The sequence below is a fragment of the Marmota monax genome, unplaced genomic scaffold (assembly GCF_021218885.2).
Source record: "Marmota monax isolate L192 unplaced genomic scaffold, Marmota_monax_Labrador192_F-V1.1 WCK01_AAM20220418_F8-fsc00044, whole genome shotgun sequence".
NCBI classification, from domain to species: domain Eukaryota; kingdom Metazoa; phylum Chordata; class Mammalia; order Rodentia; family Sciuridae; genus Marmota; species Marmota monax.
The window spans coordinates 771,240-915,418 of NW_026695198.1; positions in this window are offsets into that span (position 1 = coordinate 771,240).

Below are 144,179 nucleotides of genomic sequence, written 5' to 3' on the forward strand. Positions count from 1 at the left end.
AGTCCTGGCCTGCACCCCAAAAACCTCCTTCTTCCAGCACTTCATGCTGTGCCCTCCTTTGGCCCTCCTGTTGTCCTTGTCCCTGCTGGGCTTCTTTTCCAGTACCCTTCTCCAAGATGCTGACCTGAGCCAGGGGATGGAACTGGGATGGTTAGCCCTGCAGTCTTCCTTTGGGAAAAGTTAGCATTGCCTCTTTCCTGGGGCCTTTGGCCTAAGGTGGTATGCAATCCCCCCCCCTCAGGTGAGAGGGGTCTCCCACTGGAGTTGCGAGTCCCCTCTACCCTGGATAGTGCTGTATAAGAGCTCCAGGAACACCCAGGTTGGAGGGGTCTCCCACCTAAATAGCTGAACCCCTGCACCCTGGCTGTGGTAGTATATGAGCTCCCCCCATCACCCAGGTGGTAGGGGTCGCTTGCTTGGAGGGTCCATTCCCCTCTACCCTGGCTGCAACAATATATGAGCTCCCCTGTACACCCAGGTGAGTGGTGCCCCTCCTGGAATAGTGAGTTCCATCTACCCTGCCTGAGGTGGCATATGAGCTTCCCTGACAACCAGGTGTGAGGGGTCTCCTGCCTAGTGGGGCAAGTTCCCGCTATCCTGGCTGCAGTGGTATACGAGTTACCCCTTCAATACCCAGATGGGAGGGTCTCATGCCTGGAGGGGCGAGTCATCTCCATCCTGGTGGTATACAAGCTCCTCCAACACATAGGTTGGAGGGGTCTCCCAACTGGAAGTGCAAGTCCACTCTACCCTGGCTTCAGAGAAATACAAGCTCCCCTGACACCAAGATGGGATGGGTCTCCCACTTGAAGGGGTGAGTCCCCTCTACTTTTGCTGGTGCCTTATAAGAGTTCCCAGGACAACCAGGTGGGAGGGGTCTAACTCGTGCAGGGGCGAATCCCTTCTATCCTGGCTGTGGCGGGATACTATCTCCCCCTGACACCCAAGTGAAAGTGTTCTCCTGCCTGGAGGAGCCAGTCCTTGCTACCCAGCTGCAGTTGTATAGGAGCCCCACCACAAACATACCCAGGTGGGAGGGGTCTCCCGCCTGGAGAGGTGAGTCCCCTATACTCTGGCTAAGGCGGAATACAAGCTCGCCCTGACACCAATGTGTGAGGGATCTCTCGGCTGGAAGAGCAAGTCCCCTCTACCATGGCTGCAGAGGTATAAGAACTTCCCCCTGACACCCTGGTGGGAGTGGTCTCCCGACTGGAGGGGCGAGTCTCCTCTACCATGGCTGCAGTAGTAATCTAGCTCCCCCGACACCCAGGTGAAAGGGGTCTTTCACCTGGTGCAGGGAGTCCGCTCTACCCTGGCTGTAGCGGTATAGGAGCTCCCCTGAAACCCAGGTGGAAGGGGTCTCCCACCTGGAGTGGTTAGTCTCCTATACTTGGCTGCAGGGGTAATTGAGCTCCCCCAACACCCAGGTCAGAGGGATCTCACACCTGGAGGGGTGAGTCCCCGCTATCCTTGCTGCCAGCCTAAATAAATGGTCTCTCAGACACCAATATGTGAGAGGTCCCCAGCCTTGAGGGGTGAGTCCCTTCTAATCTGGCTAAGGTGGTATACATGTTCCCCTCGACACCCAGGTGGGAAGGGTCTCCCAACTGGAGGGGTGAGTCCCCTTTACCCTCACTGTGGAAGTATAGGAGCTCCCCCAATACCCAGGTGGGAGGAATATCTCCCCTATAGGGGAGAGTCCCTGCTACCCTGGCTGCTGAGGTATATGAGCTTCCCCCGCTGACACCCAGATAAGAGGGGATCCCGCCTAGAGTGGTGAGTCCATTCTACCCTGGATATTGCTGTATAGGAACTCCCTTTACACCCAGGTTAGAGTGGTCTGTTGACTGGAGGGGCAAGTCCCTTCCACACTGGCTGCAATGGTAAAGGAGCTGCCCCTGAACACCCAGGCGGAGGGGTTTCCTGCCTGGAGGGTGATTCCTCTAAACCCTAGCTGTAGTGGTATAGGAGCTCACACACACACACACACACACACACACACACAGGTGGGAAGGTCACCCCCCTGGAGCAGCGAGACCCCTGTACCATGGGTGTACTATGCTGCTCGAATATATCGTGGGATCCCAATCCCTCCACACACTTCCATTCACCAGGTATCCCTTCACAGTACACTCTATGGCCCCTCATTGGTACAGGTCTCCCTCTGAGGATCTACTCACCTGGGGCAGTGGAGTGGATTTGGCTGGTCTCTGCACCCTGAATGTTCCCTATGGGAACCACAGCTCTGCCAGTCACCTGAGTCCCCTTCACCACCTGTTGCTTGAGGCCTGGCAGTTAACATGAGAGTTGCTCCAACCCATCCATGAGCGATCTTCTCCCTTCCTTCCCTGCCCTCTGGCATTGCATGCTGCCCCTACCCCACCCCTGCCCACCCTAATCCTGACCATTTGTGCTCCAGTGTCCAGACCTGGGTGTTCGCCTAGGCCCCTTACCATGTTCCTCATGTCTCTTGACATAGCATTGAGTCTCCTCCTGTTGGGTCTGACCTGGAGGCACCTTACTTAGGCCCCCCAGCAGGATCACCTAGGTGCCCTTTGTGCTCCCATCTGTCTCCTGGTCCTCATGCAGAGAGTAACTCCCTTCCCATTATGCCTTTTCCTGGTGCTTGCAGTTACTCATCACAATAGGTTGGGTTGGTCCCTTGCCATGGGCCGGTCTTGAGTCATGGCTAGCACCCTATAGTGCACCCACCATGACCTCCTGCTGTGCCCTTTAATCCCCCTCCTCCCTTGCCAGATCCCTGCCCCTGGATTCAAATATGAGCCAGAGCACCTTATGTGAAACAGACTCTGTTCCTCACCTCGGGCCCTTGCTCTCCCTGAGTGCTTGATCCTCCACAAGGAACTCTGACACCTGGAGGTGGCCCTGGGCCTGGAGCCTGACTATCCACTGCTGGATCTCCTTCCTTACCTCCCAAATCTTTTCCACTGTCCTGAGCCCCTGCCCAAGCCTGGTCCTTGGCAATCTGTTTCCAGGCCTGGCTCCTTGCTTGAGCCTCCTGGTGGCCATCTTGCTCACTGCTTTGCTGAGAATTGTCTGAGGGCCCCTCACTGGGGCCACTTCCCAGCTACCCTTGGCTATCCTGTACCTCAGTACGCTAGCACAGCCCTGTCTTACTGGCCTGGCATTGCCTGCTCTCCCCTGGCTTGGGCCATCCTCTGGGTCCCTTCCTGGGCTCTTTGCGGTGGTCCTGACGCCCAGTCCACCCACACCCATCCTGAGGTCCTTCAGGCTGTGCCCTCCTTCTGCCCTCCAGTCCTTTCTGTCTCTGCCACTCCCACATTCCTGATCCTCTTTCCAGGATGCTCACCTTCGCCAGGAGAATTGGCCAGGCCTCTTGACCCTGGGGGCTCCCTTTGAGAAAATTTAGCCCTGCCCCTTGCCTGGGCCCTTTGGCCTCCCACAGCCTGGGCCCTGCTTTGGACACCTGACAGCCAGGAGTGGACCCAGTCCTTGAGCCCTTCTCCCCTATGCCAGCCACTCCCTTTTCTCCCCTCCCATCCCTCCCTATAAATGTTTCTTTTCACTCACCAAGGCCCAGGTGCTAGCATATGGCTCTCCATTACTGGACCCGGCTCCTTGCTTGAGCCTCTGGCAGACCTTCTCAAGGACCCTGTCCCTGTCCTTTGGTTTCAGGCCCCTTTTGCAGCCCCCTCCTGTGCCTCCCCTCTGTTGCCCTCAGGCTGTGGTATAATGGCACTGTCTAGAGCCTCGGCTACCCCTGATTCACTCTAGCTTAGGCTCCTCAAATGGGTCCTGCAGCCCACCGATCCCGCAACCTGCACATGCAAGATATCGCCTGAAAGTACCCTCTTTTGCCCCTCATTGATCCAGGTCCCTCTCTGAGGATCTACTCAGCTGGGGCAGAAGAGCGGATTTAGCTGGTATCTGCACCCTGAATGCTCTCTAAGGGAAACAGAGCCATGCCAGTCACCTGAGTCCCCTTCACCGCCTGTACCTTGAGGTCTGGCAGTTAACATGGGACTTACTCCAACCCAGCCCTGAGTGCTCTCCCCACTTCTTTCTGCTGCCCTCTGGCCTGCATGCTGGCACTACCCCAAACCAGCCCTTCCTAACCCTGACCCTTTTTGCTCCAGTCTCCAGGCCTAGGCCCTTGCCTAGGCCCCTGTGTTCCTCATGTTGCTTGACATAACATGGAGTCTCCTCCTATTGGGTCTTCCCTGGCGACCTCTTACTTGGGACCCTCAGCGGGCTCACCTAGATGCCTCTTGCGCTTCCCTCTGTCTCCTAGTCCTCACACAGCCTCTACCTACATTCCCATTGCACTTTTTCCAGGCACTTGCAGGTCTCCTGGTCATTGGGTCAACTCATCACAATCAGTTGGGTGGGTCCCTTGCCTGGGGGCATGTCTTGGGTCATACACCTACCAGGACCCCTCACCAAGCCCTTTCATCCCCTTCCTCCTGGCCCCATTCCCTTGTCTGGCCTCCCTTCCCAGGTCTCTGGCCCTGGATTAAAATATGAGCCAGGGCACCTTATGGAAAACAGATCTCTGCCCCTCACCTGGGTCGCTTGCTCTCCCTGGGTGCTTGGTTCTTTACCAGGAACCCTGACACCTAGAGGTGGCCCTGGGCTTGGAGCCTGACTGCCCCCTGCTGGATCCCCTGCCTTCCCTTCCAAATTTTTTCCAGTGTCCTGAGCCCTTGCCCAAGCCCGGTTCTTGGTTTTCTATTCCCAGGCCTCACTTGATTCTCTGGTTGCCCTTCTTGTTCACTGCTTACCTGGGCATTTTCTGAGTGCCCCTTGCTGGAGCCGCTTCCCAGCTCCCCTTGGCTATCCTGTACCTCAGTACCCTAGCTCAGCCCTGCCCTTCCGGCCCGGTGTTCCCTGCTCCCCCTGGCCTGGGCCCTCCTCTATGTCCCTTGCCTGGGCTCCTTGCTTGGGTCCTGGCCCCAACCCCACCCACACCCTTCCTGAGATCATTCAGGCTGTGCCCTTATCAGCCCTCCCATCCTTTCTGCTGCACTATGCCTACTTTCCTGATCCCCTTCCCAGGATTCTCATCTGGGCCTAGTGACTTGACTTGGCCTCTTGGCCCTAGGGATTTCCTTTGGGAAAATGTAGCCCTGCTGCTTGTCTGCACCATTTGCTCTCCCTCAGTATGGGCCCAACTCCCAACCCCTGTCACCCTGCAATGGAACTGGGCATTGAGCCATTATCCCATCCACTCTCCCCCTCCATGTTTCTTTTCATTCATCCAGGCCAAGGTGATAGCACTTGGCTCTCCATTACTGGGCTCGGTTCCTTGCTTTAGACCCTGGCTACGCTTCTTGAGGACCCTTTCCCTTTCCCTTGATTTCAGGCCCCTTTTGCTGGCCCCCTCCTGTGCCTCCCCTCTGATCCCCTCATGCTGTGGTATCCTGGCACTGCCTGGACACTCTGTCCCCCTGCTTCTCCCTAGCCTCTCCTGCTCAAATGGGTCCTGGCAGCCAGACCCCTCATCTACTTCCGCACACGACGTATTCCCTCACAGTACCCTATTTGTCCCCTCCTTTGGTCCAGGTGCCTCTCTGAGGATCTACTCAACTGGGACAGATGAGCAGATTTGGCTTAACCCTGCACCCTGAATCCTCCTTATGGGAAACACAGCCCTGCCACTTGCCTGAGTCCCCTTCACTGCCTGAACCAAGAGGCCTGGCACTTAACATGGACTTGCTCTATTCCAGCCCTGAGCAATTTCCTCCCTTCCCTCCCCTGGCCTCTGGCCTTGCATGCTGCCACTACCACAACCCAGCCCTCCCTAACCCTGACTCTTTGCACACCAGTCCCTGGGCCTGGGCATTCACCTGAGCCCCTGACTGAATTCTTCATGTCCCTTGGCATAGCATGGAGTCTCTTCTTGTTGCGGCTGACCTGGGGTCCCCTTGCGTAGGCCTGCCAGCCAGCTACCCTAGGTGTCACTTGGCTTTTCCTGGTCCTCACACAGCCCCTTTATCCCCTTCCCCTGGAGCTTTTTTCTGCCTTCATATTTCTCCTGCTCCTTGTGTTCCCCATCACCATTGATTGGGTGGGTCCCTTGCCTGGGTGCCTGGCTTAGGTCCTGGGTCTCACACCTATGCACACCCACCCTGACCCCCTTGCGTTCCTTCTGTCATCCTCCTTCTGGCCCCCTTCCTCTTCCTGGCATCCTTTGCCAGGACCCTGGCCATAGATTCTCATCTCATCCAAGGCGCCTTATGGAAAATAATGCCCTGACCTTTGCTTGGTGCCTTGCTCTCCCTGGGTACTTGGTCCTGCACCTGGAACCCTGAAACCTGGAGGTAGCCATGGGCCTGGAGCCTGACTGCTCCCTGCTGGATGCCCTGCCATCCCTCACACATCTTCTCCAGTGTCCTGAGCCCCTGCCCAAGCTGTGGCCCTTGGCTATCAGTGCCCTGACCTGGCTCCTTGCTTGCGCCTCTGGTGGACCATCTTGCTCACTGCATTTCTGGGCATTGTCTGAAGACCCCTTGCTTGGGCCGCTTTGCTGCTCTCCCCTGGCCTCCGCTCCCCTCTAGGTACATTGCCTGGGCTTCTTGCTGGGATCCTGGCTCCCACCCCACCCACACCCATCCTGCAGTTCTTTGGTTCTTCAGGCTGTGCCTTCCTTTGGCCCTCCTGTCCTTTTTTCTTCTGATATGCCCTCTTTCCTGATTTCCTTCCCAGGATGCTCACCTGGGCTACAGGATATGACCTTTGGGAAAATAAAGCCCTGCACCTTACCATTTTCCTGGGCACTTCTGCCTCCCTCTGCTGAGCCCTGCTCCTGAACACTGACACCCTGCAGTGGAACTGGGCCTTGAGGCCTCCACCCCCTGTGCCATCTGCTCTCATTTCTCCCCTCCCTATCCATGTTTCTTTTCATTCACCTAGGCCCAGGTGCTAGCACTTTGCTCTCCATTACTGGGCCCGGCTCCTTGCTTGAGCCTCTGGCCACCCTCCTCAAGGACCCAGTTCCAGTCCCTTGGTTTCATGCCCCTTTGGCCAGCCCCCTCCTGTGCCTCCACTCTGTTCCCCTCATGCTGTAGTATCCTGGTACTGACTGGACCCTCCGCTATCCCTGCTTTGCTCTAGCATAGGCTCCTCAAATGGGTCTGGAAGCCCACTGACCCTCCTCAAACTTCTCACACCAGGTATCCCCTTACAGTATCTTCTTTTGCCCCTCATTGGTCCAGGTTCCTCTCTGAGGATCTACTCACCTGGGACAAAGGAGTGGAATTGGCTTGTCTCTGCAACCTGAATGCTGATAAGGGAAACACACCCCTGCCAGTCACCTGAGTCTCCTTCACCGCTGGTATCTTGAGGCCTAGCAGTTAACATGGGACTTGCTCCAACCCAGCCCTGAAGAATCTCCTGCCTTTCCTTCCCTGCTCTCTGGCCTTGCATGCTGTCCTTAGCACAACTCAGCCCTCCCTAACCCTGACCCTTTGCACACCATTCCCTGTGCCTGGGCATTCGCCTGAACCCAACCCATCCCTGGCTGTTTGTGCTCTAGTCTCTGGAGCTGGGTACTTGCCTGAGCCCCTGACCACCTTCCTCATGACTCTTGGCATAGCATGGGGTCTCTTTGTGTTGGGTCTGACCTTACTTGGGCCCTCCAGCAGGCTCCCCTAGATGCCCAATATGCTTCCCTCTGTCTCCCGGTCCTCATGCAGCACCTACCTCCCTTCCTCTCGCGCATTTTTCTGGCACTTGCAGGTCTCCTGCTCCTTGGGTCCCTCATCACAATTGGTTTTGTGGGTTCCTTGCCTGGGGTACTCTCTTGGGTCATGTATCTCGCCCTAGAATACACCCACCAGGACCCCCACCATGCCCTTTCATCCACCTCCTCCTGGCCCCCTTCCCTTGTCTGGCCTCCTTTACCTAGTCCCTGGCCCTGGTTTCAAATATGAGCCAGAGAACCTTATGAAAAACAGAGCTCTACCCCTCACCTGGGCCCCTTGCTCTCCTTGGGTGCTTGGTCCTGCACAAGGAACCCTGACAACTGGATGTGGCCCTGGACGTAGAGCCTCACTGCCACCTACTGGATCCCCTGCCTTCCCTCCCAAATCGTGTCCAGTGTCCTGAGTCCCCTGCCAAATTCCTGGCCCTTGGCTCTTTTATCCCTGGCCTGGCTCCTCGCTTGATCATCTGTCAGCCACTCTCATTTCTGCCCTCCCTCTCCTCCCCTCCCTCCCTCTCCTCCCCTCCCTCCCCTCCATATCAATGTTTCTTTTCATTCACCCAGACCCAGGTGCTAGCACTTGGCTCTCCATTACTGGAGCAGGCTCCTTGCTTGAGCCCCCTGGCCGCCCTCCTTGAGGACCCTCTCCCAGTCCCACTACCACCCACTACCCTTGCTTCCCATTCTCCCCTCCCCAACCCTGTTTGTTTTCATAGGAACCAGGACCGGGTCCTGGCACTTGGCTCCCTTTCATGGGATTGGCTCCTTGATGGAGCACCTGATTGCCCTTCTTGAGGACCCTGTCCCTGTTCCTTGATTTCAGGCCCCTTTTGCTGGCCTCCTCCTATGCCTCCCCTCTGATCCCCTCATGCTGTGGTATCCTGGCACTCCCCGGACCCTCTGCTCCCCTTTCTTCTCCCTAGCCTAAAATGCTCAAATGGGTCCTGGCAGCCCAACCTGTTTTCCCATTTCTGCACACTATGTATCCCTTCACAGTACTCTCCTTGCCCCCTCCTTTGGTCCAGGTCCCTCTCTGAGTATCTACTCATCTGGGGCAGAGGTTCGAAATTGGCTCGCATCTGTGCCCTGAATAATCCAGAATTCTCATCCGGGCCTAGTGACTTGACTTGACTTGGCCTCCGGCCTTCCGTGCTGCCCCTACTGCAACCCAGCACTCCCTAACACTGACCTGTTGTGCTCCAGTCCCTGGACCTAGGAGTTTGCATGAGACCCTGACTGCATTTCCCATGGCTCTTGGCATAGCAAGGGTCTGACCTGGGGGCCCCTTGCTTTGTCATGCCACTGGGCTCCCCTAGGTGCTCCTTGGCTTCTTCTGTTCCTCACGCAGCCACTTCCTCCCCTCCCCTGGCAATTTTTTTCTGGCACTCACAGGTCTCCTGCTCCTTGGGTCCCCCATCACCATCGATAGGTTGGGACCCTTGACTGGGTGCCTGGCTTGGGTCCTGGGTCTTGCCCCTATGCACACCCCCTGACCCCCTGCAGTACCCTCCCATCACCCTACTTCTGCCCCCATTCCTATCTTGGCCTCATTTGCCAGGACCCTGGCCACAGATTCTGATCTGATCCAGGGTGCTTTATGGGACACAATTCCCTTCCCCTTGCCTGAGCTCCTTGCTCTCTCTGGGTGCTTGGTCCTGCACCAGGAACCCTGAAACCTGGAAGTGGCCATGGGCCAGGAGCCAGACTGCCCTCTGCTGGATCCCCTGCTTTCCTTCCCAAATATTGTGCACTGTTCTGAACCTCCTGCCCAATCCCTGGCCCTTGGCTCTCACTTGAGCCTCTGGTGGTCCTTCTTGATCACTTCTTTTCTGGACACTGTCTGAGGGCCCCTCGTTGGGTCCACTTCCCTGCTACCCTTGGCTTTCCTGTACTGTAGTATCTTAGTGAAGCCCTGCCTTCCTAGAGTCATAGTTAAAGCTTTATCCTGGGGTTTCATAAACTGACTTCCAGAAAACTCACATATAATCAAATCAAGCCTTTATTGAAACACATTAGTGGTGACTGACCAGAACACAAAGCTGTTCTCCTGATCAGCCCTAAACAATTGTAAGGGTGCTTCTTATAAGCCTGAAAATCGCAAAAGGGATGTTCGGGGGTCTAGCCAATGCAAGCAAGCCAGGTTAAAAAGCGGGAGAGTGCAGTCAAGAGGAGGGAAGCCTAACCAATCACAGTTAGCCCAATCACCCCAGTTACAGAAACAGAGCCCCTTTACTCTACTTACTGAAACAATGCCCCATTAGTTAGTTCCATGTTCTTAAAGGTTTCTATAGCAAAAGGAAAAGAACATCTTGCCCCAGTCATGACCCTTCTACTTGGCATGGTTGTTTTACAGAATGGAGTCACAAAACAAAATGGAGTCACCTTTGCTTTTACTATCACATTCATCACTGATGTTAGTAGGTTTGATGTCAATCTTGCACATCATTAGGCCTCAGTTTCTTTTTCATCCTTCTGTGTCTAAGGGACCACACTGGGCTCACAAGACCATAAGACAGACCACACCTACATTTTTGTGTATACGGTTTAGGAGGGGTTTTAAGAGGCAGGGTCCTACAGTAATCTCAATCTGGGAAAGTACTAGGGGCCCAACTATGAAGGAAATGATGGTAGTCAACCAAAGGGACCATGAGAATAGGTTTTGGAACCAATTGCCTGAAGTTCAAATTTATACCTGTTTGATGGCTGAGGGATTTAAAATTTTTAGAGCCTGTGATAAGAGTTGTTTTTCCCAAAGCAGTAGATCCAGCTATTCCCATACCAGGCAGGAGGGGAACTAAATGGGGGCAGCCAGCCTACATTGATAAATCAGTGGGCCCTGGCCTTTTAATAAGTCCAGGTATTCTTTTCCTTTTATTCCATCAAAATAGTAAGTTACATAGTTCAGAGTTATTGACAGTTTTGAGATTTAGGCAAGGAGTTGGAAATGGGACCCAGGAAGCACAATTTTTGGCAAATGGGAAATTGTTCCACTTATAAGTTGGGCTGTGGAAGCAAGTGCCTCTTTCAGGGAGATCACTCAGGGTGATCTTGGGAGTAGTTTTCCAGGTACATCTTCCTGAGCTGGACATATTGGCGAACATCTATATTGACCATAATTATTTCTCTAATGTTAGGGATCTCCTACTGATGTAAGGGAAAAGGGTGATGACCATTCTTGATACTTTGAGCTGAGAGGAGGTGATGTGCAGTGGGCAATCAGTTTGGAGTCCCTTTTTAGAAGTTCAGAGGGTCAAGGAGTCCATGGTAAAAATCTGGTTCAGAAAGAACAGGTTGTAAATTTACTTGTGGGTGGGCACTTTTATGAGAGAAACAAATAAAAAATAAACATGAGTATTGAAACAAGATTAATACAAAACAGCAGTTGTAGTATCTGAAAACCTGTGCATGAATATCATGAAAATGACAGAAATTAATAATTGTTTACCAGGAGGTGCAATACCTGAAAAATTGTCCCCATAAAAAGGCCTAACAAAGCCTAATAAGGCACTTTGTATGGAACATAAATCTTTAACATTGTCAGAATTATCAGGAATATAGACACAACATTTAGTTAAGTTAGTTAATGTCATCTGATTTTTGTAAAGTATTTTATTGGCATGACCTCATTCTTTAGTACAGATCCCTTTATCTTTGTTATTTAGGGATAAGTAATTATACTAGCAAACATTGATTAATTCTACCTGTGTAGGTAGTTAGGAAGATCTGTAGGCCTTAAACTGACTAAAATCTTTGGCAATATTTATTGGTAGTTATCAGGTATTTTTATCTAAGAATGTCTCTTCTGTTGTCTCCAGTCTTACTTATTCTGAGGGGTGTTGACACAAGTATACATTTTAAGATATATTAAAATAACTGTTGTTTCTTTTGAAATGCCCAGGAATGGCTGTTCTTTGGTTTTTAACTGTTTTTGCTAGATGTTTAAGACCAAGCGGGTCAAACTGATATTGTTCCTGTCTATTGGTGAGTCAGCTGAGTCTCCTTGGAGGACATTCTTGAGGAACTTGTGGGCAGCATTTTAGCTCTGTTAGTGTCATCTGCATTAGGATAGGTCAAGGTCTTGCTGATCATATGGCTTTACTTGGAAGCATCAGGCATGTCTCCCTTTTTTCAATGACCCTCCTCTTTTGCAGAATGTACACTCATTGGCTTCCTGTTCTCCAGGGGGATCATTAATCTCTCTAATCAGGAGGTTATGTGGCCTGGAGTTGCAAAGTTTTTCCCTCTGTCCTGTGTTCAGGCTGACTCAAAGGGCAAGAGCTAAATATTGGTTTTATTTGGCCCCTTAATTTAAGCTTAATTTTTAATTTTGGCCTTAAACATCCAGCATGTTAGTTTTATTAGTCTTAAACTAAAAATACTATGTTTTAATTTTAATGTTTATAACTTTACAGTTTTTTTTACATAACACTATATTTTTATTTTACTTATTAATTTATATAATGCTCAGTATTGAACCTAGCGTCTCACACATGCAAGGCAAGCACTCTACTTCTGAGCCATAACTTTAGCCTCTTTACAGTTAATTTAATTTCTTTTAATTATTATCTGCCTACAGATGATGGATTAATATCTCAAATTAATTTAGGTTTTGTGTTTATGAAGTATTACCTCTATATAACATTAACAGTCATCAGTTATTGTTAGTTGAGGAGCAGGCTGAACAAATATTAGCTTCCCTTATTTGCCTGACGTCTGAACATTCAACCACACTTAAAGTTGAACACTTGACTTTTACCTGTCTGGTATCATATAAACCCACATCTGACCCCTTCCCAAACTGCCTGAAGCAGAAGATGACACCCTTAGTAACTACTGTATGATCCAATCACTGCACGCCAACAAGGCAGCTTGCAAACCCAGAGAGCCCATTAGACTTTGGCTCTAAAAACTCTCTTTTTCCAGGTCCTCCTGTCTTGTTCTCCCTTAATCTGACACTGCCACAATAAAGGTCTCTTGGTTGCTCTGATTGTCGTGGTCACTTTTCTTTTAGTTATAATGAAAATACAAAGTGAAATTAACAACAGTAAAAACATATTTAGCTTGTATATTTTTTTAGGTATTTATTTCAGTTATACATGGGCAAAATATCTTTATTTTGTTCATTTATTTTTATGTGGTGCTGACGATCAAACCCAGGGTCTCACACATGAGAGGTGAGCACTCTACTGCTGAGCCAAAACCCCAGCCCTGCTTGTATATAATTTTGAAACTTGGCTGAGTTATACATTATATTTCCTATTTGAGATAAGAGTAATCTTTCAAATAAAATTAATATTTGAATATAACTTTAAGTCATCTGAAATCTGGCACACTTTGAAGTTATTCTGACATGCTGTAAGGTGGGAGGCAGAGCCTTATCTCAAGTAAGGCAAGGCTCTTTTCAAATCTTAGGTACAGTGTTTTAGTTTTAAAGCTGATCTTTGTCTCTCTTTTTAGATATCATTTTATAAAGTTTACATATATTGTTTCATGACTCTGTATGAATGATAGTAGTACAATATGACATACATCTGAAACATTAATTAAGGAAAGGCTGAGAGCTCTTAACATTTTTTTTCCAATGTGGATAAGTGGCAAAATATTTTATAATATTAATCTTTAAATAGATTAGTCTCTCATTACTTTTTAAGATATCTTTAAATTTTTATATTTTAGTGTATAAAGTAACATAAGATTTGGTTACCAAACATCAAATAATATAAATAAATCCCCAATAAAATCTATTATTTTTGTAAGTTTAAATTACTATTACAGACAATTTTAGTTTGGAGAATACCAGCTTGATAAAATGTTCCTTTAAACCTTTTACCTTAAAGACTTGTATACCTGAAAGATATGAACATATTTAATCTGTAAAGAAGAGTAATGTACCATACTTTTATTGATGTCTTTATATTAACCAAGGTTAGCTTTTAAAGGAAAATCTAGACTCTGTAATGTAGAAAAATACTTTAAAATAACAGTTGCTGTTTAGCCACAGATGTACAAACCTTAATTTCTCCAAGATTACTTGTTCTAGGGGATAGAACTTAATAGACACAATGTAATTGATATTTTAGAAGTTTTTGTCATCTTAACATATAAATATATCAGTACACTATTATTTGATCTTAGGGAAAAACCATGAATAGTTTTAACTATTTCTGTTACATATATAACCAATTTAGTCACATATAAACCTTTTAATATTTGTCTTTTATTAATATATCTTTATATTACTTAATTAGACCCTTTTGTTGTTTACTTAGATGTATTATAATTATACTTTATCACATAAAGCCTTTTTACCTGGAAATCATTTTCATTAAATATATTTTTATATTTAGAACTTTTAAATAATTTTAATCCATTGATCCTTTTTTGTTTGAACCTTGAAATAACCCTTATAAATTTCTGAATTTAGATAAACTAATCCATTTTAATAAGATGGAATATTTGTTATTTACAGTAATTTAATTGAAATACAATTGAAACCTCTTGACTCCTTGTAAATAGAATTATACCTGTCGGGACTTTGTAATTTATAGTAACCTTGTTTTTATAATAACACAAAATAATTTCAAATTTCTTTTTTAGTTTACCAACTTATGAAAACACCAACATTGTTTAAGTATTTTACCTTATAAAATTTAAGGAGTTAAGAGTATTTAATATTATATTTAACATTTAGCACTTTAACTTTGTACAAATTAGATGTCTCTAACAAACACATCCATGAATAATTTTATATACATTTAGAATTAAATTATGTATCTTTTTAAAAATACAAGGTATCAGACAAGTGTATTGAATAGTATTATTAATCTGTTTTTCCTGTTGAAGAAAAATCCTAGAGGCAATGGATGTCAGACACTTTACAGACATTAACATTTTAACAGCTGTTTAACCATCTAGAAACAAAACTGGACATTAGTAACTTTAAAGACATTCGTACTTTTATCTATTTTCCCAATTTGAATTGAAACTTTTAAATCATATTAACCAAAAGTATTTGGATCCATTTTTAATTATAATTTATGAGCTTATATGTCATTTTTTTACCAAATCTATATAGACATAGCAATTTATGTAGACAAACAGTACACCTCTGCACCCACACAAAGCAAAGAGACAAACAAAAGCCTTGTAGCTTATTATTTTTAAAAACCTATTAGATTGAGAATTAGCCTTTGTATATTGGCCTTAGAATAAAGCAGAGTATAATCAGAAAAACATATTAACCTAAGCATATTGGATCAAAATTTTGAATTTAACAAATATAGAATTTTAAAAGTTTTCTAACCTTTTTCTGAGGTGGTCTTGTTCATCAAAGCTGAAAATAGTTAAGGGAACATACACAAACAAAGTGGGCTAATTTCTCACTGGAGGAACTTCCCAAATGTGTAGCTTTATTGCTCTCCTTGGGAGAGTCCCCCAGGTTGCAGTCCCATTTTAAACTGTTTTTTCTGGTTTTTTGGATAGCTGACACCATCTTCTAGCCTCACATTGAAAAATCTTTAGACCAGTTTTTTATAGTTGGGAGTTATTTATGCTTGAAAATACTAAGAGACAAAAGCCAATTTTCTAGACAAATTTATTCTTTTTGTTATAAAATTTAGGAATAATAATTTTATAAAACACTTGAGTTTTAATCTGTCCTCTATAGGAACTGACATGATTTACCCAGTTGGCCATCTGGCCCAGTTCCTAAATGAAGGCAATCTTTATAATGCCTTTTTCTTTTTAAATTTAGCTTTTACTTTTGACAATTCTTCTAGTCCTGTGGGCAGCACTTTACATTTTAATGCAAGCAGTAGTGAGCACAGTTAAAACCGTTTTAACCATTTTTTTTTCCATTAGAAACAAACTGAGGTAGAAATTAACACAGAGCACAAAGGGAACAAACAAAAACAAACCAACATACAAAGTCCTGAAAATTGTTAAGAAAACAAGTTAAAGGGGTACAGATAGAGATCTCTGTAGCGCTTCCTTGTCTTATGATGTTGGTGGAGTGAAGGCGTCCTGATGAAAGAGTGGTTATGAGAACAAGAAAAGGGCCCATGCACAACACATGGACAGATAAACAAAAGACAAATTGTTGGCGAACCGACACTGGACAAATGACAAACAGCAATGCAGACACTGAAACTATGCACGAATAGATAAACAGGACAAACGGCCAGTGAACAGACACTGGAAAAATGACAAATAGCAATAAGATGCTGGAGAAATGAGAAACAGCAGAACAGACACAGGATAAGCAACAATTGCTGAGGTCACACAGGGAGACCTCTAATGGGGCAGAGACCATGTCTAGTCCTGCTCCCAGACAGCTGAGGCCCTGCAGGAAGGCCTCCAGTGGGACAAAGAAGATGTCTCATCCTGCCTCCAGACAGATGAGGCCTCGCAGGGAGGCCTCCAATGGGCCTCACATACAGACAGATGAGGTCACACAGGAGACCTCCAGGGAGACAGTGACAATGTCTCCTCCTGTCCCAGGAAAGGTGTAAGTGACTGCGTCCAATCTGACATTTTCTCCAGAAGAGTCAACTCACCAGAACTGACAGGCTGACAAGAGGCTTTTCAAAGCATCCTAGGATAGATTGGAGCCGTCCTTGGAGTGAGGCTGAGGAACATCTCTCAGAGCTCCCCTCTATTCCAGGGCTGAAATCCAAAGGTCCCTCATTGGAGGCAAATCAGTAGGGAAGAAATGGGTACTGGGTGAGCCCCCAGATGTTATAGTTAAAGCTTCATCCTGGGGTTTCATAAACTGACTTTCAGACCACTCACGTATAATTGAATCAAGCCTTTATTGAAGCACACTGGTGGTAGTTGACCTGATCTGCCCCAAACAATTGCAAAGACGCTCCTTATAATCCTCAAAACCACAAAAGGGATGTTCGGGGGTCTAGCCAATGCAAGCAACCAGGTTACAGAAGCAGGAGAGTGCAGTCAAGCAGTGGGAAGCCTAACCAATCACAGTTACCTCTGTCACCCCAGTTACAGAAACAGAGCCTCCTTACCCTAGTTACATAAACAATGTCCCATTAGGTAGTTCCATGTTCTTAAAAATTTCTATAGCAAAAAGTAAAGAATATCTTTCCCAGTCATGACCCTTCTACTTGGCATGGTTGTTTTACAGTATGAAGTCATAAAACAAAATGGAGTCACATTTGTTTCTACTATCACACTACCCTGGTTGCAAGGGTATAGGAACAACCCCTGACACCAAGGTGGGAGGGGTCTCCCGCCTAGAGGTGAGAGTTCCTACAACCCTGGCTTCAGCGGTATTGGAGCTCCCCAGGACACCCAGGTGAAAGGGGTCTCCCTCCTAGAGAAGAGAGACCACTCTGCCTGGGCTGCAGTGGTATGCAAGCTCCCCCAGACACCCAGGTGGGAGAGGTTGCCTAGAGGGGCAAGTACACATTACCCTGGCTGCAGCTCTATAAGAGCTCCACCCCCATACCTAGGTGGGAGGGCCTCCAGCCTGAAGGGGTGAGTCCCTTCAACCCTGGCTGTAGGGGTATAAGAGCCCCCTCCTATGCCAGGTAGGAGGGGTCTTCTGCCTGGAGGGGTGAGTTCCCTCTACACTGACTAAGGTGGTATATAGGAGTTACTCCCATTCCCAAGTGGGAGATGTTTCTCACCTGGAGCTGAGTTCAGATTCCCCCCCTCACCAGACACCCATATGGGAGTTGTCTTCCCCCTGGAGGGGCGCTACCCATCTACCCTGGCTAAGGCAGTATAAGAGTTACCCCCATTCCCAGGTGGGAGTTTTCTCTCGCCTGGAGGTGCCAGTTGCCTCTACCCTGGCTGCTGGGGTATGTGAGCTCCACCTGACACCCAGGTAGGAGGGGTCTTCTGGCTGGAAGGGTGAGTCTCCTGTACCCTGGATAAGGTGGTATAGGAGTTACTCCCATTCACAGGTGGGAGATGTTTCTCACCTGGAGGTGTGAGTTGCCTCTAACCAGGCTGCTGGGCTATATGAACTACACCTGACATCCAGGTGAGAGGGGTCTTCACCTGGAGGGGTGAGTCACCTCTATCCTGGCTGCTGGGGTATATGAGCTCCACCTGACACCCAGGTGTGAGGGGTCTTCTGCCTGGAGGGGTGAGTCCCCTCTACCCTGTACCCTGGATAAGGTGGTATAGGAGTTATTCCCATTCATAGGAGGGAGATGTTTCTCACCTGGAGGTGAGAGTTGCCTCTAACCTAACTGCTAAGCTATTATGAGCTCCACCTGACATCCAGGTGAGAGGGTCCTTACCTAAAGGGGCGAGTCCTTTCTACACTGGCTGCAGAGATTAAGGAACTTCCCCTGACACCCAGGTGGGAGGGGTCTTCCACCTGGAAGGGTGACTTCTGTCTACCCTGTCTGAGGGGGTGTACCAGCTCTCCAAGACACCCAGGTGGGAGGGGTCTCTACTTTGAGGGGCAAGTCTCCTCTATTCTGGCTGCTGTGGTATAGGAGCTCCCCTTGCATACCAAGATGGGAAGTGTCTCCCGCCTGAAGGGGTGAGTCCCCACTACCGTAGCTACAATGGTATAATAGCTTTCCCTGACACCCATTTTGGATGGGTCTCTTCCCTGGAGAGAAGAGTTCCTTGTACTATGGCTGCTGTGGTAAAGGATCTCCCCTTGACACCCAGGTGGGAGGGAATTCCTGCCTGGAGTAATGAGTCCCCTCTACCCTGGCTGTGGCGGTATACAATGTCTCCCAGATACCCAGGTGGGAGGGGTCTCTCAATGGGAGTGACGAGTTTTCTCTACCCTTGCTAAGGTGGTATACAAGTGCTGCACTACACATAGGTGGGAGTGGTCTTCTGCATGGACTGGGAAATCCATTCTACCATGGCTTTGGCGGTATACAAGCTATCCCGACACCCATTTGGGAGGAATATCCCACCTTGAAGGGCAAGTCCCCTCTACTTTAGCTCTTGCTATATCAGAGCTCTCAGTACACCCAGTATGGAGGGATCTTCTGCCTCAGGGGTGTGTTCCCTCTACCATGGCTGTGCCAGTATAGAAGCTCCCCTTGACACCCAGGTGAAAGTTGTCTCCCGCCTGTAGGGGCGAGTCCCCTCTACCCTGGCTGCTGCGTAAATCAAGCTCATCCAGACATAGGTGGGAGGGGTCCCACAATTGGAGGGGCGAGTCCCCTCTTCCCTGGCTACGAAGGGATAGGAGCTCAACCAGACACCCAGGTGGAAGGAGTCTCCTGACAGGAAGAGCAAGTCTCCTCTACCCTGGATGTAGTGTAGGAACTGCCCCTGACACTCAGGTGGGAGGGTTCTCCCGCCTAGAGGAGTGAGTCCCCTCTTCCCTGGCTTCAGCAGTATAGGAGTTCCCTGGACATCCAGGTGCCAGGGGTCTCTTACCTAAAGAGGCGAGTCCCTTCTATCCTGGCTTCAGTGGCATAGGAGCTCTCCCAGACAACAGGTGGGAGAGTTCTCTGGCAAGAAGGGGAGAATCCCCTCTATCCTGCATATGGCCATGAACGAGCACCCCCCACCATACCCACGTGGGAGGGGTAGCCAATATAGAAAGGCAAGTCCCCTCTACCCTGGTTACTGCAGTATATGAGCTGTGCCTGATACCCTGGTGGGAGGGGACTCCCACTTGGAAAAACAAAAAGCCTCTACACTGGCTGCTGTAGTATATGAGCTTCCCTGACACCCAGGTTGCAGGAGTCTCCCCCCTGGAAGCGCAAGTCCCCTGTGCCCTGGATAAGGTGTTATAGAAGTTCCCAGGTATACCAAGGTGGAAGGGGTCTCCTCCCTGGAGAAGCAAGTCACCACTACCCTGGCTACAGTTCTATATGAGCTCCTCCACCCACACCTGGCTGGGCGTGTCCCCTCTACCCTGGCTGGTTCAGTATACTAGTGGTACAGGAACTCCCCCTGGAGTGGCAAGTTTTCCCTACCATTTCTGTTGCGGTACAGGAGCTCCCTTGGACACCCAGGTAGAAGGTGTCTCCCGCCTGGAGGGGGCATCCCCTCCACTCTGGATGTGGCGGTATAATAGCTCCCCTTGACAAAAAGGTGTGAAGGGTATCCTGCCTGGAAGGGCGAATCCCCTATACTCGGCTGTGGCAGGATAATTGTTCCCCCTGAAAGCTTGGTAGAAAGTGTCTCCCGCCTAGAGCAGGGAATACCCTCTACCCTAGCTGTGCAGGTATACAAGCTTCCTCAGAAACCCAGTTGGGCGGGGTCTCCTGCTTGAGGGTCCAGTCCTCTCTACCCTAGCTTTGTTAATATATAAGCTACACAAGACCCCAGCACCAGGTGGGAGGGGTCTTCCACCTGGAGAGACGAGTCCCCTCTACTTTGGCTGGTGCCATATAAGAACTCCCAGGACAGCCACATGGGAGGCGTCTCCCAACTGGAGGAGCAAGTCCCCTCTACCCTGGCTGGGAAGTATAGGAGCTCCCCCAGTCACCCTGGTTGGAAGGTTTCCTGACTGGAGGTTTGAGTTCCCTCTAACCTGGTTATAGTGATATAGGAGCTCCCCTGACACCCAGGTGGGAGGAGTCTCTCACCTGGAGGGGTGAGTCCCTGCTACCCTGACTCAGCAGTATAAGAGCCCCCCAGATACCGTGGTGGGTGGGGTCTCCAGCCTGGCAGGGTGAGTGCCCTCTACCCAGGCTGTGTTGGTATAGGAACTCCCCTCAACACCCATGTTGGAGGAGTCTTTTTCTGGAGAGGTGAGTCCTTCTAACCTGGCTGCAGCAGTATACAAGATCCACGCAACACTTAGGTGGGAGGGGTCTCCCACCTGGAGGCATGGATCCTCTCTACCCTGTTTGGGGCAGCGTAATAGATCCCTGGACACCCAGTTGGGAGGAGTCTCCTGCCTGGAGGGGCGAGTCCCCTCTACCAGGCCTGTGAAGGTATAGGGGTCTCCCTCCTGGAAAGTGGAGGGGCAAGTCCCTTTTACCCTAGCTGCAGCTCTATAGGAGACCCCCCTACAAACCCCGGTGTAAGGGGTCTCTGTAGGGGCGAGTTCCTGCTACTCTGGTTGTGCCTAGATAGGAGCTCTGCCTGACACTTAGGTGAATGGGGTATTACACCTGGAGGAGCAAGTCCCTGCTACCCTGGCTGCAGCTGTACAGGAGCCCCCACCCCCTCCCCCCGCCAGTGGGCACCCAGGTGGAAGGGATCTCATGAATGTAGGGATCTCAGTCCCTTCTACATGGGCTGAGGCAGAACTCAAGGTAGCCTGGACACCAAGGTGGGAGGGGTGTCTCACCTGGATGAGCCAGTCTGCTCTACCCAGGCTGCAGAGGTATAAGAGCTTCCCCAGACAACCATGTCCTTTTTCATTCACCTAGGTCCAGGTGCTAGTATTTGCCTCTCCATTACTAGGCCTGGCTCCTTTTTTTAGCCCCTGGCTGCGTTTCTTAAGGACCCAGTCCCTGTCCCTAACTTTCAGGCCTCTTTACTGGCCCCCTCCTGGGCCTCCCCTCTGATTCTCTCATGCTGTGGTATCCTGGCATTGCCTGAACCCTCTATTCCCCCTGCTTTTCCTTAGCCTATGCTGCTTGAATGTGTCCTTGCAGCCCAAATCCCACACTACCGCACATCAGGTATCCCCTCACACTCCCCTCTTTGGCCCCTTCTTTGATCAAGGGCCCTCTCTCAGGATCAATTTACCTGCAGCAGAGGAGTGGAATTGGCTCACTTCTGCATCCTAAATGGTCCCTATAGGAAACAGGTCTGAAACTCGCCTGAGTCCCCTTCACTGCCTGAATCTTGAGGGCTGGCAGTTAACATGGACTGGCTACAACCCAGCCCTGAGCAATCCCTTCTTTTCCCTCCCCTGGCATCTGACCTTGCATGCTGCCCCTACCCCAACCCAGCTCTCCCTAACCCTGCACATTTGCACTCCAGTCCCTGGGCCTGGGCATTCGACTGAGCCCCTGACTGCATTCCTCATGGCCCTTGGCATAGCAAGGAGTCCCTTCAACTTGGGTCTGACCTGGAAGCCCCTTGTTTGGGCCTGCCAATGGGCTCCTCTAGGTGCCCCTGGGCTTCTCCTGGTCCTCACTCAGCCGCTTCATCCCCTTCCCCTGGCACTTTTTTCTGATGCTTGCAGGTCTCCTGCTCCTTGGGTCCCCCATCACCATGGATCAGATGGATCACTTGCCTGGGTGCCTGGCTTAGGTCCTGGGTCTCGCCCCTATGGGCACCCACCCTGACCCCCTGCCATGCCCTCCTGTCTCCCTCCTTCTGGCCCCCTTCCTTTTCCTGGCCACCTTTTCAAGGCCGTGGCCCTAGATTCACATCAGATCAAGGTAATGTTATGGGAAAAAAAGCCCTGCCCTTTGCCTGGGCCCCTTACTCTCTCTGAGTGCTTGGTCTGGCATCAGGAACCCTGAAACCTGAAAGTGGCCCTAAGCCTGGAGCCCGACTGCACCCTGCTGGATCCCCTGACTTCCCTCCCACATCTTGTCCACTGTCCTAAGCCCTTGGCCCAAGCCCTGGCCCTTGGCTCTCAGTTCCCTGGCCTGTATCCTCGCTTGAGCCTCTGATGGCCCTTCTTGCTCACTGCTTTACTGGGCATTGCTTGAGGGACCCTCTCTGTGGCTGCTTCCCTGATCCCCCTGGCTTTCCTGTACTTCAGTATCCTAGTTCAGGCCTGCCTCCCCGGCCCAGCATTCCCTGTTCTACTCTGGCCTGAGCCCTCCTCTAGGACCCTTGCCTGGGTTCCTTGATGGGGTCCTGGCTCCAACCCCACCCACACCTTTTCTGCGGCCCTAAGGCTATGCCCACCTTCCACCCTCCTGTCCTTTCTGTCTCTGCCACACTCGCTTTCCTAATTGTCTTCCCAGGATGCTCACCAAGACCAGGCAACTTGACCTGGCCTCTTGGCTCTGGGGGCTCCCTTTAGGAAAACATAGCCCTGCCCCTTGCCTGGGTGCTTTGGCTTTCCTCAGTCTGGGCCCTGTTTCTGACTCCTGACACCCTGCAGTGTACTTGGGCCTTGAGCCCTTCTCCCCCTGTGCCACCCAATCTACTTTCTCCCCTTCCGTTGCTCCTGTTCTATGTTCCTTTTCATTCACCCAGGCCCAGGTGCTAGCACTAGGCTCTCCATTACTGGGCCCAGCTCCTTGCTTGAACCCCTGGCCGCCAGAGGATTTGACCTTTGGGAAAACATTGCCCTGCCCCTTGGCTGAGCACTTTCGCCTCCCTCAGCCCGGCCCCTATTCCTGAACATCGACACCCTGCAATGGACCTGGACCTTGAGCCCTTTTCCACCTGTACCAGCAGCTCCCCTTTCTCCCCTTTTGCCCCTCCCTATCCATGTTTCTTTTCATTTACCCAGGCCCAGGTGCTAGCATTTGTCTCTCCATTACTGGGCTCAGCTTCTTGTTTGAGCCCCTGGCTGCACTTCTCGAGGACCCTGTCCCTGTCCCTTGATTTTAGGCACCTTTTGCCAGCCCCCTCCTGTGCCTTCCCTCTTGTCCCCCCATGCTGTAGTATCTTGTCACTGTCCGGACCCTCAGCTACCCCTGTTTCACACTAGCCTGTGCTGCTCAAATGGGTCCTGCAGCCCACTGACACCCCCCAACCTCTGCACAACAGGTACCCTTCCCAGTACCCTCTTTTGCCCTTCATTTGTCCCTCTCTGAGGGTCTACTCACCTGGGACAGAGGAGCGGATTTGGCTGATCTCTGCACCCTGAATGCTCCCTATGGGAAATAGAGCCCTGCCAGTCACCTGAGTCCCTTTACTCCCTGTAACTTGAGGCCTGGCAGTTCACATGAGACTTGCTCCAACCCAGACCTCAGCAGTCTCCTCCCTTCCCTACCCTGCTTTCTGACCTTGCATGATGTCCCTACCACAAACCAACCCTCTGTAACCCTAACCCTTTTTACTCCAGTCTCTAGGCCTGGGAGCTCACCTGAGCCCCTGACTACGATCCTCATGTCCCTTGGCATAGCATGAAGTCTCTTCATGTTGGATCTGACCCGAGTGCCCCTTCGTGGGGACCCCCAGTGGGCCTATCTAGGTGCCCCTTGCGCTTACCTCCTCTATTGGTCCTCACGCAGCCCCTACCTCCCTTCCCATTATGCTTTTTCCTGTTGCTTGCAGATCTCCTGCTCCTTGGGTCCCTCATCACAATCATTTGGGTGGGTCCCTTGCCTGAGGGCCTGTCTTGGGTCATGGCTCTCACCCTACCATGCACCCACAACAAACCCCCACCCTTCCCTCCTGTTGCCCTTCTCCTGGCACCCTTTCCTTGTCTGGCCTCCTTTGCCTGGTCCCTGGCCCTGGATTCAAAAGTGAGCCATGGCACCTTATGGGAAACAGAACTCTGCCCCCCACCTGGGCCTCTTGCTCTCCCTGGGTGCTTTGTCCTCCAGCAGGAACCCTGACACCTAAAGATGGCCCTGGGCCTAGAGCCAGACTACACCCTGCTGGATCCCCTGATTTCAATCCCAAATCTTTTCCTGTGTCCTATGCCCATGCCCAAGCCCTGGCCCTTGGCTTTGTTCCCTGGCCTGGCTCCTCGCTTGAGACTATGAGGCCCTTCTTTCTCACTGCTTTTCTGGGCATTGTCTGAGGGCCCTTCACTGGCACCGCTTCCCTGCTCCCCTTGGCTTCCTTATACTGCAGTACTCTAGTGCAGCCAGATCTACCTGGCCCCAGACTTCCCTGCTGTCCCCTGGCCTGGTCCATCCTCTAGGTCCCTTGCCTGGGTTCCTTGCTGGGGTCCTGAACCCCAACCCACTAACACCGTTCCTTTGGCTCTTCAGGCTGTGCCCTCCTTCTGTCCTCCAGTCCTTTCTGTCTCTGCCACACCTGCTTTCCTGATCTCCTTTTCAGGATGCTCACCCAGGCCAGGCGAATTGACCTGGCCTCTTGGCTCTGGTGGCTCACTTTTGGGAAAACATATCCCTGCCCCTTGCCTGGGCCCTTTGGCCTGCTTCAGCCTGGGCCCTGCTCCCAACTCCTGATACCCTGCAGTGGACCTGGGCCTTGAGCCCTTCTCCCCCTGTGCCACCCCCTTCACTTTCTCCCCTCCTGCTTCTCCCCCTCCATGTTCCTTTTCATTCACCTATGCCCAGGTGCTAGCACTTAGCTCTCCATTACTGAGCCTGGCTCATTACTTGAGACCCTGGCTACACTTCCAGAGGACCCTTTCCCTGTGCCTTGGTTTCAGGCCTCTTTTGCCTTCCCCTCCTGTGCATCCCCTCTGATCCCCTCATGCTGTGTTATACTGGCACTGCCCAGGACCTCCACTCCCTTTGCTTCTCCCTAGCCTGTGCTGTTTGAATGAATCCTGGCAGCCTGACACTGCCCCACACTTCCATACACCAGGTATCCCCTCACAGTACCCTCTTTGTCCCCTCCTTTGATCCATTTCCCTCTCTGATGATCTACTCACCCAGGGCAGAGGAGTGGAATTGGCTCACCTCTGCATCCTGAATGCTCCCTATGGGAAACACAGTCCTGCCACTCACCTGAGTCCCCTTCAGTGCGTGAAACATGAGGCCTGGCAGTTAACATGGTACTTGCTCCAACACAGCCCTGAGCAATCCCCTCTCTTCTCTCCCATGCCGTCTGGCCTTGCATGCCCTCTGGCCTTGCATGCTGCCCATACCTCAACCCAGAACTCCTTATCCCTAAACCTTTGTGCTATATTCTTCAGGCCTGGGTGTTCACCAGAGCCCCTGACCACATTCCATGTCCCTTGGCATAGCATGGAGTCTCTTCGCATTGGGCCCCCTTGCTTGGGCCCTCCAGTGGGCTCCCCTAGGTGCCCATCTGTGTCCTGGTCCTCCCAGAGACCCTACTTCCCTTCCCTCACACTTTTTCCTGGCTATTGCGGGTTTCCTGCTACTTGGGTCCCTCATCAACATAGGTAGGGTGGGTCCCTTGCCTGGGAGCCTGGCTTGGATCTTGGCTCTGGACTCATTGCACCCACCTCGACACCCTAACCCTGTGCTCCCATCACCCTCCTCCTGGCCCCTTTCCCTTCTGGCCTCCTTTGCCAGGTCCCTGGCCCTGTATTGAAATCTGAGCTGGGTCGCCTTATGGGAAACAGAGCCCTGCCCCTCATCTGTTCCCCTTGCTCTACCTGGGTGCTTGGTCGTGCAACATGAACTTTGAAACCTGGAGGTAGGCCCTGGCATGGAGCCTGACTTCCCCCTGCTTGAGCCTGTGCCTTCCCTCCGAAATCTTCTCCACAGTCCTGAGACCCCTGCCCTAGGCCTCACTTTTGGCTCTCCCTTCCCTTGCTGGCTCCTCACTTGAGCCTCTGGTGGCTGTTCTTCCTCTGTGGTTTTCTGGGCTTTGTCTGAGGTCCCCTCACTGGTGCTGCTTCCCTGCTCCCCTTGGCTTCCCTGTACTGCAGTACCCTAGTGCAGCCCTGCCTTCCTGGACCTGCTTTCCCTGTTCTTCCCTTGCCTGGACCCTCCTCTAGGTCCCTTGCCTGGGCTCCGTGCTGGGTTGCTGGTCCCCAACACATTCACCCCAATCCTGCGAACCTTCAGGTTGTGCCCTCCTTTGGCCCTCCTTTCCATTCTGTCTCTGCTATGCCCACATTTCTTATCCCCTTCCCAGGATGCTCATCCAGGCCAGGCAACCTGACGTGGCCTCTTGGCCCTGTGGGCCCCCTTTGGGTAAACATAGCCCTGACCCTTGCCTGGGCCATTTGGCCTCCCTTGGCCTGGGCCCTGCTCCTGACCCTGACACTCTGCAGTGGACCTGAGCCTTTGGCCCTCCTCCACCTGTGCCACCCACTCAACTTTCTCCCCTCCTGCTGCTCCCCATCCATGTTTCTTTTTATTAACCAATGCCTTTTTTGCTCTCCATTACTGTGCCCAGATCCTTGCTTGAACCCCTGCCCACCCTTCTTGAGGACCCTGACCCTGTCCCTTGGTTTCAGGCCCTTTTTGCAAGCCCCTCCTGTACCTCCCTTCTGATCCCCTCATGTTGTGGTTCCTGGCCCTGCCTGAACCCTCCACTACCCCTTCTTCTTTCTAGCCTGGGCTCCTCAAATGGGTCCTGGATGCCCACTGACCACAACTCCATCCTCCACATGCAAGGTATCCCCTCATAGTGCCCTCATTTGCCCCTCATTTTCTCCAGGTTCATCTCTGAGGATCTACTCACCTGGGGTAGAGGAGTGGAATTGGCTGGCCTCTACTCCCTGAATGTTCCCTATGGGAAACACTGCCCTTACCTCAGCTGCATCCCTTCACTGCCTGAAACTTGTGGCCTGACAGTTAATATGTGACTTCCTCCAACTCAGCCCTGAGAGATGCCCTCCCTTCCCTCCCTTGCTCTGTGGCCTTGCATGCTGCCCCTATCCCAACCCAGCCTTCCCTAACCCAGACCCTTGTCACTCATATCCCCAGGCTTATGTGCTCCCTTGAATCTCTGACCATTTTCCTCATGTCCCTTCGCATTGTGTGGAGTTTCTTCCTGTAGGATCTGAACTGGGGGCCCCTTAGTTGGGCCCACCAGAGGGCTCCCCTACTTGCCCCTTGAGCTTCCCTCTTTTTCATGGTCCTCGTGCAGCTCTTCCTCCACATTCTCTTGTGAATTCCCCTGGTGATTGTGAGTATCCTGCTCCTTGGGTCCCTTGTCCTAGGTTGGTTACGTGGGTCCTTTGCCTGGGTACCTGGTATGGGTCCTGGACCTTGCCCCCCATCCTCCCACCGAGACCCCCTGCAGTGCCTCCCATTTCCCTCCTCCTGCCTGCCTTCACTTGCCAGGCCTCATTTGCCAGGTCCCTGTCCCTGGATTCTCATCTAAGCCAGAGTGCCCTATGAATAACTGAGTCATGCTCCTTGCCTTGGCCCCTTTCTCTGGGTATTTGGTCCTACACCAGGAACCCTGACACCTGGCAGTCGCCCTCGGCCAGGAGCATGCCTGCCCCCTGCAGGAACCTCTGCCTTCCCTCGAAAGTCTTGTCCACTCTCCTGAGCCCCCTGCCCAAGCCCTGGCCCTTGGATCTCCATTCCATGGCCTGCCTCCTCCCTTGAGCCTCTTGGGGCCTTCTTGCTCCGTGCTTCCCTGGAATTGGAATGCAGGCCTCGCTGGGGCCAGTACCTTACTCACCTGGCTTCCCTGAACCTCAGAACCCTACTGTCACCCTCCAGCCCAGGCTCGTCCTTCACTGCCCTTTCCTGGACTGGGCCGTCCTGTTGGTCCCTAGCCTGGGCTCCTTTCTGGAGTCCTGGCCTGTACCCAATCAACATCCTTGCTCTGGCCTTTCACACTGTACACTCATTCATCCTTCCTGTTGTCCCTGTCCCTACTAGAACCCTTTTAAATATGCCTTTCCCAGGATACTCATCATGTCCAGGGGACTAGAACTGGGTGTTTGGGCTTGTGGGCTCCTTTTGAGAAAATATAGCTATGTCCCTTGCCTGGACTTTGGACTCTCTCTGCCCAGGCCCTGCTCCTCAATCCTGACACGAAGCAGTGAACCCAGGCCTTGATCCCTCCTCTCACTGTGCCATTCACTATCCTTGCTCTCCTTTCTCCCCTCCCCAGTCCTGTCTGTTTTCATAGAACCCAGGACCGGGTCCTGGCACTTGGATCCCAATTCGTGGGCCTGGTAACTTGCTGGAGCCCCCGGTCACCCTTCTTGAGGACCCTGTCCCTGTTCCATGATTTCAGGCCCCTTGCTTGGCCCCCGTCCTGTGCCTCTCCTCTGTTCCCCTTGTATTGTGGTATTTTCTCATTGCTAGGACTCTGCCTTTGTCCCTAGCCTGATCTCCAATGGTTGCTGGCTCCCCACCAACACTCCCCCAATCCCAAACCAAAGGTTTCCCTCACATTGCTCCCCTCCTTGGTCCTGGTCTCTCTGTGAGAATCTACTCACCTGGGGCAGAGAAGTGAAATTGGCTGGCCTCTGGGCCCTGAAGGATTTCTATGGGCAACAGAGCCTGGTCCCTTATCTGGGCCCCCATTGCTATCCAAACTTAACAACTGGCAGTGGACTTGGGCCTAGTGATGACCTTGCCCTAGGCAATCCCCTCCATTCCCTTTCCTGGCTTCTAGCCTTGCAAGATGCCCCTAAGCGAACCCAGCCCTACCTCACCCTGACTCTTCGCCCTACAGTCTCCTGGCCTGGCTGTCAGCCTGAGCTCCTTAAACCATTACTTGGGTTGCATTCCTTCCTGTGGTGTGTCTTCCTATCATCTCTGACCTGGGCACCCCTTGATTTGACCCCCAAGCTCACTCCCCTGTGTGCCCTTTGCACAGCCCTCTATCTCCTCATCCTAGCACAGATCCTACCTGTCCTTCCCCTACCATTTTTTCCTGGAGCAGGGGCCTCCTGCTAATTGGGTCCCTAGTACATTGTGTTGGGGTCAGTCCATTACCTGGGCTCCTAAATTGGGTCCTGGCTCTTGCACTTCTCTGCACCCACTGCAACCCCCCACTGTGCCATCACATCGCACTCCTCCTGGTCCCTGTCCCTTTCCAGGCTCTTTGGCCTGGTCCCTGACCATTGATCCTCATCTTATCCAGGGTGCCTTATGAGAAACAGAACCCTGACCCTCGACTGGGCTACTTGCTCTCCCTAAGCCCTTGGGGCAGCACCAAGAACCCTAACACCTGGCAATGGCAGTGGGGCTCCATCCTGCCTCCACCTGATGGATCCCCTGCCTTCCCTCCCAAGCCCTGTTCATTGTCCTGAGCCCTCTGCTCCAGTTCTGGCCCTTGGCTCTCCATTCCTGGACTGGATCCTCTCCTGAGCCTCTGGATGTCCTTTTGGCTCCATGCTTCCCTGGGCTTGAACTGTGGGCTTCACTGGGGCCTCTTACCCGCTTCCTTTGTCTTCCCTGCATCTCAGAACCCAAGTGCAGTCCCTGCCTGCCCGGCCCCATCCTTCTCTGCTCTCCCCTAGCCTGGGACTTCCTCTAGGTCCCTAGCCTGGGCTCCTTTCTGTCGTCCTGACCCACACCCCATGAACCCCCTTCTTCCAGGACTTCATGCTGTGCCCTCCTTTGGCTCTCCTGTTGTCCTTGTCCCTGGTGGAATCCTTTTCCAGATCCCTACCCAGGATGCTCACCAGAGCAAGGGGATGGAACTGGGATGTTTGGCACTGTGGTCTTCCTTTGGAAAATGTTAGCATTGCCCCTTTCCTGGGGGCTTTGGCCTCCTTCAGCCTGGGCCCTGCTCCTCAATCCTAACATCCTGCAGTGAATCTGGGCCATGAGCCGTGCTCTCTCTGCACCACCCATTCCCCTTATTCCCCTTTCTCCACATATGAGGTGACAGCCAGGGTAGATGTGACTTGCCCCTTCAGGTGGGAGACTTTACCCACCTGGGTTTCGGGGGGAGCTCATATACCACCACAGCAAGGGGAGTAGGGATTTGCTCCTCCAGTCCCCTCTACCCTGGCTAATGTGATATACAAACTCCCTGCAACACCCAGGTTGGAGGGGTCTCCTTCCAGGAGGGGCTAGTCCCCTCTACCGTGGCTAGGGCTATATAGGAGCCCCCCACTGGACACCTAGGTGGGAGGGCTCTTCTGCTTGGAGGGTCTGTTCTCTTCTACCCTGGGTACTTTGGTATAAGAGCTCTGCCTGACACCCTGGAGGGAAGAGTCTCCTGTCTGGAGGGGTGAGTCTTCTCTACCCTGGCTAAGGTGGTATACAAGCTACCCATGACACCCAGGTGGGAGGGGTTTCCTGTCTGGAGGGGCGAGTACCCCACTACCTTGGCTGTAGTGGTATAAGAACAACCCCACACTGACACCCTGGTGGGAAGGGTCTCCAGCCTGTAGGGGCAAGTTCTCTCTTCCCTGGCTGCAGGGGTATACTAGCACCTTTCATCACCCAGGTGGAAAGTGTCACCAGCTTGGAGGGTGAATCCCGGTACCCTGGCTGCAGCTGTATAAGAGATCCCATTAACAACCAGGTGGGATGGATCTCCCCCTGGAGTGGCATATACCTTATACCCTGATTTTGACAGTATAGGAGCTCCGACTGACACCTTGGTGGGAGGGGTTTTCTGCCTGGATTGGTGAGTCCTCTGGACCCTGGCTAAGGTAGTATAAGGTAGTATACAAGCTCCCCACAACACCCAGGTGGAGCAGTTTCCTTTCTGGAGGCCGAGTCCCCACTACCCTGGCTATAGTTGTATAAGAGCTCCTCCTCGAACTAGGAAAGATGGCGGCGAGGGGAGTGCATTACCCCCGTGTGCTGCTTCACTGTGTGGGAGTATGACAAGTCAGGACGGCTAAAGGATATCTTGTTAGGAATTTCCAGCAATAGTGGGGTGCGCCGGAACCTGGAGGAAGGATTTCCATCGCATGAGGATCGGCTACGGGGACTCAAACGCGAGAGGTTTGTCGCACGGAGGGTAATACTGCTTATTCAGCAAATCGCCCCGCGGCTAGAGTCTGCAAGGCGCGCTGGGATAGAGACGCAGGGTTACAGCGCTGCAGTTTCTGCCAGACGCGCAAGCACCGCACTCAGGGCTGAATTCTGGGTTCGAGACGGGGAAGGAAGCGGTCCATCTCGCTTCTCCACACCGGTCAGACCACAGAGGAGGCCAGCAGCCACCATGTTGGTAAACTGACGTCACCACACCTGTTTTTGACTGACCGCAGCTCATTCAGCCATAGAACAGGTAATTTCAGGCTGCAATTCGCCTGCGGCTTGCAGACAGATTGCTAGGGTTCAGCGCCTGGGGGCTTCTTAAAATCTGATCTTATCGGAGTGAACACGGAGCGCGGGGCGGCCAAGTCCCGGCTCCCGGAACCGTCCCGGAACCGCCCTGGCTCCGGGCTGCGGAGCCTGCGGAGGCTGCTTCTTGGACCCTGCTAATATCAGAGCAAACACGAAACACCAAGAAGCCGAATTCCAGCTCCCGGAACTGAGCCCGTGGGGACTGCTTCTTGGAGCTTACACTTATAGGAGCTTACACCGAGCACAGAGAGGCCGAGTTCCGGCTCCCGGAACCGTCCCGGAACCGCCCTGGCTCAGGGCTGCGGAGCCCGCGGAGGCTGCTTCTTGGACCCTGCTACTATCAGAGCATACACCAAACACTAAGCGGCCGAATTCCGGCTCCCGGAACTGAGCCCGTGGGGGCTGCTTCTTGGAGCCTACACTTATAGGAGCTTACACCGAGCACGGAGCGGCCGAGTTCCGGCTCCCGGAACTTCCCTGGACCGGGGCTAGGAGCCCGCGGAAACTGTGTCTCGGTCCGGGTCCTGCTGAGGGCAGGTCAGGACTCACCCATTGCTTGGGTTGCCTGGCAAGGGGAACGAAATGCTGCCATTCGCATAGGATACCAACATGGCAGAGATCTGATGTCAGCAGAAAGCGGTGGAGGAGAGATCTTCATCAATACCAGCGGTGACATAAGCAGTTGGTCTTCTGGTAAGGGGGGTGAGGCTCAGTCACCCGAGTCTCCTCAATTTGTCCTCGAGCTGGAGGGAAGGAGCCGGGCCGCCGCCAGCCCCCAGAGCAGGCCCAGCGGCTCGCCAGCGTGGTGACCGCGTGACCCCAATTGGAGAGGGGGCGGAGCGGAGCCGCCACCCACACCCGCCAGGTGGGCAGACCCACGACCCAGTAGTACATGGGCGTGGTAGGAGGGGCAGGGCAGAGCCGCCCTTCGCGCTTGCAAGGTAAACAGACCTGTGACAGCCTGGCGGGTCAGGCCCAGTGGCCTGCCAGTGTGGTACACACGTCACCCCAACTCGAGTAGGGGCAGAGCAGATCCTTATCCCACGCCCGGATCAGGCCCTGCCGGTGTGGTGGTCACGTGACCCCAATTGGAGTGGGGGTGGAGCGGAACCGCCACCCGTGCCCGCAGGGTGAGCAGACCAGTGATCAACCTGCAGATCAGGCCCAGGGGTCCGCAGGCGTGGTAGGAGGGGCAGGGCAGATCCGCCGCCCGCGCCTTCAAGGTAGGCAGACCTACAACAGACCGGCGGATCAGGCCCAGGAGCCTGCCGGCGGGGTACAAACACCACCCTAATTGGAGTAGTGACAGAGCAGAGTCGCCTCCCTTGCCAGGAACAGACCCAGCATCCTGCAGGCGGGGTAGTCACGACACCCCAATTGGAGTAGGGGCAAAGCAGAGCCTCCACTCGTGCCCGAAAGGTGGGCAGATCTGCGACCGACCAGCAGGACAGGCCCAGTGGCCTGCTGGTACGACAGACACGTCACCCCAATTGGAGTAGGGGCAGAACAGAGCCGCCACCAGCTCCCAGAACAGGCCCAGTGACCTGCCGGCGTGGTAGCCACGACACCCCAATTGGAATAAGGAGAGAGCAGAGCCGCCGCCCGCACCTGCAGGAAAGATACGCAAGCAGTATGAAAAGACAAGGAAAGAAAGGACCACAAGCAATGCAGGTCAACGCAACTTTAGAAGAGGTAACAGCTGCAGCAGATGGAATGTCAGATAAAGAATTCAGGATATACATGCTTCAGATGATCTGGAGTATCAAGGAAGACATTAAACAGCAAAATCAGACAATGAAAGATCACTTCGACAACGAATTACGCAAACAAATCCAGGAAGCAAAGGATCAACTATACAGGGAGATAGAGGTTATAAAAAACAAGCAATCAGAAATCCTAGAAATGCAGGAAGCAATAAACCAACTTAAAAACTCAATGGAGCATACTACCAACAGAGTAGAACACTTAGAAGATAGAACATCAGACAATGAAGACAAAGTATTTCAACTGGAAAAGAACATAGACAGCTCAGCAAGACTGTTAAGAAACCATGAGCAGAACATCCAAGAAATATGGGATAACATTAAGAGACCAAACTTAAGAGTCATTGGGATCCAGGAAGGTACAGAGCTCCAAACCAAAGGAATGAGCAGTCTATTCCATGAAATAATACAAGAAAACTTCCCAGACTTGAAGAATGAGACAGAATCCCAAATCCTAGAAGCCTACAGGACGCCGAATGTGCAAAATCATAAGAGATCCACACCTAGACACATTATAATGAAGATGCCCAACATACAGAATAAGGAGAGAATTTTAAAAGCTACAAGAGAAAGGAAGCAGATTACATTTAGGGGCAAGCCAATCAGGATAACAGCTGATCTTTCAACACAGACTCTGAAAGCTAGAAGATCCTGGAATAACATATTTCAAACACTGAAAGATAATGGGTTCCAACCAAGAATTGTGTATCCAGTGAAATTAAGCTTCAGGATGGAGAATGAAATTAAAACCTTCCACGATAAACAAAAGTTTAAAGAATTCGCAGCTAGAAAACCATCTCTTCAAAACATCCTAGCCAAAGTATTACAGGAAGAGGAAATGGAAAATAACAAAGAAAACCAACAGTGGGAGGTAGGACAGTAAAGGGGGGGGGGAAACAATCAAAGAGGAAAACAAACAATGTTTAGTAACAGAAATAAACAAATATGGCTGGAAGAACAACCCATATCTCAATAATAACCCTAAATGTTAATGGCTTAAACTCACCAATTAAGAGACACAGGCTAGTAGAATGGATCACAAAACAAGACCCAACAATATGCTGCCTACAGGAGACGCATTTGATAGGAAAAGACATACATAGGCTGAAGGTGAAAGGTTGGGAAAAATCATATCACTCATATGGACTTCGGAAACAAGCAGGCGTGTCCATACTCATATCAAATAAAATAGATTTCAAGCCAAAGTTAATCAAAAGAGATAAAGAGGGACACTACATACTGCTTAAGGGAACCATACACCAACAAGACATAACAATCATAAATATTTATGCCCCAAACAATGGTGCAGCTATGTTCGTCAAACAAACTCTTCTCAAGTTCAAGAGTCTAATAGACCACCACACCATAATCATGGGAGACTTCAACACACCTCTCTCGCCACTGGACAGATCTTCCAAACAAAAGTTGAATAAGGAAACTATAGAACTCAATAACACTATTAATAACCTAGACCTAATTGACATATATAGAGTATACCACCCAACATCAAGCAGTTACACTTTTTTCTCAGCAGCACATGGATCCTTCTCAAAAATAGATCATATATTATGTCACAGGGCAACTCTTAGACAATATAAAGGAGTAGAGATATTACCATGCATCTTATCTGATCATAATGGAATGAAACTGAAAATCAACGATAAAAGAAGGAAGGAAAAAGCATACATCAATTGGAGAATGAACAATAGGTTACTGAATGATCAATGGGTTATAGAAGACATCAAGGAGGAAATTAAAAAATTCTTAGAGATAAATGAAAACACAGACACAACATATCGGAATCTATGGGACACATTGAAAGCAGTTCTAAGAGGAAAATTCATTGCTTGGAGTTCATTCCTTAAAAAAAGAAAAAACCAACAAATAAATGATCTCATACTTCATCTCAAAATCCTTGAAAAAGAAGAGCAAAACAACAGCAAAAGAAGTAGAAGGCAAGAAATAATTAAAATCAGAGCTGAAATTAATGAAATCGAAACAAAAGAAACAATTGAAAAAATTGACAAAACTAAAAGTTGGTTCTTTGAAAAAATAAACAAAATCGACAGACCCTTAGCGATGCTAGTGAAGAGAAGAAGAGAGAGAACTCAAATTACTAGCATACGGGATGAAAAAGGCAATATCACAACAGACACTTCAGAAATACAGAAGATAATCAAAAACTATTTTGAATCCTTATACTCCAATAAATTAGAAGATAGTGAAGGCATAGATAAATTTCTTAAGTCATATGATCTGCCCAGATTGAGTCAGGAGGATATAGAAAACCTAAACAGACCAATATCAATTGAGGAGATAGAAGAAACCATCAAAAGACTACCAACTAAGAAAAGCCCAGGTCCCGATGGGTATACAGCAGAATTTTACAAAACCTTTAAAGAAGAACTAATACCAATACTTTTCAAGCTACTTCAGGAAATAGAAAAGGAGGGAGAACTTCCAAATTCATTCTATGAGGCCAACATCACCCTGATACCTAAACCAGACAAAGACACTTCAAAGAAAGAAAACTACAGACCAATATCTCTAATGAACCTAGATGCAAAAATCCTCAATAAAATTCTGGCGAATCGGATACAAAAACATATAAAAAAAATTGTACACCATGATCAAGTAGGATTCATCCCTGGGATGCAAGGCTGGTTCAATATACGGAAATCAATAAATGTTATTCACCACATCAATAGACTTAAAAATAAGAACCATATGATCATCTCGATAGATGCGGAAAAAGCATTTGACAAAGTACAGCATCCCTTTATGTTCAAAACTCTAGAAAAACTAGGGATAACAGGAACATACCTCAATATTGTAAAAGCAATCTATGCTAAGCCTCAGGCTAGCATTATTCTGAATGGAGAAAAACTGAAGGCATTCCCTCTAAAATCTGGAACAAGACAGGGATGCCCTCTCTCTCCACTTCTCTTCAACATAGTTCTCGAAACACTGGCCAGAGCAATTAGACAGACGAAAGAAATTAAAGGCATAAAAATAGGAAAAGAAGAAATTAAATTATCACTATTTGCAGATGATATGATTCTATATCTAGCAGACCCAAAAGGCTCTACAAAGAAACTATTAGAGCTAATAAATGAATTCAGCAAAGTGGCAGGATTTAAAATCAACACGCATAAATCAAAGGCATTCCTGTATATCAGCGACAAATCCTCTGAAATGGAAATGAGGACAACCACTCCATTCAAAATATCTTCAAAAAAAATAAAATACTTGGGAATCAACCTAACAAAAGTGGTGAAAGACTTATACAATGAAAACTACAGAACCCTAAAGAGAGAAATAGAAGAAGATCTTAGAAGATGGAAAAATATACCCTGTTCATGGATAGGCAGAACTAACATCATCAAAATGGCGATATTACCAAAAGTTCTCTATAGGTTTAATGCAATGCCAATCAAAATCCCAATGGCATTTCTTGTAGAAATAGAGAAAGCAATCATGAAATTCATATGGAAAAATAAAAGACCCAGAATAGCAAAAACAATGCTAAGCAAGAAGTGTGAATCAGGCGGTATAGCGATACCAGACTTCAAACTATACTACAGAGCAATAGTAACAAAAACAGCATGGTACTGGTACCAAAACAGGCGTGTGGACCAATGGTACAGAATAGAGGACACAGAAACCAATCCACAAAACTACAACTATCTTATATTTGATAAAGGGGCTAAAAGCATGCAATGGAGGAAGGATAGCATCTTCAACAAATGGTGCTGGGAAAACTGGAAATCCATATGCAACAAAATGAAACTGAATCCCTTTCTCTCGCCATGCACAAAAGTGAATTCAAAATGGATCAAGGAACTTGATATCAAATCAGAGACGCGCCGTCTGATAGAAGAAATAGTTGGCTACGATCTACAGTCGGTGGGGTCGGGCTCCAAATTCCTCAATAGGACACCCATAGCACAAAAGTTAATAACTAGAATCAACAAATGGGACTTACTCAAACTAAGAAGTTTTTTCTCAGCAAAAGAAACAATAAGAGAGGTAAATAGGGAGCCTACATCCTGGGAACAAATCTTTACTCCTCACACTTCAGATAGAGCCCTAATATCCAGAGTATACAAAGAACTCAAAAAATTAGACAATAAGAGAACAAACAACCCAATCAACAAATGGGCCAAGGACCTGAACAGACACTTCACAGAGGAGGACATACAGTCAATCAACAAGTACATGAAAAAATGCTCAACATCTCTAGCTGTCAGAGAAATGCAAATCAAAACCACCCTAAGATACCATCTCACTCCAGTAAGATTGGCAGCCATTAGGAAGTCAAACAACAACAAGTGCTGGCGAGGATGTGGGGAAAAGGGTACACTTGTACATTGCTGGTGGGACTGCAGATTGGTGCAGCCAATTTGGAAAGCAGTATGGAGATTTCTTGGAAAGCTGGGAATGGAGCCACCATTTGACCCAGCTATTCCCCTTCTTGGTCTATTCCCTAAAGACCTAAAAAGAGCATGCTACAGGGACACTGCTACATCGATGTTCATAGCAGCACAGTTCACAATAGCAAGACTGTGGAACCAACCTAGATGCCCTTCAATAGACGAATGGATAAAAAAAATGTGTCATTTATACACAATGGAGTATTACTCTGCATTAAAAAATGACAAAATCATAGAATTTACAGGGAAATGGATGGCATTAGAGCAGATTATGCTAAGTGAAGCTAGCCAATCCCTAAAAAACAAATGCCAAATGTCTTCTTTGATATAAGGAAAGTAACTAAGAACAGAGTAGGGACGAAGAACAGGAGAAGAAGATTAACATTTAACAGGGATGAGAGGTGGGAGGGAAAGGGAGAGAGAAGGTAAATTGCACGGTAATGGAAGGAGACCCTCAGGGTTATACAGTGGAGGGGGTAGAGAGAGAGGAGGGGAGGGGAGGGGAGAGGTGGGGAGGGGGGAGGGTGGATGATGGGAAAGGCAGCGGAGCACAACAGACACTAGTATGGCAATTTGTAAATCAATGGATGTGTAACTGATGTGAATCTGCAATCTGTGTATGGGGTGAAGGTGGGAGTTCATAACCCACTAGAATCAAAGTGTGGAATATGATATGTCAAGAAATTTGTAATGTTTTGAACAACCCACAATAAAAAATTAAAAAAAAAAAAAAAAAAAAAAAAGAGCTCCTCCTCACACACAGAGGTGGAAGGGTTCTCCTGCCTGGACTGGTGAGTACTCATTTCCCTGCCTCTGCAGTATATGAGCTCCCCGACAACCAGAGTTTAGGAGTCTCCCGCCTATTTGAGCTCACCCCCCATAGCAAGATGGGAAGGGTCTCCTGCCTGGACAAGCTAGTACCCTCCACCCTGTGTAATGCAGTATAAAAGCTCCTGGACACCCATGAGGGAGCAATCTGCCTCCTTGAGGTGAGAATTCATCTCTACACCGGCTAAGGTGGTCTACAAGGTCCCTGTGACACACAGGTGGGAGGAGTCTCTGGACTGAATGGGCGATTTCTCTTTTCCCTTGCTGAAGTGGTATACTAGTTTTCCCTGACAGCCAGGTGGGAAGGAGTCTCCCATCTTGAAGCATTAGTTCCCTCTACACTGGCTGTAGCAGTAAAGGAGCTCCCCTTGACACCCAGGTGGGAGGGTCTCTGGCCTGGGGGGGGCAATTCCCCTCTACCCTTGCTGCGGAGGTATACAAGAACCCTCAACTGACACATAGATGGGAGGAGTCTCCCGTCTGAAGGGGCAAGTCCCCTATACCCTGACTGTGGTGGTATAGGAGCTCCCCTAACACCCAATTGGGAGGAGTCTCCCACAAGGAGGCTAGAATCTGCTCTACCCTGCTGACGCAGTATTGGAGCTCCTCAGGACACCCAGGTGGGAGGGGTCTCCTGCCTTGACAGGCGAGTCCCCTCTCCTCTGGCTGGGGTGGTATATGAGCTCCCTCCATCACCCAGGTGGGAGGGGTCTCTGCCTGGAGGGGTGAGTCCCTGGTATTCTGGCTCCTGTGGTATATAAGCCCCCTCCATACCCAGGTGGTAGAGGTCTCCTTCCTGGAGGGGTGATTCCACTCTAACCTGCCTGCAGTGGTATATGAGCTCCCTCAAATACCCAGTTGGGAGGTGTGTCTCGCCTGAGGGGCAGGTCCTCTCTATCCTGGATTAGGGGGTGTAAGAGCTAGCACCAGACACCCATGTCAGAAGGTTCTCCCTCATGCAAAGGTGAATCCCTTATACCCTGGCATGGGTGGGATACTAGCTCCCCCACGCTACACCAGGTGGGAGATGTCTCCCGCTTCAAGGGGTGAATCCACTCTACCCTGGCTGTATCGGTAAAGAAGTTCACCTGACACTCCAGAGGGAGGGGTGTCCCAGCTGGAGGGGAGAGTCCCCTCTACCCTGGATGTTGTTGTATACATTCTCTCCCAGACACTCAGGTGGGAGGGAACTTTCACCTGGAGGGTCAAGTCACCTCTACCTTGGCTAAGGTGCTATGCAAGCAGCCCCCCCCCTACACTCATGTTAGAGGGGTCTCCCGCTGGAATCATGAATCCCTTCTACTCTGGCTGGTGCTCTTTAAGGCCTCCAGAAAAACCCAGGTTGGAAGGGTCTCCCACGTACAGATGAACACCTCTACCATGGATGTGGCAGTATATGAGCTTCCCCCGACACCCAGGTGGGAGGGGTCTCCCTCCTGTAGGGGCGAGTCCCCTGTACCCTGACTGCGGAGTTATTTGAGCTCCCCCTAACACCCAGGTGGGATGGGTCACCCAAGTAGAGAGGCGAGTCCCCTCTACCCTGGCTGCAGAGATATAGGAGCTCTGCTAGACACCCAGGTTGGAGGGGTCTCCCTCTTGGAGGGGCGATTCCCCTCTACCTTGGCTGTGACATATATATACAATCTCACTTTTATAGCCAGGTGGGTGGTGTTTCCCTCCTGGAGTGGCACGTCCCCTCTATCCTGCCTGAGGTGGCATATGAGCTCCCCTGACAACTATGTGTGAGGGGTCTCCTACCTGGTGGGGCGAGTCCCTGCTATCCTGGCTCCAGTGGTACAGGAGCTCCCCCTTCAATACCCAGATGGGAGGGTCTCCTACCTGGAGAGACGAGTCCCCTCCACACTGGCGGTATAAAAGCTCCTCCAAAACACAGGTGGGAGGGATCTCCCTAGTGTAGGTGCAAATCCCCTCTTCCCTGGCTTCAGAGGAATACAAGTTTCCCCGTGACACCAAGGTGGGATGGGTCTTCCGCTTGGAGGGGTGAGTCTCCTTTTCTTTGGCTGGTGCCTTATAAGAGTTCCTGGGACAACCAAGTGGGAGGGTTCTCACACTTGCAGGGGTGAGTTCCCTCTACCCTGGCTGTGGCAGTATAACAACTGCCCCCTCATACCCAGATGAGAGGGGTCTGCTGCCTGAAGGGGCGAGTCCCCTTTATCCTGGCTGATCCAGGATACGAGCTCCCCCCAACACCCAAGTGAAAGTGTTCTCCCACCTGGAGAGGCCAGTCCCTGCTACCCGGTTGCAGTTGGAGGGGTCTCCACCTGGAGTGGTGAGTCCCCTATACCCTGGCTAAGATCGAATAGAAGCTCACCCTGACAGCAATGTGGGAGGCATCTCATGCATGGAGGAGCAAGTTCCCTCTACCCTGGCTGTAGAGGTATAAGAGCTCCCCTTGACACCCTGGTGGGAGGGGCCTCCCACCTGGAGGGGCGAGTCTCCTCTACCAAGACTGTGGTGGTAATCAAGCTCCCCTGAAAAACAGGTGAGAGAGGTCTTTCACCTCCTACAGGGATTCCAGGCTGGAAGCAGGTGTATAGGAGCTCTCCCTGACACCCAGGTGGAAGGGGTCTTCCACCTGGTGGGGCGAGTCTCCTCTACCCTTGCTCAGTGGAATACCTGCTCTCCCAGACATCAATATGGGAGGGGTCCCCAGCCTAGAGGGGTGAGTCCCTTCTAACCTGGCTAAGTTAATATACATGCTCCCCGCGACACCCAGCTGGGAGGGGTTTCCTGTAAGGTGAGGTGAGTCCTCATTACCCTGGCTGCATTGGAATAGGAGGCCTCCCCACACACACCCAGGTGTGAGGAGTCTCCTGCCTGGAGGGGCGAGTCCCCTCTACCCTAACTATGAGGGTGTAGGAGCCCCTTTGGAAACCCAGGTGGAAGGGGAATCCTGCCCAGAGAGGTGAGTCCTCTCTACCATGGCTGCTGCGCTATATGAGCTCCCTCTGATACCTGCTTGGAGGGGTCTCCCGCCTAGTGGGGCAAGTACCCTCTACACTTGTTTTGGTGGTATTAGAGATCCCACCAACAACCAGGTGGGAGGCATCTGCTGCCTAGAGGGGTGATTCTCCACTACCCTGGCTAAGGTTGTATATAAGCTCCCAGGACACCTAGGTGGGAAAATGTCCTGCCTGGATGGGCGAGTCTCCACTATCCTGTATGCAGCGGTATAGGTGCTCCCCCCACACCCAGGTTAGAGGGGTCTCTTGACTAGAGGGCTGAGTCCCCTCTATCCTGGCTGCAGCAGTATTGGAGTTTCCCCTGACACCCAGGTGGGAGGGGTCTCCCGTCTACAGGGGCGAGTTTTCTTTACCCTGACTGCAGAGGTATTCAAGCTCCCCATGTCAACCAGGTGGGAGGTGTCTCCTACTGGAGGGGTGAGTCTCTGCTACCATAGCTGCAGCAGTATATGAGCCCCCCACATACACACCCGTGTTGGAGGGGTCTCCTGCCTGGAGGAACAAGTTGCTTCTAAAATGGCTGTTGGGGTGTAAGTTCCCTCTACACTACTCCTTCTGGAGGGGCGAGTCCACTCTATCTTGGCTGTGGTGTTATAGGAGCTCAACATGACACCCACGTGGGAGAGGTCTTCCACCTGGAGGGATGAGTCTGCTCTACCCTAGCTGCAGCATTATACAAACTCCCCCAAACACCCATGTGGGAGGGGTCTCCCGCCTAGAGTGATGAGTCCCCTCTACCCTGGCTGCAATGGTGTATGAGCTCCCCCAGACACCCAGGTGGGAGGGTCTCCTGCATGAGGGGCAAGTTCCCACTATTCTGGCTGAGGTGATAAAGGAGCACCACCAGCACTCACGTTAGAGGGGTCTCTTGACTGAAGAGGCGAGTCCCCTCTACCCTGGCTGCAGAGGCATTCAAGCTTCCCCCAACACCCAAGTGGGTGGGGTTTCCCGCCAGGGGCATTTCCCCTTTCCCCTGGTTGCAGTAGTATATGAGCTCCACCAACAACCAAGTGGGGGGGCCACCATCCTGGTTAGAGTCCCCTCTACACTGGTTGTGGCATTATAGAAGCTCCCCCAGGCACCCAGGTAAGAGGGGTCTCCCGCATGGATGGGCAAGTCCCTTGTACCCTGGCTAAGGCGGAATACAATCTCGCCCTGGCACCAAAATGGGAGGGATGTCTTGCCTGGAGGAGCTTGTCCACTCTACCTTGGCTTCAACAGTATATGAGTGTCCCCTGACACCCAGGTGTCACCTGACACCCATGTGGGAGAGGTCTTCCTCCTAGAGGGGCAAGTTGGTTCTCCCCTGGCTGTTGGTGTATAGGAGCTCCTCCAGACATCCAGGTGCAAGGGATCTGCTGCCTAGAGGAGCGAGTCCCTTCTACCCTGGCTGCACTGGTGTAGGAGCTCCCCCAGACACCGAGGTGGAAGGGATATCTGGAAAGGAGGGGTGAGTCCCCTATACCCTGGATATGGTGGTATAGTAGCCCCCCCCCACCATACCCACGTGGGCGGGGTCTTCAATATAGAGGGGCGTGTCCCCTCTACACTGGCAGCTGCAATATATGAGCTCCTATATATGGATTTGTACGGGGGTCCTATAGAGCTGCAGCCAGGGCAACACAGACTGGTGGGAGGGGTCTCCCGCTTGGAGGGGCAAGAAGCCTCTACATTGGCTGCTGTAGTATATGAGCTCCCCTGACACCCATCTGGGAGGAGTCTCCCACCTGGATAGGTAGTCCCCTGTACCCTGGCTAAGGTGTTATACAAGCTCCCAGCTAAACCCTGGTGGGAGGTGTCTCCTCCCTGGAGAAGCAAGTCCCCACTCTCCTGGCTATAGTGGTATATGAACTTCTCCACCCACACCCAGGTGGGTGGGGTCTCTCGCCTGGAGGGGCGAGTCCCTTCTACCCTGCTGGCTCAGTATACAAGCTCTCCCTGACACCCAGGTGGAAGGGTTCTCCAGCCTAGAGTGGCGAATTTCCCCTACCCATCCTGTGGCGGTATAAGAGCTCCCCTGGTCACCCAGGTGGAAGGGGTCTCTGCCCTGAGGAGCGCATCCCCTCTACTCTGGCTGGGGGGTATAAGAGCTCCCCCTGACATCCAGGTGGGAGAGGTATCCTGCCTGGAAGAGTGAATTCCCTCTACATAGGCTGTGGCAACATTAGAGTTCCTCCTGACACCCTGGAAGGAAGGGTCTCCCGCCTAGAGCAGGGAATCTCCTCTACCCTAGCTATGCAGGTATACAATCTTCCCCAGACACCCAGTGGGTGGGGTTTCCCGCCTAGAGGGGCGAGTCCTCTCTATCCTGGCTTTGGTGGTATACAAGCTATACAAGACCCCAGCACCCAGGTGGGAGGAATCTCCCAAATGGAGGAGGTGAATCCCCTCTATTTTGGCTGGTGCCATATAAGAGCTCCCAGGACAGCCACGTGGGAGGCATCTCCCAACTGGAGGTGCAAGTCCCCTCTACCCTGGCTGGGGGGTATAGGAGCTCCCCCAGTCACCCAGGTGGCAGAGGTTTCCTGACTGAAAGTTTGAATCCCCTCTAACCTGTCTTCAGTGGTATAGGAACTCCCCTGACACCCAGATAGGAGGGTTCTCTCACCTGTGGGGGCAAGTCCCTACTACACTGACTTGGAGATATAAGAGTCCCCCCCATACACAGGTAGGAGGGGTCTCCAGCCTGGCAGGGCAAGTGCCTTCTACCCTGGATGCTGTGGTATATAAGCTCCCCTCGACAACCAGTTTGGAGGAATCTTTGCCTGGGAGGCAAATCCCCTCTAACATGGCTGCAGCAGTATACACGCTCCCCACAACCCTCAGGTGGGAAGGGAGATTCGAGTCTCCTCTACCCTGGTTGGGGCTGTGTACTAGCTCCCCTGACAACCTGTTGGAAGGTGTCTCCTGCCTGGAGGGACGAGTCCCCTCCACCCTCCCTTTGGAGGTATATGAGTTCCCCCATATACCCAGGTGAAAAGGGTCTCCTGCCTGGAGGGGAGAGTCCATGTTACCCTGGCTGCAGCTCTATAGGAGCCCCCCATACAAACCCATGTATGAGGGGTCTCTTTCCTGGAGGGGAGATTCCCTTCTACTCTGGCTGCACCTAGATATGAGCTCCCCGTGACACACAGGTGAAAGGGGTACCCTACCTGAAGAGGCAACTTGCTGATTCCCTGGCTGCAGCTATACATGAGACCCACCTCCCAGGGGCTCTAGCAAGGAACCAGGCCCAGTAATGGAGAGCCAAGTGCTGGAACCTTGGTCTGGGTGAATGAAAAAGGACATGCTTTTCTGTGGGAGCTCTTATACCTTGGCAGCCTGGATAAAGTGGACTGGTACCTCCATGTGAGAGACCCCTTTCACCTTGGTGTCCAGGCTAGCTTGTATTCTGCCTCAGTCCATGTAGAGGGGAGTCACAACTACAGTCATGAGATTGCTTCCTTTCTGTCTCTGCCATGCCCACTTTCCTGATCCCCTTCCCATGATGCTCACCCGGTCCAGAGACTTGGCCAGGCCTCTTGGCCCTGGGGGCTGCCTTTGGGAAAAATAGCCCTCCCCTTGCCTGGGCCCTTTTGCCTCCCTAGCTGGGGCCCTGCTCCAGACTTCTGACACCCTGCAGTGGACCCCGGGCCTTGAGCCCTTCACCCCTGTACCAGCCACTCCCCTTTCTCCCCTCTGGCCCCTCCCTATCCCAGGCCCAGGTGCTAGCACTTGGCTCTCCATTACTGGGCCCGGTTTCTTGCTTGAGCCCCTGGCCACCCTTCTCGAGGACCCTGTCCCTGTCCCTTGGTTTCAGGCCCCTTTTGCCAGCCCTCTACTGTGCCTCCCCTCTATTCCTCACATGTTGTGTTATCCTGACACTGCTTGGAACCTTCACTACCCCTCCTTCACTCTAGCCTAAGCTCCTCAAATGGGTCCTGCAGTCCCCTGACCCCCCAACCTCCGCATGCCAGGTATCCCCGCACAGTATCCTCTTTTGCCCCTCGTTGGTCCAGGTCCCTCTCTGAGGATATACTCACCTGAGGCAGAGGAGCAGATTTGGTACTCTCTGCACCCTGAATGCTCCCTTTGAGAAAAACAGTCCTGCCAGTCTTCTGAGTCTCCTTCAACACCTGTACCTTGAGGCCTGGCAGTTAACATGGGACTTGCTCCAACCCAGCCCTGAGCGATCTCCTCCATTCGTTCCTCTGCCCGCTGGCTTTGCATGGTGCCCCTACCCCAACCCAGCCCTCTCTAACCCTGACCCTTTGTGCTCCAGTCTCCAGGCTTGGGCGATTGCCTAGGCCCCTGACTGTGTTCCTCATGTCCCTTGACATAGCACAGAGTCTCCTCATGTTGGGTATGACCTTTGGGCCCCTTACTTGCACCCCCAGGTGGCTTACCTAGGTGCCTCTTGTGCTTCCCACTGTCTCCTTGTCCTCATGAAGTCCCTACCTCCCTTCCCATTGTGCTTTTTCCTGTCTCTCATCACAATTGGTTGGGTGGTTCCCTTGCATTGGGGCCTGTATTGGGTCATGGCTCTCACCCTACAGTGCACACACCATGACCCCCTGCCATGGACTTTCATACCTCTTCTCCTTGTCCCCTTCCCTTCTCTGCCCTCCCTTGGCAGTTCCCTGGTCCTGGATTCAAATAAGAAACAGGGCACCTTATGTGAAACAGAGCACTTCCCCTTCCCTGGGCCTCTTGCTCTCCCTGGGTGCCTGGTCCTCCACCAGGAACCCTTACACTTAGAGGTGGCCCTGGGCCTGGAGCCTGACTGCACAATGCTGGATCCCCTGCCTTCCCTCAGTGTCTAGAGCCCCTGCTCAAGTCCTGGCCTTTAGCACTCCATTCCCAGGCCTGGCTCCTTACTTGAGCCTCTTGTGGCCCTTCTTGCTCAATGCTTTTCTGGGCATTGTCTGAGGGCCCCTTGATGGGGCCGCTTCCCTGCTCTGCTTGGATTTTGTGTACTTCAGTCCCCTAGTGCAGCCCTGCCTTCTTGACCCAGCATTTGCTGCTCTCCCCTGGCCAGGGCCCTCCCCTAGGTCCCTTCCTGGGCTCCTTGCTAGGATCCTGACCCCCACACCATCCACACTCGGCCTGCAGACTATCAGGCTGTGCCCTCCTTTGGCCCTCCAGTCTTTTCTGTCTCTGCCACATTCACATTCCTGATCCCCTTTCCAGGATGCTCACCTGGGACAGGAACTTGTTGTGGCCTCTTGGCCCTAGGGGCTCCGATTGGGAATATATAGCCCTGCCCTTTCCCTGGGCCCTTTGGCTTCCCTCAGCCCAGGCCCTGCTCAGGATACCTGACACCCTGCAGTAGACCCCGGCCTTGAGATCTTCTCCCCTTTTACAGCCACTCACATTTCCCTGCTCCTGCCCCTCTCTATCCAAATTGCTTTTCATTTACCCAGGCCCAGGTGCTACCATTTGACTCTTCATTACTAGGCACGTCTTGGCTCCTTGTTTTAGCCCATGGCCACCATTCTAGAGGACAATGTCCCTGTCCTTTGGTTTTGGGCCCTTTTTGCCAGCACCCTCCTGTGCTTCCCCTCTGTTGCCCTCATGCTTTTTTATCCTGGCATGGCCCAGAGCATCTGCTACCCCTGCTTCACTCTACCTAAGCTCTTCAAATGGGTCCTGCAGCCCACAGACTCCCTCAAACCTCCACACACCAGATATCACCTCACAGTACCCTCTCTTGTCCATCATTGATCCAGGTTCCTCTCTGAGTATCTACTCACCTGGGGCAGAGGAGAAGATTTGGCTGGTCTCTGCACCCTGAATGCTCCCTATGGGAAACACAGCCCTGCCAATTACCTGAGTCTTCTTCATAGCCTGTACCTTGAGCCTGGCAGTTAACATGGGACTTGCTCAAAATCAGCCCCGAGTGATCTCATCCCTTCCCTCCCTTGCTCTCTTGCCTTGCATGCTGCCCCTACCCTAACCCAGCCCTCCCTAACCCTGACCATTTGTACTCTAGTCTCTGGGCCTGGTTGCTCACATAGGCCCCTGATTGTGTTCCTCATGTCTCTTGACATAGCATGGAGTCTCCTAGTGTTGTGTTCGGTCTGGCATGTGGGGCCCTTAATTGGGACCCCCAGTGGGCTCACCTAGGTGCCCCTTGTGCTTCTCTCTGTGTCCTTGTCCTCAGGCAGTCCCTACCTCCCTTCCCATTGTGCTTTTTCCTGACACTTGCAGGTCTTCTGCTCCTTGGGTCTCTCTTCACAATAGGATGGGTGGGTCACTTTCCTGCGGGCCTGTCCTGGATCATGACACTCACCCTACAGTGCACCCACTACAACCTCCTGATGTGCCCTTCAATCCCTCTCCTCCTGGCCCCCTTCCCTTGTCTGGCCTCCATTGCCAGTTCCCTGGCCCTGGATTCAAATATAAGCCAGGGCACCATATGTGAAACAGAGCTCTGCCCCTCGCCTGGGCCCCTTGCTCTCCCTGGGTGCTTGGTCCTCCACCAGGAACCCTGACACCTGGAGGTGGCCCTGGGCCTGGAGCCTGACTGCCCCCGACAGGATCCCCTTCCTTCCCTCCCAAATATTGTCCAGTGTCCTGAGCCCCTGCCCAAGCCCTGGCCCTTATCTCTTGGTTCCCAGGCTTGGCTCCTCACTAGAGCCTCTGATGGCTCTTCTTGCTCACTGCTTTTTGGGCCATTGTCTGAAGGCCCCTACTGGGTCTGCTTCCCTGCTCCCCTTGGCTTTCCTGTATCTCAGTACCCTAGTATACCCCTGCCTTCCTGTCCCAGCTTTCCCTGCTCTCTCCTGGCCTGGGCCCTCCTCTTGATCCCTTGCCTGAGCTCTTTGCTGGGGTCCTGGCCCCCACCCCACTCACACCAGATTTTTGTACTTCAGTTTGTGCCTTCCTTCAGCCATCCAGTCATTTCAGTATCTGCTAGGCCAGCTTTCCTGATCCCCCTCCCAAGATGCTCACCAGGGTCAGGAGACTTGACCTGACCTCTTATTCATGTATGCTTCCTTTGAAAAAATGTAGTGCTGCACCTTGCCTGGGCCCTTTGGCCTCCCTCAGCCTGGCCCTGATTCTGAACCCTGACACCCTGCAGTGGACCTGAGCCTTGAGACCTCCTTCCTATGTGCCACCTGCTCCTGTTTCTCCCCTCCCACTCCCTCCTATCCATGTTTCTCTTCATTCACCCAGGCCCAGGTGAATGGCTCTCCAATACTTGACAGGAATCTTGCTAGAGTCCCTGGTCACGATTCTCATGGACCCTGTCCCTGTACCTTGGTTTCAGGCCCCTTTTGGCAGTCCCCTCTTGTGAATCCCCTCTGTTCCCCTCATGCTTGATATCCTGGCATTGACAGAACCCTCCAATTCCCCTGATTCACCCAAGCCTAGGCTCCTCAAATGGGTTCTGCAGACAACTGACCCTTTCCCAATATCTGCACTTTGGGTATTCCCTCACAGTATGCTCTTTTTCCCCTCTTACGAGCCCAGGCACCTTAGGCAAAACAATGCCCAGAAAAGCAGTGAGCAAGAATGGCTACCAGAGGCTCAAGTGAGGAACCAGGCCTAAGAACAAAGGGCCAAGGGCCAGGGCTTGGGCAGGAGGCTTAGGACAGTGGATTCCATTTAGGAAGGAAGGCAGGGGATCCATCAGGGGGCATTGAGGCTCCAGGCCCATGGACACCTTTAGGATTAGGGAGCCTGGTGCCAAACCAAGCTCCCATGGAGAGCAAGGGCCCCAGGTGAGGGCCAGGGCATTGTTTTCCATAATGTGCACAGGTTCAGATAAGAACCTAAGGTCAGGGTCCTGGCAAAGGAGGTCAGGTAAAGAAGGGGGCCAGGAGGAGGGCAATGGGAGGGCACACAAGGGGGTCAGAGTGGGTGTGTAAAGGTTTGAGACCAAGAACCCAAGACAGGTGCCAAGGCAAGGGACCGACCCGATCAATGGTGATAAGGGACCCAAGGAGGAGGAGACCTGTAAGTGCCAAAAAAAAAAAAGGTGCAAGGGGAAGGGGAGGAAGAGGCTGTGTGAGGATGAGGAGAAGCCAAGGGGCACCTAGGGGAGCATTCTGGCAGGCTCAAGTAAAGTGCCCCCAGGTCAGACCCAACACGAAGAGACTCCTTGCAATGCCAAGGGCCATGAGAAATGAGGTCAGAGGCTCAAGCAAACACCCAGGCCCAGGGACCAGAGCACAAAGGGTCAGGGTTAGGGAGGGCTGGGATGTGGTAGCAACTCCATGGAAGGCCGGAGGGAAGGGAGGAGGTCATGCAAGACTGGGTTGGAGCAAGTCCATGTTAACTGCCAGGTATCAAGTTGAAGGCAGTGAGGGGGACTCAGGTGAGTGGCAGGGCTGGGTTTCCCATAGCGAGCATTCAGGGTGCAGAGGCAAGCCAATTTAGCTCCTCTGCCCAGGTGAGTATATCCTCAGAGAAAGACCTGGAACAAAGGAGGGGGTGCCAAAGAGGGTACTGTGAGGGGATACCTGGTGTGCGGAAGTTGGGCAGGTTGGGCTGGTAGGCTGCAGGACCCATTCCAGCAGCACAGTGAAGAGAGAAGCAGGGGGAGCGGAGGGTCTGGACAGTGCCAGCATATCACCGCATGAGGGGATCAGAGGGGAGGCACAGGAGGGGGCAGGCAACAGGGTCTGAAACCAAGGTACAAGGAAAGGGCCCTCAAGAAGGAGCAGAATGGCTCAGGGTCTCAAGCAAGGAGCTGGGCCCAGTAATGGAGAGCCAAGTGTTAGCACCTGGGCCTGGGTGAATGAAAAGAAACATGGAGGGGGAGCAGTGGAAGGGGAGAAAGTAGAGTTTGTGGCACAAGGGGAGAATGGGGTAAATCCCAAATCCACTGCAGAGTGTCATGGGTCGGGAGCAGTGCCCGGCTGAGGGAGGCCAAAGGTCCCAGGCAAGGGACAGGGCTACATTTTCAAAAGGGAGCCCCCAGGACCAAGAAGCCATTTCAAGTGGCCTGGCCCCAGTGAGCCACCTGGGAAGGGGATCAGGAAAGCAGGCATGACAGAGACAGAAAGGATAGAAGGGCTGAAACAGGGCACAGGCTGAAGGAGCACAGGACAGATGTGGGTGGATGGGGGCCAGGACCTGAGCAAGGAGCCCAGGTAAGGGACCTAGAAGAGGGCCCAGGCCAGGGTAGAGCAGGGAAATTCAGGTCTGGAAGACAGAACTGCACTAGGGATCTGTAGTCCAGGAATGCCAAGGGGAGCAAGGAAGCGACCCCAGCGAGGTGCCCTCACACAATGCCCAGAAAAGCAGTGAGAAAGAAGGGCCACCAGAGGTTCAATGAGAAACCAGGCCAGGGAATAGAGAACCAAGGGCTAGGGATTAGGCAGGGGGCTCAGGACAGTGGATTATATTTGGGAAGGAAGGCAGGGTATCCAGCAGGTGGCAGTCAGGCTCCAAGCCCAGGGCCACCTCCAGGATTCAGGGTCCCTGGTGCTGGACCAAGACCACAGGGAGAGCAAGGGGCCAAGGTAAGGGCTAGGGCATTGTTTCCCTTAAGGCACCCTGGATCAGATGAGAACCTATGGCCAGGTTCCTGGCAAAGTAGGCAAGGAAAATAATAAGGCCAGAAATAGGGTGATGGTAGGGCACACAAGGGGGTCGGGGTGGGTGTGCATAGGTGTGAGACCCAGGGCCCAAGCCAGGCGCCCAGACAAGGGACCCACCCAATCAATGGTGATGGGGGATCCAAGGAGCTGGAGATCTGGGAGCACCAGAAAAAGGCAGAAGGGGAAGGGGAGGAAGGGACTGTGTGAGGACAAGAAAAAGCCAAAGGGCACCTAGGGGAGCACACTGGCGGGTCAAAGCAAGGGGCCCCCAGGTCAGACCCAACACAAAGAGATGCCTTTCTATGCCAAAGGCCATGAGGAATGTGGTCAGGGACTCAGGCGAATGCCCAATCGCAGGGAATGGAGCACAAAGGGTCAGAATAAGGGAGGTCTGGGTTGTGGTTGGGGCAGCATGGAAGGTCAGAGGGAAGGAAGTGGATGGCTCAGGGCTGGGTTGGAGCAAGTCCAGGTTAACTCCCAGGACTAAAGGTTCAGGCTGTGAGGGGGCCTCAGGTGAGTGGCAGAGCTGTGTTTCCCATGGGGAGCATGTATGGCGCAGAGGTGAGCCAATTCCACTCCTCTACCCCAGGTGATTAGATCCTCAGAGAGGGACCTGGAACAAAGGAGGAGGGACAAAGAAGGTACTGTGAGGGGATACCTGGTGTGCGAAAGTTAGGGGGTGACTGCAGGACCCATTCCAGCAGCACAGGATAGGGAGAAGCAGGGGGAGCGGAGGATCTGGGCAGTGACAACATACTACAGCATGAGGACATCAGAGAGGAGGCACAGGAGGGGGTAGGCAATAGGGGCCTGAAATCAGGGACAGGAAAAATGTCCTCAAGAAAGTTGAGAATGGCTCAGTGTCTCAATCAAAGACCCAGGCCCAGTAATGGAGAGCCAAGTTCTAGCACCAGGGCCTGGGTGAATTAAAAGAAACAGGGAGGGGGAGCAGTGGGGGGGAGACAGTGGAATCCATGGCACAGTAGGAGAACGTCTCAAGGCCCAGATCCACTGCAAGGTTTCAGGGATCAGGAGCAGGGCCCTGGCTGAGGGAGGCCAAAAGGCCGAGGCAAGGAGCAGGTCTACATTTTAAAAAGGGAGCACCCAGGGCTAAGAGGCCGCATTAAGTCACCTGACCCAGGTGAGCACCCTGGGAAAGGATCAGGAAAGAGGTCATGGCGGAGACAGAAAGGACAGGAGGGCCAAAGCAGGGCACAGCCTGAAGGACCGCAGGACGGGTGTGTGGGGGATGTGTCCAGGATCAAGCAAGGAACCCAGGCAAGGGACCTAGAAAAAGGCCCAGGCCAGGGGAGAGCAGGGAACATCGGGCAGGGAAAGCAGGGCTGTAATAGTGTGCTGCAGTCCAGGAATGCAAAGGGGAGAAGGGAAGTGGCCCCAGTGAAGGGCCCTCAGATAATGCCCAGAAAAACAGTGAGCAAGAAGCACCACCAGACGCTCAAATGAGAAGCCAGGCAAGAGAATGGTGAGCCAAGGGCCAGGGATTAGGCAGGGGCCTCAGGACAGTAGATTACATTTGAAAAGGAAGGCAGGGGATCCAGTAGGGGGAGTCATGCTCCAGGACCAGGGCCACCTCCAAGTTTCAGGGTTCCTGGTGCTGGACCAAGCCCCAAGGGAGAACAAGGGGCCCAGGTGAGGACCAGGACATTGTTTCCTATAAGGCACCCTGGATCAGATGAGAACCTATGGCTAGGGTCTTGGCAAAGGAGGCCTGGAAAAGGTAGGGAGCCAGAAGGAGGGATTGGGAGGGCATACAAGGGGGTCTGGGTGGGTGTGCATAGGGGAGAGACCCAGGACTCAAGCCAGGTGCCCAGGCAAGTGACTCACCCAATCAATGGTGATGGTGGACCCAAGGAGCAGGAGATCTGCGAGCGCCAGAAAAAGGCAGAAAGAAAAGGGGAGGAAGTGGCTGCGTGAGGACCAGGAGAGGCCAAGGGGCACCTAGGGGAGTCCACTGGCAGGCCCAAGCAAAGGGCCCCCAGGTCAGACACAACACACAGATACTACTTGCTATGCCAAGGCCCATGAATAATGTGGTCAGAGGCTCAGGAGAATGCCCAGGTCCAGGGAATACAGCATAAAGGGTCAGGGTTAGGGAGGGCTGGGTTGTAGTAGGGGCAGCATGGAAGGCTGGAGGGTGGGGAGGGGATCACTCTGGCTGGGTTGGAGCAAGTCCACGTTAACTGCTAGGCTTCAATGTTCAGTCAGAGAGGGGGACTCAGGAGAGTGGCAGGGCTGTTTCACATAGGGAGCATTCAGGGCACAGAGGTGATCCAATTCCGCTCCTCAGCCTCAGATGAGTAGATCCTCAGAGAGGTACCTGGAACAAAGGAGGGGAGGCCAAAGAGGGTACTGTGAGGGGATACCTGCTGTGCAGAGTGTGTGTGGGGGGGTGGGCTTCAGGACCCATTCTATCAGCATATGGTAGGGAGAAGCAGGGGGAGCAGAGGGTCCAGGCAGTTCCAGCATACCACAACATGAGTGGATCAGAGGGGAAGCACAGGAGGGGACAGGCAACAGGGTTCTGAAACCAAGGGGCAAGAAAATCGTCCTCAACAAGGGAGAGAATGGCTAAGGGTCTCATGCAAGGAGCCAAGCCCAGTAATGGAGAGCCATGTGCTAGCTCCTGGCCTGGGTGAATGAAAAGAAACATGGAGGGGGAGCAGCGGGAGGGGAGAAAGTGGAGTCCGTGGCACAGGAGAACTGCTCATGGCCCAGATCCACTGCAAGGTGTCAGTGGTCAGGACCAGGGCCCAGCTGAGGGAGGAAAAAGGGCCCAGGTAAGGTGCAGGCTATGTTTTCCATAGGGAGACCTGAGGGCCAAGAGGCCAAATCAAATCGCCTTGCCTAGGTAAGCATCTTGGGAAGGGAATCAAGAAAGCGGGCTCTACCTTGGCTAAGGCTGAATTCAAGCTCGCCCTTGTACCAAGATGGGAGGGGTCTCTTGCTTGGAGGGGTTAGTGGTCTCTTCCCTGGCTGCTGATATATAGGAGCTCCCTGAGACACCCAGGTGGGAGGGGTCTCCTGCTTAGAGGTGTGAGTTCCTTCTATCCTGGGTACAGTGGTGTAGGAGATCCCTGGATACCCAGGTGAGAGGGTTTCTATGGCAAGGAGGGGCGGGTCACCACTATCCTGGCTAGGGTGGTATACCAGCTGCCCCCCACCACACACACATGGGAGGGGTCTCCAACATGGAGGGGTGAGTCCCCTCTACCTGGGTGCTACACTATATGAGCTCCCCATGACACCTTGGTGGGAGGTATCTCCCTGCTGGAAGGGCAAGAACCCTCTACCCTAGCAGCTGTGGTGTTTGACCTCCCCTGACACCCAGGTGGGAGGAGTCTTTGGCCTGGAGGGGCGAGTCCTCTGTACCCTGCCTAAGGTGTTATACAAGCTCCCCATGACACCCAGTTCAGAGGGGTCTCCTCCTTGGAGGGGCAAGTCCTCATTACCCTGGCTACATTGGTATATGAGCTCCCCCACCCACACCCAGTGAGCAGTGTCTCCCAGCTGGAAGGGCGAGTACCCTCTACCATGGCTGGGGCAATACACTAGCTCCTCTCTCACCTAGGCCAGAGGGGCCTCCTGCAAGGAGTGGCACATTTCCCCTAACCTTCCTGTGGTGGTATAGGAGCTCCCTTGGACACCCAGGTGGAAAGCAATCCTCCCCTGGAATGGTACATCCCCTCTACCCTGGCTATGGCAGTATAAGAGCTCCCCCTGACATGCAGATGGGAGGCATATACTGCCTGTATGGGCGAATCCCCTCTACCCTGGCTGTGGCAGTATAAGAGCTCCCCCTGACTCCCATGTAGGTAGGTTCTCAAGCCTAGAGCAAAGAATCCCCTCTTCCCTATCTGTGCAGGTATTCAAGCTTCCTCAGACACCCAGGATGGAGTGGTCTCCTGCCTGGAGGGGCGAGTCCCCTCCATCATGGCTTTGGTGGCATACAAGTTCATCTCAGTAGCTAGCTTGGAGGGTTATCCCAGCTGGAAAGGTGATTCCCCTCTACTTTAGCTGATGCCATATAAGAGCTCCCACGACACCCATGTGGGAGACATCTCCCAACTGAGGGGATGAGTTCCCTCTACCCTCTCTGGGAGGTATAGGAGCTCCACCAGACACCCAAGTAGGAGGGGTTTCCCAAGTGGAGTGGGGAGTCCCCTCTAACCTGGCTGCAGCAGTATAGGAGCTCCCATAACACCCAGGTGGGAGGGGTTTCTTGACTCCAGGCAACTTTGACTGCAGTGGTATTCCAGCCTCCACCAGAAACCCAGGTGGGAGGGGTCTCCAGCCTGGGGGGTGAGTTCCTTCTACCCTGAATGCGGTGGTATAAGAGCTCCCCTCAACACCCAGGTGAGAGGGGTCTTCACCTGGAGAAGCGAGTCCCCTCTAACCTGGCTGTGGAAGTGTACAAGATCCCCCAGACACCCAGGTGCAAAGGGTCTCCCACCTGGTAGATCAAATACCCTCTACCCTGGTTGGGGCGATGTACTAGCTCCTGTGGCACTGAGTTGGGAGGAGTCTCCTGCTGGGAGGAGCGAGTCCCCTCTACCCTGTCTGCAGAAGTATAGTAGTTCCCCCAGACATCCAGGAGGGGTCTCCAACATGGAGGGATGAGTCCCCTCCACCATGCATATGGAGGTATATGAATTCCATCAGACATCCAGTGAAAGGAGCCTCCCGCCTGGAGGGGAGAGTTCTTATTACCCTGCAGCTGTATAGGAGCCCACCCATACAAACCCTGGAGGGGCGAGTCCCCTCTACATGGGCTGAGGCAGAATACAAGCTAGCCTGTACACCAAGGTGGGAGGGGTCTCTCACCTGGAGGAGCCAATCTGCTCTACCCAGGCTGCAGAGGTATAAGAGCTCCCACAAACAACTATGCCACTTTTCATTCACCCAGGCCCAGGTGCTAGCACTTGGTTCTACATTACTGGGCCCAGCTCATTGCTTGAGCCCCTGGCCGCTCTTCTCGAGGACCCTGACCTTGTTTCTTCATTTCAGGCCCCTTTTACAGGCCCCCTCCTGTTACTACCCTCAGTTCCCCTTATGCTGAGTTTCCTGGCACTGCCCAGACCCTCTGCTCCCCCAGCATCTTTCAAGCCTGGGCTAATCAAATGGGTCCTGGCTGCCAAACGACCCCACCCCAAACTCTGCACCATAGGAATCACCTCACAATGCCCGCTTTTGCCCCTCCTTTGGTCTAAGTCCCTCTCTGAAGATCTACTCACCTAGGCTAGAGAAGTGGAATTGGCTGGCCTCTGCACCCTGAATGCTGCCATTGGGAAATGGTCCTGCCACTCACCTGTGACCCCTTTGCTGCCTGAACCTTGATGCCTGGCAGTTAACATGTGACTTGCTCAAAGCAGCCCTGAGAGATCCCCTCCCTTCTCTCCAGTGCCTTTTCGCATTGCATGCTGCCCTTATCCCAACCCAGCCTTCACTAATGTTGGTCCATTGCTTTCCAGTCCCAGGGCACGGCTGCTTGCCTGAGCCCCTGACCCCTTTCTTCATGTCCTTTAGCATAGCATGGAATCTCTATGTGTGACCCAGTGTCCTCTTGCTTGTGTCCCCCTGGGGGCTCCCTTAGGTGTCCCTTGAACTTTTCTCTGTCTTCTGGTTCTCATGTAACCCCTTCCTTGCCTTCTCCTCACGAATTCACCTGGTGCTTGTGGGTCTCCACTTTGGGTCGCTCATCCATGATCGGGTGGGTGGATCCCTTTCCCAGGCTGCTAGCTTGGGTCCTGGGTCTCGCCCCTCTGAGCACCCACCAGGACCACCTGCCATGCCCTCCCGTTGCTCTCCTCCTGTCCTCCTTCACTTGCCAGGCCTCCCTTCCATGTTCCTGGCCCCAGATTCTAATCTGGGCCAGAGTGCCTTATGGAAAACTGAGCCCTGCCTCTCGCCTTGGCCATTTGTCCTTTCTGGGTGCTTGGTCCTGTGCCCAGAACCCTGACACCTGGCAGTGGCCATGGGCCTGTACCTGCCTGCCCCTGTTGGATCCTCTGCCTTCCCACCCAAGTCTTTTCGACTGTCCTGAGCCCCCTGCCCCAGCCCCAGCCCTTTCCTCTATATTCTCTGTCCTGGCTCCTTGCTTGAGCTTCTGATGGCCCTTGTTGCCCAGAGCATGCCTGGGTGTTGACTGTGGGCCTCTTTCTTGGGCTGCTTCCCTGCTCCCCTTGGTGTTACTGCACTTCAGTCCACTAGTGCCGCCCACCTGCCAAGCCCTGCCCTTCCTGTTCTCCCCTGGTGTGGGCCCTCCTCTAGATACCTAACCTAGGATCCTTCTTTGGGTCCAGGCCCTACCCCACCAGCACCTGTCCTCCGGCCCCTCAAGCTGTGTTCTTCTTTGGCCCTCCTTTTGTTCCTGTCCCTGTCAAGCCCCCTTTATTTATCCCTTTCTGAGGATTCACACTCATGCCAGGGAGGTGGACCTGGCCTTTTGGCCCTCCTGGCTCCCTAAGGGAAAAAGTAGCCCTTCCCCTTGCCTGGCCTCCTTCAGCCTGGGTCCTGCTCCCCAACCCTGACACCTATCTGTGGACTTCGGCCTTGAGCCTTCCTCCTTGTGCGCCACCATCTGCCCTCTCTCCTTTCCCTACCCTCCCCAGCCCTGCTCTGGTCCAGGTGCCTCCATGAGGATCTACTTACGTGGGGCAGAGGAGTGGAATTGGCTGGCCTCTGTGCCCTGAAGGTTCCTATGGAAAACAGAGCCCAGCCCCTCACCTAGGCCCCTTTGGCTGTCCGAACCCTGACACATGGCAGTGGACGTGAGCCTTGTGTGGACCTTGCTCTGCGCAATCACCTCCCTTCCGTCCCCTGTCCTCTCCCCTTTCATGCTGCCCCTACCCCAACCCAGCCCTCCTGAACTCTGACCCTTTGTGCTCCAGACTTCGGTCCTGGCTGCTTGCCTGGACCCCTGATGGTGTTCTTTTGTTGTGTGGCGTCGTGTCTCATGGGTTTGCGTAAAGTCTCTTCATGTGGGGTCGAACACAGGGACACCTTTCTTGTGCCCACTACTTTGTTCCCCTCAGTGCCCCTGTGCTGCCCACCCTCCTGCTGTTTCCTCCTCTTCGCATTGCCAATTCCTCCCCTTCTCTGTTTTTCCCTCGTTAAGTCCCCTGCTTCTTGAGACTCTCCTCATCTTGGGTTGAGTCGGTACCTTGCTTGGACTCCTTGCTTGTTTCCTGGCCCTCGCCCGCTCCACACCCACTGTGACCTTGCATCAAACCCTCCCATCACACTCTCTTAGCCCCCTTCCCTTGCCAGCCACCTTTCCCCAATCCTTGGCCCTGTATTCTCATCTGTGCCAGTGCACCTTATAGGAAACTGAGCCATGCCCCTGGCCTGGGCCCTTTGCTCTCCCTATGTCCTTTGTCCTGCCCCCAGAACCCTGAAAGCTGGCAGTGACCCTGGGCTTGGAGCCTGCCTCCCCCCTGCTGAGTCCCCTGACTTCCCTCCAGACCCTGGTCCACATAACTGAGACCCCTTCGCCAACACTTGGCTCTTCATTCCCTGGCCTGGTTCCTCACTTGAGCCTCTGGTGGCCCATTTTGCTCAGTGTTTCCCTTGACTTGGTGTGTGGGCTCTTTTCTGGGGCTGCTTCCCAGCTCCAATTGGATTCCATGTACTTCAATACCCTAGTGCAGCCCCACATTACTAGCCCTGCCCTTCCCTGCTCTCCCCTGGCCTGGGCCCTCCTCTAGGTCCCTAACCTGGGATCCTTGCTTGTGCTCTGGCCCATATTCCACCCACACTGATCCTCTGGCCCTTTAGACTGTGCCCTGCTTTAACCCCCCTGTAGTCCCTATCCCTGCCAGGCCCCTTTTCCTGAACACTTTCCCAGGATACTCACCCAAGTCAGGAGACTGGCCCTGTGGGCTCCATTTTGTTAAACATAGCCCTTCCCCTTGCATAGGCCATTTTGCCTCCCTCAGCCTGGGCCCTGCTCTCAGACACTGACAACCTGCAGTGGGCCTGGGCCTTGAACCTCCCTCCTTTGTGCCTCCAGCTCCTTCCCTTGCCTCCCTCTCCTCACCAGCCCTATTCATTTTTTTTTTGCATCCCTGGCCCTGTCCTTGCATTTGTCTCTCTGATCCTAGGCTTGGCCCCTTGCTTAAGACCCTTGCTGGCCTGCTCAAGGACCTTGCTCATGTACCTTGATTTCAGGCCCCTTTCTCGGGGATCTGTTATGATTCCCATCTATTTTCCTTGTGCTGGGGTATCCTGGCACTACCTGGACCCTTCCCTCCACTGCTTCTGCCTAGACTCGCTCCTTGTTTGGGTCCTTGTTCCCCACTGGCTCCCTCCCACATCTGGACCTAAGGCATTTCTTCACAGCCCCCTCATTTGACCCTCCTTTGCTTCTGGTCCCTCTCTGAAGATCTACTCACCAAGGGCAGGCTACTGGCCTCTACATCCTGAAATCTCCCTATGGAAGCATAGCCCTGACCCTCGCCTGATCCCCCTCTTTGCCAGAAACTTGACACATTGCAGTGGAAGTGCGCTTTGCACCAGACATGGCCTGCACAATTCTCTGCCTTCCCTCACCTGCCCTCTGGCCTTAAATGCTGCTACAACCCCAACCCAGCCCTCCCTGACCCTAAACCTTCAACTGAGCCCTTGACCACATGCCTGAGTCATGTGGCATTGTGTGGTTTCACCTGGTGTCATTGGGTTTTGGGCACCCTAGTGTGTTTCTCTTGGTTTGCCCTGTGCTTCGAGCTGACTCCTCCTTCTCATGTCACCCCTTTCTTCCCATCCCCTTGTGTTTTACCTAGCACAACCCAGGAGCCTCCTGCTGTTTGGGTCCCCCATTTTTGGTTGGTCAGGTGAGACCCTTGCCTGGGCTCTTGGCTTGGGTCCTGGCTCTGGGCCCTCTCCGTGCCCAGCACAACCCTGCACCGTGCCCTCCAGTTGCCCTCTTCTTGGGCCCCATCCCTTGCCAGGTCCCCTTTCCCCATTCAATGTCTCTGGATTCTCATCTGAGCCAGAACACCTTATGAGAACAGAGCCTTGTCCGTCGCCTGGGCACCTTGCTCTCCTTTGGCCCTTGGTCTTGAAAATGAAACTTGGACACCTGGCAGTGGCCTTGGGACTCGAGCTTGCATTTCACCTCTGGGATCCTCTGCCTTCCATCCCTGGCCCTGAATACTGTCCTAAGATCCTACCCCAGCCTTTGCACTCGGCTCTCAATTCCCTGTCCTGGCTCCTCCATGGAGCTTCCTGTGCCCCTTGTTGCTCCCAGCATCCCTGGGCTTTGACTTTGTGCCCCTCGCTTGGGCTAATTTTCTACTTCACATTCCTTCTCTTCCTTGAAGAACCCTAGTGCTTCCCGCCTGCCTGGTCCTGCCCTTCCCTGATCTGGCCTGGCATGGGACCACATTTAGGTCCCTAGCCTGGTCTCTTTGCTGGGGTCCTGGCCCCCAACCCAACAACACAAGTTCTCTGGCCTATTCTGCTGTACCCTTTTTGAACCTCCTGTTGTCCCTATCCCTACCGCGCCACTTTTCCTGATCCCTTTACTAGGATACACAGCAAGGCAGGGATTTGTCCTGGCCTTTTGGCCCTTTCAGCTCCCTTTGGGAAAGTGTAGCCCTTCCCTTTGCCTGTACCTTTTGGCCTCCATCAGACTGGGCCCTACTCCCCAACCCTGACACCCAGCAGTGGACCTGGTCTTTGACCCTCCTCTCCATGTGCCACCTGCTCCCATTTCTATTCTCCTTCCCCTCCCCTCCCTAGCCCATTCCATTTTTATGAAACACCAAACTAGGTCCTGCCACTTGACTCTCCATTGCTTGGCCTCATTCCTTATTTGAACACCTGGCTGCCATTTTTGAGGATCCTATCCCTGTCCTGTGATTACAGGCCCATTTTTCAGTCCCCCCCATCTATTCCCCTTGTACTGTGGTATCCTGGCACTTCCCAGACCCTCTGTTCCCCATGTTTCTCCCTAGCCTGGGATCCTCGAAGGTGTCCTGGCTCCCCACAACCCCTGCCCCCAATTCCAGACATAAGGTATCCCCTAACAGTGACCTCCTTTTGCCCTTCTTTAGTCCTGGTGTCTGTGAGGTTATACTCACCTGGGGCAAAGAAGTGGAATTATCTGGCCTCTAGGCCCTGAAGACTCCCTATGGGAAACCTAGCCCTGCCCCTCACCTGGGCCCCCTTAGCCTTCCAAACCTTGATACCTGGCAGTGGACTTGGGCCTTCTGCTGACCTTGCCGTGCGTGATCATCTCACTTCCCTCCCCTACATCTAGTCTTGCATGATGTCCCTATCCCAACCCAGCCCTCCTTAACCCTGATGATTCGCACTGCAGTTTCCAGACCTCGCTACTGGCCTGAGCCCTGGACCACATTCCCTGTGTTGTGTGGCCTTGCAAGGTGTCACTTCGCATTCAGGATTGCCTGGGGTCCCTTGCTTGGACCCCTTAGTGCACTCCACTGGGTGCCCTTTGCTGTGCCCTTTGTTTCCACATTCTAGCTCCAAACCTCCCTCTCCTTCCACTCATGTTTTTCCCTTGAGTGCTGGCCTCCTTCTGCTTGAGTTTCTAATGCTCTGTTGGTGGGATTGGTCCCTTGCCTGAAATCCTGGCTTGGATTTCGTTCTTGCCTCTCTCCGCACCCACCACAACTTCCCAGCCTGCCCTCGTGTCATCCTCCTTATTATTTTTCAAGCCCCATCTGGGCAGGGCACCTCATGGGGAAAAAAAAAGCCCTGTCCCTAGCCTAGGCCTCTTGCTCTCCCTGGGCCCTTGATCCTACTCTAGGAAACGTGAGTACTGGCAATGGCCCTGGGCCAGAAGCCTACCACCCCACTGCCATATCCCCTGCCTTCCCTCCACTGCTATGTCCACTGTCCTGAACCCCTGGCCCCAGCCCTGGCCCTTGTCTCTCGATTTCCTGGCCTGTCTCCTCACTTGAGCCTCTGATGGCTCTTCTTGCTCTGTGCTTCCCTGGGATTTTACTGGGGGCCTCTTTTAGGCTGCTTCTCTGCTCCCCTTGGCTTCCCTGCATGGCAGAACCCTAGTGCTGCCTATCTACCCAGCCCTGCCCTTCCATGCTCTTTCAGGAGAGGGCCCTCATCTAGGTCCCTAGCTGGGTATCCCTGTTTGGGTCCTGGCCCACACCCCATCAACAGGTATCCTCTGGAACTTCCTGTTCTGCCTTCCTTGGGACCTCCTGTTGTAACTGTCACTGTGGTGTGCATTTTGCTGATCCCTTTACCAGGATGCTCACCAGGGCCACAAGACTGGACCTGTACTTTGGCCCTGCAGGCTCTCTTTGGGAAAATGTAGCCCTTTCCCTTTTTCTGGACCCTTTAGCCTCCCTCAGCCCAGGCCCGGCTCCCAAACCCTGACACTCATCAGTGGACCTGGGCCTTGGGCCATCCTCTTCCTGCACCACCTGAGCCCCTTTCTCTCCTTCCTTCATTCCCTAGCCCTGTCTGTTTTCATGGGACCCCTTCATGGGACAATGCACTTGGAACTCCATTCCTGGGCCTGGCTCCTTCCATCAGGTTGCCCTTCTCTAGGACCCTGTCCCTTTCCCTTGATTTCAAGCCCCTTTATCAAGCCCCCTCATGAGCCTCCCCTCTCTTATCCTTGTATTGAAGTGTCACCCCCTTCCTCCATGGAAAAGTCTTATCTGGACTTCTCCAAAATTCTTCACCATGGCTGTTTTTAGGACTGTCAGCAAAAGAGGCTCTGCAAAAGAGTTCAATGTTGATTAACTTCCCATTTTCCTATTGCACTGTTTTACTTGGCCATGGCCGAGAATATACCAGCATGCCAGGTGCTGGGAACCTCTTACTAGTTTTTCACAAACATATTCTGAAGAGTAGTTTGTAGAAATGTGCAAACAAGGCTGCTGGCCTTGAGCTGGGCATCACAGAAATGTCTAAATATTTAAGATATGTTACCAACTGGGCTCCATGGTAACAACTGGCAGGGAGAGAAAAAATGGGGAAAAGAAGCTCTCCCCTTCTCAGTAGTTATCCTTGAAGAGATACCTTGTAAGGACGGATCTCCTTACAGCTGCCCTCACCAAAAACACAGAGGTCATTCAAAGGGAGGTCTCACTAGAACAGAGCCAAAGGTTCAAATGTTTATAAGGAAAACAGCATGGCCAGACAAAAGTTGAAGGCTCCAGTGACTCTGGTGGCAAGCACCCACTGCCATGCTCAAATGCTAAGCCTTGAAGGAATGAATGTTTTCCCCCAGACATTGACCCCAACCCCTCCTTTCAGTCTCTTCCCACTTGATCGAAGTTCACAATTGACAAATATGGCAGGGATCCCATAGACACATGCAACTGCATCTGATGCATGCAACCCAGCACCTCAGGAGGGCTCAGCTGCTGCAAGCCCCAAAATGAATAGAAACATATTCATGTCATTACCCGATAGTGGGCCATAGGGTGCACACTCCAAAAGGACATGCCACCCTGGTTCCAAGTCACACACTGTGAGTCACCAACAGGAAGGGACACAGATCCCCATGCACCAAGTCATCACAAACTAAAACACAATCAGGGCAGCTACTATATACAATTAGAACAGGCTCCCACCTGTCAAGGGGAGAAAGCGGCACAGGCAAAGAGCAATATCTAGGTGAGCACAATGTGGCTGCCACACCAGGACCTGCAGGGAACCTGCCCTCCAACCTTGGCAGATGGCCCACGAGAGTGACATAGGTGACTTTTATACAAATGATGTCCCAGGTCATCAATCTTTGCTAAGATTTACATTAGATTTGAGAGTAGAAGAATCCCAGCAGCCAAGATCATACACCAGGAGATAATAAAAAAAAAAAAAAAAAATTCTTGCATCTTAAAGCCCCCAGGATCTATGTACTCTCCCCTTACCGAAAGGACAGTTCCTCCAAGGAGCATGAGGACACCATATTTGGGACAGTACTGGACTTAAAAGCGCATATCTATCAAGAAAAAGGTGAAATACTTTGGATACCATCTGACTCAGCAACAGAACAGACAATAGCCACTAGGCCTCAAAAGAAACAGGAAAACTGCTCAATTCCATTCCTTTCAACCAGTCATCAGACTAGAGAATTCTTGGAGGTTATCAGATTCTGTCATGTATGGATCCCCCAGTTTCAATTATAGCAAATTCCTCTGTGATACCACAAAGCGGGGAGAATGAGATCCTCTAATATGGAGGGCACCTTAGCAAAAACATCTTTGAGGACATTCAACAAGCATTCCCAGTGCATCTGGACTAGGGCTCCCTGACCTCACAAAGCTTTACTTTCTGTATGTTTGGGAATAGTGTGGAATGGTTGTAGGTGTCTTGACATGGACATCTGTCCAAAGAGCTGGGCTCTGTAGCCCAAGACTGGCCACCTTGTTTACGGGACTTGCAGCTACAGATCTTCTGGTGTTGGAAGCTGATAAACTGGCTGTGGGACAAATATTGGTTTTCAGGGTTCCTCATTCAGTGTTGACATTGGTAGAGTACAAAGGACAATATTGGTTGACTAATGGTCAATAGCATGTCATGTAATATGAAAATCCATGTATCAACGCGGAAGTCATCCAGACTCTGAACCCAGCAACCTTGCTGCCGATTGGACCTGGACAACATGATCACAACTGTATTGAGTCATGGATGAAATGTTCTCCAGCAAACTACAAGTTGAAGACCAGCCCTCAAGGACCCTGATGTGAAGTACTTCACAGATGGAAACAGTTTAATAAACTGTATGTTATGCTGGATATGCAGTGGTCACTCTGGACTCCACTGTCAAGGCAGAACCTCTACCTCAGGGAACCTCAGCAGAAAAAGCAAAACTTATTGCTTGACTCAAGCATCTCAGTTGACAGCAGGTGTCTGTGTGGATATTTACATAGACTCAAAATATGTGTTTGCTATCCTTCTTGTTCATAGGGCCTTATGTAAGGAAAAAAGCCTCATTAACACAGGAGAAAAAAAATAAGGCATGATGTATGGGCAAGAAATTCTTAAACTTTTTAATGCACTGTGGGCTCCCAGGAAAGTTGTGATTATATATTGCCAAGGTCATCAAAAGGGAAACACTGTGGTTTCTCAGGGGAACTGGAGAGCTGACAGAGTGGCCAGATTAGCTGTCTCCAAGAAGTGAGAAGTAAATCCAGTCCAAGTTTTAAAGGCTGCCCTTCTGCCTTGTCGACTATTTAACAGAATGGGAGTCAACATACTCCCAACATGAACATCAATGGTTTAAGACTGAAAAAGAAAATTTTCTCCCAGGAGAATGATAGATATATTCTGATGGCAAGGCCAACCATCCTAGAGATTTTAGGCCCAGCTTTTATCAAACAGTTCCACAGGAGAACATGTTGGACATATAGCACTTCAGACAGTTCTGAATCAACACTTCTATATCCCCTGGCTCCCAAATTTCACCTGGATATTCTGAAATTCTTGTCAGGGACCTGAGCTCCCACCAGGAATTGAAACGATAGGAGGAGCACCTTTTGAAGTATTGGAAGCCTGGGATGGTTGGGAGCTTACCCCCAACACCCAGGTTCTTGGGACCGCCTCTGCTCTGGGTGCGGTGATGTTTGGATCTCCCTCCCAACACCCAAGTTCAGTGGACCGCCCCACAGGGGGGAGTCGCTTCTACCCTGTGTGCGGTGGGGAGCCTCCCCCCACATCCAGGTTAGAGGGACCGCACCTGGTGGGGGGGAGATGCCACTACCCTGGGTGCAGTGGTGTTTGAATCTCCCCCCAACACCCAGGTTTGGGGGACCACCCCCAGAGGGGAAGTCACCACTACCATGAGTGCGGTTGGGAGCTCATCCTGACACCCAGGTTCGGGGCACTGCCCCCTGAGGAGGGGAGTTGCTTCTACCCTGGGCATGGTGGGGAATTCCCCCAACACCCAGGTTAGAGGATAACGCTCTGGGGGGATGGGGGTTGCATCTACCCTGGGTACGGTGGTGTTTGGAGCTCCGCCAGACCGCCCGGCATGGGCGGGAGTCGCCTCTACCCTGGGTGCAGTGGGGAGCTTCCCCCAACACCCAAGTCCTTGGGACTGCACTCCTGAGGGGGTAGTGGCCTCTACCCTGGGTTCAGTGGTGTTCGGAGTACCCAGAGACACTCAGGTTTCGGAGACCACCCCCCAGAGTGGGGAGTCGCCTCTACCTGGGGGCAGTGGTGTTTGGATCTCCCCCCAACATCCAGGTTCTGGGGACTGCCCCTGGGGAGGGGAATTGCCCCTACCCTGTGTGCTGTGGGGAGCTCCCCTGACTCCCAGGTTCAGGGGACTTCCCCCCAGGGGGGAGTAGCCTATAACCTGGGTGGGGTGGGGAGCTCCCACCAACACCCCTGTTAGAGGGACTGCCCTCCCCAGGTGGGAGTCACCTCTACCCTGGGCATGGTGGGGAGCTCCCCCCAACATCCAGGATGGGGGACCACCCCCCCGGGAGGGAGTTGCCTCTACCATGGAAATGGAGGGGAGCTCCCCTGGACACCCAGGTTAGAGGGACCACCCCCTAGGGGTGGGAGTCACCTCTACCCTGGGCACAGTGGGGAACACCCTCAACACCCAGGTTAGAGGCACTGCCCCACACCCGATGAAGGAGTCCCCTCTACCCAGAGAGCAGTGGGGAGCTCCCCAGGACACCCAGGTTAGAGAATAACGCTCCCCCGGGGTTGGGGAGTTGCCTCTACCCTGGATGCGGTGGCATTCAGAGCTCCCCCAGTCACACAGGTTCCAGGGTCCATGTGTGTGTGGGGGGGAGGAGTCGCCTCTACCTTGGGTGCAGTGGGTAGCTTCCCCTAACACCCAGGTCCTTGGGACTGCCCTCCCGTGGGGGTAGTCGCTTCTTCCCTGGGTGCAGTGGTGTTTGGAGCACCCACAGATACCCAGATTCGGGGGACTACCCACGAGAGAGGGGAGTCACTTCTACCTGGGTGCAGTGGTGTTTGGATCCACCCCAACATCCAGGTTCTGGGGACTGCCTACCGGAGAGGGAAATCGCCCCTACCCTGGGTGTGGTGGGGAGATGACCCCGACACCCAGGTTTGGGGGACCAACCCCCAGAGTGGGGAGTTGCCTCTACTCTGGGTGCAGTGGTGTTTGGATCTCCCCCGACACCCAGGTTAGATGGACCGCACCACGCACCACCTGGGGTGGAGTCGCCTTTACCTGGGGGCGTTGTGGACCTCCCCTGGACACCAAGGTTAGAGGGACCGCCCCCCCTGGGGGGGGAGTCTCCTCTACCTTGGGTGACGTGGGGAGCTTCCCCAGACACCCAGGTTCTTGGGACCAACCCCCCCGAGGTGAGATTCCCCTCTACCCTGGGTGCGGTGGTGTTTGGTTCTCCCCACAATACCCAGGTTTGGGGGACTGCCCCCAGGAGGGGAGTCACCCATACCCCGAGTGGGGTGGGGAGCTCACCCTGACACCCAGGTTCAGAGGACTGATCTCTGAGGACAGGAGTTGCCTCTATGCTGGGTGCGGTGGGGAGTTCCCCCTGACAGCCAGGTTAGAGGGAAAGACCCCTGGGGGGGTAATCTTGTCAACCCTTGGTGTGCTGGGGAGCTCCCCATGAAACTCAGGTTAGAGGGACCGCCCTACCGAGGAGGGAGTCGCCTCTACCCTGAGTGTAGTGGTGTTTGGTTCCCCCAACACCCAGGTTCAGGGAATGCCCCTCTGGGGGGGGGCGGAGTCGCCTCTATCCTGGGCGCTGTGGGGAGCTCCCATAACACCCAGTTACGGGGGACTACCCGCTGGCGGGGAGTAGCCTATAACCCGGGTGGGGTGTGGAGCTCCCCCCAACACCCAGGTTAGAGGGACCACCCCCCCAGGGGTGGAAGTTGACTCTATCCTGGGTGCAGTGGGGAGCCTCTTCTGACACCTACCACCAACACACAGGTTAGAGGGACAGCTACCGGGGGATTTGCCTCTGCCCTGGGCATGGTGGGGAGCTGCCACTGACACCCAGGTTAGAGGAAACACCGCCCCCCGGGGGGAGTCGTCTCTACCCTGGGCAAGGTTGGGATCTCCCCCCACACCCAGCTTAGAGGGACCCCCCCACACCGCAGAAGGGGAAGTTGCCTCTACCCTGGGTGCAGTGGTATTTGGAGCACCCCCAGACACACAGGTTCAGGGGATTGCCCCCGGGGAGGTGAGTCGCCTCTACCCTGGGCGCGATGAGGAGCTCCCCCCCTGCCGCAGTCTGGCTGGGCACAATCAGGAGCCACTTGTCAAAAGAAACTAACTTTATTTTTAGAACCACACTCGCCAAACAAAACAGCCTCTCAGGAAAAACCCTCAGAGCCTCAACTGCCACCACCGGCTTTCCACAAGCCTCTGTCTCCCACACAAGCTTCTCCCCACCTCCCACAATCCTCCTGCTCTTGAGGCCGATTGGCTGGGTCACGTGGGCGGAGCCAAAAAAGTCCCCCAATGAGCAGCTCCGTGGTCTGAAAGGGCAGGGAAACAGCCCAATGAGCATCACCGCAGAGGAGCCAATCAGCTAGATGTTGCTGGGGCCGCTGTGAGCCAATCATCAGCCGGCAGCTGGAAGTTTGCTGGCAGCTGGAAGTTTGCTGGGGCCCCTTCGGCTGTGGCTCTCAACATCTCCCCCTCTCTGTTTAAACAACAAGCATGTGGCTTAGGGACCGTGCCTGCCTTAGGTTGTCCAATAGTACATATGGTCCTTAGGTTGGTACCATTGCAATTGGATCTTACCCGTCACTGATAACCGGTCCAGTATACAGCCACACCTGTGGAGAGGTCTTTGTAGCAGCGGGGGGGTGAGGTTCTTTGCCTCACCTCTGTTGGCCCCCAAATTTTAGCTGGACGATCATGACAAGCAGAAGGGAGGAAGATACACCAAGCCAATTGACGGCTCCTTTTGGAAAAATTGTACCACCAATGACATCATCAGCAAAAATACCCCAACACTACCACAAGTCGCTGCACCAACAGATAGTTCACAATGCATACAGGTGAGCTCACAATGTGTCCAGGCAAGTTCTGCAAGCAGTTCAGTGATGGCTATTGTAGAAGCTGTAGATTGGTTTTATCTTTGACTTCACCAGCACTGGGATGAAGATAGGAATTCTGGCAATAATGGCTAAAGAAAAAATTATGTAACATTACAGAAGGCACTAAAAGAAAACAATTTTCTTAACAATTTACATTATCTTTAAGAGAATTATTAAATATAATGAAAAGGAAAGGTGAAAGTAAACAAACAGATCTGTTAACCTTCTTTTTTGTTTACATATTAAAACAATCCTCAACAGTTGTTTACCCAATTTAAATTAAACCATATAAATCACGTGAAAAAAAAATATTTGGATCCATTTTATCATGAGCGTTCATCATATATGATATATGGACATACATACATTTCAAACATATAACACAAAACACAAGTGTGCACACATAATATAATACATACAACACATAACATTAGAGTAAAGGCCTTATAACTTTTTACAGGTGAAATCTCCATTGCAATGTTTAAAAACTCTATAGTCAAAAAAGAGAACTGATCAGCAAAGCATTAACCTAGGTCTGTATGAGCTCAAAAAACAAAATAGAACTTATTGATATGGCAAAGGGCAATAATAAAATAGATATTGAAAAAAGCATCCTGGTTCTGTTGCAGATGTAAGAATAGCCAAACTGGAGTTTTGGATATCAGTTGTTATGGATTTGAGCCAAATCATCTTCTTTTTGGTCTGTAGAAATCGCTTTAGTTAATCTTTCTGGAATCCAAATCGGCTGCTGTTCTCCCTGTGGAAACACATAAACAGACCCCCGACTCCAGACAATCACTGGGTCAGGACCTTGGTTAATCTCTCTGGAATCCAAATCGGCTGCTGTTCTCCCTGTGGAAACACACAAACAGACCCCTGACTCCAGACAATTACTGGGTCAGGACCTTTCCATTGTCCTGTTAGAATATCCTTCCAAAGTACCTTGGGCTTTTGCACATTTTTTGGACACATGCCTTTCTGCAGCACTAAGTCCTAATGAATCCAAATTTAAAAAGTTTAGAGTAAAAAGGGTTATTTTAAGTTTATCTTTGGGGAATATATACCCTTTCCCAATTCCTTCTTTTTGCTTTAATAAGTACATTTTAATAGTTTGATGAGCTCTTTCAACTATGCCTTGTCCCTGTGGATTGTATGGGATTCCTGTTATATGAGTAATGCCAAATGTTGAGCAAAATTGTTTAAAAGAGGTAGAAGTATAACCAGGGGCATTATCTGTTTTTAACTGTTTTGGAACACCCACAGTGGCAAAATTTTGTAAGCAATGAGCTATAACATCTTTAGTTTTTTCTCCGGCATGAAGGGAGCCCATCAAAAATCCAGAAGAAGTATCAACTGTAACATGCAAATATTTTAATTTTCCAAATTCTGGCAAGTGTGTGACGTCCATCTGCCAAATATGGTTAGGTATCAATCCTCTAGGATTGACTCCAAGATTAACTTGTGGTAAAAAGGTCACAAAATTTTGACATTGTTTTATTATTTGTCTAGCTTGTTCCTTAGTTATTTTAAAGCGCTTTTGTAAAGTATTAGCATTGACATGGAACTTTTTATGAAAATTTATAGCTTCTTCTAGTGTAGAGAAAATATGTATGTCATGTGTAGTTTTATCAGCTAAATCATTGCCCAAACTAAGGGCTCCAGGAAATCCTGTATGTGCCCTGATATGTCCTATAAAGAATGGATCTTTTCTGTCCCAGATTAGACTTTGTATAGTGGAAAGCAAAGAGAAAACAGTAGAAGAAGGGGAAATCCTACCAGCATCTTCAAGAGATACTATAGCATTAACTACATACTGACTATCAGAAAATAAATTAAATACAGAATCTTTAAACATCACAAAAGCTTGTAAAACTGCATTAAGCTCTACCTTTTGAGCTGATTGTTTGGGTACTAAAAATGTAAAAGTTTGATCAGGGGTAACTACTGCTGCTGTACCATTATTTGACCCATCAGTGAATATATTTGGAGCATTCATGATAGGTGTTTTTCTTGTCATTTTTGGAAAAATTACAGGATGCAATGACCAAAAAGACAATAAAGGATTAGATGGTAAATGGTTATCAAATGAAACATTAGATTTGCACATGATTATTGCCCAAGTATTTAACTCATTAGCTAACTCATCAATTTGATTCATAGTATATGGAGTAATAATTTTATTGGGAGAAATTCCAAACACTCCCTTTGCTGCTTTTATTCCTTTGAGTATTAATTGTCCTACAGCCTCAGGATACCTAGTAAGAATAGTGTTAGGAGAATAAGATAAATGTATCCATAATAATGGACATTCTTGCCAAAATACTCTTGTAGGAATATTTTTTGTTGGTAGTACAATAAATAATAAAGGCAAACTTATATCAATTCTATCCAAATGCATATTTTCCATATATGTTTCAATGATTTTTAATGCCTTTCTTGCTTCAGGCGTTAACATTCGGGGTGAATTTGGGTCTGATGGACCTTTTAGGATGTCAAATAAAGGTCCCAACTCTCCTGTTGGTATACCTAAATAAGGCCTTATCCAATTTATGTCTCCTAATAACTTTTGAAAGTCATTAAGTGATTTGAGTTGATCTACTCGTATTTGAATTTTTGGTGGATGGACCATGGTTGAGGATAATATAACTCCTAAATAATTAATTGGAAAATTTAATTGTACTTTATCTATTGCTATCTCTAGATTATAATTTTTAATAAGTTTGTAAGTGTGGCATAACATTCTAGCAATGTGTTTTTATCTTTGTGTGCTAATACATCATCCATATAGTGAAATATTTGTAGTTCAGGATTTTGATTTCTAAGTGGCTGGATTACTTTGTTAACATAAATTTGACACATAGTTGGGCTGTTAGCCATCCCTTGAGGGAGTACTTTCCATTCATATCTCTGATCAGGACCTTCATGATTCAGTGCAGGGATAGTAAATGCAAAACGTGGACTATCCTCAGGATGAATTGGAATTGAAAAAAAAACAATCTTTAATATCTATAACTAAAACATACCAGGTTTTTGGCAAAGCAGACAACTGAGGAATCCCTGATTGAGCAGGTCCCATAACAACCATCTCATTATTAATGGCTCTTAAATCTTGCAATAATCTCCATTTACCAGATTTCTTTTTGATGACAGAAATGGGAGTATTATGGGGAGATACAGAAGGTTGTATATGTCCTTCTGCTAATTGTTGTTTGACCAGGTCATGGGCTGCTTGTATCTTTTCTTTAGTCAGGGGCCACTGAGGAACCCATACTGGTCTTTCTGATTTCCAAGTAATTTTTATTGTCTCAGTGGCCCTTTCTGAAAATCCAACCCATGTCTTTCTGTTCCTTGATCTATTTGTATTGGTGCTTCTATACCTTGTTCTTGTTTTTCTAATCTTTTTCCTTTCCTAAAACCTTGTCTAGTCATAATAGTGGGTGCATTTTGGTTGATATTATTTGTTAATGTCAAACCTAATTGATCTAGGACATCTCGTCCCCATAAATTTACGGGAAGATGATCCAATACATATGGCTGTATAGTTCCTTCACATCCTTCAGGATCCTTCCAATCTAATACCATTGCACTTCTATGGGGATTAGTCGCCACTCCTAGGCCTCGAAGCGTTTGAGTGGCTTGTTGTAATGGCCAATGTTTTGGCCATTCTTGACGAGAGATGATGCTAAGGTCTGCACCTGTATCCAGTAGCCCATTAAATTCATGTCCTTGAATATTTAGTTTTAGCATGGGGCGAGAATCTAAATTTAAAGAAAGCATAGCCCAATCTACACCTGTGGAGCCTAATCCCTTGGAACCTCTTTCTACAGTACGACTGGAAAATTTATCATGTAGGCTGGGTATTATTAGTAACTGTGCTATTCTATCTCCTGGTGAAATTACTGATATACCCTTTGGAGAACTGGCTATAATTTTTATTTCACCTTCATAATCAGGATCAATTACCCCAGGACTTATCATAAGTCCTTTTAGAGTAGAAGAGCTGCGTCCCAATAATAAGCCTACTGTTCCTTTGGGAAGAGGTCCTTTCACCCCTGTGGGAATGATTTGAACTCCCATCTCTGGAGTTAGTACTGCTCTGGCGGAGGCGCAGATGTCCAACCCTGCGCTCACTCTGGTTTGTCTGATGAGGGATCTGATGGACAATGTGTCCTGGGCACTACCCTGATGGGGTTGCTGGGTTCCTCCAGTGCTCTGTATATTTGTGGTTTTAGGCCCCGGAGCATTGGGCCCCCCTGTCCATTTTTTGGCAATGGAGCCCGATGCCTTTCTCCACGATATCGTGGATAAACACCTGGTCCTTGTTCGTTTTTTGATAATGGAGTACCCTCTATGGTGGTTTGAGAATGGCATTCATTAGCCCAATGTCTCCCTCTACGGCATCGTGGGCAAATACCTGGTATTCTACTCCTTTGATACCTAGTTTTGTTAAACCCTCCTCCAATGGGGCAATTCCTTTTAAAATGTCCTGTTTGTTCACAATTGTAGCATGTTCTTGGCCTGGCATCTAAAGCCTGTTTTACTGCAGCTGCCACAATTTGCCCTTGTTCATTAATGTCTCTGGCATCTAAAGCCTGTTTTACTGCAGCTGCCACGACTTGCTCTTGTTCATTAATGTCTCTACATAATTTAATATATGTGTTTAAATCTTCATTTTTCCATGGTCTAATGATATCTCTGCACCAATGATTCGCTTGCTCATAAGCCAGGTGTTTTAGTAATGGCATTGCTTGTTTTGTATTCCCAAAAACTCTGGTAGCTGTTTGAATAAGCCTATCTACAAATTCAGCATAAGGTTCATTAGCTCCTTGTATTACCTTAGATAATTGACCTTGTAAACCTCCATGTCCTTGTAAAGTCTTCCATGCCTTAATTGCATCTGCAGCAATTTGTGCGTATACGCCAGGATCATATGCAATTTGTTGCTGCTGATCCTCATAATGTCCCTTTCCTAACAACATATCTAGATTTCTCTGAGGATAACCAGCTGCTGCATTTCGCCTAGCCGTTTCCTTGCAAAATTCCTCATTGGCAACCTTCCATAACAGGTATTGTCCTCCATTTATCACAGCTTTACACATATTAGCCCAATCTGCTGGCGTCATGTTCAAGTTGTTAATGGATTCGACCATGCTTACAGTGAAGGGTGCTTGAGGACCATAGGTTGTTACAGCCTCTTTTAGCTGCTTCACTGTTTTGAAATTTAAAACTTGGTAAAATCGCTGCCCTCCTGCCTCAAATACAGGGCATGTTAATATTTGAGATCTTGTCTCAGGATCCCAACTATCAACTGCGGGGGTTGGGGACCTCCCAGCATATGGAGGTGGCCTTGTTAGTTGGACACTTATGACCTCTGGTGATAGAAAGGTGTTAGTAGCAGTCTCCTGTAGAGGTGGTGCTGTTGGTTGGACACTTACACCCTCTGGTGATAGAAAGATGTCAGTAGCAGTCTCCTGTTGTAACTTTCCCCCTGATGGCTTTTTTTGTTTTACACTTTCTTTCTCTGTCTGACTAGCTTGAGAGGCCTTCTCTTTTACTTGAATCTTTTCCTCTGTCTGACTAACTTGAGAGACCTTCTCTTTTACTTGAATCTTTTCCTCTTTCTGACTAACTTGAGAGACCTTCTCTTTTACTTGAATCAATATGTTTTCTCCTTCCTCTACCATTGTCTGAACTGAAGGCTTTGGACTAAGCAAACAAGATATGAATGTCCATAATGGCAATGTGCCAACTGGCAGAGTCCCTGGGCTTTTCTTTTCTATTCTTTTTAAATCTTCACCATGATGGTTCCATTGTGATATATTTAACAACTCCTCCTTAAAAAGCCATGGGCTACATTTTTGTATTGAATCAACGTATGCCCTGATTGTTCTTGATTTTACTGAGATGCCTCCTTCCTCTAACAATTTGCTTAACACTCTTTCAGTTTGTTTTTTAATAATTTCTGATCCCGTATTTCTACTATAATACAACCCAACAAGATAACGCCTAACAAAACTGAAACTGAATGAAACAAAATTGGAACAACACAAAATCATTATAATAGCCTCCTGAAATGTCCATCCGTCCTTTCTCCCTATCTGTTTCTCAGATGTGAGCGGTTTTTCTTCCATCTTACACATCTCCAGGGACAGGCAACTTAAAACAAAAGTGAAACAAAATAACAAAAGAAGAATCTTAAAATGGCTACCCATCCTCTCGACCTGCCCTCAGGGGCGAGCAGTTCACTTACCCTCAGTCGCTCCCCGTGCGAGCCACCAAATGCCGCAGTCTGGCTGGGCACAATCAGGAGCCACTTGTCAAAAGAAACTAACTTTATTTTTAGAACCACACACGCCAAACAAAACAGCCTCTCAGGAAAAACCCTCAGAGCCTCAACTGCCACCACCGGCTTTCCACAAGCCTCTCTCTCCCACACAAGCTTCTCCCCACCTCCCACAATCCTCCTGCTCTTGAGGCCGATTGGCTGGGTCACGTGGGTGGAGCCAAAAAAGTCCCCCAATGAGCAGCTCCGTGGTCTGAAAGGGCAGGGAAACAGCCCAATGAGCATCACCGCAGAGGAGCCAATCAGCTAGATGTTGCTGGGGCCGCTGTGAGCCAATCATCAGCCAGCAGCTGGAAGTTTGCTGGCAGCTGGAAGTTTGCTGGGGCCCCTTCGGCTGTGGCTCTCAACACCCCCCACACCCATGTCCTTGGTAGTCGCCTCTGCCCTGGGAAGGGCGGGCAGCTTCCCCAGACACCCAGGTAGAGGACCACCCACTCAGGTCCAGGAGTCTCCTCTACCTTGGGGGCAGAGGGGAGCTCCCCCTGAAACCCAGGTTAGAGGTACCACCCCTCCTGTAGGGAGAGTCGCCTCTACCATGGGTGCGGAGATGTTCGGAACTCCCCCCAACACCCAGATTCCTGGGACCGCCCTGTTAGTGTCTATAAACACGTCAAGATGGCGCCTGGCATTTTGCCAGAAGGAGTGGTTTGTGAAGTAACGCCAGAAAGCCATTAAGTGTGGAGATTCCTTATTGGTTGACTGTGGTACCTAGTTTATATTAATTAAGATAAGCTGTGTGGAATGTATATATACCGCTCCTGTCCTACAATAAACGGCTCCCACTCCTGCTATATCCATGTACACATGTTGCTCGTCACCCCCCCGTTATTTTTGCTGCAGCCAGACTGCAGCAGATGGTGGCCCCTATGGGGAGCCCCAGGGACACTCAGGGGTAAGTTGACAAAAAAAAGCTGCACATCCCTAGATAGGACGGGAGCAAATCTGCTTGTTCCTAGACAGATAGGGTGAGAGGAAAAATGGCCATTTTGAGAAAATGGAGAAGATTGATACAGTATGTTTGTGTCTTGTTTTGTCTTGAAATGTTGTATTGTCTTTGTGACGAAAATATGGAAGGGGTGGGAAGTAAACTACTAAGGGAAGAAGGCACCCCAATGGAACCAAGAACAGTTAGGGTATGTGTTGATAAGAGCCCAGGAACTGTAGTCAGAAAGAAAAAAGAAAGTTCAGAGGAGGAAGGATTATCAGGAAAAAAGTTGCAGCAAGAGGCTATTATTGAATACTTTTTGTTACCGGAGGGGCATGAATTGGCGCGGCCGCTGCCACGTGTGCAAGCGGGTCATGGTGCAGCAAGGACTTTCCAAGTGGCAGCAGCTGGCTCTTCCCCACCCCCCGCCTGGGGAGCAGGATGCCACTGCGAGAGCCCAAACCTGGACCTGACCCGGAAGCACAGTCTCGTAAGCTTTTGCTCCCTGTGCCCAGTGGCAGTTTGAATCTGGAACACTCCCCAGACTCTCTCCGGGGCCATCTAGGGCTGCCCAGGATGCTGCAGGATGCTGCAGGCGGAAGACGGGCCGGTGTCCCTGAAGTTTGATCATTTCCAAGGCCAGTAACTACAATGGTTCTCCCACACCTGAAAGCTAATAAGTAATGAGCACTATTAAGGCTTATTTCAAATGTAAAAAAAAACCTTGAGATAATGTACTAAATTGTTCAGAAGGTTGTTTTCTTAGTGGAATGCTACAGGATTTTCTTTACCATCATTGCCGGAGTTCCTGCCTTCATCCCAGTGCCGTTGAGGACGAGGGTGGAAGAATTTCCAGTGTTGCTGAAAACCGGATGAAACTTCGGCTAAAAAATGGACAAGACTTCAGATCAAGCTAGCTGCCGGCAGAACTTACCTCGACTGTGAAATTACCTGGACTGTGAGTTAATCTATTGAGACACTACTTTACCTGGACTAAGACAACAAACTGTAATCTACAAAAAATTGTAACTTGGTATCTTTGCAAACAGTGTCATTGCTGGTATAATTTTTCCAAGGGCTTCTTGCATGGAGCCATCAATTGGCTTGGTATTGTGGCATTTTGTATCCTCCCCTTCTGCTTTCCAGACTGTGGCACTGCACCCCCGGAAGGGGGAGTCACCTCTACCCTGGGTGCGGTGGGGAGCTCCACTGGACACCAAGGTTAGAGGGACCGCCCCATGGGGGGTGGATTAGCCTCTACCCTAGGTGCAATGGGGAGGTCCCCCAGACACCCAAGTTAGAAGGACCGACCCCAGGGAGGGGAGTCGCCTCTACCCTGCACGCGGTGGGGAGCTCCCAGCACACCCAGGATAGAGGGAGCACCCCCTGAAGTGGTAGTGGCCTCTACACTGGTTGCAGTGGGCAGCTCCCCCAACACCCAGTTTAGAGGGACCGCCCCCCGTGTTGGGGGTAGGGGTCGCCTCTACCCTGGGTGCAGTGGGAAGCCTCCCCTGACACCCACCATCGACACCAAGGTTAGAGGAACTGCCTACGAGGGGAGGGGGACTCACCTCTACACTGGGTGCAGAAGGGAGCTCCCCAGACATGCAGGTTAGAGGGACCACTCCCAGGGGGGTGAGTTGTCTCTTCCCTGTGTGCAGTGGGGAGCTCCCCCAACAGCCAGGTTAGAGGGACTGCCCCATGGGAGGAGTCTCCTCTACCCTGGGCGTGGTGGGATGCTCCCCCTGACACCTATGTTAGAGGGACCGCCCCTGGGGGTGCAGTGCCTCTACTCTGGGTGTTGTGGAAAGCCCCCCCGACACCCATGTTAGAGGGACTGCCCCCGTGGGGGGGAGTCATCTCTGCCCTGGGTGCGGTGGTGTTCTCAGCTCCCCTGACACCCAGGTTAGAGGGACCGCCCCCTGGGAAGTGGAGTTGCCTCTACACTGGGCACGGTGGGGAGCTCCCTTTATCATCCAGGTTCTTGGGAACACTCCCTGTTGGGGGAGTCACCTCTTGCCGCAGTATGGCTGGGCACAAAGTAACCGAGCCACCACGAGGCATTTGTAGGTTCAAACAGGAACTCCTTTATTGCCCCAACTCTGTGAACGACACCTACAAGGCCCTTCCAGGAACACCACTCCCTCTTGCAAAATGCCAGGTGCCACCCTGACTGGGCTGTGACCCTCAACAGCCTCTACCCTAGGTGCGGTGGTTTTTGGATTTCTCCCCGACCCCCAGGTTCAGGGGAATGCCCCAATGGGGAGAGTTCACCTCTGTACTGGGTGCAGTGATGTTCAGAGCTCCCATAGACACCCAGGTTTGGGGGAATGCCACCAGGAGGGGGGAGTCACCTCTACCCTAGGTGCATTGGTGTTTGGATCTCTCCCCAACATCCAGGTTTCAGGGGACTGCCCCCCGGGAAGGAGTCGCCTCTGCCCTCGGTGCTGTGGGGAACTGACTCTGATACCCAGGTTCGGGCGACAGTCACCCCTGGATGGAAGTCACCTGTACCCTGGGCAGGGTGGGGAGCTCCCCCAGATACCCAGGTTAGAGGGACAGCTCCTTTGGGGGGGGAGTGGCCTCTAACCTGGGCATAGTGGGGAGCTCCTCCGACACCCAGGTTAGAGGGACCTCCCCCCAAGGGGAGCCACGTCTTCCCTGGGCGCAATGAGGAGCCCCCCGACACCCAGGTTAGAGGGACCACCCCCCGGGGAGGGGAGTCGCCTTTACCCTGGGTGCGGAGGGGAGCCCCGCCACACCCAGGGAACAGGGACCGCCCCCCCCAGAGAGGGGATTCGCCTCTATCCTGGGTGTGGTGGTGTTCGGAGCTTCCCCAGACCCCCAGGTTCAGGGGAACCTGCGCCCTGGAGGAGGTATTTGCCTCTACCCTGGGTGCAGTGGTGTTCAGAGCTCCCCCCGACACCCAGTTTTGGGGCACTGCTCCCGCGCAGAGGGGGAGTCACCTCTACACTGGGTGGAGTGGTGTTTGGATCTCTCCTCAACCCCCAGGTTAGGGGGACTTCCACCCCGGGGGTAGTTGCCTCTATCCTGGGTCCGGTGGGGAGCTCCCCTGTTTACCCAGGATAGAGGGACCGCCCCTCCTGGTGGGGGAGTCTCCTCTACTATGGTGGGGAGGGAAGCTGCCTCTGACACCCAGGTTAGTGGGACCGCCCCCTGAGGGGGGAGTCACCACTAACCTGGGAATGGTGGGGAGCCACCCCCAACACAAAGGTTAGAGGGACTGCCCACCTGGAGCAGGAATCGCCTCTACCCTGGATGCAGTGTTGTTCTGAGCTCCCCCTGACACCCAGGTTCGGGAGACCACCCTCCTGGAAGGGGGGAGTCGCCTCTACCCTGGGCGCGGTGGGTGCTCCCCCTGCACCCAGGTAAGAGGGACCGCCTTTGGGGGGAGAGTCACCTCCACCCTCAGCGCGGTAGGGAAGTCCCCCCAAAACCCAGGTTCAGGGACCGCCACCCCTGGTGGGGAGTCGCCTCTACCCTTGGCATGATGGGGATCTCCTCCTGACTCCCAGGTTACAGGGATCGCTCCCCCGGAGGGTGAGTCATCTCTACCTGGGTGTGGTGAAGTTTAGATCTCCCCCCAAAACCCAGGTTCTGGGGACCGCCCCTGGGGGGAGCGTTGCCTCTACCCTGGTCACTGTGGGGAGGTCCCCGACACCTAGGCTAGAGGGACTGCCCTCCGTGGTGGGGGGAGTTCCCTCTACCCTCGGTCTGGTTGGGAGCTCCCAAGGACACCCAAGTTAGAGGTACCGCCCTTCTGGCAGGGGAGTCGCCTCTACCCTGGGTGTGGTGGGGAGCCACCCCAAACCCAGGTTAGAGGGAAGCCCCCCGGAGAGGAAGTTGACTCTACCCTGGGCACAGTGGGGAGCTCCCCCTGACACCCAGATTAGAGGGACTGCACCCCTGTGGGGGGAGTGCCTCGACCCTGGATGTTGTGGATAGCTCCCCCAGACACCCAGTTTAGAGAGATAGCCCCCCTTGGAAAGTCGCCTCTACCCTTGGTGTGGTGGGGAGCCCCCTCCCAACACCCAGGTTTGAAGGACCACCTCCCAAGGAGGTGGAGTTGCCTCTATCCTGGGCGTGGTGGGGAGCTCCTCCTGACACCCAGGATAGAGGGACCACCCTGCCGGGGTGGGAGTCACCTCTACCCTAGGTGCAGTGGTGTTCGGAGCTCCCCCTGACACCCAGGTTCAGGGTACAGCCGCCCGGGATGGGGGAGTTGCCTCTAGCCTGGATGCCGTGGTGTTGGAAGCACCCTGAGACACCTAGGTTCAGGCGACCACCCCCCCAGAGGGGGGAGTCACCTCTACCCTGGGTGCAGAGGTGTTTGGATCTCCTCCCAAGACCCAGGTTTGGCGGAATGCCTCCCAGGGGGACGACTCGTCCCTACTGTGGGTGTGGTGGGGAGCTCCCTGTGACACCCAGGTTAGAGGGACTTCCCCCAGGGGGGCAATGGCCTCTACCCTGGGCGCTGTGGGGAGCTCCCCCTGACACAAAAGTTAGAGGGACAGCCCCCGTGGTGAGTCGCCTCTACCCTGAGCATGGTGGGGAGCTCCGCCCAACACCCACGTTAGAGTGACCGCCCCTCATGGGGGAGTTGCTTATTCCCTGGGTGCTGTGGGGAGCCACCTCCCCACACCCAGGTTTGAGGGACCACCCCCCAGGGATGTGGAGTTGCCTCTACCCTGGGCGCGGTGGGGAGCTCCCTTCTACACCCAGGTTCTTGGGACCGCCCCCCTGGGAGGTGGAGTTGCCTCTACACTCTACTCAGTGGGGAGCTCCCCCTGACTCCCAGGTTGGGGGATCACTCCCCCGGAGGGGGGAGTCGCCTCTGCCCTGGGCGTGTTGGGGAGCTCCCCTGGACACCCAGGTTAGAGGGATCACTCCCGTGGTGGGGGAGTTGCCTCTACCCTGGGAGCGGTAGGGAGCTCCCCTTGACACCCAAGGTAGAGGGATTGCCCCCCCAGGCGGGGGGAGTCCCCTCTACCTTGGGCTCGGTGGGGAGTTTCACTGACACCTAGGTTAGAGGGACTGCCCCCTGGGGAGGGGAGTAATCTCTACCCTGGGTGCGGTTGTGTTCGGAGCACACCCCTACACCCAGGTTCGGGGTACCGCCCCCTGGATGGGGGAGTCGCCTCTACCCTGGGTGTGGTTGGGAGCTCAATCTGACACCCATGTTAGAGGGACTGCACCCCAGTGGGGGGAGTCGCCTATACCCTGGGTGCGGTTGGGAGCTCCCCAGGACAACCAAATTAGAGGGACCCCCCCCCTGGAGGGGGGAGTCGCCTCTACCCTGGGTGTGGTGGTGTTTGTATCTCCCTCCAACACCCAGGTTCCAGGGACAGCCCCACTGGGGCGGGAGTCGCCTCTACCCTGGGCATGGTGGGGAGCTTTCCTGACACCCAGGTTTTGGGGGTCCGTACCCCGAGGGGGAAGTAGCCTCTAACATGGGCAGGATTGGTAGCTACCCCTGACACCCAGGTTAGAGGGACCGCCCACCCCCCCAAGGGGGGGAGTCGCCTCTACCCTGGCAGAGTCGGGAGCTCCCTGGACATCCAGGTTAGAGGGACTGCCCTCTCCCATGGGAGTCTCCTCAACCCTGGGTATGGTGGGGAGCTCCCCCTGACACAGTGGTTAGAGGGATCGCCCCCTGTCAGGGGGTGTTACCTCTACCCTGGGCATGGTGGGGAGCTCCTCCCACACCCAGGTTCGGGTGACCACCCCCTGGGGCGGAGTCCCCTCTACCCTGGGTGTGATGGGAAGCCTCCCCAGACACCCAGGTTAGAGGGACCTTCCCCCCGGAGGGGGGAGTCCCCTCTACCCTGGGTGCGGTGGGGAGCTCCCGCCCACCCTGGTTAGAGGGATGGCCCCCCACTAGTATGAAGTTCCCTCTACCCTGGGTGCATTGGGAAGCTCCCCTGGACACCCTGGTTTGAGGGACCACCCCCCTGGAGGGGAGAGTCCCCTCTACCCTGGGTGTGGTGGGGAGCTCCCCCCACACCCAGGTTAGAGGTACCTCCTGGGGCCAGGACCCCAACAAGGATCCCAGGCAAGGGACCTAGAGGAGGGTGAGACCAGGGGAGAGTAGTGAATGCCGGGCTAGGAAGGAGGGGCTGCACTAGTGTACTGACATACAGGAAAGCCAAGGGGAGGAGGGAAGAGGCCTCAGCAAGGGGCCCTCAGACAATGCCCAGAAAAGCAGTGAGCAAAAGGGCCACCAGAGCTCAATGAGAGCCAAGAGCCAGGGCTTGGACAGGGGGCTCAGGACAGTGGACAAGATTTATGAGGGAAGGCAGGGGATCCAGCAGGGAGTAGTCAGGCTCTAGGCCCAGGGACACCTCCAGGTGTCAGGGTTCTTGGTGGAGGACCAAGCACCCAAGGAGAGCAAGGGGCCCAGGTGAAGGGCAGAGCTCTGTTTCCCATAAGGCACCCTGGCTCATATTTGAATCCAGGGCCAGAGACCTGACAGAGGATGCCAGACAAGGGAAGGGGTCCAAAAGGAGGGCGAAGGGAGGGCACAGCAGGGGGTCATGTTGGGTGCACTATAGGGTGAGATCCATGACCTAAGACAGGCCCCCAGGCAAGGGACCCACCCAACCGATTGTGATGAGAGACCCCAGGAGCAGGAGACCTGAAAGCACCAGGAAAAAGCAAGAGGTGAATGGAGGTAGGAACTAAGTTAGGTCCAGTAGACAGAGGGAAGTGCAAGGGGCACCTAGTGGAGCCAGCTGTGGAGCCTAAGAAAGGGACTCCAAGGTCAGTCCCAACATGAAGAGATTGCATGCTATGCCAAGGTACATGAGGAATTCAGTCAGGGGCTCAGGAGAGCACCCAGGCCGGGAGAATGGAGCACAAAGTGTCAGGGTTATGGAGGGCTTTGTTTGGGTAAGGGTAGCATGAAGGCCAGAGAGCAGGGGAGGGAAGGGAGGAGATTGCTCATGGCTGGTTGGAGCATGTCCCATGTTAACTGCCAGGCCTCAAGGTACAGGTGGTGAATGGGACTCAGGTGACTGGCAGGGCTGTGTTTCTCATAGGGAGCAAAAAGGGTGCAGAATCCAGCCAATTCTGTTCCTCTGCCCCAGGTGAATAAATCCTCAGAGAGGGACCTGGAACAAAGGGGGGCAAAAGAGAGTACTGTGAGGGAATACCTAGTGTTAGGAGGTTGGGGGGGGTTGGTGGGCTGCAGGACCCATTTGAGGAGCCTAAGCTAGAGTGAATAGTGGTAGCTGAGAGTCTGGACAGTGCCAAGATATCACAGCATGAGGGAAACAGAGGGGAGGCACAAGAGGGGGCTGGTAAAAAGGGGCTTAAAACCAAGGGATAGAAACTGAGTCCTTGAGAAGCCTGGCCAGGGTCTCAAACAAGAAGCAGGCCCAGTAATGGAAAGCCAAGTGCTTGCACCTGTGCTTGGGTGAATGATAAGAAACATGGACAGGAAGGGTAGAAGGAAAGAAATGGTAGCAGCTGACACAGGCGGAGCAGAGATCAAGCCCCAGGTCCACCCCAGGGTATCAGGGTGTCAGGGTTCAGGAGTAGATCCTGGGCTGAGGGAGGCAAAAGTGCCCAGACAAGGGTCAGGGCTATGTTTTCCCGAAGCTTAAATGCTCTTGCAGCCAGGGGCACAATAAAGGAGCTGGGTCCAGTAAGGGAGAGTGAAGTGCTAGCACCTGGGCATGGGTGAATGAAAAGAAACATGGATAGGGAGGGGCGGGAGGGGAGAAAGGGGAGCAGCTGGCAAATGAAGAGGAGGGCTTAAGGCCCAGCTCCACTACAGTGTGTCAGGGTTCAGGACAAGGGCCCATGCTGGGCCCAGGCAATTGGAAGGGTTACATTTTCCCAAAGGTACTATCCTCTGGCCCAGGTAAGCATACTGGGAAATGGATCAGGAAAGCAAGCATGGCAGAGACAGGAAGTACAGGAGGATTGATGGAGGGCACAGCATGAAGGGCTGCATGAGGGGTGTGGTATGGGTGGGAGCCAGGACCCCAGCAAGGGGCCCAGGCAAGGGACCTAGAGGAGGGCTCAGGCCGTGGGAGAGCAGGGAATGCTGGGCCGGTAAGGTGGACCTTCTCTATGGTACTGTAGTACTGGGAAGCCAAGGGGATCAGGGAAGCAGCCCTAGTGAGGGGCCCTCAGACAATACCCAGAAAAGCAATGAGCAAGAACAGCCAAGATGCTCAAGCGAGGAGCCAGGCAAGGGAACGGAGAGCTAAGGGCCAGGGCTTCTGCAGGGGGCTCAGAACGGTGAAGAAGATGTCGGAATGAAGGCAGGAGATCAAGCAGGGTGTAGTCAGTCTCCAGGCTCAGGGCCACATCCAGGTTTCAGTGTTCCTGGCGCTAGACCAAGCACCAAGGAAGAGCAAGGAGCCTATGGGAAGGGCAGGGAATTGTTTCCCATAAGATGCCATAGGTCAAATGAGAACCTAAGGCCATGGTCCTGGCAAACAAGGCCAGGAAAAGGAAGGGGCCCAGAAGCAGGGCTATGGGAAGGCACAGCTGGGGGTCAGAGTGGGTGTGTGGCAGTGCGAGAGCCAGGACCCTTGGCACCCAGGCAAGGGACCCACCTGATCAATAGTGATGAGGGACCCAAAGACCGGAGACATGCTAGCACCAGAAAAAAACACAAGGGGCAGGGGAGAAATGGCCTCTGGAAGGACTAGGAGAAGCCAAGGCACACCAAGGGGAGCATGCTGATGGGCCCAAGCAAGTGGCCCTCACGTCAAACCCAATACAAAGAGACTACATGCTATGTCAAGGGCCATGAGAAATGCAGTCAGGGGCTTAGGCAAATGCCCAGGCCCTGGGACTGGAGTGCAAAAGTTGCAATAGGGTCAGCATGCAAGATGAGACAGCAGGGGAGGGAAGGGAAGAGATTGCTCATGTCTGGGTTGGAGCAAGACCTTGTTAACAGCCAGGCCTCAAGTTTCAGGGAGTGAAGGGGACTCTGGCAAGTGGCAGGGCTGTTTCCCATAGGGAGCATTCAGGGCGCAAAGCCCAGCCAATTCCACTCCTCTGACCCAGGTAAGTAATCCTCATAGAGGGACCTGGACAAAAGGAGGGGCCAAAGAAGTTACTGTGAGAGGATACCTGGTTAGTGGAGTTGGTGTGGGTTAGGCTGCCAGGACCCATTCAAGGACCCGAGGGCCAAAGGAGGGCACAACCTGAGTGCTGCAGGTTGGGTATGAATGGGATGGGGGCCAGGATCCCAGCAAGGAGCCCTGGCAAGGGTCCAAGATGAAGGCCCAGGCCAGGGAAGACCAGGGAACACTGGCCCGGGAAGGCGGGCCTGCACAAGGGTACTGTAGTACAAGGAAGACAAGGGGAGCAGGGAAGTGGCCCCAGAGAGGGTCTTGGATCAAAGGAATGCTAAAGGAGGGTACTGTGAGGCGATATCTTGTTTCCAGAATTGGGGGGGGTTGGTGGGGAGCCAAGACCAATTCTTGGAGCACAGCTTAGGGAGAAGCAGTGGGAGAGGAGAGTCTGGGAAATGCTGGAATAGCACAGTACTATTGTAGGGTCAAATGAGGCAAGGTACTGAACATAGCAGGAAACAGTTTTCTTTGGCTGCAGCCAGGCTAAGAGGGCACAGCTTTTGCTGTAATCAATCAATCTCCTGAACCCCGATTTCAGGCAGTTTCAGAATTTTATACCCAGCATGTAATGGGAGGGGCTGAGAAATTCACCGACTGCTGAAGTTCACATGAAAGCAGCTCTTTCTGTCACTGTTTTGGGCAAGTTACCTCTTCAAGGACAACTCTTGAAAAGGGGAGAGATTCATTTCCCCATTTTTCCTCTCCCTGCCAGTTGTTACCATGGAGCCCAATTGGAAAAACATCTTAAAAATGTAAACATCTCTGGGAAGCACAGCTCAAGGCCAGAGGCCTTGTTTGCACATTTCTACAATACAGGATATGTTTGTGAAAAACTAGTAAAGCTGTGCCCAGCACCTGGAGTGCTAGTATTGTCTCGGCCAGTGGCCAAGTAAAACAGGGTGACAGGAAAATAGAAAGTTTATCTATATTGAACTATTTTGCAGAGCCTCATTTGCTGACAGTCCTAAAATAAGCCATGGTGAAGATTTCTTTAGAATCCCAAGTAAGACTATTCTATGGAGAAAGGGGGTGTCACTTAAATTCCCCCCATTAATGATGCTGCCCATAAATTAATCCTTTAAATTTAAGAACATCCTTAGCATTATATTGGCTTAAGGACTTGTATAATGTCAAAACCTTAGTTGTTGTCATCTTTTCAAAAACAGCTTCAATAGTGGACCCATAAGTTTTAATGCACAGTGGAGATAAATATGGGAGCAATAAACAGGTTAACAGCAGAATACTCACTAGAGAAGTTAGGCATTTAAATCTACCAAGGGTTGACATCCATCTCCCAAAAGCGTGTTTGGGACCCAAAGATTAATGCCCTTCTAGGTACGTACAAGCATATGTGCTAGTTATCTTGTGTTGTTGCCTATATTCTTAACTGTTTGTCTATTGTCGTCCATTTTGATGCAACAATATGAGCTGTTGAACTCTCCACACATTTCTCTTTCCTTAGCCAGTAGGTAATCTAATGCCAAGTGGTTTTGATAGTTAGCCACTCATATTGGGTCTGTTTTGTGGCTAGGAGGTCTAAGTCTGTGGCAGTCTTATTAATAATAATTTCTAGTACAGCTTGTAAGTGAATAATTCTGTTTAACATGTCAATAGGGGTTCTATAACTCCAACTGCCATTTTGTGCCCAGATAGCGGGACCATAAGTGGCAATGATCCTCTGGGGTGGCCAGTTATCTTCACCCCAAGATTGGTGACCTTCTAAATCAAGTTACTTTCCAATGGACCTGTTTTGTCTGTCTAAACAGTCATCAATCCATTGCATTCCTCTGGCAGGGCAGGTCCTAAATATATGTTTTACCACCTCTTGATTATAGTGGATTGCCTTGACATATGGTTCACATCATTTCCATGGTTGGAATAGGAGTAGAACAAAACCTCTTTTGATACCCTTAAGGTACCAAAGGAAAACATACTAAATAATAGACTAGAGTTTTGGTTAGCATAGGTTAAACAGCATAAATTAACAAAGCAAAACTAATAACACCAAACAAATCCTTGAACATTTATATAAGCAAGATAAAAAAGTATAAATGAATTTTTTGCCCAGTGTCCAGTCAGTAGAAGTTACTGTTATAAAACCAATAACAAAAACCAGAGAATTATGTATATATCTAGAAGAAAGAGGTGGCAGTGCATTATAGTATAAGAACTATCATAGGGGTTGAAAGTGTCCAATAGTCCTGGTGGAAAGTTTACCTTTCACAGAGCATTGATCAGCCAGTTCCTACAGTGTGGCTGAAGCAGGGAAGTAGCCTTTTCAAGCTTTGGCTGTGCATACACCAGTCAGCTACCAGAGTGACTGGAGCAGGGCTGTCGTCCTTTTGACCCTCAAGTTTCTCTGTTGCTCCTTTTTTTCTAGACAGTCAGTTTCAAGGGAGTAGCAGCATCTGGAGTGCATGCCTAGTCCCCAGCTGCAGGCTTGAGTCTGGTTTAGTCAATCAAGGGACCCATTTCTGAAAACTTGACTGCAGTTAAGGTGGATAAAATGACAGGGAAAAGGCCCTTCCAAAGAAGTTTAGGTCTTTGAATATTTCATTGTTTGACATAGAATCAGTCTCCAGGCTTGAGTAAGTGTGCACCTGTGGTCAAAATTAGTGGCAATCTTTCTCTAACCCATTGTTTGAGAACCTGTAAAGTTTTCCCTAACGCCCGAAGGTGTTAACTCAGGGTGAATGCTTAACTCAGGGTGAATGCTTCTCTTTCTCTCTGAAGTCTCCAAAAGGTCCCCTAATAAGAGAGGGGCCTTATGTACATTATCTTATAAGGAAAGAATACAGTCCTCCTAGTGGGAGTGATTTAATTCTCAGTAGTGTAGTAAGGAGAAGTTCATCACAATGTATGTGAGTCTCCTGAAACATCTTACCCAATTGGGAGTTAAATTCCTGCTCATCCTTTGAACTTTACCAGAACTCCACAGCCTATAGGCAGTATGTAACTTCCATCTGATGTTTAAATCCTTGGTCAGTAATCATATCACCTCTGCCCAAAAGCTGGCCCATTGTCTGAGCTAATAGTAATTGGGATAAACAATCTGGAATCATTTCTCAGAGAAGCATCCTGATTATCTCACTAGCTTTTTCAGGGGGGGTGGGAAAGACTTCCACCCAGTCAGAGTGGGAACACACAAAAACCAAAAGTTACTTATAGCCCCATGAGCATGGTAGTTCTCTGAAGGCTACTTACACGTCTTCAAAAGGTGCTCCTCCTGGTGGATTCCTGGTGGGAGCTTGGCCCCTGACAAAGATTGTTGTGACTACAAACCTCACATTCTTTTCAAAATATCCAGGTGCGATTTCTGAGCCAGGGGACATAGGAATGTTGACTCAGAACTGTCTAATGTGCTGTATGTCCAATGTGTTCTTCTGTGGAACTGTTTGATAAAGGCTGGGGCTAGAATCTTTGGGATGTCTATGCCAGTGATCACAATATCTCCTTCATAATCCTGGGAGAAAATTTTATTTTTCAGTCTTACACCATTTATGTTCATGTTGGGAGTATATTGGTTCAAATTCTGTTAAATATTTGGCCAGGCAGAAGGGCAGTCTTTAAACCTGGGACTGGATTTTTTTTTCTCATTCATCACAGACAGTTAACCTGGCCTCTCTGTCAGATCTACAGTCACCCTGAGAAACCACAGTGTTTCCCTTTCCATGACCTTGGCAATATATAATCAAAGCTTTCCTTGTAGCCCACAGTGCATCCAAAAGTTTAAGAATTTCTTGCCCGTACATCATGCATTTTTTTTCTCCTGAGTTAATGAGCCCCATTTCCTTACATAAGGCCCTATGAACATGGAGGGTATTGAACACATATTTTGAGTCTATGTAAGTATCAACACAGATTCCTACTGTCAACTGAGATGCTTGATTCAAAGCAATAAGTTTTGCTTTTTGTGCTGAGATTCCCTGAGGCAGAGATTCTGCCTCGACTGTGGAGTTCAGAGTGACCACTGCAAATCCAGCAAAGCATACACCATCTTTTATAAAACTGCTTCATTCTGTGAAGTACTCCACATCAGGGTCCCTGAGGGCTATTCTACCAGGTGTGGTCTGCTGGAGAACACTCCATCCATGACTTCAATACAGTTGTGATCAGGTTACTCGGGTCCAATGGGCAGCAAGGTTGCTGGGTTCAGAGTCTGGATGACTTCCTCATAGATACATGTGTTTTCACATAACATGCCCTGGTATTGACCATTAGTCAACCAATGTTGTCCTTTGTACTGTACCAATGTCAACACTGAAGGAGAAATCCTGAAAACCAATTTTTGTCCCATAGCCAGTTTATCAGCTTCCAACGCCAGAAAATCTGTTCCTGCAAGGGCCCAGAAAAAAAGGTGGCCAGTTTTGGGCTACAGAGACCAGCTCTTTGGACAGATATCCATGTCAATACTCCTACAGCCATTCCACACTGATCCTGGTCACAAAGAAAGTAAAGGTTTGTGATTAAAGGGAGCCCTATTCCAGATGCACTGGGAGTGCTTGTTTATTGTCCTCAATGGTCTTTTGCTTAAGTGGCCTATATATTAGAGAATACCATTATTCTTCCTTTGTGGCTTCACAGAGAATTTTGCTATAACTGAAAGTTGGGGATCCATTTTGGCTGAATCTTGTAGCCCCCACAAATTCTCTAGTCTCATGGCAGGTTGAAAGGAATGGAATTGAGCAGAGTTCCTGTTTCTTTTGAGGCCCAGTGGCCATTGTCTGTTCTGTTGCTGAGTCAGATGGTAACCAAAGTATTTGAAATATTTCTTATAAATATGGGCTTTTAAGTCAGAGTCCAGTACTGTTCCAAGGATGGTGTCTTCAAGCCCCTTGGGGGAACTGTCATTTAGGGAAGAGGAGCGTACAGAGATCCTCTGGCCCTTTAAGATGCCGGGAGTTTTTGTTATCTCCTGGTGTAGAATCTTGGCTGCTGGGATTCTCCAACTCTCAAATCTAATGTAAGTCTTAGCAGAGATTGATGACCTGGGACATCATTTGTATAAAAGGGACCTATGTCAATCTCAGCGTGGACCATCTGCCAAGTTGAGGGCAGGTTCCTGCAGGTCCTGGTGTGGCAGCCACATTGTGTTCACCTAGGTGTTACTCTTTGTCTGCATGCCTTTCTCCTCTTGACAGTTGAGAGCCTGCTCTAATTGTATATAGTAGCTGCCTCGCTTGTGTTTTTGTTCACTATGCCTTGGTACATGGGGCTCTGTGTCCCTTACTGATGGTGGCTCACAACATATGGCTTGGAGCAAGGGTGACATGTCCTTTTGGAGTCTGCACCATATGGCCCCCTATCGGGTATTAACATGAATATATTTCTGGTTCATTTTGGTGTTTGCAACAGCTGAGCCCTACTGAGGCACTGGGTCCCATGCATCAGATGCAGTTGTGTGTGTTTATTGGACCCCTACCATATTTGTCAATCATCAACTTCTGAACAAGTGGGAAGAAACTGAAAAGAGGGTTTGGGGCCAAGGGCTGGGGGAAAACATTAATTCCTTCTCTGTTCAAGGATTAGCATTTGAGCATGGCAGTGGGTGCTTTCCCACTGGGGCCACTGGAGCCTTCCCCTTTTGTCTGGCCATGCGATTTTTTTTTCTTATAAACCTTTTGACTATTGGCTTTGTCTAGTGAGACCCCCCTTTGAGTGATCTCTGAGTTTGTGGTGAAGAAAGTTGTAAGGAGACCCATCCTCCTCTTTATCTATTTGGTCTGCCTGTCTTTGAGCCTCTGGGTCTCCATTGAGGAAAATTTTGGTGGCCATTTTTGTCAGCTCTCTGGCATACTTCTCAATAAAGCTAGTTTGTAATTTTTGGCAAATGTCACTCTGAGCCGGTTCCACAAAGACTGCATTGGGCACCTGTTGCTTGAGCCTCTGCATCTCTTTCATGACAACCTTGCATTGTGACAGCTATGCTTGTATGGTGCCCCTCCTCTCCCAGGAACCTCTGAGCAGGGAGAGGGGCAGCAGTGGCAGGGGCCTGAACAATCAGCTCTGAGTCAGTTGAGCACAAATCTTTTGTTAATTACTGCCAGTTTCATAAAGCACAGGGGTCTTAGGCAGACATGGGGTCTAGAGAAATTTTCAGAGCTATCAAAGGTGCAAGAGGGGAGATTCTGGAGCAGTGAGAGTCTTGCTCAGCTCTGTTTGTCTGCAGATGCATTCTGGCTTAGGCTAGGGCCTAGGGCTGGTTCCAATTTCATCTAACACTTGGGCACAGTTTCTTTCTTATTTTTTTTTTCTCTTAGAATTCCTATGATGGCTTCTTGATATCTCTTTATTTTTATCCCTTCTTCTTTTTGTGGCCCCATCCTAGGTCTGGATAATGGACTCCATCAGATCAGTCATGGCCCAGGGTTTCTCCATGTAGGAGGAAGTATGATTTTTCCAGCTTATGAGTGCAATGGTAGTGAAAGGCTGGCACATAAAACTGCCTTGTCTCCCTTAGTTGTTTCTCTCTGGTCAATATGGTCAGGTCCTTTAGTCCCTTGCAGTAGCATCTGGAGTGTTTTTATCTGGCTTGTGGCTGTGGTCTTGGGACAAATCTCCCACCTTAATCTTGGGGTTTGAGAGAATCTTTGGTTCTAGGAAGCCTTTGAATCCGAGAACACCAAAGAGGAAAGAATAGCCAGTATTGGGGGCCATCATTTGTTGCTTCTGAGGATGATGGGGCTGAGGGGACGGTTTTCTGTCCCAGTGGTCTTGGTAATGTTGGGTGGAGTGGCATATAAGGTAGTGGGTCTTCTTCTAGCTCATGAGAAAAACTGTTTACCTTCCTGTTTTTCCTCCATCAGGTATTCTGGTTAGTTGCTTTCCACTGGGTCTTAGAGACCATTAGGCTCCTAGCTAACATCAGCTTGTACTGTGCATCTAGAAAGGCTCTAAACCAAGAGGGGTCTTGTTGTACTGTCTCTTAACAGCAATCAATTTAAGAGAAATGGTTCAGGGACTCCAACAACAATCAAAAGGACCTGAGAAATTACTCTCTCATCTAAAGAGCCTTTTGGTGGCTAGCCCACATCTTAAGTGGGCCATTCTAATTCAGAGGGTATGCTACCATTGTGGAGTGAGTTTCACCCCACTGTTACCAGGAAAACCTTCCTAAATGTTTCTATACAAACATTTCAAAAGGCGCAGTTTTCTTTGTGTGCCTCCCATGCTCTGGCCTGCATCAGCATCACACATTTAGAACAAGGTTCACTTTGTCCATCTCAGGCTATTCCCCTTGCAGGAACTTAGGGCCCTCTTAGCCTTGCAGATTAGCATCAACCTCAGACGTGGAGCTTTCACCTATACATTGGTTGGTGAATTTTCTCCATAGACTGTATGAGGTGCCATGGAATCTCAGATAAGGACTCCACACTTGCTTTGGCCATGGGGTTGGGTAGGAAACCTTCCCTTTGTCCATCTCATTCACATACTTTTCCCACAGATATGGTCAGAAAAAAAATTCTGTACTTCCTAAATTCCAACATTTCCAAACCAAACAAAAAGGACATCACAGTTTCCGCTCTGTGGAGACAAGGGCCATGGAAGGGCTGGGGGATCAGTACATTGGACATGGCAGAGGAGGGAAAGCAGGAGGTATGGCAGTGGTGAGGCAGGCTCTAGGCCCAGAGCCACTGCTGGGACTCAGGTTTCCAAGAGTAGGACCAAGGAACCCAGGAGAACAAGAGGCCCAAGCTAGGGACAGTGCTCTCTTTCAAATGAGGTGGCCTGCCTAGACAGGGGCCTGGCAAGGGATGGGGGCCATGAGGAGGATTACGGGAAGTCAGGGATGGGGGTCACAATGGGTATGGAGAGGAGCAAGAGCCAGGACCCAAGCTAGGATCACAGGCAACGGACCAATCCCACTAACAATGCCTTAAAATCCCAGTAGGCAGGAGGCCAGCACTCCAGGGGAAATCGCAAGTGGAAGGAGCAGAAGGATTGGTGCTAGGATGTGGAAACAGAAAAGACCGAAAGGCACCCAGTGGACTGCACTAACGGGCACAAGCAAGGGACCTCAGGTAATTCCCAATATGAAGTCACACTTTGCAATGCCACGCAACACGAGGAACATGATCTGGGGCTCATGTAAGCAGCCAGGTCCAGAAACTGAAGCTCAAAATGCAAAGGTTAGAGAGGGCTGGGTTGGGGTAAGGGGCATCATGCAAGACTAGATGGTAGAGGACAGAAGGGAGATGACTGAGCAGGGCAAGTTCAGCCGAAGGTTCATGTCCACTGCAAGGTGACAAGGTTTGGAAGGCTAAGGGGGAACAGGTGAGGGCCAGGGCTGGGTTTCTTACAGGGAGCCTTCAGGGCCCAGAGGCCAGCCAATTCCACTCCTCTGCCCCAGGTGAGAAGAACCTCACAGAGAGACCAGGATCAAAGGAGGGCCAAAGAAGGCACTGTCAGGGGATACGTTGTGTCTGGAATTAGGGGTGGGGTTGGTGGGTAACCAGAATCCCTTTGAGGATCCCAGGCTAGAGAGAAACAGTGAGAGGGGAGGTCCATGCAGTGCCAGGATACCTCAGTACAAGGGGAACAGAGGGGTGGCCCAGGAGGGTCCCAGAAAAATGGGCCTGAAATCACAGGACAGGTGCAGGATCCTCCAGAAGGGCACTCAGGGGTTAAAATAAGGGATGAGGACAAGGAATGGAGAGCCAAGTGGCAGGACCTAGGCCGGTGTCTCATGAAAATGGACAGGGCTGGAAAGGGGAGGCAGAATAAAAATGGGTGCAGGTGGTGCAGGGAGAGGAGGGCTCACAGACAAGGTCCACAGTTGGGTGTCAGTATTGGGGAGCAGGGCCCGGGCAAATGGAGGCCTAATGACCCAGGCAAGGAATAGGGCTACATTTTCCCAAGGGGAGCTGGAATGGCCAAAAGGCCAGGTCAAGTCCCCAGCCCTGGTGTGCATTCTAGTAAAGGTATCAGGAAAATGTGTGAAGAAGGGACAGGGACAACAGGACATCCAAATAAGGCCACAGCAGAATAGGCCAGAGGATGTGTGTTGTTGGGTTGGGGACCAGGACCCCAGCAAGGAGACCAGGTGACAACCTATATGTGGTCCCATGTCAGGGTGGAGCAGGGAAGGGCAGGACCAGGCATGGGGCAGCACTAGGTTTCTGCAAGGAAGGGAAGCCAAGGGAAACAGAAAATTGGCCTAAGTGAGGGATGCAATATCAAAGCCAAGGAACGCTTGGAGCAAGAAGTGGCACAAGAGGCTCCAGGGAGGAGCCAGGCCAGGGAACTGAGAGCCCAGGACCAAGGCTGGTGCAGGGGGATCAGGACAGTATACAGGGCTGGGGAGGAATGGCAGGAGATCCGAGCGGCAACAGGTAGGCTAGAGGCCCAGGACCTCTGCCAGATGTCCAAGTTCCATGTTCAGGACCAAGGGCAAAAGGAGAGCAAGGGGCCCAGGTGAGAGGCAGGGCTCAGTTCCCATAAGGTGCCCTGGCCCAGAGGAGAAGCCATGGACATTGAATGGGCAAAGGGGTCTGGCAATGGACAGGGCCCAGGAAGAGGGAAACGGAGGGCATGGCATGGGGTCACAGTGGGTGCGGAGAGGGCCCAGTGCCAGGACACCAGCAAGGAGCCCAGACAAATGTCTCACCCTCTGACCAAAAATGAGGGACCCATAGAGCAGGAGGCCCCTGGGTGCACCCACATAATACACAAGAGGATCGATGAAAGGGGTGACAGGAGAAGGAGGAGTCAGCTGGAAGCAAACCAAGAGAAGCATACTAGGCCGCCCAAATCAGAATAACACCAGGCAAAGCCACACGATGCCATGCAACTCAGGCACGTAGTCAGGGGCTCAGTTGAAGATTCAGAGTCAGGGATGGCTGGGTTGGGGTTGTAGCAGCATTGAAGGCCAGAGAGCAGGTTAGGGAAGGGAGGGAATGGCACACAGTATATCTGGCACAAAGCACAATTCCACTGCCAGGTGTCAGGTTTCCGGCAGTGAGGGGGATCAGAAAGGTGCAGGGCTGTGTTTCCACAGGAAGATTTCAGGAAGTCCAGGCAAGTAGTCTGTCCTGGGTGAGTAGATCCTCAGAGAGGGACCAGAAACAAAGGAGGGGCAAAGGAGGGGACTGTAAGGACATGACTTTCATCCGGATATTAGGGGGGTGGCTGGGGACAAAGGACCCAATCAATGAGCCCAGTCTAGGAAGAACCAGTGGAGGGAAGGGTCCAGGAAGTGCCAGGATACCACAACACAAGAAAAATGAAGGGAGGAATAACAGGGCCTGAGTAAGGGGCCTGAAATCAAGGTACATGAACAAGGTCCTAAAGCAGAGCAGCCTGGATCTCAAGCAAGGAGCCAGGCCTAGGAACCGAGAGCCAAATGCAAGGGCCATTGCCAGGTAAGTATGAAAACGGACAGGGCTGGTGATGGGAGGGAGGCACGGGAAGGAGCTGGTGGCAAAAAGGAGGTAGAATCAAGGTCCAGGACCACTGCAGGGTGTTAGTGTCCAGGAGCAGGGCCCGGGCTGAGGGAGGACAAATGGCTTATGCAAGGGGAAGGGCTAATTTTAACAAAATGGAGCCTACAGGGCCAAGAGGCCAGGTCCAGACTCCTGGCCTGGGTGAGTATCCTGGAAAGGGATCAGGAAAGGGGACCTGGAAGTGACAGGGACTACAGGAGGGTTAAAGAAGGGCACAGCCTGAAGGGCCACAGGAACAGTGTGGGTTGGGAATTTGAGCCAGAATACAAGCAAGAATCCCAGGTTAGGGACATAGAGGAGTGCCCATGCCAGGGGATAACAGGGAAGGGTGGGGCCAGTAAGGTGGGGCTGCACTAGGGTACTCCAGTACAGGGACTCTAAGGGGAGCAGGGAAGCATCCCTAGAGAAGGGCCTGCACACCAAGCCCAGGGAAACACTGATCAAGAAGGGCCACCAGAGTCTCAAGCAAGGAGCCAGGCCAGGGAATGAAGAGCCAAGGGCTGGGGAAGGGGTCTCAGGTAAGTGGACAAGGCTGGGTATGGAAGGCTGGGGATCCAGCAGGGGGGAGGCAGACCCCATGCCTGGGGACACTGCCAGCCTTCAGGGTTCTGGGGACAGAACCAAGGACCCAAGGACAGCAAATGGCCCAGGCCAGTGGCAAGGCTCTCTTTCCTATAAAGTTCGCTGGCACAGATGAGAATCCACCTGAAGTCACAGTGGGTGTGGAAAGGGGCAAGATCCAGAAACCAAGCAAGGAGTAAAGGCAAAGCACACACTCGACCCAAGATGATAAGAGACCCAAGAAGCAGGGGACCACACAAGGGGAAACCAGTAAAGGGGAGGAAGGGGCGATGCCAGGATGAGGAGACAGCAGAAGGGTGGGCTGTGCAAGGGGCACTTATGGGATTGAAGTAAGGGTCACAAGAACGGGGCCCCCATATCTGACCCAACACTAAAAGACACCACGCAAAGCCATGTGACACTATGGCACATGATGAATGAACACAGTCAAGCCCAGGCTAGGAGCCAGGCCTAAAGACTTGAGCATGACAGGTCAGGGTTCTGGTATGCTGGATTGGGGTAGGCGCAGCATGCAAGGGGAGAGAACAGAGGATGGAAGGAAGGGGATCTAGCAGGGCAAGGTCCGCACAATGCCCACGTCCACTGCCAGGTGTCAGGGTTCCGGTAGCCAAAGGGGCCCAGGCAAGGGGCTGGACGCTGTTTCCCATAGGAGGCTTCAGGGCACAGAGCCCAGCTAATTCCACCTCTCTGCCTCAGGTAAGTAGATCCTCAGGGAGGCACCTGGACCAGAGCAGGGCTGTGGAGTATAGGGAAAGGAGAGAGCGGAGATGGTGGCTCAAGGGCAAGTTCCATGAATAGGTGTCAGGGTTGGGGAGAAGGTCCCAGCATGAAAGAGGCCAAAGGGCCCATGCAAGGGCCAGGGATACTTTTTCCCTTAGGGATCCAGAAACACCAATAGGCCATGACCACCTCCCTGGCATGGGTGTGTGCCACAGTCTGGCTGGGCACAAATCATGAGCCACTGAAGCAGGAACAAACTTTATTTCTGAACTCCACCAGCACACTCTACACAGCTCCCTGGGAATTCTCCCGAACGCCACCCAGCTCCTCCAGGAACCAGCAACCGGAAATATATCCCTCCTCCCGCACTTCCCCAACCAATGGGAACTCTCCGGGAATCCCGGAGCTCAAGAGTAACTCAACGGGAACTCAGCCAGAACTCAAAAGTCATCATCTTATTGGCTCGCTAGCATCACCTCTCAATCACTACTTCTGGCAAAAAAGCCATGCATCATCGCGACTCGGCTGTGGCCCTCAACATCTCCCCCATTCTGTTTAATTAAACAACAAGCAATGTGGCTTAGGGACTGTGCCTGTTAAGATGTCCAATACAACATATAGTCCTTACCCGTCATCGGATGAGCTGACCTAAAGGTGTCAGCCTCCTGTCTTAGGTTGGTACCACTGCAATTGGATCATACCCGTCACTGACTACTGGTCCAGCATACAGCCATACTTGTGGATAGGCCTTTGCACCAGTGGGGGGTGGGGTGAGTTTCTTTGCCTCACCTCTGTTGGCCCCCAAGTTTGGCCTTGGTGCCAGTGGGGGGTGAGGATCCCTGCCTCACCTCTGTTGGCCCCCAAATTTTAGACCATCACTAGCAGAAGGGAGGATTCAGAAATGCCACGACACCAAGCCAATTGACGGCTCCTTTGGAAAAATTGTACCACCGGTGACACCATCAGCAAAGATACTCCAGCACTACTACAATTTGCTGCACCAACAGATAGTTCAAAATGTATACAAGTGATACATAGTTCAGGCAAGTTCTGCAAACAGTTCAAAGCAGAGGAATCCATCAATATGTCCAATTCCTCCCAAGGTAAATCAACTCCTTGATTGAGCATTACTTGTTGAGTTATTATTCATTGATGAATCAGTTTATACAATTTACTGTGATAGCTATCAAAGAAGCTATAGTTTGGTTTTATCTTTGTCTTCACTGGCACTGGGAGGAAGATAGGAATTCTGGCAAAGATGGCTAAAAAAAATTATATAACATTCCAACAGGTACTAAGAAAACAATTCTCTGAACAATTTACATTATCCTGAACAGAATTATTAAATAAAATGAAAAGGAAAGGTGAAAGTAAACAAACAGATCTGTTAAGCTCCTTATTTGTTCACATATTAAAACTATCCCCAACAGCTGTTTACCCAATTTAAATTAAACCATTTAAATCACGTGAATAAAAAAATATATATATTTGGATTCATTTTTTCATGAGCGCTCCCCAAATATTATATATGACATATGCACATAGAGACATACAACACAAAACACAAGTGTGCACACATAACATACAATACATAAGACAATAGTAAAGGCCTTGTAGTTTTACACAGGTGAAATCTTCATTGCAATGTTTAAAAAATCCACAGTCAAAAAATAAAACTGATCAGAAAAACATTAACCTAGGTCTGTATGAGCTCAAAAAACAAAATACAACTTTATGATGTGAGAAAGGGCAATAATAGAATAGATATTGAAAAAGACATGCTGGTAACCACCTGGATTTGACTCTTTTTTGGATATCCCATCCTTTTCCCTGTAACTTGCATAATGGGTCTGAAGGTGTTTCCACAAGCAAGCCCCAAGCTTTTTTACATTTGAAATAGGCTTTAATGGTGTTCATTATTCATTAGCCTCCAGGTGTGGAAGGACCACTATTGCAGATGTAACAATAGCCAAGCTGGAACTCAGGATGTCAGCTGTTATGGATTTGAGTCAAATCATCTTTTTATTTTTTTTTTTTTGGGGGGGTCTGTAAAAATCACTTTGGTTAGTCTCTCTGGAAACAAATTTGGCTGTTGTTCTTCATGTGGATACACAGAAACAGAACCCTGACTCCAGACAATCACTGGGTCAGGACCTTTTCATTGTCCTGTTAGAATATCTTTTCAAAGTACCTTAGGCTTATGTGAATTTTTTGAACACATATGCCTTTCTGCAGCACTAAGCCCTGATGAATCCAAATTTAAAAAGTTTAGAGTAAAAAGGGTTATTTTAAGTTTATCTTTGGGGGATATATACCCCTTTTAAATTCCCTCTTTTTGTTTTAATAAGTACATGTTAATAGTTTGTTGAGCTCTTTCAACTATGCCTTGTCCCTGAGGATTGTATGGAATTCCTGTTATGTGAGTAATGCCAAATGTTGAGCAAAATTGATTAAAAGAGGTGGAAGTATAACCAGGACCATTATCTGTTTTTAACTGTTTTGGAACGCCAACAGTGGCAAAATTTTTTAAGCAATGAGCTATAATATATTTAGTTTTTTCTCCGGCATGAAGGGAGTCCATCAAAAATCCAGAAGAAGTAAAATTAAAATGCAAATATTTTAATTTTCCAAATTCTGGCAAGTGTGTGACATCCATCTGCCAAATATGGTTAGGTATCAATACTCTAGGATTGACTCCAAGATTAACTTGTGGTAAAAAGGTCACACAATTTTGACATTGTTTTATTATTTGTCTAGCTTGTTCTTTAGTTATTTTAAAATGCTTTTGTAAAGTATTAGCATTGACATGGAACCTTTTATGAAAATTTGTAGCTTTTTCTAGTGTAGAGAAAATATGTATGTCATGTGTAGTTTTATCTGCTAAATCATTGACCAAACTAAGGGCTCCAGGCAATCCTGTATGTGCCCTGATATGTCCTATAAAGAATGGATATTTTCTGTCCCAGATTAGACATTGTGTAGTGGGAAAAAAGAGAAAACTGTAGAGGAAGGGGAAATCCTACCAGAATCTTCAAGGGATACTATAGTATTAACTATATACTGACTATCAGAAAATAAATTAAATACAGAATCTTTAAACATCACAAAAGCTTGTAATACTGCATTAAGCTCTACCTATTGAGCTGATTGTTTGGGTAATAAAAATGTAAATATTTGATCAGGGGTAACTACTGCTGCTGTACCATTATTTGATCCATCAGTGAATATATTTGGAGCATTCATGATAGGTGTTTTTCTTGTCATTTTTGGAAAAACTACAGGATGCAAAGACCAAAAAGACAATAAAGGATTAGATGGTAAGTGATTATCAAATGAAACATTAGATTTACACATGATTATTGCCCAAGTATTTAACTCATTAGCTAACTCATCAATTTGATCCATAGTATATGGAGTAATAATTTTATTGGGAGAAATTCCAAACGATCCCTTTGCTTCTTTTATTCCTTTGAGTATTAATTGTCCACAGCCTCAGGATACCTAATTAGAATACTGTTAGGAGAATAAGATAAATGTATCCACAATACTGGACCTTTTTGCCAAAATACTCCTGTAGGAATATTTTTTGTTGGTAGTAAAATAAATAATAAAGGCAAACTTATATCAATTCTATCCAAATGCATATTTTCCATATATGTTTCAATAAATTTTAATTCCTTTCTTGCTTCAGGCGTTAACATGCAGGGTTAATTTGGATCTGATGGACCTTTTAGAATATCAAATAAAGGTCCCACCTCTTCTGTTGGTATGCCTAGATAAGGCCTCATCCAATTTTTGTCTCCTAATAACTTTTGAAAGTCATTAAGTGATTTGAGTTGATCTACTCGTATTTGAATTTTTGGTGGATGGGCCAATGTTGAGGATAATAGATCACCTAAATAATTAATTGGAAATTTTAATTGTAATTTATCTATTGCTATCTCTAGATTATAATTTTTTAATATTTTTTTAAGTGTGGCATAACATTTTAGCAATGTGTTTTTATCTTTATGTGCTAATAAAACATCATCTATATAGTGAAATATTTGTAGTTCAGGATTTTGATTTCTAAGTGGCTGGATTGCTTTTTTAACATAAATTCGACACATAGTTGGGCTGTTAGCCATCCCTTGAGGTAGTATTTTCCTTCATATCTCTGATCAGGACCTTCATGATTTAGTGCAGGGATAGTAAATGCAAAACCTGGACTATCCTCAGGATGAATTGGAATTGAAAAAAAAAAACAATCTTTAATATATATATAGCTAAAACATACCAGGTTTTTGGCAAAGCAGACAATTGAGGAATCCCTGATTGACCAGGTCCCATAATAACCATCTCGTTATTAATGGCTCTTAAATCTTGCAATAATCTCCATTTCCCAGATTTCTTTTTAATGACAAAAATGGGAGTATTATAGGGAGATATGGAAGGTTGTATATGTCCCTCTGCTAATTGTTGTTTGACCAGGTCATAGGCTGCTTGTATCTTTACTTTAGTCAGGGGCTACTGAGGAACCCATACTTGTCTTTCTGATTTCCAAGTAATTTCTATTGTCTCAGTGACTCCTTCTGAAAACCCAATCCATGTCTATCTACTCCTTGATCTATTTGAATTGGTGCTGCTATACCTTGTTCTTCTTCTTCTAATCTTTTTTTCTTTCCTAAAACCTTGTCTAGCCCTAATAGTGGGTAAATTTGGATTGATGTTATTTGTTAATGTGAAACCTAATTGATCTAGGGCATCTCATCCCCATAAATTTATAGGAAGATGATCCAATACATATGGCTGTATAGTTCCTTCACATCCTTCAGGATCCTTCCAATCTAATACCATTGCACTTCTATGGGAATTATTCGCCACTCCAAGGCCTTGAAGCGTTTGAGTGGCTTGTTGCAACGGCCAATGTTTTGGCCATTCTTGAGGAGATATGATTCTAAGGTCTGCACCTGTATCCAGTAGCCCATTAAATTCATGTCCTTGAATATTTAGTTTTAGCATTGGGCGAGAATATAAATTTAAAGACAGCATATCCCAATCTACATCTGTGAAGCCTAATCCCCTGGAAACTCTTTCTATAGTAGTACTGGAAAATTTATCATGTAGGTTGGCTATTATTAATAACTGTGCTATTCTATCTCCTGGTGAAATTACTGATATATGTTTTGGAGAACTAGCTATAATTTTTATTTCACCTTCATAACCAGGATCAATTACCCCAGGACTTATCAGAAGTCCTTTTAGAGTAGAAGAACTGCGTCCTTACAATAAGCCTACTTTTCCATGTGGAAGAGGTCCTTTTACTCCTGTGGGAATGATTCTAAGTCCCATCTCTGGAGTTAGTACTTCTCTGGTGTGTTAAGGTTTGTAAACAAGTCAAGATGGCATCTGGCATTTTGCCAGAGGGAGTGGTTTGTGAAGTAATGCCAGTGAGCCATTAAGTATGGAGATTCCTTATTGATTGACTGCTGTATCTAGTTTATGGTAATTAAGATAAGCTGTGTGGAATGTATATATACCCCTCCTGTCCTACAATAAACGGCTCCCACTCCTGCTGTATCAATCTACACATGTTCCTCGTCACCCCCCGGTTATTTTGCTGCAGCCAGACTGCGGCAGATGGTGGCCTGTTATGGGGAGCCCCGAGACACTCGGGGGTAAGTGACAAAAAAAAAAAAAAAAACCTGCCCATCCCTAGATGGGACGGGAGCAAATCTGCTCATCCCTAGGCAGATAGGGAGAGAGGGGAAATGGCCATTTTGAGAAAATGGAGAAGGTTGATACAGTATGTTTTTGTCTTCTTTTGTCTTGAAATGTTGTATTGTCTTTGTGACAAAAATATGGAAGGGGTGTTAAGTAAATTACTAAGGGAAGAAGGCAACCCAAGGGAACCAAGAGCACTTAGGGCATGTGTTGATGGAAGCCCAGGAACTCTAGTCAGAAAGATGAAAGTTCAGAGGAGGAAGGATTATCAGGAAAAAGTTGCAGCAAAAGACTATTACTGAATACTTTTCTTCATCAGAGGGTGCGTGAATCGGCATGATGGCTGCCACGTGGACGAGCCAGTCATGGCGCAGCAAGGACTTTCCAAGTGGTGGCAGCTGGCTCTTCCCCGCCCCCTGCCCGGGGAGCGGGACGCCACTGCAAGAGCCCAAACTCAGACCTGACCCGGAGACACGGTCTCACAGGCTCTTGTTCCCTGTGCCGCGTGGCAGTTTGAGTCCCAGAAACTCCCCGTCTGAGGCTGCCCGAGGTTGCTGCAGCCAGGCAAAGGACAACCATGGCGCCCTTAAAGTTTGGTCATTTTCAATGCCAATAATTAACTACAATGGTTCTCCCACACCTGGAAGTTAATGAGTTATGAGCGCCATTAAGGCCTATTTCAAATGTAAAAAAACCTTGAGATTATGTACTAAATGGTTCATAAGGTTGTTTTCTTAGTGGAATGCTACAGGATTTTCTTTAGCATCATTGCCAGAGTTCTGCCTTCGTCCCAGTGCCGGTGAGGACGAGGGTGGAAGAATTTCCAGTGTTGCTGAGAACCGGAAGAGATTTCAGATCAAGCTAGCTGCCTGCAGAACTTACCTGGACTGTGATTTAAGCTAGCTGCCTACAGAACTTACCTGGACTGTGATTTATCTGAACTCTGAGTTAATCTACTGAGACACTGCTTTACCTGGACTGAGACAACAAACTGTAATCTACAAAAAATTGTAACTCGGTATCTTTGCTAACGGTGTCATTACTGGTATAATTTTTCCAAGGGCTTCTTGCATGGAGCTATCAATTGGCTTGGTATTGTGGCATTTTGTATCCTCCCCTTCGGCTTGTAGCAGATTATTTATGGTGTTTGTGTAAAAACAACTTTGGTCATTATTTAAATTAAACAAAAGGGGGGAAATGTTAGGGTTTGTTAACAAGTCAAGATGGCATCTGGCAATTTGCCAGAGGGAGTGGTTTGTGAAGTAATGCCAGCGAGCCATTAAGTGTGGAGATTCCTTATTGGTTGACTGCTGTATCTAGTTTATGGTAATTAAGATAAGCTGTGTGGAATGTATATATACCCCTCCTGTCCTACAATAAACGGCTCCCACTTCTACTGTATCAATCTACACAAGTTCCTAGTCACCCCCCTGTTTGCTGCAGCTGGATTGTGGCACTGGTGGAGGCACAGATGTCCAAACCTGTGCTACTTCTGGTTCGTCTAATCAGAGATATAATGGATAATGTGTCCTGGGCACTACCCTGATGGTGTTGCTGGGTTCCTCCAAGGTGTTTCTGGGTTCCTCCAGTGCCCCGTATATTTGTGGTCTTGGGTCCTGGAGCATTGGGGAACCCCTGTCCTTTTTTTGACAATGGAGCCCATTGCCTTTGGGTAAACACCTGGTCCTTGTCCATTTTTTGATAACAGAGTACCTTCTATGGTGGTTTGAGAATGGCATTCATTAGCCCAATGTCTCCCTCTACAGCATTGTGGGCAAATACCCGGTATTCTACCCCTTTGATACCTAGTTTTGTTAAACCCTCCTCCTATGGGGTAAATCCTTTTTAAATGTCCTGTTTGTTTACAATTGTAGCATGTTTTTGGCCTGGCATGTAAAGCCTGTTGTACTGCAGCTGCCAAGGCTTTCCCTTGTTCATTAATATCTCTACATAATTAATATATGTGTTTAAATCTCCATGTTTCCATGGTCGAATGACCTCTCTGAACCAATGATTTGCTTGCTCATAAGCCAGTTGTTTTATTAATGGCATTGCTTTTTCTGTATCCCCAAAAACTCTGGTAGCTGTTTGAATAAGCCTATCTACAAATTCAGCATAAGGTTCATTAGCTCCCTCTATTACCTTAGATAATTGACCTTGTAAATCTCCATGTCCTTGTAAAGTCTTCCATGCCCTAACTGCATCTGCAGAAACTTGTGAATACATAGCAGGATCATATTCAATTTGTTGCCGTTGACCCTCATAAGGTCCTTTTCCTAACAAAATATCTAGATTTCTTTGAGGGTAACCAGCTGTTGCATTTCGCCTAGCCGTCTCCATGCAAAATTCCTCATTGGCAACCTCCCATAACAAATATTGTCCTCCATTTAGCACAGATTTAAACATGCTAGCCCAATTTGCTGGCGTCATGTCCAAGTTGGTAATGGATTCCACCATGCTTACAGTGAAGGGTGCTTGGGGACTATAGGTTGTTACAGCCATCTTTAACTGATTCACTGTTTTGAAATATAAACCATGGTGAATTAGCTGCCCTCCTGCCTGCTCAAGTACAGGGCTGCTAATCTTTGAGGTCACATCTATCAACTACGGGGTTTGGGGGCACCATAGCATATGTTGTCTCTATAGGTGGAGCAGTTGGTTTGACACTTCCGCCCACTGGTGATAGAAAGGTGTTAGTACCAGCCCCCTGTTGTAACTTTTTCCCTGATAGTTCTTCCTCCTTTAAATTTTCTTCCTCTGTCTGACTAGCTTGAGAGACCTTCTCTTTTACTTGATCTAAAATGTCTTTTTCCATGGTCTGAACCTCTAGCAATTTACTTACCACTCTTTTGGTTTGTTTTTTACTAATTTCTAATCTACTATAAAGATAACACAACTCATCAAGATAACACAAAACAAAACCGAAACAGAATGAAACAAAAACGGAACAAAAATTAGTTGTATCAATTTTTCTATTTTCCCAACATGTGCATTTGTGGTCTATTTCTATCTCTTCCTCAGGGGTGAACAACTTCAAACCTTGAGCCAACCATTTTTCCCAGTTTGCCTGACAAAGTTCTGGGGATAGGCAGCTTGAAACAAAAACATAACAAATATAAACAAGAACAGGATTCAAGCCAGCAGCCCAGGAAAGTGACCCAACCGACTGATCATGCCTGAGATAACAAAAGAGAAGGAGACCAACAAGCGCCAGGGGAATTTGCGAGGCAAAGACAAGGAAGGGGTTGCACAAGGACCAGAAGACAGAGAAAAGAGCAAAGGTCACTTAGGGCAGCCCACTGGTGGGCACAAGCAAGAGGCCTCCAGATCAGACTCACCAAAAGAGACTCCATGCTATGCTAAAGGACATGAGGAAAGCAGTCAGGGTCTCAGGCAAGCAGCCAGGCCCTGGGCCTGGAGCACAATGGAACAAGGTTAGGGAAGGCTGGGTTGGGATATTTACAGCATGCAAGGTGAGAGGAAACTGGAGAGAAGTGTGTGAATCTCTCAGGGCTGGGTTGGAGCAAGTCACATCTTAACTGCCAGGCATCAATGTTCAGGTGGCGAAGGGAATACAGGTGAGTGGCAAGGCTGTATTTCCCACTGGCAGCATTCAGGGTACAGAGTTAGCCAATTTCACTCCTCTGCCTCAGGTGAGTAGATCATCAGAGAGGGACCTGGACCAAAGAAAGGGCAAAAGTGGGCACTGTGAGGTGATACCTGTTGTTCAGAGTTTGAGGTGGTGTCAATGTGTAGCCCGGTCCCATTTGAAGAGCCCAGGCTAGAAAGAAGCAGGGGGAGCAGAGGGTCTGGACAGTGCCAGGATACCTCAGCATAAGGGGAACAGGGGGAGTCACAGCAGGGGTCAGTAAAGGGCCTGAAACCAAGGGACAGGGACAGGTTCCTTGAGAAGGGTGGCCAGGGGCTCAAGCAAGGAGCCAGGCCTAGTAATAGTAATGGAGAGCCAAGCGCTAGCACCTAGGCCTGGGTGAATGAAAAGGGACATGGTTGTCTGTGGGAGCTCTTATACCTCTGCAGCCTACTTAGAGACTCCAGGAGAGAGACCCCTCCCACTTTGGTGTCCAGGCTGTCTTGTATTCTGCCTCAGCCCGTGTAGAGGGGACTTGCCCTTCCAGGCTAGAGACCTCTCCCACCTGTGTTTGTAGGGTGGGTTCCTGCACAGCTGCATCCAGGGTAACAGGGATTCGCCACTCCAGGCTGAAGAACCCTTTCACCTGGATGTCTGAGGGAATTCACATAGCATCACAAGCAGGGGGAATTGGACTTACCCCTCCAGGTGGGAGACCCCTCCATCCTGAATGTATGGGAAAACTTCTATACCTCTGCAGGCAGGGTAGATTGGACTCGCCTCTCAAGGCAGGATATGCCTTCCAACTGGGTGTCAGATGAGCTAGTACACTGCCCCATTCAGGGTAGAGGTTACTGGTGCCACCAGGTGGGGAACCCCTCCCACTTGGGTGTCTTCGGGATCTTGTATACCACTGCAGCCAGGTTAGAGGGGACTTGCCTCTCCAGGCTAAGACCCCTCCCACCTGGGGAACTCATATACCACCGCAGCCAGGGTAGAGGGCACTCGCCCAGCCAGGCTGGAAATCCCTCCCACCTGTGTGTTAGGGGAACTCCTATACCAACCAGCCAGGGTTCCAAGAATTTGCCCCTCCAGGCGAGAGACCATTCCCACTTGTGTGTTAGCGGAACTCCTATATGGAGGCAGCAAGGTTAGATGGGACTTGCCCCTCCAGTCAGTAAACCCCAACCACATCGGTGTCAGGGGGAGCTCCTATACCTCCAAGCCGGTGTAGAGGGGACTAGCCTTTCCAGTCGGGAGACGCCTCCCATGTGGGTATCCTGTGTGCTCTTATATGGCACCAGCTAAAGTAGAGGTGATTCCGCACTCCAGGTGGGAGAACACTTCCACCTGGCTGCTGGGGTGAGCTTCTATACCACCAAAGCCATGGTAGAGGGACTCGCCCCTCCAGGTGGGAGACTCCTCCCATCTGGGTGTCTGAGGAAGCCTGTATCCCTGCACATCTAGGGTAGAGGGAATTTGCCCCTCCAGGTAGGATTCACCTCCCACCTGGGTATTAGGGGGAGCTCTTATTCCAACATAGCCAGGATAGAGGGGACATGCCCCTCTTGGGGAGAGACCTCTTACACCTAGGTGTCCAGGGGTCTCCTATCCTGCCCCCGGAAGGGTAGGGAAAACTTGCCACTCCAGGTAGGAGACCCCTCCCACCTGGGTATCAGGGGGGACTAGTATACTGCCCCAGCTAGGGTAGAAGGGATTCACTCCTCCTGGCAGAATATACCCAACCACCTGGGTGTGGGTGGGGGAGCTCATATACCACTGTAGCCAGGGTAGTGAGGACTTGCCCCTCCAGAGAGGAGGCCCCTTCAAACTGGGTATCGTGGGGAGCTTGTATAACACTTTAGCCAGGGTATAGGGGACTCACACCTCCAGGCCAAAATCTCCTCCCACCTGGGTATCAGGGGAGGTCCTATGCCACAGCATCCAGGGTAGAGGGTTCTTGCCTTCCAGGTGGGAGACCCCTCCCACCAGGGTGTCAGGGGGAGATCATATACTGTAGCAGCCAGGGTAGTGGAGACTTGCCCCTTCAGGCAGGAGAACCCACCCATCTTGGTGGGGGGGGGAGCTTGTATAACACAGCAGCCAGAATAGAGGGGATTCGCTTCTCCAAGTAGGAGACCCCTCCCAACTGGGTGCCTGGGAGAGCTGGTACACGCCCTCAGCCAGGGTAGAGGGGAGTCATCTCTCTAGGCGGGAGACCCTTCCTACCCGGGTATCAGGTGGAGCTGGTATACTGCTGCAGCCAGGGTAGAATGGCCTCGCTCCTCCAGGCAGAAGTACCCTCCCACATGGCTGTCAGGTTTAGCATATATTCCCCAGCAGCCAGAGTAGAAGCAACTCGAACCTCCAGGCAAGAGACACCTCCCAACTGGGAATGGGGATAACTCCTATACCGCCTTAGGCAGGATAGAGGAGACTTGCCCCTCCAGGTTGAAAACCCTTCCCACAGGGATGTCTGGCAAGGGGGGGTTCATATACAGTTGCAGCTCAGATAGCAGCGACTCCCCCATCCAGGCACAAGACTCCACCCTCCTGAAGGTAGAAGGGGGCTCTTATACCCCTGCAGCCAGGGTTGAGGGGACTCGCCCCTACAGGTAGGAGACCCTCCAACTGCATGGTGGGGGAGATCCTGTATCTCTGCAGTTAGGGTAAAGTAGATTTGCCCCTCCTGGGTGAAGATCCCTCCTACATGTGTGTGGGGTTTGGAGCTTGTATACCCCTGTAGCCAGGGTATTGGGTACTCGCCCCTCCAGGAAGGAGACTCCTCACACCTGGGTATAAGGGGGAGCTCTTATACCACAGCAGCCATGGTAGAGGGTACTTTCCCCTTCAGTGGGGAGACCCCTCTCACCTGGGTATCGGGAAAAGCTCATATATGGCAATAGCCAGGGAATACTGAACTCCTCCTTCCAGGCTAGTAACCCCTCCTATCTGGGTGTCAGGGAAGCTCCAATACTGCTATAGGGGTTGTAGAGAGAAATATACCCTACAGATGGGAGGCCCCTTCCACCTGGGTGTCCTGATGAGCTCTTGTACTGCTACAGCAAGGTAGAGAGGACTCTAGCCTCCTGGAAGGAGACTCCTCCCAATGGGGTATCAGGGGGGTTCCTATAATGAGGCAACCAGTAAAGAGGGGACTCCAACATATAGGCCGGAGACCCCCTCCCATCTGCCTGTCAGTGGGAGTTCCTCTACCGCTGCAGCAAGAGTAGAGCAGTCTTGCCCTTCCAAGTGGTGACTCCTTCCACCTGGGTATCTGGGTGAGCTCCTATACCTCCACAGCCAGAGTAAATGAGACTTGCACCTTCAATCGGGAGACCACTCCCACCTGGGTGTCCAGGGGAGCTTGATTACTGCAGCAGCCAGGGGTAGAGGGGAATCGCCCCTAGAGGCGGAAGACCCCTCCCACCTGGTTGTTTGTGGGGAGTTCCTATACTGCCACAGCAGGTTAGAGGGAACACAACCCTCCATTTGGAAGTACTTTCCACCTGGTTGTACTGGTAGATTTTATATGGCAGGAGCTAAAATACAGGGGACTCGTCCATCCAGGCGGGATACCCCTCCTACCTGGATGTCAGGTGGAGCTCATATACCCCAGCAGCCAGGTTAGAGCCAAGAAACACCTCCCACCTGGGAATGGGGGAAACTCCTATACTACCTTAGCCAGGGTAGAGGGTGCTTGCCCCTCTACCTCCAGGCGGAACACCCCTCCCACCTGGGTGTCACGTGGAGCTCATATACCCCAGCAGCCAAGGTATACTTGCCTCACACCTCCAGGTGACAGACAGCTTCCACCTAATAATGGGGGTAACTCCTATATCACTTTAGCCAGGGTAGAGGGGACTCGCCCCTCCAGGAGGAAGTCCCATCCCACATTAGTGTCTGGTGGTGTGGGTTTCCTATACAGCCGAAGATGTGATAGCAGCAACTCTCCTCTCCTGGAGGGAGACCACTCCTTTCTGGGGGTAAGAAGGGACTCTTATACCCTCGCAGCCAGGGTTGAGGGGACTCATCCCTTCAGGCAACAGACCCTCCCATCTGACTGTTGAGGGGCAGCTCGTATACCGTTGCAGGCAGGATAGTGGGGATTTGCTCCTCCATGCAGGAGACTCATCCCACCTGGGTGTCTGGGAGAGCTTGTATACCACCACAGCCAGGGTAGAGGGGACTCATTGCTCCAGGAAGGACACCTCTCCCACCTGGGTGTAGGGTGGAGCTCCTATACCACTGCAGCTAAGGCAGAGGGGACTCTCCTCTCCAGGCTGGAGACCTTCCCACCTGATTGTCATGGGTAGATCTTTTATTGTCACAGCCACGGTAGAAGGGGCTCACTCTCCAGGCGAAAGTCCCATCCAAAATGGGTGTCAGGGGATGCTAGTATACTGCTGCAGCCAGTATAGAGAGGACTTGCCATTCAGGTGGGAGACCCTGCCCATCTGGGTATGGTGGGGGGAATCTCTTATATCATAGCAGCCAGAATAAAGGGGACACGCCCCTACAGGCAGGAGACCCCTCTCACCTGGGTTTTGCGGGTAGTTATTACACACTCTCATCCACTGTAGAGGGGACTCATTGCTCCAGGCAGAGGACCCTTCCCACCTGGGTGTTGGGGGAGCTCCTATATCACTGCTGTCAGGGAGAGGGGACTCGCTCCTCCAGGGGGGAAACCCCTCTCACGTCTGTGTCCAGAGGAAATCAAATACTGCAGCAGACAGAGTATATGGGACTTGGCCTTCCAGGAAAGGGACCCCTCTAACCTGGGTGTCAGGAGGAGCTCCTATACCACCTCATTCAGAATAGAGGGTACTGGCCCCTCCATGCTGGAGACCCCTCCCACCTGCATGTCTGGGGAAGCTTATACACTGCCAATGCCAGGGTAGAGCAGACTCACCACTCTAGGTGGGAGATCCCTCACACCTGGGTGAGAGGGGGAGCTCCTATACTGTTGCTGCCATGGTAGAGTGGACTCATTCCACCAGTGGGAAGACCCCTCCCATGTGGATCTCTTTTGGAGCTTATATGCAGCTTGAGCCATGGTAGAGAGGACGACCCATCAGGCAAAGGACACCTCCCACCTGGGTGTCCAGGTCGCTCATATAACCCAACAGCCATGGTACAGGCAAGTCACCCATCCAGGCAGCAGACCCGTCCCACCTGGGAATCAGAGGGTACTGGTGTACCACTGCAGCCAGGGTAGTGGGGACTCGCCCTTCCAGGCGGGAGACCCCGCTCACCTAGGTTTCCTGGGGCAGGGGCGCCTATACAGCTCCAGCCATGGTAGCAGGAATTTGCCCTTCCATGGGAGAGACCCCTCCCTCTTAGGTTAGAGGGAGCTCCTATACCTTTGCAGCCAGGGTAGAGGAGAATGGCTCATACAGGGGGAGACCCCTCCCACCAGGGTGTTGAGAGAAACTGCTATACTACCAGAGACAGGGGAGAGGGATTCCCCACTGTAGGCGGGAGGCCCCTCCCACCTGGGTGTCAGGGGGAGCTTGTATACCACTACAACCAGGGTAGAGGGGACTTGCCCCTCCATGTGGGAGACTTCTCCCACCTGGGTGACCTGGGGAGTTCCTATAATGCTGCAGCCACCATAGAGGAGACATGCCTGTCCAGGCAGGAGAGCCCTCCCAGCTGGGTGTCGGTGGAAGCTTGAATTCTGCCAAACCAGGGTAGAGAGGACTCGCCCCTCCAGTCAAGATACCCCTCCAATATGGGTGTCCTGTGGAGCTCATATACCACCATAGCCAGGGTATAGGGGACTTGCCCCTCCAGTCAGGAAACCCCTCATACCAGGGTATCCAGTGGGAGCTTGTACACCACTGCAGCCAAAGTAGAGTGGACTTGCCTCTCGAGGCAGGAGACCCTTCCCACCTTGGTGTCAGAGGGAGCTCTTATACTGACAAAGCCATGGTAGAGGGGATTCTCCCATCTAGGTGGGAGACCCCTTCCACCTGGGTGTCCTGGGGAGCTCCTATACCGCTGAAGTCAAGGTACTTGGGATTCGCCCTTCCAGACGGAAGACCCCTCCCAACTGAGTGTCAGGGGGAGTTCTTATATCCCCAAAGCCTGGGTTTAGGGGATTAGCCCCTCCAGGCTGGATACCCTCGCACCTGGGTGTGTGGGGAGAGGTTCTATGTAGCTGCCGTCAAGGTAGAAGGGACTTGCCCCTCCAGTCCAGACACACACCTGGGTGTCTGGGTGAGCTCCTATACCACCCCTGCCAGCTTAGGTAGGATTCACCAGTCTAGGTGGGAGACCCCTCCTACCTGGGTGTCAGAGGAGGCTTGTATACCACAGCAGCCAGGATATCAGGGACTCTCCCCTTCAGAGGAGAGAACCTTCCCCTCCTGGGTTTCTGTGGGAGTTCATACACCACTGCATCCAGGGTAAAGGGGAATCACCACGGAAAGCAGGCAACCCCTATCACCTGCATTTCAGGGGAAGCTTTTATACTGCTGCAGCCAGGGTAGAGCATACTCGCCTCTCCAGGTGGAAGACCCCTTTCATATGCGTGTCATGTGGAGCTCATATACCGCTAAACCATCCAGAGCGAACTTGCCCCTTGAGGTGGTGGACCCATCCCACCTGGGAGTCATGGGAGCTCATATACCCCAGCAGCCATTATAGAGGCAACTCGCCTCTCCAAGTGGGAGATTGCTCCCACCTGTGTGTGTGTGGTGGGGACTCCTAAACTGCTGCAGCCAGGGTAGCAGGGACTCTCCCCTCCAGCGGAGACACCCCTCCCACCTGAGTGTTGGGGGAGCTCCTGTACCTCAGCAGCCAGGGTAGAGGGGACTTGTCCCTCCAGTCAGGAGACCCCTCCCACCTGGCTGACAAGGCGAGCTCCAATACCGCAGCAGTCAGGATAGAGAAGAATCATCCCAATAGGAGGAAGACCCCTCCCGGCAGAGTGTCTGGGGGAGGTCCTATACTGCAACAGCCAGGGTAGAGAAGTTTGCCCCTGAAGGCCAAAAACCCCTCCCACCTGGGTGCCCAGGGAGCCCTTATAGGGCAACAACAAAAGTAGAAGGGACTCCTCCTTCCAGGTGGGAGACCCCTCCCACCTGGATATCAGGGGAAGCTCCAATACTGCTGCAGCCAGGGTAGAGGGGGCTTGCCCTTTAGTGAAGAGAACCCTCTAACCTGGGTGTGGGGGAAGCTCCTATACCTTGCAGCCAGGATAGAGGGGATTCGCCCATGCAGGTGAAAGGCTCCTCCCACCTGTGCTTTGGTGAGGGGCAAGCTTGTATACAGCCTTAGTTAAGGTAGAGGGGATTTGCCCCTCCATGCAGGAGACTGCTCCCACCTGACTGTCAGGGGGAGCTCGTATACTTCCACAGCCAGGGTAGAGGGGTTCACCTCTTTAGGCGGGAGACTCCTCGAATATGGGTGCTCCTGATGATTTTATAGAGCACCAGCCAGGGTAGATTGGACTCGCGACTCCAGTGGGAGACCCCTCACACTGAGTTTAGGGTGGGGGCTTCCATACCACCTTAGCCAGGGTAGAAGTGACTTGTCCCTCCAGGTGAAAGACCCCTCCTACCAGGATGTCTGTGTGGGAGAGCATTACAGAGCAGAAGCCAGGGTAGAGGGAACTCTCCCCTCCAGCCGGGACAACCCTCCCACTGGAGAGTTAGGGGAGCTCCTTTCCTGCCATAGTTAGGGTAGAGTGAATTCACCCCTCCAAGCATGAGACCTCTCCCACCTAGGTGTAGGATGAGGGGGCTCATATCCCGCCAAAGCCAGGGTAGAAGGGAATCGCCTCTCCATGAGGAACACCTCTCAGACTTGGCTGTCTGGGGGTAGCTTCTCCACCCCCAAATCCAGGGTAGAGGGGACTCGCCCCACTAGGCAGGAGACCCCTCCCAACTGGGTGTTGGGGTAGCTCATATACCATTGCAGGCAGGTTAGAGTGGACTTGCCCCTCCAAGCGGGAGACCCCACCAACTTGAGTGTCTGGGGGAAGTCCTATACTGCAGCAACCATGGTAAAGTTGCTCACCTCTCCAGGCAAGAGACATCTCCCACCTGGGTATGGGGGTGTTCATATACCACTGCTTCCAGGGTAGAGTGGACTCGCCCCTGCAGGAGGGAGACCCCTCCCACCTGAGTATCTGGGGAGAGCTCTTACACTGCTGAAGCCAAGATAAAGTGGACTCGCCCCTTCAGGAGGGAGACCTCTCCCACCTCGGTGTCACAGGGAGCTTGTATACCACCTTAGCCAGGGTAGAGCTGGCTTGCCCCTCCATACGGGAGATCTCTCCCACCTGGTTGTCAGGGAAAGCTCCTATACCACAGCAGCCAGGGTACCAGGGACTCGCCCATCCAGGCAGAGACCCCTCCCACATTGGCGGGAGCTCATATAATGACCCAGCCAGGGGAGGGGGAATTCGCCCCTCAAGCCTAGAGACCCGCCCTTCAAGGCAGGAGACAGCTCCCACCTGAGAGTCCTGGGGAGCTCCAATACTGCTGCAGCAGGGTAGAGACGATTCTAGCCACCTGGCGGAGACGCCTCCAATGTGGGTGTCAGGAAATCTATACCACAGAAGCCAGGCGGGAGAAATACCTTTCATGGGGACCTCTTCTACCGCTCCACGAGGGTAGAGGGGACATGTGCTCCAGAAGCTAGATCCCTCCCATATAGGTGTCGTTTGGGGGTTCTCGTATAACTCAGTAGCCAGGATAGATAGGACTCGCTCCTCCAGGCCAGAGTCCCTCCCACCTGGGTGTTTTGGGGAGCTCCTTTATTGCCACAGCCAGTGTAGAGGGAACTCATGCCTCCAGGCGGGAGACCCTCCCACTTGGCTGTCAGGGAAAGCTAGTATACCACATCAGCCAGGGAAGAGGGGACTTGCCCCTTCAGTCGGGGGACGCCTCCCACCTGCGTGTCAGAGGGAGCTTGTAGACCACTTTAGCCAGGGTAGAAGTGAATTCGCACCTCCAGGCAGGAGATGCCTCCCTCATTGTTGTCCAGAAACTTGTATACTGCATTAGCCAGGGTGGAAGGTACTAGCTCCTTGAGGCAGAAGTCCCCTCCAACCTTATTATGGGGGGAATCTCGTATATTGCTGCAGCCAGAAATGAGGGGACACACCCCACTAGGCGGGAGACCCCAAAACCTGGTTGTCAGGGGAGCTCATATACTACAGAGGCAGGAAAAATTGTACTTGCCACTCCAGGCAGGAAAACCCTCCCACCTATATGTATGTGGGGTTGCTCTTATACCACTACAGCCAGGGTAGTGGGAACTCGCCCTTCCAGAAAGGAAACCCCTCTCACCTGGGTGTCCTTGGGAGCTTGTACACCAACTTAGCCAGGATACTGAAGCCTCGACATTCCAGGCAGGAAACCCCTCCCACCAGGGTGTCAGGGGGGACCTCCTATATCTTGGAAGCCAGGGTATAGGGTATATGCCACTCCAGTCAAGAGATCCATTCCACCTGGGTGTTAAAGTGAGCTCTTATAAAGCTGCAGCCAGGGTACAGGGACTCACCTCTCCAAGCTGGAGACGCCTCCCACTTGGGTGTCAGGGTGGGGGAGCTCCTATACCACTGCAGCCAGTGTATTGGGGACTCAAACCTCCAGACAGGAAACCCCTCCCACCTGCAGGGAACTTGTATACCACCTTAACTAGGGTAGAGAAGACTTGCCCCTCCAATCAGGAGACACCTCCCTCCAGGGTGTCAGGGAGAGCTCTATACAACAGCAGCCAGGATAGAGAGGAATCGCCTCTGCAGGTGGAAGACACTTCCAACTAGGTGTCCAAATGGGGGGGGCTCCTATATAGCCCTTGCCAGGGTCGAGGGGACTAGTCCTTCCAGGAAGGAGACCCCTCCCACCTTGGTGTTTCAGGGAGCTTGTATACCAAGTTAACCAGGGTAGAGGTGACTGGAGGGGCAAATCCCCTCTACCCTGGCTGTGGTTGTATATGAGCTCCCCCCAAACCCAGGTGAGTGGGGTCTCCCACCTGGAGGGGTGAGTCACCTCTACCCTGGCTGTGGCTGTTTTGAGTTCCCCCCAACAACCACGTGTGAGGGGTCTCCCACCTATAGAGGCAAGTGCTCTCTATCCTGGATGCAACAATGTAGGATCTCCTCCCAAAACCCAGGTGGGAGGGGTCAACCGCATAGAGGAGGGGGTCCCTCTACCCTGGTTACTGGGCTATAAGAGCTCCCCAAAAACCCAGTTGGGAGTGGTCTTCTATCTGGAAGGGCAAGTCCCCTCTCTCCTGGCCACAGCTGTATATGGGGAGAAAGGGGAGTAAAGGGAAAATGGGTGGTGCAGAAAGAGGAGGGATCATGGTCCAGATTCACTGCAGGGTGTCAGGATTGAGGAGCAGGACCTTGGCTGAATAAGGCCAAAGCCCCCAGGCAAAGGGCACTGCTAATATTTGCAAAGGAAGACAGCAGGGCCAAACATCCCAGTTCCATCCTCTGGCTCTCGTGAGCATCATGGGAAAGGGATCTGGAAAAGGAGCCCAGCAGGGACAAGGACAACAGTAGGGACAAAGATGGGCACAGTGTGAAGTGCTGGAAGAAGGGTGTTTGTGGGGTGCGGGTCAGGACCGCATAAAGGAACTCAGGCTAGGGACCTAGAGGAGGGCCCATGCTATGGGAAAGCAGGTAAGGGTGAGGTCAGGCAGGCAGTGGCTGCACTATGGTTGTGAGATGCAGGGAGGACAAGCTTAGTGGGGAAGTGGCCCCAGCAAGGCCTACAGTTCAAGCACAGGGAAGCATTGATCAAATGGACCCCCAGAGGCTCAAGAGAGGAGCCAGTCCAGGGAATGGAGAGCCAAGGTCCAGCGCTGTGGTAGGGGGCTAAGGACAGTGGACAGGGCTGGGGAGTGAAGGCAGGGGATCCAGCAGGGGTGTTGCAGTTTCGAGGCCCAGCACAACTTCCAGGTGTCAGGGATACTGGTGCTGCCCCAAGGGCCTATGGAGAGCAAATATCCCAGTTGAGGGTCAGGGTACTGTTCCCACAAGGCGCCCTGGCCCAGATGAGGACCAAAGGCCAGGGACAAGGCCAAAGGGTCTGTCAACAGACAGGGGCCAGGAGGAATTCGATGTGAGGGCACAGTATGGTGTCACAGTGGGTGCAGAGAAGGGAAAGTGCCAGGACCCAATCAAGGAGCCCAGTTAAGGGACCAACCCCAAGAAAATATATTAGGGACAAAATGAGCGGGAGGTCCTTGCTTCAAGAAAAAGCACTAGGGTAAGGAGTGGTAGGATCGACACTAGGATGAGGAGATGGAGGGCTGCAAAAGGGCACAGAGGAGAGCGAACTTGGGGCCTGAAACTAGGGGCACCCAGGTCAGACACAACAGGAAGAGACACTACAGAAAGCAACGAAACTTGAATAATGCAGTAAGGAACTCAGGCAGGCAGCCAGGCACGGGGACTGTAGGGCAAAGAGTCAGGGTGAGGAAGGTCTGGGTTGGCTTAGTGGAAGCTTTCAAGGTTAGAGGGCAGGAGAGGGATGGGAGGGAATTGCCAGGACAAGGTCATCACTAGGCCCAAGTACACTGCCAGTTGTCAAGTTTGGGTGGCAAAGAGAGCCCAGGGATGAGCAGGGCTGTGTTGTCCATAGGGATCCTTCAGGGCCCAGAAGTCAGCCAATTTCACACCTCTGCCCCAGGTAGGTAGATCCTCAGAGAGAGACCAGAACCAAATGAAGGCAATGTGATGGATACCTTTGGTCTGGGATTGGGGGGGGGGTGTCAGTGGGGAGCCAACAACAATTGGAAAAGATCAGTCTAGGAGGAAGCAGGGGGAGGGCAGTGTCCTGGCAATGACAAAATACCACAGTACAAGGAGAACAGAGGCAAGGAGCAAGAGGGGGGCCAAGCAAGGGGCCTGAAATATGTGACAGGGTCAGGGTCCTCAAGAAGGATGACTGGGGACTCCAGCAAGAAGCCAGGCCCAAGAATTGGGAGCCAAGTGCCAGGACCCAGTCATGGGTCCTATGAAAAAAGACAGTGTTGAGGAGGGGAGAAAGGGGAGCAAGGTTATTGGGTGATGCAGGGACAGGAGGGTTAAAGGCTCAGGTTCACTGCTGGGTATCAGAATCGAGGAGAAAGGCCTGGGCAGAGAGAGTCCAAAGTCTCAGACAAGGTGCACAACTATGTTTTCCCTAAGGGAGCCCACAGGGCCGAACACCCAGTTCCAGTCCCCTGGACCTGGTGAGCATCCTGGGAAAGGGATCTTCAAAAAGGGCCCAGCAAGGACAGGCACAACAGGAGGGATGAACTAGGGTACAGCATGAAAGGCCAGAGGAATGGTGTTGATGGAGTGAAGGCCAGGACACCAAAAAGGAGCCCATGCTAGGCAGCAACAGGAAGGCCCAGGTCAGGAAATGGCAGGTAAGTGCAGGGCTGGGCAGGCTGGTGACAGTAGGGTTCTGAGGTTAAAGGATGCCAAGGGGAGTATGATACTGGCCCCAGTGAAGCCTGTTGTCCATGCCCAGGGAAGCATGGAGCAAGAAGGGCCCCCAGAGTCTCAAGAAAGGAAGCTGGCCAGAGAATGGAGAGCCAAGGGCCAGGCCTTGGGCAGTGGGCTCAGGACAGTGGACAAGATTTGGGAAGGAAGACAGGGATACAGCAGGGGGCAGTCAGGCTCCAGGCCCAAGGCAACCTACAGGTTTCAGGGTTCCTGGTGCAGGACCAAGCACCCAGAGAGAGAAAGGGGCCCAGGCAAGGGACAATACACTGTTTTCCATAGGCACCCTGGATCAGATGAGAATCTTCAGCCAGGGTCCTGGCAAAGGAGGCTAGGAAAGGAAGGGGTCCAGGAGGAGGGTGACGGGAGGGAATGACAGGGGGACAGGGTTGCTGCAGTCTGGCTGGGCACAAATCACGAGCCACAGAAGCAGGAACAAAATTTATTTCTGAACTCCACCAGCATACACCACACACGCTCCCCGGGAATTCTCCCAAACGCCACCCACGCGGCTCCTCCAGGAACCACCAACCTGAAATCCCTCCTCCGGAAATCCCTCCTCCTGCACTTCCCCAACCAATGGGAACTCTCAGTGAATCCACACGAGAACTCCAAAGTAGCACGAGAACACCAAAGTAGCAGGCCAAGGCAGACAGTAAAGGTCTAATATAAAACCAGATCAATCCAGGATCATCTTAATGTCTTGCCTCTCAACTAATAGTATTGGCAAAGTGCCAGGGGCCATTCCGACTCAGCTGTGGCTCTCAGTATCTCCCCCCTTCTGTTTAATTAAACAACAAGCAATGTGCCTTAGGGACTGTGCCTGTTATGTTGTCCAATACAACATATGGCTCTTACCCGTCATCAGATGAGCTGACCTCTAGGTGTTAGCCTCCTGTCTTAGTTTGGTACCACTGCAATTGGATCATACCCGTCACTGACTACTGGTCCAGCATACAGCCATACTTGTGGATAGGCCTATGCACCATTGGGTTGTGAGGTTCTTTGCCTCACCTCTGTTGGCCCCCAAATTTGGCCTTTCCACCAGTGGGGGGTGAGGTTCTTTGCCTCACCTCTGTTGACCCCCAAATTTGGCTTTGGTGCCAGTGGGGGGGTGATGTTTTCTGTCTCACCTCTGTTGTCCCCCAAATTTTAGACCATCAACAACAGAAGGGAGGAGGATGCAAAGTGCCACGACACTAAGCCAACTGATGGCTCTTTTTGGAAAAATTGTACCACGATGACACCAACTGCAAAGATGCGCCAGCACTACCACAATTCACTGCACCAACAGATAGTTCACAATGCATACAAGTGATAAATAGTCCAAGTCCTGCAAGCAGTTCAAAGCAGAGGAATCCATCAATATGTCCATTTCCTACCAAAGTAAATCAACTCCTTGATTGAGCATTACTTGTTGAGTTATTATTCATTGATGAATCAGTTTATAGAGTTTGTTGTAATAGCTATTGTAGAAACTGTAGTTTCATTTTATCTTTGTCTTCACCAGCACTGGGGAGAAGATAGGAATTCTGACAACGATGACTAAAAAAAATTATGTAACATTCCAACAGGTACTAAGAAAACAATTCTCTGAACAATTTACATTATCCTGAACAGAATTATTAAATATAATGAAAAGGAAAGGTGAAAGTAAACAAACAGATCTGTTAACCTCCTTTTTGTTTACATATTAAAACAATCCTCAACAGCTGTTTACCCAATTTAAAATAAACCATTTAAATCACGTGAATAAAAAAAATTAGGATCCATTTTTTCATGAGCACTCCTCATATATATGGACATATGCACATACAGACATACCCACATACAGACATACAATACAAAACAGAAGTGTGCACACATAACACAATACATATAACTCATAACATAATAGTAAAGGCCTTGTAGCTTTTCACAGGTGAAATCTCCATTGCAATTTTTAAAAACTCCACAGTCAAAAAATAGAACTGATCAGAAAAACATTAACCTAGGTCTGTATGAGCTCAAAAAATAAAATAGAACTTCATGATGTGGGAAAAGGCAATAATAAAATAGATACTGAAGAAAGCATCCTGGTTACCACCTGGGTTTGACTCTTATTTGGATATCCCATCGTTTTTCCTGTAACTTGCATATGGGTCTGAAGGTATTCCCACAAGCAAGCCTCAAGGTTTTTTACATTTGAAATAGGTCTTAATGGTGTTCACTATTCATTAGCCTCCAGGTGTAGGAGAACCACTGTTGCAGATGTAAGAATAGCCAAGATGGAGCTCTGGATATCAGCTGTTATGGATTTGAGTCAAATCATCTTCTTTTTGGCCTGTAGAAATCGCTTTGGTTAGTCTCTCTGGAATCCAAATCAGCTGCTGTTCTCCCTGTGGAAACACACAAACAGAACCCCAACTCCTGAAAATCACTGGGTCAGGACCTTTCCATTGTCCTGTTAAAATATCTTTTCAAAGTACCTTAGGCTTATTTACATTTTTTGGACACATATGTCTTTACGCAGCACTAAGCCCTGAAGAATCCAAATTTTAAAAGTTTAGAGTAAAAAGGGTTATTTTAAGTTTATCTTTGGGGGATATGTACCCCATTCCAATTCCCTCTTTTTGCTTTAATAAGTACATTTTAATATTTTGATGAGCTCTTTCAACTATGGCTTGTCCCTGTGGATTGCATGGAATTCCTGTTATGTGAGTAATGCCAAATGATGAGCAAAACTGCTTAAAAGAGGTGGAAGAATAACCAGGACCATTGTCTGTTTTTAACTGTTTTGGAATGCCCACAGTGGCAAAATTTTGTAAGCAATGAGCTATAATATCTTTAGTTTTTTCTCCGGCATGAAGGGAGGCCATAAAAATCCGGAAGAAGTATCAAGTGTAACATGCAAATATTTCAATGTTCCGAATTCTGGCAAGTGTGTGACATCCATCTGCCAAATATGGTTAGGTATCAGTCCTCTAGGATTGACTCCAAGATTAACTTGTGGTGAAAAGTTCACACAATTTTGACATTGTTTTATTATTTGTCTGGCCTGTTCCTTAGTTATTTTAAAATGCTTTTTAAAGTATTTGCATTGACATGGAAGGATTTATGAAAACTTTTAGCTTCTTCTAGTGTAGAAAAATATATGTATGTCATGTGTAGTTTTATCTGCTAAATCATTGCCAAACTAAGGACTCCAGGCAATCCTGTTTGTACCCTGATGTCTTATAAAGAATGATATTTTCTGTCCCAGATTAGACTTTGTATAGTGTAATACAAAGAGAAAACACGAGAGGAAGGAGAATTCCTACCAGCATCTTCAAAGGACACAATAGCATTAACTATATACTGACTATTGAAAATAAATTAAATACAGAATCTTTAAACATCACAAAAGCTTGTAATACTGCATTAAGGTCTACCTTTTGAGCTGATTGTTTGGGTACTAGAAATGTAAAAGTTTGATCAGGGGTAACTACTACTGCTGTACCATTATTTGACCCATCAGTGAATATATTTGGAGCATTCATGATAGGTGTTTTTGTTGTCATTTTTGGAAAAAGTACAGGATGCAAAGACCAAAAAGACAAAAAAGGATTAGATGGTAAGTGATTATCAAATGAAACATTAGATTTACACATGATTATTGCCCAAGAATTTAACTCATTAGCTAACTCATCAATTTGACCCATAGTATATGGAGTAATAATTTTATTGGGAGAAATTCCAAACACTACCTTTGCTTCTTTTATTCCTTTGAGTATTAGTTGTCCTACAGCCTCAGGATACCTAGTTAGAATAGTGTTAGGAGAATAAGATGAATGTATGCACAATAATTGACATTCTTGCCAAAATACTGCTGTAGGAATATTTTTGTTGGTAGTAAAATAAATAGCAAAGGCAAACTTATATCAATTGCATCTAGATGCATATTTTCCATATATGTTTCACTAATTTTTAATGCTTTCTTGCTTCAGGCATTAACATGCAGGGTAAATTTGGATCTGATGGACCTTTTAGGATATCAAATAAAGGTCCCAACTCTCCTATTGGTATGCCTAAATAAGGCCTTATCCTATGTCTCCTAATAACTTTTGAAAGTCATTAAGTTATTTGAGTTGATCTACTCGTATCTGAATTTTTGGTGGGTGGGCCATGGTGGAAGATAATAGAACTCCTAAAAAATTAATTGGAAAAATTAATTGTACTTTATCTATTGCTATCTCTAGATTATAATTTTTAATAAGTTTGTAAGTGTGGCATAACATTGTAGCAATGTGTTTTTATCTTTGTGTGCTAATAATATATCATCCATATAGTAAAATATTTGTAGTTCAGGATTTTTATTTCTAAGTGGCTGGATTCCTTTGTTAACATAAATTTGACCCATAGTTGGGCTATTAGCCATCCCTTGAGGGTGTGCTTTCCACTCATATCTCTGATCGGGACCTTCATGATTCAGTGCAGGTATAGTAAATGCAAAACGTGGATTATCCTCAAGATGAATTGGAGTTGAAAAAAAAAACAATCTTTAATATCTATAGCTAAAACATACCAGGTTTTTGGCAAAGCAGACAATTGAGGAATCCCTGATTGACCAGGTCCCATAATAACCATATCATTATTAATGACTCTTAAATCTTGCAATAATCTCCATTTACCAGATTTCTTTTTAATGACAAAAATGGGAGTATTATAGGGAGATATGGATGGTTGTATATGTCCCTCCGCTAATTGTTGTTTGACCAGGTCATGGGCTGCTTGTATCTTTACTTTAGTCAGGGGCTACTGAGGAACCAATACTCATCTTTCTGATTTCCAAGTAATTTCTATTGTCTCAGTGACCCCTTCTGAAAACCCAATCCATGTCTATTTATTCCTTGATCTATTTGAATTGATGCTGCTATACCTTATTCTTGTTCTCCTAATCTTTTTTCTTTCCTAAAACCTTGTCTAGCCCTAATAGTGGGCACATTTGGATTGATGTTATTTGTTAATGTCAAACCTAATTGATCTAGGACATCTCATCCCCATAAATTTATAGGAAGATGATCCAATACATATCACTGTATAGTTCCTTCACATCCTTCAGGATCCTTCCAATCTAATACCATTGCACTTCTATGGGTATTAGTTGCCACTCCAAGGCCTCGAACCGTTTGAGTGACCTCTTGTAATGGCCAATGTTTTGGCCATTCCTGATGAGATATGATGCTAAGGTCTGCACCTGTATCCAGTAGTCCATTAAATTCTTGTCCTTGAATATTTAGTTTTAGCATTGGGCGAGAATATAAATTTAACGACAGCATAGCCCAATCTACACTTGTGGAGCCTAATCCCCTGGAACCTCTTTTTATAGTACTACTGGAAAATTTATTATGTAGCCTGGGTATTATTAATAACTCTACTATTCTCTCTCCTGGTGAAATTACTGATATACCCTTTGGAGAACTAGCGATAATTTTTATTTCACCTTTATAATCGGGATCAATTGCCCCAGGACTTATCATAATCCTTTTAGAGTAGAAGAACTGCATCCTTACAGTACGCCTACTGTTCCTTGGGGAAGAGGTCCTTTTACTCATGTGGGAATGATTTGAACTCCCATGTATGGAGCTAGTACTGCACTGGCGGAGGCACAGATGTCCAAACCTGTGCTCCCTCTGCTTCGTCTGATGAGGGATCTGATGGATAATGTGTCCTGGGCACTACCCTGATGGTATTGCTGGGTTCCTCCATGGTGTTTCTGGGTTCCTTCAGTGCCCTGTATATTTGTGGTCTTGGGTCCCAGAGCATTGGGCCCACCTAACTGTTTTTTGGCAATGGAGCCCGATGCCTTTCTCCATGATATCGTGGGTAAACACCTGGACATTGTCCGCTTTTTGATAATGGAATACCCTCTATGGTGGTTTGAGAATGTCATTCATTAGCCCAATATCTCCCTCTACAGCATAATGGGCAAATACCCAGTATTCTACCACTTTGATACCTAGTTTTGTTAAACCCTCCTCTTATGGGGCAATTCCTTTTAGAAATCCTGTTTGTTCACAATTGTAGCATGTTTTGGGCCTGGCATCTAAAGCCTCTTGTACTGCAGCTGCCAGGACTTGCCCTTGTTCATTAATGTCTCTACATAATTTGATATATGTGTTTAAATCTCCATGTTTCCATGGTCTAATGGCCTCCTTACACCATATGTTTGCTTGTTCAAAGGCTAGCTGTTTAATTAATGGCATTGCTTGTTCTGTATCCCCAAAAACTGTGGTAGCTATTTGAATAAGCCTATCTACAAATTCAGTGTAAGGTTCATTAGCTCCTTGTATTATCTTAGATAATTGACCTTGTAAATCTCCATGTCCTTGTAAAGTCTTCCATGCCCTAACTGCATCTGCAGCAATCTCTGCATACATAGCAGGATCATATTCAATTTGTTGCCATTGACCCACATAAGGTCCTTTTCATAACAACATATCTAAATTTCTTTGAGGGTAACCGGCTGCTGCATTTCGCCTAGCCATCTCCATGCAAAATTCCTCATTGGCAACATTTCATAACAAATATTGCCCTCCATTTAGCACAGATTTACACATGCTAGCCCAGTCTGCTGGCGTCATGTCCAAGTTAATAATGGATTCGACCATGCTTACAGTGAAGGGTGCTTGGGGACCATAGGTTTTTACAGCCTCCTTTAACTGCTTCACTGTTTTGAAATATAAAGCACAGTGAATTCGCTGCCCTCCTGCCTGCTCAAGTACAGGGCATGTTAATCTTTGAAGTCCTGTCTAAGGATTTCATTTGTCAACTATGGGCATTAAGGGTCACTCATCTGTCTCCATAGGTGGAGCTGTTGGTTGAATAATGCACTCTGGTGATAGAACGATGTTAGTAGCAGCCTCCTGTTGTAACTTTTTCTCTGATAGTTCCTCCTCCTTTAAATTTTCTTCCTCTGCCTGACTAGCTCAAGAGACCTTCTCTTTTACTTGATCTAAAATGTCTTTCTCCATTGTCTGAACCTTTAACAATTTACTTAACACTCTTTTGGTTTGTTTTTTACTAATTTCTAATCTATTATAAAGATAACACAACCCAACAAGGTAACACAAAACAAAACCAAAACAGAATGCAACAAAAATGGAACATAAAAATTGTTGTATCAATTTTTCTATTTTCCCAACATGTGCATTTGTGGTTTATTTCTATCTCTTCCTCAGGGGCAAACAACTTCAAACTTTGTGCCAACCATTTTTCCCAGTTTGCCTGAGACATTTGTGGTGATAGGTAGCTTGAAACAAAAACAAAACAAATCAAAACAAGAACACATTGGTTTTTGAAATGGTCACCCATTCTCTTGCCTTCCCTCAGGGGCGAACAATTTCACTTATCTCCGAGCTTCAGGCGTTCCCGGCACGGGCCCCCAAATGCTGCAGTCTGGCTTGGCACAAATCACGAGCCACCGTAGCAGGAACAAACTTTATTTCTGAACTCTACCAGCACACTCCACACATGCCCCCTTGGAATTCTCCCAAACGCCACCCACGCGGCTCCTCTAGGAACCACCAACCAGAAATCCCTCCTTAGGAAATCCCTCCTCCTGCACTTCCCCAACCATTGGGAACTCTCCGTGAATCCCCACGAGAACTCCAAAGTAGCGCAAAAACTCCATAGTAGTATGTCATGGCGGACAGTAAAGGTCTAATATACAACTGATTCAATCCAGCATCATCTTAATGTCTTGCCTCTCAACCAATAGTATTGGCAAAATTCCAGGAGCCATTCCAACTCAGCTGTGGCTCTCAGCACAGCGTGGATGTGCTTAGGCGTGAGACACAGGACCCAAGCCAAGTGCCTAAGCAAGGGACCCACCCGATCAATGGTGATGGGGGACCCAAGGAGCAGGAGACTTATGAACGCCAGAAAAATGTGAGAGGCCAAGGAGTGGAAGGGGCTCTGTAAGGACATGGAGAAGCCAAGGGGCACCTAGGGGAGCCCACAGGTGAGCCCAAGCAAGGGGTCCCTAGGTCAGACCCAACATGAAGAGACTCCTTGCTATGCCAAGGGCCTTGAGGAACATGGTCAGGGGCTCAGGGGAATGCCCAGGCCCAGAGACCCGACCACAAAGGGTCAGGGTTAGGGAGGGCTGGGATGAAGTACTGGCAGAATACAAGGCCAGAGGGCAGGGGATAGAAGGGAGGGGATCACTCCAGGCTCGATTGCAACAAGTCCATGTTAACTGACAGACTTCAAGTTTCAGGCAGTGAAGAGGACTCAGGGGAGTGGCAGGGCTGTTTCCCATAGGGAGCATTCAGGTCACAGAGGCCAGCGAATTCTGCTCCTCTACCCCATGTGAATAGATCCTCAGTGAGGGACCCGGACCAAAGGAGGGGCCAAAGAGGGTACTGTGAGAGAATACCTGGTGTGTGTAAGTGGTGGGAGGGTCAGGCTGCCAGGATCCATTGGAGCAGCATAGGCTAGGGAGAATCAGGGGGAAAGGAAGGTCTGGGAAGTGCCAGGATACCACAGCATGAGAGGATCAGAGGGGAGGTAAGGAGGGTCCAGCAAGAGGGGCCTGAATCCAAGGGACAGGTAAAGGGTCCTGAAGAAGGGTAGCTAGGGTCTCAAGCAACGTGCTGGGTCCTGTAATGGATATCCAAATGCTAGCACATGGGCGGGTGTGAATGAAAAGAAACATGGAGGGGGAAGAGCGGGAGATGAAAAAGTTGACTGGGTAGGACAGAGGGAGAAGGGCTCAAGGCCCAGGTCCACTGCAGGGTGTCAGGGGCTGGGAGCAGGGCCCGGGGTGAGGGAGGTCAAACAGCCCAGGCAAAGGGTAGGGCTACGTTTTCCAAAGGGAGCCCCCAGGGCCAAGAGAATTGGTCAAGTCTCCTGGCCCTGGTGGTGAGCATCCTGGGAAGGGGATCAGGAAAGCGGGAGTGGCAGAGACAGAAAGGACAGGAGGGCCAAAGGAGGCCACAGACTGAAGGGCCACCACCCTGGGTGGTGTGGGGCCCACGACCTCAGCAAGAAGCCGAGGCAGGGGACCTAGAGTAGGGCCCAGGCCAGGGGAGAGCAGGGAACGCTGGCACTGGAAGGTGGGCCTGCACTAGGGTTCTGTAGTACAGGGAACAGCCCCAGTGAAGGGCCCTCAGACAATGCCAAGAAAAGCAGTGAACAAGAATGGCCACCACAGACTCAGGCAAGGAGTGAGGCCAAGGAACTGAGAGCCAATTGCCAGGGCTTAAGCAGGGGTATCAGGACAGTGAACAAGATTTGGGAGGGAAGGAAGGGGATACAGCAGGGGGCAGTCAGGCACCAGGCCTAGGGCCACCTCCAGTTTTCAGGGCCCCTGGTGCAGGGCCAAGCACTCAGGGAGAACAAGGGGCCCAGGCAAGGGACTGGGCATTGTTTCCCATTAGGTCTGCTAGATCAGATAAGAATCTCTGGTCAGGGTCAGGGTCCTGGCAAAGGAGTCCATGAACAGGAATGTGGCCAGAAGGAGGGGGAAGGGAAGACAAAGCAGATGGTCTGTGTGGGTGCCCACAGGGGCAAACCCATGACACAAGCCATTTGCCCAGGCAAGGGACCCACCCAATCAACAGTGATGTGGGACCCAAGGATAAGGAGACCAGTGAGTGTCAGAAAAAAGCAATAGGTGAAGGGGAGGAAGGGGTTGCATGAGGACCAGGAGAAGCCAAGGGGCATCTAGGGGATACCACTGGTGGGCCCAAGCTAGGGGCCCTCAGTTCAGACCCAACATGAAGAGACTGCTTGCTAAGCCAAGGGCCATGAGGAACGTAGTCAGGGACTCAGGTGAATGCCCAGGCCCAGCGACTGGAGATCAAAGGGTCAGGGTTATGGAGGGCTGGGTTCTGTAGGGGCAGGATGCAAGGCCAGAGGGAATGGAAGGGAATGGAGGGGATAGCTCAGGCCTAGGTTGGATCAAGTCCATGTTAACTGACAGGCCTCCAGGTTCACACAGTGAAGAGGCATCAGGCAAGTGGCAAGGCTGTGTTTCCAATAGGGAGCATTCAGGGTGCAGAGGAGAGCAAATTTGCTCCTCTGCCTCAGGTGAGGAGATCCTCAGAGAGGGACCTGGACCAAAGGAGGGCCCAAAGAGGGTACTGTGAGGAAAAACCTAGTATGCGGAAGTTGGGGGGGGGGTGGTCTGGCTGCCAGGACCCATTCAAGCAACATAGGCTAAGGGGAATCAGGGGGAGGAGTAGGTCTGGACAGTGCCAGTATACCACAGCCTGAGGGAATCAGAGGGGAGGCACAGGAATGGGCCAGTAAAAGGGGCCTGGAATCAAGGGACAGGGACTGAGTCCTTGAGACAGGCAGCCAGGGGCTCAAGAATGGAGCCTGGCCCAGTAATGGAAAGCCAAGTGCTTGCACCTGGGCCTGGGTGAATTAAAAAGGACATGGTTGTCTGAGGGAGCTCTTATAACTCTGAAGCCTGTGTATATTGGACTGGCTCCTCCAGGCAAGAGACCCCTCCCACCTTTGTGTCCAGGCTACATTGCATTTTGCCTCAGCCCATGTAGAGGGGCCTCACCACTATATTCATGAGATCCCTTCCACCTGGGTGCCCAGTTCGGGGGTGAAGTCGTGTACAGCTAGAGCCAGGATATCAGGGACTCACTGTCAGGGGGAGCTCATATCTAGGTGCAGCCAGAGTATCAGGGACTTGCCCCTTTAAGCACAAGACCTCTCAAATTTGGGTTTGTACAGGGGGCTCCCGTACAGCTGCAGCCAGGGTATCAGGGACTCACTCCTCCAGGAGGGAGACCCCTTTAATCTGGGTGTTGGGGGAACTTGTATACCTCTGCAGGCAGGGTATAGGGGACTCAGCCTCCAGGTAGGAGATGCCTCCTAACTAGGTGTCTGGGGAGCTAGTACACTGCCCCAACCAGGGTAGAGGGAACTCATGCCTCCAAGCAGGAGACCGCTCCCACCTGATTGTTGTGGGGATCTTTTATACCACTGCAGCCAGGCTAGAGGGGACTCACCTTTCCAGGCAAAGACCCTTCCAACCAGGGTGTCAAGGGGACCACATATACCACTGCAGCCAGGGTAGGGGGCACTCACCCTGCCAGTCTGGAGACCCCTACCACCTGGGTGTCTGAGGGGGCTCTTATACTGCCTATTCAGGTTAGCAGGATCTCCACACTCCAGGCGAGAGACTCCTCCCACCTGGGTGTTCAGGGGACCTCCTATACCACTGCAGCCAGGATAGAGGGGACTCGCCTCTCCCGGCCAGAGACCCTCCCACCTGGGTGTCAGGGGGAGATCCTTTACCACCGCACCTAGTGTAGAGGGGTCTCGCCCCACCAGGTGAGAGACCCATCCAACCTGAGGGTCTAGCACAGCCAGGGTACAGGGAATTCAACCCTCTAGTCGGGAGACCCCTCCCACCTGGGGACTCTAGCCTCCTGACTGGAGAATTCTCCCAATTGGGTGTCAGGGGAGCTCCTATACTGCAGCAGAGAGAGTAGAGAGGACTCCTAGCTGTAAGCCGGAGAGCCCTCCCACCTGGGTGTCAGGGGGAGTTCCTGTACTGCTGCAGCCAAGTAAGAGCTGACTTGCCCTTCCAGTCGGGGGACCCCTCCCACATCTGTGTCTGGGTGAGCTCCTATACCTCCGCAGCCAGGGTAGTGGAGGCTCACCCCTCCAATCAGGAAACCCCTCCCTTTGGGTCACGTGTGGAGCTTGATTACTTCAGCAGCCATTGTAGAGCGGACTCACCCCTACAGGGGGGAGACCCATATCCTCTTTGTGTCCTGGGGAACCCCTATTCTGTAATAACCAGTACACCCCTGCAGGCGGAAGAACCCTCCCACCTGGGTGAACTGGGAATTCTTATACGGCAAGAGCTAAAGTAGAGGGGACTCGCCTTCCAGGCGGGATACCCCTCCCACCTTGGTGTCTGGAAGAGCTTGTATACAGCCACAGACAGGGTAATGGGGACTCACTGCTCTAGGCAGGAGAACCCTAACACCTGGGTGTCTGTGGGAGTTTGTATATGGCACAACCAGTGTAGAGGGGACTCTTCCCTCCAGGCAGAGGACCCCTCCCACCTGGGTGTCAGGTGGATCTCATATACCCCAGCAGCCAGGGTAGAGGCAACTTGCAAATCTATGCGACAAACACCTCCCACTTGGGAATGGATGTAACTCCTATACTACCCTAGCCAGGGTAGAGGGTACACGCCCCTTCAGGCGGAAGAACCCTCCCACAGGGTGTCTGGCAATGGGGGGTTCATATATAGCTGCAGCTGGGATAGCAGCTACTTGCCCTTCCAGGTTGGAGACCCCTCCCTACTGAGGGTAGGAGAGGGCTCCTCTACCCCCACAGCCAGGGTGAGCAGAATAGCCCCTTTAGGCAGGAGACAATCCCACCTGGGTGTTACAGGGAACTTGTGTACCACCTGGGCCAGGGTAGAGAAGACTTGCCCATCCATGTGAGAGACCCCTCCAACCTGGCTTTCAGCGGGAAATTATATACCACCATAGCCGGGGTAAAAAGTACTCTCCCCTTCTGGTGGGAGACCCCAACCACCAGGGTGTCAGGGGGGGCTTATATATTGTCACAGCCAGGATAGAGGGGACTCACCCTTCCATGCAGGAGACGCCTCCACCTAGGTGTCTGGGGGAGTTTGTATACCTCTGCAGCCAGGGTAGAGGAGACTCTCTGCTCCAGTCAGGAGAACCCTCCCACCTGGGTGTTGGGGAAAGCTCCTATACCACCACAGCCAGGGTAGATTGGACTCGCTCCTCCAGGCGGAAGACCCCTTCCACCTGGGTGTCAGGGGGAGTTCCTACACCCCTGCAGCCAGGGTAGAGTGGACTTGCCCTTCCACTTTGGAGACCCGTCACACCTGGATGTCTGTGTGAGCTCCTATAAGTCTACAGCCAGGGGAGAGGTGATTAGCCCCTCCAATCAGGAGACAACTCCCACCTTGGTGTCCTGGGGAGCTTGATTACTGCAGCTGCCAGGGTAGAGGGGACTAACCTCTACAGGCAGGAGACCCCTCCCACCTGGGTGTCCAGGAGAGCTCCTATACTGCTACAGCCAGCGTACAGGGAACACTCTCATTCAGGTGGAAGCCCCCTCCCACCTGGTTGTAATGGGAGTTCTTATATGGCAAGAGCTAAAGTAAAGGAGACTCGCTGGTCCAGTCAAGAGACCCTTTCCCACCTGTACGTCAAGGGGAGCTTTTATACTTCCAAAGCCAGGGTAGAGGGGACTCACCCCTCCATGTGGGAGACCCATCCCGCCTGGATTTCAGAGGGAGTTTTTATACCGCTGTAGCCTGGATAGAGGGGACTCGCCCCTCCAGGAGGGAGACCCCTTCCACTTGGGTGTCCTGGGAAGCTCCTGTACTGCTGAAGCCAGGGTAGAGGGGACTCGCACCATTAGGCAGGAGACCCCTCCCACCTTGGTGTCAGAGGGAGTTCCTATACCGCTGCAGCCAGGGTAGAGCAGACTTAAACTTCCAGTTGGGAGACCCCTCCTATATGGGTGTCTGGGTGAGCTCCTGTACCTCTGCAGCCAGGGTAGAGGGGACTCACCCATCCAATCGGGAGACCCCTCACACATGAGTGTCCCCGAAGGCTTGATTACTGCAGCAGCCAGTGTAGAGGGGACTCGCCCCTACAGGCAGGAGACCCCTCTCACCGGGGTTTCAGCGGAACCTCTTCTACTGCTGTAGCCAGGGTAGAGCAGACCTGCCCTTCCAGTCTGGATACCCCTCCCACCTGGGTCTACTGGAAGCCCTTAAATGGCAAGAGAAAAATTAGAGGGGACTCACCCATCCAGGCTAGATACCCCTCCCACATCAGTGTCAGGGGGAGCTCATATACCCCAGCAGCCAGGTTAGAGGCAACTGGTACAGCAGGCGAGAGACATCTTCCATTTGGGTATGGGGAAACTCCTATACCCCCTTAGCCACGGTAGAGGGGACTTGCCATTCCAGGTGGAACACCCCTCCCACCTGGGTGTCAGGTGGAGCTCATATACCCCAGCAGCCAGGGTAGAGGTGACTCGCACCTCCAGGCGACAGACATCTTCTAACTGATAATGGGAGTAACTCTTATATCTCCTTAGCCAGAGTAGAGGGGACTTGCCTCTTCAGGTGGGAGACCCCTCCCATCTGGTTATGGCTGGGATCTCCTATATCACAGCAGCCAGAATAGAGGGGACTCACCCCTCCAGGCAGGAGACCCCTCCCACCTGGGATTTGCAGGTAGCTGATAGCCCCGTCAGCCAGTGTAGAGGGGACTCATCGTTCCAGGCGGAGGACCCTTCCCACCTTGGTGTTGGGGGTGCTCCTCTATGGCTGCAGCCAGTGAGAGGTGACTCACTCCTCCAGGGAGGAGATCCCTCCCACCTGTGTGTCTGGAGGAACCAGAATACTACAGCAGACAGGGAATAGGGGACTCGTACTTCCAGTCAAGAGACCCCTCTACCCTGGGTTTCCCGAGGAACTACTATACCACCTTAGCCAGAATAGAGGGTATTTGCCCCTCCATGCTGGAGACCCCTTCCACCTGGGTATTAGGGAGAACTCCTATACTGATGCTGCCAGGACAGACTGGACTCCCACCTCCAGTGGGAAGACCCCTCTCACGTGGGTGTCTTTTGGTGCTTATATATACAGTTTGAGCCATGGTAGAGGGGACAGTACCCTCCAGGCATGGGACACCACCCACTGCCTGGTTGTGGGGGGAGCTCGAATAGAGCTGCAGCCAGGGTACAGAGGACTTGCTCCTACAGGCGGGAGACCCCTTTCACCAGTGTGTGTGTGTGTGGGGGGCGGAACTCCTATACTGCCACAGCTAGGGTAGAGGAGTTTGCCTCAGCAGGTGGGAGACCCCTCCCACCAGGGTATCAGGGAGCTCTTATAGGGACCAGCCAAAGTAGAGGGGACTCGCCCCTGCAGGCGGGAGAACCCTACCACCTGGGTGTCCAGGGAGCTCTTATAGGACACCAGCCAAAATAGAGGGGACATGCTCCTCCAGGCGGGAGACCCCTCCCACCTATGTTTCAGGGGGAAGTTTTATATCGCTTTAGCCAGGGTAGAGGGGAATTGCCCCTCCATGTGTGAGACCCTTACCACCTTGGTGTCTGGGGGAGCTTGTATACCGCCAAAGCCAGGGTATAGGGGACATTTTGCTCCTTGCGGGAGACCCCTCCCACCTGGTTGTCTGAGGGAGCTCCAATACCGCTGCATCCAGGGAGACCCTTCCCAAGAGGGTGTCCAGGGAGCTCTTATATGCCACCACGCAAAATAGAGGAGACTCGCCCCTCAAGGCAGGAGACCCCTCCCACCTAGGTGTCAGGGGGAGCTCACATACTGAAATAGCCAGGGTGAGGGGACTTGCCCCTGCAGGCAGGAGACCCCTCCCATCTGGGTTTTCTGGGAGCTCTTATATGGCACCAGCCAAAGTAGAGGAGAATCGCCCCACCAAGCAAGAGACCCCTTCCTCCTGGGTGTCTGGGTGAGCTTGTATACCTCCTTATCCATGGTACAGGGGACTCACTGCTCCAGGCAGGAGAACCCTCCCATCTGGGTGTCTGGGTGAGCTTGTATACCTCCTCATCCATTGTACAGGGGACTCGCTGCTACTCCCTGTACCTATAGGTGGAGCTCCTATACCACTGCAGCTAGGGTTGGGGGGATTCACACATATACTTCAGCAGCCAGGGTAGCTGGGACTCGCCCCTTCAGGGAGTAACCCCTCCCACCTGGGTGTCCGAGGAGCTCCTATACCTCTGCAGCCAGGATAAAGGAGATTAGCCCCTCCAATTGGGAGACCTCTCCCACCAGGGTGTCGGGGGGAGCTTGTATAACACCACAGTCATGGCACAGGGTTTCACCCCTGCAGGCGGGGCCCCTCCCTCCTGGGTGTCCAGTGAGCTTTGATAGGGCTCCAGCCAAAGTAGATGGGCTCGCCTTTCCAGGCAGGAGATCACTCCATCCTGGGTTTCTGGGGTGCTTGTATACCGCCTTAGCAGGGTAGAAGGGACTTGCCCCTCTATGCGGGAGACTGCTCTTACCTGGGTGTCTGGGGGAGCTTGTATACCAACGAAGCCAGTGTAGTGGAGACTCCTAACACCAGGCTGGAGCGCCGCCCACTTGGTTGTTGGTGGAGCTCATATAATGCTGCAGCCAGAGGAGAGGGGGCTCTCCCCTCCAGTCAAGAGACCCCTCTAATGTGAGTGTCGAGGGTGCTCCTATACCGCCCTAGCTAGAATAGAGGGGACTTTCCCCTCCATGCGGGAGACCCTCCCACCTGGATGTCTGGGGGAGTTCATACACCACCGCAGCCAGTGCGCATGGGACTAATCACTCTAGGCGGGAGACCCCTCCCACATAGGTGTATGGGGAATGGTGTATATTGCTGCAACTAGGGTAGAGCACACTCATCTCTCCAGGCGGAAGACCCCTCCCACATGGGTGGATGGAGATCATATACCACCACAGCCAAGGTAGAATGGACTCGCCCCTCCAGGAGGGGACCCCTTCCACTTGGGTGTCATTGGAGCTGGTATACCCCAGCAGGCATGGTAGAGGCAACTCTTTCCTCCAGGCAGGAGACCTCTCACACATGTGTGTGTTTGGGGGAGGCTCATATACTGCTACAGCCACGGTAGCAGGGACTCGCCCCACAAGTCAGGAGACCCCTCCCACCTGTTTGACAAGGGGAGCTTGAATAACACTGCAGCCAGGGTAGAGAAAACTCACCCCTATAGGCGGGAGACCCCTCACACCAGGGTGTCTGGGGGAGCTCATATACTGCCTTAGCCATGGTCAAAGTGTTCGCCCCTGCGGGTGGAAGACTCCTCCCACCTGGGTGTCCAGGGAGCCCTTACAGGGCACCAGCCAAAGTAGAAGGGAGTCTTCCTTCCAGGCAGAAGACCCCTCCCATCTGGGTTTCAGGGGAACTTCCAATACTGCTGTGGCCAGGGTAGAGGGGACTCACCCCTCCTGTCAAGAGACCCCTCTAACCTGGGTGTGGGGGGAGCACCTATACCGCCACAGCCAGGGTAGTGGAAACTAGCCCATCCAGGCAGGACACCTTCACACCTGGATGTCGTGGGGAGCTCATATACAACCTTAACCAGGGTAGAGGGGAATCGCCCCTCCAGGCAGCAGACGCCTTCCACCTGGTTATCAGGGTGGAGCTCTAATACCACCAAAACTTGAGGAGGGGGTACTTACCCCACCAGGTGGAGACCTCTCTGACCATGTGTGTGGGGGGGCTCATATAGAGCAGCAACCATGGTAGAGGGGACTTGCCTCATCAGGCAGGAGACCCCTCCCACCTGAGTTTCTGAGGCAGCTCCTACACCCCCACAGCTAGGGTAGAGGGGACTCTCCACTCCAGCAGGAGAACCCTCACACCTAGATGTGGGTGGGGAGGCTCCTATATTGCTGCAGCCAGGATAGTGGGGATTAGACCTCAATGCAGGATACCCCTCCCACCTGGGTGTTGCAGGGAGCATGTGTACCATCTTAACCAGGTTAGAAGGGACTTGCCTATCTAGGCTGGGCACCTCTCCCATATTGGTGACTGGGGGAGCATGTATTCTGCTGCAGCAAGGGTAGAGGGGACTCACTCCTCCAAGCAGGAGGAGTGTTGGGGGAGCTCAATTACCACTGGGTGTTGGGGAAGCTCAATTACCACTGCAGCCTGGAGACTGGCCCCTCCAGGAGGGAGACCCCTCCCACCAGGGTGTCAGGGGGAGCTCTTATACCTCTGCAGCCAGGGTAGAGGGGACTTCCTCCTCCAGGCGAGAGACCCCTCCGACATTGTTGTCAGGGCAAGCTTGTATTTCGCTTTAGCCAGGGTATAGGGGACTCACCCCTAGAGGCAGGAGACCCCTCCCACCTGGGTGTGTGGCTGGGCTCCTTTACAACTGCAGCCAGGTAGCAGGGATTGGCCCCACCAAGCAGGAGAACGTTTTCACCTGGGTGTTATGGGGGAGCTCGTGTTCCACTGCAGCCAGGATACAGGGGACTTGCCCCTTCGGGTGGGAGACCCCTCCCATCAGGGTATGGAGGGGGCAGCTCCTATACCACCACAGCCAGGGTAGAGGGATCTCATCCCTGCATGCATGCGACCACTCCCACCTGGTTGTCCTGGGAACACTTATAAGGCACTAGCCAAACTAGAGGGGACTTGACCCTCCAAGCAAGAGACCCCTCCCACCTGGGTGTCAGGGGGGAACTTGTATTTCTCTGAAGCCAGGGTAGAGGTGACTTGCACCTCCAGTAGGGAGACCCCTCCCACCTCTTCTTTGGAGGTGCTTGTATACTGCCAGGGTGGAGAGGACTAGCCCCTCTAGGCATGAGATCCTCCCATCTGGGTATTGAAAGGGGAGATCATGTACCACCGTAGCCAGGATATCGAGGACTCTCCCCACTAGGCAGGAAACCCCTCACACCTGATTGTCCAGGGGAGTTCACATGCCACCTCAGGCAGGGTAGAGGGGTCTCACAACTCTAGCAGGGAGACACCACCTTAAGTGGCACTCCTATTCTCCACTGAAAAGTCTTAACTGGGCTTCTCCAGAAATCTTCACCATGGCTGATTTTAGGATTGTCAGCAAAAGAGTCTCTGCCAAAGAGTTCAATGTAGATAAACTTCCAATTTTTGTGTTGCCCTGTTTACTTGGCAACTGGCCGAGAATATACTAGCACTCCAGATGTTGGAAACCCCTTATTAGTTTTTCACAAACATACAGTATAGTACTTTGAGGAAATGTGCAAACAAGGCCTCTGGCCTTCAGCTGGGCTTCACAGAGAGGTGTATATTTTTTAAGATAAATTACACATGGGCTCCATGGTAACAGCTGGGAGGGGGAGGAAACAAAGGGGAGAAGAAGCTCTCCACTTCTCAAGTGTTGTCCTTGAAGAGTTAACTTGCCCAGAACACTGAAAGAAAAAGCTGTTTTTATGTGAACTTCTGCAGACTGTGAACTTCAAAAGCTCCTCCCCTTACATGCTGTGTGTATAACTCTGAAAGACCCTGAACTTGGGGTTCAAGGGATAAATTGATTACAGCAGAAGCTGTGCCCTCTGAACATGGCTGTAGCCAAAAAAATATGTTTCCTGCCATAATCAATGCCTTGCCTCGTTTGTCCCTACAACACACCCACCTGGGTGTACAGGAGAGCTTGTATACTGTTGCTGCTAGGGTAGAGGGGAATCGCCCCTACAAGCGTTCGACGCCTCCCACCTGGGAGTCAGGGAGAGCTCATATACCGCTAGAGCCAGGAGAGTGGGGACTCGCCCCTACAGGCGGGAGACCCCTCCCACTTAGGTGTCTGGCAGAGATCCAATGCATTCTAAGCCAGGGTAGAGGGGACTCACCCCTCCACTCGGGTGACCCATCCCACCTGGGTGTTGGAGTGAGCTCAAATAACTCCGCAGTCAGGGTCCAGGGGATTTACCCCTACAGGAGGGAAACTCCTCCCACCTGGGTGTCACGGGGAGCACTTATACTGCCACAGCCAGTGTAGAGGGGTTTGCCAGTATAGGCGGCAGACCACTCCAACCTGGGTGTTCCTGGAGCTCTTATAGAGCATCAGCCAGGGAAGAGGGCACTTGCGACTCCAGGGGGAGACCCCTCTCACCTGAGTGTAGGAGGGGGGGTTGCATACCACCTTAGCCAAAGTAGAGGTGACTTGCCCCTCCAGGAGAAAGTTCCCTCCCACCTGCGTGTCTGGGAGAGCATGTACACAGCAGCAGCCAGGGTAGAGGGGACTCTCCCCTCCAGCTGGGACAACCCTCCCACTGGAGTGTCAGGGGAGCTGCTTTACAGCCACAGCCAGAGTAGAGTGGATTCACCCCTCCAAGCGGAAGAACTCTCCCACTTAGATGTAGAGTGGGGATTCTTGTATCTCACCCAAGCCAGGGTAGAAGTGATTTGCCCCTCCATGAGGGAGACCCCTGTGACTTGGGTGCCTGGGGGTAGCTGGTACACCTCCGAATCCAGGGCAGAGGAGACTCACCCTTCTAGGTGGGACACTCCTTCCAACTGGGTGTCAGTTGGAGTGTCCCACTCATATACCACTGCAGGCAGGTTAGAATGGACTCACCCCTCCAGGCAGGAGACCCCTCTCACCTGAGTGTCAGGGGGAGCTCCTATACCACTGCAACCATGGTAAAATTGCTCGCCCCTTCAGTCAAGAGACCCCTCCATCCTGGGTATGGTGGGGGCTCCTATATCAAGCAGCCAGTGTAGAGGGGACTTGCCCCTCCAGGCAGAGACCCCTGCCACCTGGGTGTTGGGGGAGCTCTTACACGGCTGAAGCCAAGATAGAGTAGACTCACCCATCCAGGTGGGAGACCCCTCCCACCTGGGTGTCACAGGGAGCTTGAATACCACCTTAACCAGGGTAGAGCCTATTTGCCCCTCCAGATGGGAGATCTCTCCCGCATAGGTGTCAGGGAAAGCTCCTATAGCGCAGCAGCCAGGGTACCAGGAACTCACCCCTCAAGGCAGAAGACCACTCCCACCTGGGTGTACTAGGGAGCTCCAATACTGCTTCAGCAGGGTAGAGGGTATTCTCACCTCCTGGCAGGAGATTCCTCCCAATTGGGTGTCAGGTAAGCTCCTATACCACCACAGGCAGGGTATAGGGTACGAGCCCCTCCAAGCAGGAGACACATCTCACCAGATTTTCAGGAGGAGCTCTTATACCGCTGCAGCAGGGTAGAGGGGACTTGCCCCTCCAGATGGGAGACCCCTCCTATCTAGGTGTCGGTTGGGGGTTTTTGTATACCTCTGCAGCCAAGTTTGAGGGGACTCACCCCTCCAGGCCAGAGACCCTCCCACCTGGGTGTGGCAGGGAGCTCCTTTACTGCCACAGCCAGGGAAAAGAGAACTCATGCCTCCAGGAGGGAGACCCCTCCCACCTGGCTGTCAGGGAAAGCTAGTATATCACTTCAGACAGGGAAAAAGGGACTAGCCCCTTCAGTTTGGAGACTCCTCCCACCTGCGTGTCACAGGGAGCCTGTAGATCACTTTAGCCAGGCGGGAGATCCTTCTCTCCTGGGTGTCTGGGACCATGCATACTGCATTAGCCAGGGTGGATGTTACTAGCTCCTCCAGGCAGGAGACCTCTCCCATCTTGTTATGGGAGGGGAGAGCTGTATACTGCTTCAGCCAGGAGAGAGGTGATTTGCCCCACTAAATGGGAGATCCCTAAACCCTGGTTGTCAGAGAGCTCATAGAAGAGGCAAGGAAAAGGGGACTTGCCACCACAGGCAGGAGAGCCCTCCCACCTGTGTGTGTGTGTGGGGGGGAGCTCTTATACCACTACAACCAGGGTAGTGGGGACTCGCACCTTCCAAAAGGAAACCCCTCCTACCTGGATGTTGTGGGGAGCTTGTATACAACTTTAGCCATGGTAGAGAGGACTCCACACTCCAGGCAGCAGACCCCTTCCACCAGGGTGTTAGGAGAGAGCTCCTCTACCTTTCAAACCAGGGTACAGTGTATATGCGACTCCAGGCGGGAGATCCATCCCACGTGGGTGTTAAAGGGAGCTCTTATACAGCTGCTGCCAGGGTACAGGGACTCGCCCCTCCAAGCTGGAGATGCCTCCCACCTGGGTGTTGGAGGGGGCTAGTATACCCCTGCAGCCAGGGTAGAGGGAACTCCCCCCTCCAGGCTGGAGACCCCTTCCACCAGGGTGTCAGGGTGGGGGAGCGCTTATACCACTGCAGCCAGGGTAGTGGGGACTTGCCCCTCCAGACAGAAAACCCCTCCTACAGGGGTCTCCTGGGGAGCTCATATACTGCCACATCCAGGATAAATGGGACTCGCCCCTCCAGGCAGGACACCCCTCCCTCCAGGGTGTCAGGGAGAGCTCTTATACCACAGAAGCCAGGGTATAGTGGAATCGCCTCTCCAGGTGGAAGACCCTTCCCACCTAGGTTTCCTGTGAGGGGCTTATATAGAGCCCTAGCCAGGGTAGAGGAGACTCACCCCTCCAGGAAGGAGACCACTCCCACCTGGGTGTTGCAGGGAGATTGTATACCAAGTTAGCCACGGTAGAGGGGACTGGTGGTGTGAATCTACTCTACCCTGGCTCTGGTGGTATATGAGCTCCCCCTGAACCCCAGGTGGGTGGGATCTCCTGCCTGGAGGGGTTTGTAACCTCTACCCTGATGATGGCTGTTTTGAGTTCCCCCCAACTAGCAAGTGTGAGAGGTCTCCCACCTATAGGACTGAGTAACCTCTAGCCTGGTTGCAAAAGTATAGGAGCTCCCCCCAAAACCCAGGTGGGAGGGGTCTCCTGCAATGAGGAAGGGGTCCCTCTACCTTGGCTGCTGGGGTATAGGAGCTCTCCTATAACCCACATAGTAGTGGTCTTCCATTGGATGGGCTCACTCCTGGCTGCAGCAGTATATGGAGAGAAAGGGGAGTATAGGGAATGCGTGGTGAAGGGAGAGGAGGGCTCATGGCCCAGCTTTACTGCACGGTGTCAGGATTGAGGAGCAGGGCCCAGACTGAAGAAGAATAAAGCCCCCAGGCAAGGGGCACTGATGCTTTTTTCCAAAGGAAGACTGCAGGGCCAAACATCCCAGTTACATCCCCTGGCTCTGGGAAAGGGATATGGAAAAGGAGCCCAGCAGGGACAAGAACAACAGGAGGGAAAAGGAGGGCACAGTGTAAAGTGCTGGAAGAAGGGGATTTGTGGGGTGTGGGTCAGGACTGCAGAAATGAGCCCAGGCTAGTGACCTAGAGGAGGACCCAGGCTAGGGGAGAACAGGGAAGGGCAGGGCTGTTCAGGCAGGGGCTACATTAGGCTTCTGAGATTCAGGGAAGACAAGGGGAGTGGGGAAGTGGCCACAGCGAGGCCCAAAGTTCAATCCCAGAGAAGCATGGAGTAAGAAGGACACCCCCAGAGACTTAAGAGAGGAGCCAGTCCAGGAAATGGATACCAAGGGCCAGCGATGTGGCAGTTGGCTCAGGACAGTGGATAGTGCTGATGAGGTAAGGCAGGATATATATCAGGGTAGAGGCAGGATCCAGGTTCATCGCCACTGCCAGATATCAGGGTTCCTGGTGCTGTCCCAAGGGCCTAGGGAGAGCAAATAGCCCAGTAGAGGGTCAGGGTTTTGTTTCCCATAAGGTGCCCTGACCCAGATGAGGATCAATGGCCAGGGACCAGGCCAAAGGCCTGGCAAGGGACAGGGGCCAGGAGGAGTGCGATGTGAGGGCACAGTGGGGGGTCACGGTGGGTGTAGAGAGGAGCAACTGTCAGGACCAATCAAGGAGCCCAGGTAAGGGACTGACCCCACCAACAGGTATTAGGGAACCAATGAACAGGAGGCCCCTGCTCCAGGAAAAAGCAGTAGGGGAAAGAGAGGTAGGATAGGTGCTAGGATCAGGAGACAGAGCACTTCGCAAAGGGCACAGAGCAGAGTGAGATAGGGGTCCAAATAAAGGGGTGCCCAGATCAGACACAACAGAATGAGACACCACAGAAAGCAAAGCAACCCAAGTAATGCAGTAAGGAGCTCAGGTTTGCAGCCAGGCCATGGGACTATAGGGCGAAGGGCCAGGGTGAGGAAAGACTTGATTGGTTTAGGGGCAGCTTGCAAGGCTAGAGGGCAGGAGAAGGAAGGCAGAAGATTGTTCATGGCAAGGTCAACACTAGGCCCAAGTTCACTGCCAGTTGTCAAGATTGGACAGCAAAGGGGGCCCAGGTGAGAGGCAGCGCTGTGTTACCCATTGGGATCCTTCAGGGCCCCGAGGCCAGCCAATTTCATTCATCTTCCCCAGGTGAGTAGATCCTGAGATAGAGATCAGGATCAAAGGAGCACAATGTGAGGGATACATTTGGTCCAGTTTTGGGGGGTTTGGGTGGGCAGCCAGCAACCATTGGAGGAGATCAGGCAAGGGAGAAGCTGGAGGAGGGCAGGGTCCTGGCAATGACAAAATACCACAGTACAAAGGGAACAGATGGGAGGCAAGTGAGGTGGGACAAGCAAAAAGCCTGAAATCAAGGAACAGGGACAGGTCCTCAAGAAGGGTGACTGCGGGCTCCAGCAAGGACCCAGGTCCAAGAATGGGGAGCCAAGTGCCAGGACCCGGTCCTGGGTCCTACTAAAACAGGCAGGGCTGGGGAGGGGAGAAATGTGAGCAAGCAATGGTAGAGGGTGGCACAGTGAGAGGAGGGCTCAAGGCCCAAATTCACTGCTGGGTGTCAGAATCGAGGAGCAGGGCCTGGGCAGGGAGAGTCCAAAGTCCCAGGCAAGGGGAACAGCTATGTTTTCCCAAAGGGATCCCAAAGTGCCAAAGCCCAGTTCCAGTCCCATGGGCCTGGTGAGCATCCTAGGAATGGGATCTTTAAAATGTCCCCAGTAGGGACAGGGACAACAGGAGGAATGAAGGAGGGTACAGTGTGAAAGGCCAGAGGAAGTGTTTTGATGGGATGCAGGCCAGGACTCCAGAAAGGAGCCCAGGCTAGGGAAAAACAGGAGGGACCAGGCCATGAAAGGGCAAGGAAGGGCAGGGCTGGGAAGGCTGGTGACAGTATTGTTCTGAGGTTCAGGGAAGCCAAGTGGAATAGGGTAGTGGCCCCAGCGAGGCCTGCAGTCCAAGTACAGGGAAACATGGAGAAAAAGGGCCCCCAGAAGCTCAGGCCAGGAGGCAGGCCAGGGAATGGAGAGCCAAGTGACAAGGCTAGGGCAGGGGACTCAGGACAGTGGACAATACTTCGGAGGGATGGCAGGTTATCCAGCAGAGGGCAGTCAGGCTTCTGGACCAGGGCAATTGCCAGGTGTCAGGGTTCCAGTTGCAGAACCAAAGGCCCAGAGAGAGCAAGGGGTCCAGGCAAGGGCAGGACACAGTTTCCCATAAGGCACGCTGGCCCAGAAGAGAATCCAGGGACAGAGACTTGGCAAAAGAGGTCTGGCAAGTGAAGGCCGCCAGGAACAGGGTAATGGGAGGGCATGGCAGGGGTCTTGGTGGTGTGGTGGGGAAAGATCCAGGACCCAAGCCAGGTGCTGAGGCAAAGGATCCACCTGACCAACCATGGATTAGTGACCCAAGTAGCAGGAGAACTGTAAGTGTGAGGGGAAATCCCAAGGGGAAGGGGAGGAAGGGCTGCACAGGGACGAGGAGACAGAGAAAAGCACAATGGGCACCTAAGGGAGCATGCTGGCAGTCCCAAGAAAGGGGTCCCCAGGTCAGAACCAACAGGAAGACTCCATGCTACAAGAATTGACATGAGGAATACTGTCAGGGGCTAATGTGAGTGCTAGGCCGGGGTACTAAAGCACAAACGGTCAGGGTTGGGGACGGCTGGGTTGGCGTAGGGGCATCATGCAAGGCCAGAGGGCAGGGGAGGGAAGGAAGGGGATCGCTCATTGCTGGGTTGATCCAAGTTCTAGTTAACT